Source organism: Peromyscus eremicus, chromosome 14, assembly GCF_949786415.1.
Source record: "Peromyscus eremicus chromosome 14, PerEre_H2_v1, whole genome shotgun sequence".
NCBI classification, from domain to species: Eukaryota; Metazoa; Chordata; class Mammalia; order Rodentia; family Cricetidae; genus Peromyscus; species Peromyscus eremicus.
The window spans coordinates 9775296-9919474 of record NC_081430.1 but is presented as its reverse complement, the minus strand read 5'-3'; positions in this window follow the sequence as shown (position 1 = coordinate 9919474).

Genomic DNA, 144179 nt, shown 5'->3' with positions numbered 1-144179 from the left:
GTAATTTGACCAGTTTATTTTTCTTTGGCATTAGCAGAGGCTCTGCTAAGGCAGAGTAAATGTCATAAAATGCTTTGTTTTCCAGCAGCAGCCATTGGCAAATAATTGGCATCTGTTTTCTGTTGTCCCTCTGCAGTTATGTTTTCTGAAACAGAAGTTTCCATTCCTCATCTAATAACTTGTTGATTTAAGACTCTGAAAGGATCAGAAAAGGGGGGCTGGGTAAAAGGAAGAAAAGAAAGCCTTCAAAACATTCGGACTTCAGCAACCTGGATAGATTGTCTGTGCATTTCATCATAGGCTATTTGCACTCATTGGCATTTCCAAAAGTAAACTGGACAAGGAGTAAGGAAATCTTTTCTTTGTTTTCTCCTTCTTCTTTTTTTTCTTTTTGTTAATGAAACCTAAAACAACAGCTTCTCTGATGCCAAGATGAAGGGACAAAAGTTCTTTTTGCAAATGGTTTTGTTCACCTACTTTTTGACAAGAGTCTCATGTGTTACAGACAAAGGAGGTACAAACCTCCAGTGTTGAAATTGGGTTTTCCTTGAATTCAAACACTTTCAAAAGCTCAGATAAGTAGAGGATGTGATTATTTGTAGAGCAGGAAAGGCACTTACCACTGCAACTGTAGGAGCCTCTCTGTTTTTAATGTTTAAGAGCAGATAAAATGCCACTTTCCCTGACTTCAGGCATTCTTCTGGCTGAGGACTAGGCCATTAATAGTCATTAACACTCTTTCAAATGTATTGCCAGAGTGGTAATGAAATCAACACCTTCTAATTTTTCTACTGAAGCTCTGCCAAGGCGCATTTGGTCTTGTCACTACATAGGGATGTGCTGTGCTATGTGCCTGCTACTTAAGATATCAACATAAACACTGAATAAAAACATAAATCTTTTATGATGTTGAGACATGTTGCCATTTTATTGTAAATCAACATAGATCAGTTATTCAAACCTATCTCATCGTTTGCTAGATGAAGGGCAGGCCGGCAGGCCAGTGTAGTGTCAACTTCTAGTCTGAGGTGACTGTTTGTTTCCTTCTTTCAAACAAATCATTAGCTGAAAAGTTATTAGAATTTGAGTCGGTGCCATGCTCCTACTATTTGTCATTTAGGGAAATGTCTGCAGTACTCAGCATGGCAAATACTGTTGGTTTCTCTAAAAACAATACCTGTTCTAATTATAGGTGTTTATCATCTATAAGATTAACTTGGAAATGCATCAATAGTATTTGCCTATGCTGCCCCTACATGCAGACTTTTATAATGGAACAATATGTTGAAATCAGTAATATCTACCAGGAGGAGAAATACTGAGAGGAGGAAGTTAGGAAAAAAAAGGGAAGGGAAGGAAGGAGAGAAGGAGAGGAAGAAGTAGGGAGAAAGTTTTCCTTGTTAGTCTGATTCATTTGGAATTTTCTTTCTTTTCTTCTTTTTTTTTTCATCACTTCCCATGATTATTTAAACATATTTATAGATTAGAAAAGAAACACATCAGAAACACACTAATTTCTATGGTGCTCAATGTAGTTGTGCTGTCTTTAGAAGGGCAGAAGGTGTGCTTATTTCTAATCATTATGTTTTCCAGTATTGGTCATCATAGCTTCTAAGGGCATTAATGCTTTCTCACAGAGAGTATAAATATAAAAGACAGAGGGGCATAACAACATTTACCCTTATTGATTACTTGTTACAGCCATCACCTGTGAGGTTTCTCAGAGCTCCTAGGTTGATTCATAGGCCAGCAAGATAGAACATCCTTGCGTACCTATGTTGCCTTCGTTTGGCCAGAGAAGCTTTTATTTAGAACATTTTTGTTTGTTTGTTTTTAAGCAGTATGATAGATACGTGCATGTTAGGTGTACTGGGATTGACAGAGGGCAGTTACTTTCCTGTGGAATCTAGCATTCATAAAACAGGAAGAAAATAACTTCATATTCAATAAACCTTAGTACTTTGAACTAAGTGATAATACAGAATTATAGGAGCAGTTAAGACAGAGATAAGAGGCTTCATTTAGCCGCAGAGCACCTGATTCTTCTACTCCTATAGACAGATAAATCATTATTTGGACAGAAGGAATGCTGATAGAAAGCAATTAGCTTTGGGATGGGAAGAAAGCTGGTGAATTGAAAGCTAGAACATGCGTTTTTGAGGAAGCCCTCCAGCAGCCTTCTATGCAGAGAATCTGATAAAGATCTCAAATCCCCTGCTTGCTGTACTTTGAAAATGTAAACTAAGATTCTGCTTCCTGAAGTCTGCACCAGAAACAGGAAAATGCAAGCTAACAATTTTTCTGGATGCTTCTCCACAGTAGAGATGGGATTCAATACCCACTCCATGTCCTTAATGAAACGCTTGCAGTCACTTTTATATGTTGGATATTGCTAGAATTTATTAATGCTGAAACCAAGAGTGATTGAATTTTAAAAATTATATTTAGAGTCTATACTAAAATGAGCAAATACTTTTTCAGGGCCACATAAATAACCATAAAATGAATAGCTAATACCATGACATTGCAATGATGTTTCAATATCTCAAAAAATTTTCATACTTAGAAATATTCAAAGTCTATGTCTTCTCAAAGTAATACTGCTCTATGTCTTCTCATTTTTGTAAAGGTCTCAGATTTTTAATAACACAGCTTCTTATGCTAAAATACCTTCCATCTATATGCTAACCCCAGACAAAAACTGTTTCTCTCGGTCTCAATTCCCACTTTCTCTACATGAAGATGATACAGGGTGCTTGGTTTTGATAGCTAGATAAGTGGGTAACATTGAGTAAATACTTTGGTAAAATACCTTTGAGACTTGGCAGTATACAAAATCAAACAGGAAATGCAGACAAAAGAAACAAATTCACTGTATTTTGAATTTTTTAAAAATTATTTCTTTGTTAGGTAAAATGCATCTAATCTTGTGGGACCTACAGACAATCCCCTAACTCTACTCGCTCTTGGTGTCTAGCATGCTCCCTCTTCCTTGCACTTCTGTTGTTCTAACTGCCTAAGTCAAGACAGTTGAAAGAGTATCGGTGTTCTCTACCACACACTTACAGGATATCTATGCAAACACAGGAAGGAGAAGTCTGTGATCTGACACACCCAGTCACTGCTGTATAAATGAGGAGCTAAGGATTGGCATAAAGATAGTCTTTCCTCAGGATTATTTTTGGATGAAAATTGAGCATAATGTAAAGGGAAATTTAATGCTGGTCAGCTCTGTGCAGAGGATCACATATCCAATCACTATGACATCAGTACATGCAACTTTTTAAAAAACATTGCTTTACGGGCTTATTTAAAAATTCTTTATTATCAAAAACTGTACTTTAACTCCATAATCATGTTTCCCTTAGAAATTTGGTTGGTCAAATTAGAGGGAAAACATTAATTTTAAGGACATATTTAGAAAACATACTTGAATTTTTTTCCTTTTTTAGTGTTTTTTTCCTCTGAAAGCATTAAATGTTAATACATGTGTAAACACATCCCTTACACATCTGAAACTAATAATATATTTACATATAGTAAATACACAGTAGCTAGTTTTTAATATAATGCAACTACCAAGATTACCCTGGTACATGTTTGTTTGAGGGTTTTATAATTGAGACTATGGACATCTTAGAAATTCTGAAGGCTTCCAGGATTATACAGCTAGTTAACAGAGATTCAAAGTAAAATACTGCATTACTGAGGTCCTTCTATAGCTGTTTCTGGATATAGTTCAGCTCCGTCTTGAAATTCCCATTTCAAGATACCTTAACACTTGCCTCTTTAAATATTTTGAGTGAAATTCTCTTACACAGTCATTCATATCACAATAAAAACACAAGTAGGTTTAGGAAGTTACCCAGAGAAATATGTAGTGCAAACAAATCAACTGTATTTGATGCCTCCCACTTTAATATTTGCTGAATTTTAGAATCATCTAATTTTGAAGACCCCAAATCTTTTAGATGAATATCGTAATTTAGTTTTGAATTTTGGTATTTAGTTATCATTTTTCATAAAATCTAAGCAGACACATCATTCTGTGAATTCTAAATAAAACTCAAAGTATAATGGAAGTGAAGCATGGTATACAAAACCCTGGGGAGATTTGTTAATTTTCGTTCCAAAAACAAAATGAAAAATTTCACACTATGAATAACTATAATTTTGTAAGACTTAATTAGTAAAGTGCTTGTTGCATAAGCATGAGGATCTCAGTTAGGATTCCCAGCAATCCTGAAAAATGTCTGACATGGTACTGGTTGCCAATACACCCAGAGCCAGGGAGGCAGAAACAGGGGGATCCTGGAGCTCACTGGACGGCCAACCTAGGTGTATCAGCTAGCTTTAGTCTCAAAGAGAGGCTCTGTTGCCAAAATAAGGGAAAAGGTGATTAAGAAAGACAAAGTTGACCAATTTGACCAATAGTTTCCACATGAACCCCAGCATGAACACACACACACACATACACACACACACACACACACACACACACACACACACACACCACACATGCAAACACACGTACATGAACACAAACACAAATTAAAAAAATATATAGGGTCAGATATTCTATTAATTTCTAAATGCCCTTTAATAATCTCATTTAAGCAAGTACAATGGTAAGTCAGAAACTAGAAGAAAGTGTGTATCACACGTAAATCTGAGAAAAGACTTATCTAGAACACATTAAAGAACAGCCTCAGTGATAGTAATAAATACTCAAAGAAAGTAGACTTGAAGAAAAGACATTAGAATGTCCATCAAGCATGCTGAAAGTGCTCAATAATGTCAGTGAAAATGCTAAGGAGAAGAAAACTAAAACACATTTTGTAAAATACTCATGACCCTTAATTTTCTTGAAAGTTTTGTAAATATGCAGAGAAACTGCAGCTCTTACGTCTACTGAGAACACATCATAACACAAGCCCCTACTGTGAAAAAATGATGTGATTGTGTATTATATAAGGAATAAATTCTAAAACCTTTGGTAAAGTGTTGTTGTGTTCTTATCAGAGTTTAAGCAGATTCAGTGCATTTTAGGAAGATCTCTGCTGTCAACATGTAGAGAAGGAGAGTGGAGTGGTTATAATGCAGAGCACGTCTCCAAACACAGATGACAACCCTGCTGGGAAGTAGCAGGTAGAGTTGGAGAAAAGAAGGAAGATTTGATCACTGTTTCTCATGTAGCTTGCATGAACCTCAAATGCTTCAAATGAAAAATAAGGATGCACATGTAACAAAGATGCCTTGAGACTGGAATGACAGTGTGCAAGTCTCAAACTTTCCAAAAAAACCCAAAATTCTTCTTGCTCTTTCCATTTCAAAAACACATTTAATTGTTAAGAGAAATTTACACATCATATTTTAAAGAGTATAATTTTTATTTGGGAATAAATCATAACATAAAGGTAAAAATTTTGGATTATGATATTAATATTGTGCTACAACTTCAAGCCTTATTTATTACAAAACACAAATTTTAGGAAAAATGTAATGAATCATTGTATATTGTTTTTCAGAAAAAGTAGAATAATAATACATTAAATAACACTTTTTAGTAGAATCTTCTCAGTATTGAAGAAATATATATTTTTTATTAAAAATTAAGTTTACTCAACTTCAAAATTTTTTATTAGAGAGGTTACATAATAGTAAATAGTTTTTAATATTTTCTTTAAGTGTGATGGTTTAGTGTTTCTTTCAGCTTAATGTGGTTCTTTAATACTTCACAAAATTTCAAGATTTATGAATCTGAAGATTCACACTTTACTCTTTAATAACTAAAACAGACTCCATACTCTTGAGACTGAAAGTTTTCATCTACCACACTTTACCAGAATTTGTTAATTACTTTGAGACCTGTTTATTTAATGCTTCTTATATACTACACTGTTGCAGGCACTTTGGATATATTACATAAAAATAGTGTGTGATTATTTTCCATCATGGTGCTTTTATTCTAGAGGATGACATAGTCAATAAACAACAAGCATAATAACCATATAAGTTACAATGCACTGTATGGAAAAGGAAGATTTGTATGTACTTGACTTTACAGGAAGACACCATTAGGTTTGTATAGTATTAAGCAGGAGACCACAGTTAGAACATTACTGGTACAAATATCAGAAAGATATCTGAAATTTGGAACGGCCATCCAAGAGAAAAGGGTTACAGATAGATTGAGTAACTACTGTTTGGTAATTTGAATGTAATTGGCCCCCATAAACTCATAGGGAATGGCTCTATTAGGAGGTGTGGCCTTGTTGGTGTAGGTGTGGCTTTGTTGGAGGAAGTGTGTCACAGTTCACTTCCTGTTGCTTGTGGATCAAGATGTAGAACTCTCAGCTTCTTCTCCAGTACCCTGTCTTCCTGAAAGTCCTCATGCTCTCTGCCAAGGTGATAATGGACTAAACATCTGAAACTGTAAGCCAGCTTCAATACATGTTTTACTTTATTCAAGTGGCCATGGTCATGGTGTCTCTTCAGAGGCATAGAAACCCTAAGACACAGTGTGAAAACCTTGGGGTAGTAATGTTAGGTGTGCCAGAGCTCTAACAAAGAAGTCAGGACTCCTCCAGAGTCAATCAGATGACAGTATAAGAATGCCTGCCCACAGGGCAATATAACTGGTTCTTCTTATAGAATAGTCTAGAAAGTTTTACAATAGGAAATATAAAGATAACCTTTGTTTTTGGTTATCCTTCATTTACTTTTATTATAGCATGTTTGCTTAATTTACAGCAAGCACAAATAAGCTGGGTCTTGTTTTGATACAAACATTGACGTTTTAAAGGTTGTATACAATGTTTGTTAAAAAGAACATATACAAATATTGTTTTAGAAGTTTCTACAAGAAAGAAAAACAAAATTTAAACCCAAATTTTCTCTTTGCTCTAACTGCAAATTATTGCTACTATTCTAGTAGACTTTTTGTTATTTCATTTATACATCTGTGAAATTCTAAAAAAAACAATTAAGGAAATGTGCATATAAGTGATTGCACAGAACAAGAACTATAACTACAAACAGTAAAGAAACAAAGGCTAACAATACTATTAAATATACAAAGTTTCTAGAATTAATCCTCCAAACACATTCCCAAAACAGTTTTAAAACCATGTTTGTTCTCTATAAGCAAAGCTTATATTTCTAAAATGAACATTGGAAAGAAAAATAAAGGTATTTCTCTAGAAGGATCATCCTCCACAGTATCCTCACTCATAAATGTAATCAAGCTGTCTGAGATTTTAAAAATGCTGGCTTTTTATTTTGAGATGACATTAGGCATTTCAAGTCACTTTATTGCCTGCAAAATGATTTTGAAGAGAAATGCTGGAAATAATAATTATTTAAGGATATCACTTCCTTATTTTTAGTCATGTCCTACATTATCAAAACTAAGTAATGGGGATTTTGCTTAAAACTAAACTTTTCCCGGAAATTCAGGACCCCACAGTCATCTTTCAGCTTTTCTCAAGTTAGTAACCTGAGGTGTAAGAGCAAGCCTCCCTCAGAGAGGGGGCAGGTATATTTTGATACAAATGCACATGTTCAGTGCTATTAGCATCAAAGTTCAGTTTGGTTTACACTATGCATATACACAAACAGAACATGTTTTCCAACAGTTTACTTGCTTCTAACAACTAAAAAACCCAAGAAACAGACAAAGACAACAAACAAAACACCTAAATAACATTGATTAATAATAGTTAAATTTTAGAGGAATCATGTTAAGAACAGTCTTTTTCCCTTAAAGTGATTACTGCCATTATTGACATGCTCAAAATTTAAGGGGTGTTTTTTTCCTCTGGTGTTTTAATGTTCTGAATCTTATAAGTCAGAGAGAGGATGGGGAAGCAGTGAAGGGACAGGGAGGAGGGGGAAGTAGTGAAGGCTTCATGTTTCAGTTGAAGACTCAATCTCTTAGAAAATGCTATTTCTCAAAGTTGGCATCATTCCCCAGACAGTGGAGTTAACAAAAGAATTACTTCACCTTGCATCATAAATAATCATCATGGGCTCGGATATCTTGACAAGATGTAATGGTTCACACTGAACTTAAATATGTCTGAGTAGTCAGTATGGAAATGTGCCTACAAATTCACTTTTTAATCATTCTACCTTATTGGCAAGTTGTATTACTAGGCTAACTGGTCTACCAAATATGGATATGAGTATTTATTTTTAATAAGACAAAGCTGCAAATTATGGTTAACCAACATCATTTCACTAAATACTTCAAGTATAAAAAAATGAGAATCTTTACAAAAATATACAGAGACAACACAACTTGGTAGTGGCCCGTAACATTAAATAAACTAAACTCTAATATAAAATTTATTTTTTTAATTGTTTATTTAATCTTCTCTCATAGAATACATCCTGAACACAGCTTCCCCTCCCTCCAATCTTCCCAGTCTCAATGAACCTCTACTCATCTCTAGATCTGCCAGCCCCATCTCTCCAAAGAAAAGAGTAGGCCTCCCAGAGATATCAATGGAATATAACACAAGATACAGTAATACCAGACATAAACCCTCACATCAAGGTTGGGTGAGGCAATCCAGTAGGAGGAAAAGGGTCCCTAAAGCAGGCAAAGGAGTTAGAGACACTCCTATTCCCATTGTCAAGAGTCCACAAAAACACCAAGCCAACAACCATATCATATATGCCGAGGACCTAGTGCTGACCCATGCAGGCTCTGTGATTGCTGCTTCAGTCTCTATGAGTCCCCATGATCCCTGCTTAGTTGATTCTGTGAGCCTTGCTCTCCTAGTTTCTGCAACTCTCTTGGCTTCTACAATTCATTCTCCCCCTCTTCTGTGGGGTTCCCTGACCTCAAAGGGGAAGGAACCAATGGAGACCTCCAACCTGGGCTCTTTCTCCACCTAATGTTTGGCTGTGGGTCTGTGCATCTATTCTTATAAACTTTCAAAGGCAGCTTCTCTGATGACTCCTGGTCTAGGCATCGATCTGTGAGTATATCTGAACATTATTAGAAATCATTTATATATATCCTTTGTCTCTGGATTACCCAACCTTGGGTTCCTGGTCATCCAGGCAGACTCTCTCTTGTGGCATGGATGTCATATTAGATCAATCATTGGTTATCCACTCCTACAAGTTCTGTACCACCATTGCCCTAGCATATCTTGCAGGCAGGACACATTGTAGGTCAAAGGTTTTATGGCTGAGTTCCTGTCCCAGTCCCACCACTGGAAGTCTTGCCTGGTTATACAAGATGGACAGTTTAGGATCCTTATCTTCTATTATTAGGAGTATTCTCTAGGATCACCCTCATAGATTCCAGGGAGTTTCCACTAAACTAGTTCTCCATATTTCCCTCCCCTTTTCCCCTATAGTGTCCTCCAATTCCAGTCATCTATCCCCTTACTCTATCCTTACATCCTTCACACTATCTGATCCCTCTCTAGGGTGGTATAGTTGGGCCTTGAGGGAGATCAAGTGTCAATTTTCTGATGAACTGTCATATTGATTTCAATAGTAGCTGTACAAGTTTACACTCCTCCTAGCAATGGAGGAGTGTTCCCCTTGCTCCACATCCTGGCCAGCATGAGCTGTCACTTGTATTTTTGATCTTAGCCATTCAAATGGGTGTAAGATGGAATCTGAAATTAGTTTTGATTTGCTGCTGGCTAAGGATGTTGACCATTTCTTTAAGTGTTTCTCAGTCATTTGAGGTTCCTCTATTGTGAATTCACTATTTAAATTTGTAGTTCATTTTAACTGGATAATTTGGTTTGTTGATGTCTAGTTTCATGAGTTCTTTATATATTTTGGATATAGATTGGATGTGGATTTCATGTAGATCTTTTCTCATTATGTAGGCTGCCATTTTGTTCTGTTGATAGTGTCCTTTGCCTTACAGAAGCTTTTCAGTTTTATGAGGCCCTGTTTATTAATTATTATTCTTAGTGCCTGCTATATTGATGTTCTGTACAGAAAGTTGTCTCTGTGCTGATGTATTCAAGGCTGTTTCCAATTTTTCTTCTATCACGTTCAGTGTATCTGGTTTTATGTTGAGGCCTTTGATCCACTTGGACTTGAGTTTTGTGCAAGCCGATAGATATGGGTTTATTTGCATTTTTCTTCATGCAGGTATCTAGTAAGAATAGCACCCATAGTTGAAGGTTTTTTTTTCCCATTGTGTATTTCTTGCTTTTTTATGAAAAATCAGTTATCCATAGGTTAGTGGACTTATGCCTGGGTCTTCAATTTGATCATATATGTTGGGGCTTTTTTTTAACTATAGCTCTATAGTACAGCTTGAAGTCAGGCTTGGTGATACTTCCAGGTGTCTATTATTGTTCAGAATTGTTTTAACTATGATGAATTTTGTTTTTCCATGTGAAGTTGAGAATTATCCTTTCAAAGACTGTAAAGAATTGTGTTGGGATTTTGATAGAAATTACATTGAGTCTGCTGATTGCTTTTGGTAGGATGGCCATTTTTTTTATGTCAACACTACAGATCCATGAGCATGGGAAATCTTTCCATCTTCTGATATATTCTTGAATTACTTTCTTCATATATTTCAAGTTTTTGTCATAAAGTCTTTCACTTGCTTGGTTAGAGTTACTCAAAGATATTTTATATTATTGTGGCTCTTCTGAAGGGTGTTGTTTCTTTCTCAGTCCATTTGTCATTTGTATATTGGAGAGCTACTAATTTCCTTTTTTTTTTTTTTGAGTTAATCTTGAATCCAGTCACTTCACTGAAGGTGCTTATCAGCAGTAGGAGTTCCCTGGTAGGAGTTTTAGGGATCACTTGTATATACTATCATTTCATCCACAAATAATGATGCTTTCCAATTTGTATCCTCTTGATTCTCCTTCACTTGTCTTAAAGCTCCGGCTAGAATTTCAAGTACTATATTTAATAGATATGGGGTGAATAGATAGCCTTGTCTTATTCTTAGTTTTTGGGGAGTTGCTTTGAGTTTCTCTCTATTTAATATGACTCTGGACATAGGATTGCTGTAAATATCCTTTATTATATTTATGTATGTTACATGTAACCTTAAGATCTCCAAGACTTTATCATGAAGGGGTGATGGATTTTGTCATAGGTTTTTTCAGCATCTGAGATGATCATATGGTTTTGTTCTTTCATTTTGTTTATATGGTAGGTGACATTTATTCATTTTCATATGTTAAACAATCCATGCACCTCTGCAATGATGTCTACTTGGTCATGGTGGATGGTCTTTTTCATGTGTTCTTGAATTTGGTTGTATTTTTTTTCATTTATATTCATAAGACTCTCAATTCTCTTTCTTTATTTCAATCTTTGTGTGGTTTCTGTATCAGAGTGACTTCATTAAATGAATTTGGCAATGTTCCTTCTGTTTCTAATTTGTGGAGTAATTTGAGGAGTATTGGCACTACCTCTTCTTTGAAAGTCTGACAGAGTTCAGCACTAAAACCTTCTGGCCCTGGAATTTTTATGGTTGGAAGAGTTTTTAATGACAACTTCTCTTTTTAGGAGTTACAGGTCTATTTAAAATGCTTATCTGATCTTGATTTAAGTTTGGTAAATGGTATTTATTGAGAAAATTATGCATTTCTTTTAGATTTTCAATTTTTTTAGACTTTATGTTTTAAAAGTACGACCTAATGATTCTTTGAATTTCCTTGGTGTCTGTTGCTTTGCCCCCATTTTGTTTCTGATTTTGTTATTTTGGATATCCTCTCTCTGTCTTTAAGTTTGTTTGGATAAGGGTTTGTCTATCTTCTTGATTTTTCTCAAAGAACCAACTCTGTTTCATGGATTTTTTGTATTGTTCTCTTCATTTCAATTTTGTTGGTGTCATCTCTTAGTTTGATTATTTCTTGCTATCTACTCCTCAAGGGTGTGCTTGCTTCTTTTTGTGCTAGAGCTTCCAGGTATGCTCTTAAGTTGCTAGTATGAGTTCTCTCTAATTTATTTTTATGTAGGCACTTAGTGCTATAAACTCTTCTCTTAGCACTGTGTTCCATAAGTTTGATATATTATATATTTATTTTCAATAAGTTGTAGAAAATCTTTAACATTTTTCTATATTTCTTCTTCTTCCAGGTTTCATTCTGTAGAGAGATTGGGTCTATAAATAAAATGCTGATTGGGCAGTAGCCAGGCAGGAAGTATAGTATAGGCGGGATGAGCAGAGAGGAGAATTCTGGGAACAGGAAGGCTGAGTCAGGAGTTGCCAGCCAGACACAGAGGAAGCAAGATGTGAAGGCAGAACTGTGAAAAGGTACCAGGCCACATAGCTAAACATAAATAAGAAGTATGGGTTAATTTAAGTGTAAGAGCTAGTCAATAATTAGTCTGAGCTAATGGCCAAACAGTTTTTATTAATATAATCCTCTGTGTGTTTATTTGGATCCAAGTGGCCACAGGGCTGCAGGAGCCGAACAAGACCAGAAAAAACTTCAGCTACAGTTGGAATCCAGTTTTAATCCCTGGTGGTCTGATAGGATGTAGTGTTATTTCAATTTTCTTGTATCTATTGAGACATGCTTTGTGACTGAGTATGTGTTCAATTTTGGAGAAAGTTTCATGAGGTTTAGAAAAGAAGGCATGTTGTTTTATGTTTGGATGAATGTTCTGTATATATTTGTTAAGTTCATTTGGCTTATAACACATGTTAACTCTAATATTTCTTTCCTCAATTTTTGTCTGGATGACATATCCTTTGGTGAGAGTGGGTTATTGAAGTCTCCCATTATCAATGTGTAAGTGTCAATGTGTAATTTAAGTTTTAGTAATATATCTTTTACAAATGTGGCTGCCCTTGCATTTGGGACATAGATGTTAAGAACTGAAACATTGTCTTGGTTGAGTTTTCATTTGATGAGTATGAAGTGTCCTTCCCTGTCTCTTTTGAATAATTTTGGTTTGAAGTCTATTTTGTTAGATATCAGATGACTACATCAGTTTGCTTCTTAGATCCATTTGATTGGAAATCTTTTTTTCTTTTTATAGAAAATCTTTTTTTAAAATTTATTTTTCTATTATCAGCTTGACACAGTATAAATTCTTATCCTAATAGTGAAATCTTTCATTGAGGCTTGCCCAGTAATTGAGTAAAACCAAAACTTATTATAAGCCACAGTCATCCTAGGGTCCCCCCTGTTATATAGCCTCCCTGGTTCTGTGGGTTGCAGTCTGATTGTTCTTTACTTTATATCTAGAATCCACTTATGAGTGAGTACATACCATGTTTGTTCTTCTGGGTTTGGGTTACCTCACTCAGGATAATATATTCTAGTTCCATTCATTTGCCTGCAAATTTCATGCTGTCATTGTTTTTCTCTGCTGAGTAGTACTCCATTGTGCATATGTACCACATTTTCTTAATCCATTCTTCAGTTGACATCTAGGTTGTTTCCAGGTTCTGGCTATTACAAACAGTGCTGCTATGAACATAGTTGAGCATGTATCTTTGTGGTATGATTGAACATTGCATGGGTATATGCCCAAGAGTAGTATGGCTGGGTCTTGAGGTAGATCAGTTCCCAGTTTTCTAAGAAACCACCATACTGATTTCCAAAGTGGCTGTACAAGTTTGCATTCCCACCAAAAGTGGAGGAGTGTTCCCTTTGCTCCACATCCTCTCCAACATAGACTGTCATTAGTATTGTTGATCATAGCCATTCTGACAGGTGTAAGGTGGTATCTCAGAATCATTTTGATTTGCACTTCTCTGATGATTAAGGATGTTGAGCATTTCTTTAAATGTCTTTCAGCCATTTGTGGTTCTTCTTTTGAGAATTCTGTTTAGCTCTTTAGCCCATTTTTTAATTGGATTGTTCAGTATTTTGATGTCTAGTTTCTTGAGTTCTTTATATACTTTGGAGATCAGTCTTCTGTCAGATGTGGGGTTGGTGAAGGTCTTTTCCCATTCTGTAGGCTATCTTTTTGTCTTATTGACCATGTCTTTTGCCCTACAAAAGCTTCTCAGTTTCAAGAGGTCCCATTTATTAATTGTTGTACTCAGCATCTGTGTTGCTGGTGTTATACTTAAGAAGTGATCTCCTGTGCCAATGCGTTCAAGAGTACTTCCTACTTTCTCTTCTATTAAGTTTAGTGTAACTGGATTTATGTTGAGGTCTTTGATCCACTTAGACTTGAGTTTTGTGCATGGTGACAGATATGGATCTATTTGTAATCTTTTACATATTGACATCCAGTTATACCAGCACCATTTGTTGAAGATACTTTTTTTTTCCATTTTATAGTTTTAGTTTTTGTCAAAAATCAGGTGTTCATATGTGCATGGATTAATGTCAGGGTCTTCAATTCGATTCCATTGGTCTGTATGTCAGTTTTTACACCAGTACCAAGCTGTTTTTATTACTATAGCTCTATAGTAGATCTTGATGTTAGGGATGGGATTGCCTCCAGAGGTTGCTTTATTATACAGGATTCTTTTAGCTATCCTGGGTCTTTTGTTTTTCCATATGAAGTTGAGTATTTTTCTTTCCAAGTCTGTGAAGAATTGTGTTGGGATTTTGATGGGGATTGCATTGAATCTGTAGATTGCTTTTGGTAACATTGCCATTTTTACTATGTTAATCCTACCTATCCATGAGCATGGGAGATCCTTCCATTTTCTGATATCTTCTTTAATTTCTTTCTTTAGAGATTTAAAGTTATCAAAAAGGTCCTTCACTTGTTTAGTTGGTGTTACCCCAAGGTATTTTATATTATTTGTGGCTATTGTAAAGAGTGATGTTTCTCTGACTTCTTAACCCTTTTATCATTTGTGTATAGGAGGGCTACTGATTTTTTTGAGTTGATCTTGTATCCTGCCACTTTACTGAAGGAGTTTATCAGCTGTAGGAGTTCCCTGGTAGAATTTTTGGGGTCACTTATGTATACTATCATATCATCTGCAAATCATTTCATGGTACAAGGAAAACTAATAACCGTTTTGTTGTTGTTTTATTTGTTTGTTGATTTGTATACATCATTGCAATGTTGTAATCTTGATAATTTAAGTATACCAAACTATGAGTAATTGAATGCCTAGAAAGTATCAGAGGCCACTGGACTTGGGACTATTCCAAGACCTTGGTACAGAGCTTGACCTAGACCTAGATTCTGAAGTTGTCTGAGATTTGGATCTAGGTGGTTCTTTTTCCCTTGGTTTCTTTTTATATCTTGAGCTAGACTTACAATGTGTTTTAGAAATTGTTTAAGAGGAATGTACTACTTAGGGGTATTTTTGCTGTGATGAAACACCATGACCAAAGCAACTTCAGGAGGACAGGATTTATTCAGCTTATGTTTTCACATAAGAGGACCACAGGACAGGAATAAGCAGGAATGGAAGCTGGAGGCAGGAGCTGATGCAGAGGCCACAGAGGGGGGCTGCTTACTGGCTTGTTCCTCATGGCTTGCTCAGCCTGCTTTCTTATAGAACCCAGGACAACCAGCACAGGAATGGCACCACACACAATGGGCTTACCCTCCCCCAGCAGTCACTAATTAAGAAAATACCATGCAGGCTTGCCTACAGCTGGATATCAAGGAGGCTTTTTCTCTATTGAAGTTCCCCCCTCTCTGATGATTCTAGCTTGTGTCAAGTTGACATAAAACTAGTCAGTACAGCAGCCCACTTGTCAACTTGGCACACAAGCACATCACTTTTAAATTAGAACCTTTCCCTTATCATTTATCCCCAAGATGACACACTAATATTAATATAACAATATAAAATATAAATAACTTTAAAAGTCTCTTTACAAATTCAAATACATTAAAACTAAAATCTCCTTAAAATATCTAATTTAAAAAAATCCAAAAATATCTTTTCAAAGTTCACAGTCTTTCAGCTGTGGGCTTTTGTGAAAATTAAAATTAAATTAAATACCTTCTCACTTCATGAGGGAAGAACCAGGGCACAGCCACAAACTGAAGAAAGCAAAAACTCCAAGAGCATAAATAACTTAACATCCAAAGTCTGGGACTCACTCATGATCTTCTGGGTTCCTCCAAAGGGCTTAGGCCACTTCTATGGCTTTGCCCTCTGTAACACACATGGCTTATCTTCTGAGTTCAAGCAGCCTCCACTCCAAGTCTGTTGCTGTTCCTGCTGGTCATCCCATGGTACTGGTTTCTCCAAAGTACTGGGGACTTCTGCAAGTGAACTGCATTTTCACCAATGGCCTGCTCCTTCCCTTTCTTCCTTCAAGCTTTTCCACATATCCCTCCCTATTCTCCTTCAAATTTATGTCCTCCTTGTCCCCTAATTGTTATTACATACATATATGTATTTGTATATGCATTATATCCCTAAACATAACCTTTTGAATCCATATAATGTTATTTGTACATATTTGAATGTGTTTTCAGGATGTTTGGCACAGATTAACCAACTGGTGTGCTCTTCCTGAGTAGGAACACCTCTCACATTCCTAGCTTTACTCTGTCCTGTTGTCCTGTAGGTTTGAGGCTTTCCCCTGCTGATTTTGGCATGTTTGTTGGTGTTCTCCTATCAAGGCAACTTGTCCTTCTAGTTGATGGAGGATACTACAGAAAACCACAATCAATCAAAATGCAGAGTTGTGGATCCTAGTGCCAATGAATATACCTACAAAACACTCCAGCACCTAAGGCTCAGGTGTAGATGATATTCTGAACGGTTTTATTAAATAAGAAACACAGAGCCAAATGCAAAGTTAAGAGCCCAAGAGGTCAGAGCAGCAGCTAAGAGCTAAGACCAAGATCACCTTCTTACCCCTCGCTGCCACTGTCGTCCTTCCCCTCAGAAAGAGACCTACTTCCTGTGTGTCTGTCTTTTTATTGACTTTCTGTTCTGCCTTCTCATTGGTTGTAAACTCAACCACATGACCTCCTCATCACTGCCTGTCTATACAGACTTCCAGGTCTCTATGGTTGGTATTGAGATTAAAGTTGTGTGTCTCCATGCTGGCTGTATCCTTCAACACATAGAGATTTCCCTGTCATGTTATTGGGATTAAGGGCATGTGCTACCACTGCCAGACTTCTGCTAAATGGCTTGCTATTAGCTGTGACCCCCTGGCAACTTTATTTATTAACATACAAATAAAATCACATTTCAGCACAAATAAAATATCACCATACTCAGGGAACATTGTGAAAGAGGATGTGGAAAGATTGTAAGAACCAGAAAATCAGTGAGTTTGCTATGAGATTATGCTTCCTAGTAACATCAGAAGAAGCTATGCCTATAAAGTTCCACCAATACACATTGTTCTTATGCTACATGATATAGTTGGCAAAATTCATTGTCCTTCTTTGTGTCCTACTTCCTCCTTTATTTTCAATGTGACATGTATGATTATTCTATTTAATAATTCTGTACTTGAATGAATCTTCAATATTTTCTCTGGCACATTTTATCAGCCTTCTGAGAACTCACAGAAAATTATTGAGAACTTAAATAAGTCCACCAGACTTAGATTTGCTATTGCTTTAAGGACAAAGTAGCTATTGGCCTGATATTTCTATTTTAAGTCAGGTTTTGTTGTTGTTGTTTTGTTTCCTTGCTTTCTCAAGTACCATGGGTCTGGCCAGAGTTTTATAAGGACTAGTGGCTTTCAGTTAGTTACCAAATAAGTTGCACATCTGGGTTTTAAAGTCAATGGTGTTTTAGTTTGAGGAAACAGGAAGAAAAACCAGAGAAAAGATATGATATGGAACTTTTTTCTCTCTCGACTTGTTTATTGTGAGAATTAAATTAAAATTTCAAAGTTTATATTTAATAAAAAAAAACCCTGTCAGTTTGCCTGTTGCTACTAGGGAGATGAAATGACAGCAGCACACATGGGCTTGATACCTCAGTGTATAATAAATTTTCTCTTATAGTCAATATATAAAATAAAATAATGGATAAAGTAAATATACCTTTCACCCAAGGTCCTAATCTGTCTCTGAGTCCTGTTAATTTATGCCTCAGGGTTGACCATGCCTGATTTTGCTCCTGAGTTTCCCAGGAGTCCTTAATTTGAACTCTTTCCTTTGTGGAAAACTGCTGTTTCTTCCCAAGTCCCTGCCATTTCCAGTGAGGGTCACTGTATTTATTCAGTGCCAATAAGTGGGTAATAAATTCTTACATGTTGGATAGGATCTTCACTATTGTTTTACAAATTAACTAACTGAAACTAAATGGTGATAATGTGTTATTATAGTTAAGGTTAATAACATACTCATTACCTCCAGAGGATACAATAGCAGACACATTATTTTAAAGGACTATTTTGTTGAACTAACATAAAATGAGAAGAATGTCTTTGTGAATTGTGAATGAGTATTGGCATGAGACTTCGAGCCATGGAGAGCTGCTGCAGTCCTTTAATAATCTCTATTTATCCACAATGTGAGGTCCATCATTGTGCTGGATCCTTGAATTGTTATAGGCAATTTTAGCTACAATCTACTGGCTTACAGCTTAGTACTATGCATCTGACATTGTTCGTAAGAGATACTGTCATCTAAAAATTGTTTATAATAAAAAAGAAACTCATTTTCATAAGAAAGTAATAATGAAAGGTGACCAATATAAAGGTTACTGTTGGCAACTTGTAGAATCTAAAATAACTGAAGAGACATGACTCTGGACATGTAATATTTAGATGAGGAGCTTGGCTCCATTCTGTACATGCCTTGAGAACTTGAGTGAGACTTAATACAAGAGTAATGAGCTAATTTGTTTGTCAGTAGGAATTTCAAGAAGGAAGAACAGTCAGGATATGACATTTTGCTCAGCATATACATGTGCATGCACACCCACACATACATACACACACACATACAGAGAGAGAGAGAGAGAGAGAGAGAGAGAGAGAGAGAGACAGAGAGAGAGAGACAGAGAGAGAGAGACAGAGAGAGACAGAGAGAGACAGAGAGAGAGACAGAGAGAGACAGAGAGACACACAGAGAGAGAGACAGAGAGAGACAGAGACAGAGAGACAGAGCAGGATAAAACAGAAAGACAGGAAACTTGCTAGTTTGATGAGGAAAAGTATGAATTTAACATTACATTCAAGGCAGGTCTGAACACAGCTCTAATTGTTAAAGAGAACAATGTCATTAAAAAAGAAACTTGGTGTTTGTAATTGGGACAACAAGAAAGATATTCAGAGGGCAAGACTGTACTCATCAAAATCTCCATCTTTCAAAAATTAAAATTCATCTGTAAGGAGAAATCCTAAACTGAGAATAACACTGAAAACATTTCCTGTTCCTCCAAAGCAAATTCCAAGGGAAATGCTTTTCCAGAGTCAACATATTGATGCACCTATTTATTGCCCAAGGGATAAGCACCATTCTCAGCATCAGGACTGGCAGCATTACCTACGTGGTATAGGTTTTGCAGACAAGAAAGGCATAGAATTGATGACTGTGAAATCTTTCACCATAGCTCCAGAGTGCTGCTACTATCAAAGTGTGGCAAGACAGGAATTCCTGCAAGAACCTCGAGAGGCCAGAGTGAAACTTTGAAGGGGAAACCTAACTTGCAATGGAGACCATAAGATATTGATGATGCTAGACCTAAGGGTCACTCCCTGAGAAAAGCTACATGTGGAGTTGTGCTAGACCAAATGAGAGGCCTAAGTGTCAGAGTTGGAGGGAGAGGGCTACCAAATGCTTTACAGATTCACCAGATGATGACACCAAAAGCCCTAGATGCTGGACGTGGAGCTACAGGATTAGATGTTTCCCTTACTGAGTGTTAGTCTTCTTTTGGCTCAGTCATTCCTTGCCATTTCTTCATTGTTCTCTTTTATAATGGAAATGTTTACTTTGTTCCATTTTATATTAGAATCATGAACTTGACTTTATTTTATAAGAGCTCACAGTTAAGTGAATATTGAATCACACAAATGATTTGGACTTCAGAGATTTTAAACAGTCTTGGAATTGTTTAAAGGCTGTGGAGACATTTGAGATAGGGTTAAATACACTTTAAAAATGAGAGATCAGTGAGTCTATACATAGAGGGAGGGGAAATATTATGACTTAAGAGTTTGGGTATCAAGTTGACAAGTCCTGATAATTAAACTTGACTGTAAACTTGATGGGACTTAGAATCATCCTGAAGACAAATTTCTGGATATGTCTGTGAGATATTATCTAGATTAGATAACACTGCCATGAAAGAGACACTATTTCTGAAAGCAGAAGATACAGTCTTCTGAAGGGAAGAACACACCAATTGGTTATCCAATAACAAATGATCATCCCTGAAAACATACATACAAGTAACATTATACAGACTGAACAGGTTGCATTAATATTTCAGAATACACACACATATGTATATCTAAATGTTTTATATATATATATCACATACACACACACACATATATATATATATTATACACACACACATATATATAAAATTAAAGCAAACAAGGCCATAAATTTGGAGACAGCAGAGTTCTGTAACCCAGAACAGCAAATGACAATCTTCAAAAACAGAGACTACAGGGAATAAAAAATTCCTCAAATTCTATGAATATATGTGTGCGGATGTGTTTTTTTTTTGCACGCATGTATGTGTGCCTACATTATATGAGCATTTCATCTGTCTTAGCAAGTCCCTAACTCCAGAAAACAACCACAGTAGATAATGGGTTAAAAAAGGTTTTCTGTAATAATTCTAAAGGAAGATAACAACACCCTTTCAATTCCCACCCAAAGAGAGAGAGAGAGTGAGAATGACTAGATTTACCTATAATTAAAAAACCATTTAAGTTCTATTTGAATAAATGTTTCTCCTCTTTTTCTTTAGACATAAAACTATGCATTGCTCTTGGCCATTACTGCTTGCATACATGTGCAACACACAAATGCCTTTTAATGTACCAAATGCTTGACAGTATTGTGTGATTTGCTTTGGTAGTTGCTGTTCTCAGAAACTTCTAAGTGTACAGTTCTCTTTTCTAGAAGCTCACAGGCATTTCTCAGAAAAGGTTGTACCTAATTCTTCACCTCATTCATATTCTCTTGCTATTACTATCATTCACTCCTACATTGCCTACATAAGCCAAAGGTGAAATATCTTTCTGGGTCCAACTTTCATCTGCCTAGTACCTGCCATTTCTATTGTGTGAAAACTATTACTAAAAATCTTTTATTTTTATTTTTTGTATGTTATGTTTTTCATTTGATTTAAATGATTAGCCTATTAACTTTCAGGTAAATCAATAAGATTCACCAGAGAATAGAAATGCATAAAGGTGTACTGGGATGCCAAAGATGGTCATTCAGTATTCAAGCTGACTCTCATATTTCAGAACTGTGTTACTTTTCACTTAAGGGTATGACATCTGTTTAATTAGATGAAGAGGAATTTTCACCCTTACCTGTGATACACCATTAATGATCTCTTTATATACCAGCTTCCCCGTTTCCTCTTCACTGCTGGCTCCCTGCAGGCCTACACCACTGCACTCCTGAAGCAGGTGTTCTGGTGGAGTCAGATCATTATCATCCTCAAGATTCAATGTGAGACCTCATTGTGTGCAGATGCCTGATGTGTGAATTGACTCCTTTGTGCCACATCACTGTCCCTAGTTGAAAGTGCTAGAGAAGCTCAGGGCTACATGCTTCCTTTATAAAGTTCGATCTCTCATACAGAATTGTGGGTGGGTGTGTTTCTCCTGGTAGGAACTTTTGTGTGATTGACATGTTTTATATGTCAGTTTTTGACTTCTGAGGGTCCTATATACAATTTCCACACAACGTGATACAATTAACAAATGAAAAAAAAAAAACAAGGATACTTACTCAGGTCTGTTTAAGTCATGTATATTTAATGGCTATAACACAAAATATTAAAAAAAAAATGGAAGTTTCTTTCTCCAACATGAATCAAATTTTTATGATGTGACTTTTGTATTGTCACTGCTTCATTTTACTTTTCCCTTTATTGTAAACCATTCTTATTAATCATAGCCAAAGTAAAGTGAAAATTCTGTGCTGAGAATATTGTATTTCATTGCTAGAAACATGATAACAAAAGAAAAATTTAAAACTCAAACCTACAACAATTATCAACTTGATATTGTCCTGTTCCATCTAAGTAGTGGTTCCTAGGCCAGAGTTGAATGTGTAGTAGCTATTTCCCTCAAAATACATGAAATATTCATATATAGATATTTCAGCATATATATCTTGTTTCTAATCCTCATGTGTCTTTAAGTTTATATGAAATCATACTCTATTTCTCTATTAGTAGCTTGTATTATTCAGGATCAATAGATTTTTGTTTATGTAAATGAAGAAAGTTATCAGACTTTTATCTCCTACCTCTTTAGTCAAGTTTCAAGTTTTGTTGCTATTATGGTATTTATTAGGGTTTTGTTGCTGTGAAGAGACACCATGACCATGGCAACTCTTATAAAGAAAAACATTTAATTGGGTCTGGCTTACACTTTCAGAGTTTTAGTACATTATTGCCAGCAAGAAACATAGCAGGCATGGTGCTGGAGAAGGTGCTGAGAGTTCTACATCTTGATCCTCAGGCAACAGGAAGTGAACTGACTTGAGCTTCTGAGATTCAAAGCCCACTTTCACAGTGACACACTTCCTCCAACAGTGCCACACCTACTCCAACAAGGTCACACCTCCTAGTACTTTTATTATGGTTATTGTCCTATTTATTTTTTAGAAGGAAGAGGAATTCTGACATGTGGCAGCTGCTTCTGATGAATATTCTTTACTCTGAAATCTGATCTTCTGGACAACAGAAACAGGTGGATCTGGACACCCAGGATGTGAGATTGTCACAGGAAATGCAGAACTAGGTTATTTTGAAAAGTCAAGATGTGAGATTGTCATGGGAAATGCTAGTGTGTATGTGGAGTTTGTGATCTTTCATTTTGGGAAAGAAATCCCTGAGTTACAGCGATCAGTGGAAATGCCTAAAATATATATAACTTAAGATAGTACTAAAGTGACTACACCAACAATGATTTGAAGGCTCCAAAACCCATCAATCCTCTTTCTTCTAAACTTAGATAAATGATATTAATCATGTATGAAAATGTACGGTTTCATAGAAACCCAATGCTCTAAGTAGGAGACAAATTTTTGCAATGAGGCTCCTTAATCTTGGGATTACAAGAACAGAAAGAACATGAGATCCATCGGATTTCTTCTAGCCAGAGCAAAGGCAGGTGGCAAAGGGCAGAGGTAGGCAACTTTTAAATGGACATGAAGCTCAGTTCCTTCAATTGCTTGAAGGTCATTCCATCTTAGATAGTCCCAAATAGCAGAACTCAGTCTCAGAAATCATCAATGAAGATACAAAATAACCTCAACAAATATCCACAGTTAAGGTTTTTAATAGTGTGGGAGTAAGATCAGCCACAAAGAGAAGGCTGGAAGGGAGAGAAAAAGCTTGAAAGGACAGTAAATTAACTCTTGAAACAAACAAAAAATAAAACCATTATCCTGGACCTAAACATTATGAATTTTTAAGTTACAAACCTACAGTAAAGCTGAGCAGTTGTGGATCAAGCCTTCAATTGCAGTACTCCTGAGGCAGAGGCAGGTAGATCTCTAAGTTCAAGGCCAGTATGGACTACAGAGTGAGTTCTAGGACAGCCAGGGCTACACAGAGAAACCTTGTCTTGAAAAAAGAACCAACCAACCAACCAACCAACAACCCCCCTCAAAAGAAACACACACACACACACACACACACACACACACACACACGAGAGAGAGAGAGAGAGAGAGAGAGAGAGAGAGGAGAGAGAGAGAGAGAGAGAGAGGAGAGAGAAACAAGTTAAAGATGGCCATGGAGGAGAATGGAGTGAACTCAGTACTGTGAAGTGAAAGTAGAAGAAATGTCTCAAATCCACGTGTCTCGCAACTGATCCAGATAGAAGCCGCTGAAGGACTTGTTGTTGCTAGATGATAAATGTGCTCTACCTGCTGCTTCTTTCCCTGTCCAATGAGGACAATACTGACTCACTGGGCTGCTGCAAATAATTCAAAGTGCCAATATGTATAAAGTGCTCTAAATGGTACTTACCACAGAGTAAATATTCTATAAATATTTGATAAATGAACAAATTTTCGAGAAATGATTGGATTCAAACACTGGATATTTGAAAAACATCAATAAAGTAAGTGAAGAGTTCTTGATGCTGGTCACTATAAAGGAGAAAGATGAGAAGACACACCATGAAATACCATGGTGAATCTCTCTAAAGAGCCTAAAGGAGCCACAAGAGCATCACCTACACACCTATGGTGACCTGAACACCCACTGAGGAAAATAAATAACTTCCTCTGTGGGTGTAAGTGATCAGTGCTGACACAGTGAGAAGTCCGACATCAGAATGGACCCGTTGCCACAGCGTGCCTCGCAGGGAATCGAGCAAGAGGACCACTTACAGCTTGTTTCAGACTTACACTGGAAAGGTTTCCAGCTTACTTGGTTAAAATAGAATGAACCAGAAAATAAAATCTTTTTTATTTGATGCAAATGTTTAAAATAAGATATGGGACTCAACTATAGCATTAGGGAAAATGTATTTTTCTGCTAAGAATGGTTCAAAATCAGTACACTAGAATTCCATTAATTTTAAATAACTTGCTGCAGGTTGATTTATTTACCCATATGTGGATATTTGAGGAATATCCACAAGTATTTTGTATTATAATATACAATATTAATATAAACTCAGAATTTGAAATGCTATCGCAAAGCCCAGGCTCCACTGAAACTATTCTGTTTTGTTGCTGAAAACAAGAGTCATCTTACAATTATCCCATTGTGTATTGAAATGTGAGGCATAATAGGAATGAAGCGATTTTTTTTTCTTTTGAGGTTAAATGTAAAAACACATTTGCTGTTGATTTTGAAGGGTGACAAAACAAAACCAACCAACTAAACAAAGACCCCAAAGAGCAGAAGACATCTCCAGATGCTTTTGTCTTGACTGAGAGTGGGTAAGCTACTTGAGATAGAGGGGGAAATGCAGAGGAAAAGGTTTCCCCAAAAGTCAAGAGCAGTGCTGAGGAGGAGCAGCAGCAGCAGTGTGCTCGCTGTCGAAGATGGGTGCAGTGGTTCTTCTATTCATTCAGCATTCAAGATTTCAGCCTTAATTAGTATTCCTTTGTCACATTATTCATCAAATCTACTTGAAGAACGGGAAATTGAGCTCAGAGTTTTCAGTCGCCTCAGGCATGCTTCTCATACTTTTCCTCATTTCGGTGTATTGTGAAGTACCGTGAGTTCACTTGGAAGTGTTTTTGGTGGAATAAGTAACATCCAAATGAAGAAAGCATACATTAGAAGCAACTCTGAAAAGGATAGCATAAAGTAAACCTTTAAACAGTTTTTAACTGCATCATTGTTGCTTTCTTTCAGCCTGGGATGAACATGAAGCATTTCTTTTTACCCCATTTATTCTGCTACTTCGACCTCAAAGGTTTGCTTTGCAAAGGTCCTTTTTAAAAATAACTATGTAAAGTATTTTTGCTCGTGATATTCTACAACATTTGTTTTGTTAACATTGGAACTATGCTCTTGACAGAATGTACGGCATTTATTATTATAATGTAACATGTGAGATGTAGTTAATGTAGAATTGCTAATTAAGTAAGTATGGCTAACATGTGCATAACTCCTCCAGGCAACCAAACTTCTCATTTTCAATTCCTTCCTATCTAGCAGAATTCTAGCTGCCTCTCAAAACTTTTCCTCTGTGGTTGCCTTCTTTGATACCATGGACCCCGGTAGAACGGACTTGACTTTCCTTTGTCTACGTTGCCTTTGGTGCACACATCTTATATGAATGATTTAATTTGAATTATCCATAATTTTTAATGTATACCTTTCAAGTACATGTATATATGCAATAATGACATCAAAAAGTACAGGTAATGTTCTTTATATGTCCATCTCCCAAAATGCAACATGCTTTTAATAAATTATTAAATTTCTTACAGTTGTCTTTCTGAAGTAATACAGAGTATGGTATTTTATTGTTTGTCTCTCTCTGGATGCTTCACAATTTATCTTTGAAATGTATATGTAAGCACGACAGCTGTATTTTTACTTAGTATCTGTTAGGCTTGAAAAGTAGTTTGAACCCCCAATTTAGCACTTAGGAGCTATGGTATATGACTTAGCTTTTTTTTCCCACACTGGTTTCTCCACATGAAAATTGGGAATGACGATGCAATATATTTCATGAACTACATGCTCAGGTTAAATGTGTGAAATTAGTGACATGCGTAAAGGAATATTTGCCATATAACATGTTCTTAGTACCTTCAGTTGCTATTATTTTAACAATGACTGAATTTTTAAAAAGATTAATTCCACAAAGTAGATATCCCCCCCTCCACCAATATTTCAAAATGAGGGACTTAACTCCTAAAGTCTGAGGTGTATGGGTTTTGTAGTCTCCCAGCACATATTATGGAACACCTTTGCTTAATGAATTCCAGCATTTTGCCCCAAATATGAATGTAATTATGAGGATGATGATTCCATTAGTTTTCTTGCAGGGGCTCTATGAGAAAATACAGTGCTTTGTAAAATGGAATGAAACACCCTGCATATAAATATGTAGTGGGAAAGTCTTCATGTGGGTTTTTTGAACCAAGTTTAAGTGTTGGCTTAAGAAATACCGAGAATTCCTCATTCCTCTGTGAATATTCCCATGTCTTATACTTCAGAGCTGTCAGTCAATATTTTTGATCATTAGCCATCTGTGATTATTTTAATTTTTGCCAGCAGGAGAAGGAACTCTTTTCTACCCAGGAGCTCTGTTATTACAATATAATTTATATGTAAAGAGCTCATTTCATCAGTGAGAGAAACTTTTACACTTTTTTTTAAGGTTTGAAAGAAATTCAGAACATCTTGTTTTTAATTTTTTTAAAACTTTCTTTCAGTCTACACCACTGTTTCTCTGTCACTCCACTTTTCCTACACAGAGATTCCACAGTATTCAGTTTACACTTCTGAGAACATGATTGAAAAGATGTCTATATTTTTTAAACATATAGCCTTCAATGATTTGTGTTTGGTTTTGAAAATGTGAAATTCATCAGAGAACAATACAAGTTTACTTTGCCCCAAATTGGAGCACAGAGGAAAGGTTTCTATTTGAAAGTTTCTTATTATAGTGTATTAAAATAGCATAATGACATTCAGTCCATAACTTTGTGCTAAGGGCAAGGCTTGAGAGAGAACAGGAAATAATTTGAAAGTTTAAAAGTTGGCCTTCATAAGTCACTCCATGAGTTAGCCTCCAAGCCACAATATCACTCCCATAGCTCACGATGTCTGCTACCGAGTTTAGCCTTACCCTCCGTGAGTCAATAGCCCCGTCAGTCACTTTACCTACAATGTGGGATAATAATCTTGATGGAATATGGTTACTGTGAAGATTAATAAGTTATTGCTCATGAAATGTAGTCCATGAATTAAAAGGCTCTGTACAAAGGAAGACCAGATGCCTAGGTCATACCACAGGCTGCTTTAGAGAAGTGAATTACTAATCATCTACACAACATTTTATGTCTTGAACTCCACAGAGCAAATTTTGTGTGTCAGGTCAGATATTATTAGAAATTAGTGCTTTTCAAGATCTTGTGGCATGTCTTGGGGCAATCTGAAAATACATTTTAGTCTTTCCTGGTGAAAGGGCATGTTATACTCTCTGCAGGGTAGACTCCTGGGAAAATTAGTGATTATCTGAAGACATATTGTATATATATTCTCTACATTCTCTTCTCATATTTCTAATTCTATTCATTTCCTTCCACATCAGTGCATTGAAAAAAAAGAAAAGAAACCAGAGTTCTTCCTCAGACAGCTTTAATAGAGCCGTCCAGCAGTTCCCGGAGGAAAAGGGAAACTGTAGTAACAGCAAACCACATAAAACTTCTCTCCAGGCACCTGGACTTTCATTTTGTTTTTATCTAGGGGTGGTAATTAGAGAGAAAAGTATATGAACACACACACACACATACACACACACACACACACACACACACACACACACACACTGTAAATGGGGAAGGTGACTCCTGTAATACTGATCAGGTTGTTGGGGCAATTTCTTTTTAGCAACAGAGAAAATAGTTAAATGTTCAAAATAACCTTCAGCCACCAGGCCCTGGTCCCACTGAAAACTAACCTGATCTGTTTCCAATTTAACATCTGAACTTCATTTTCTCAGATCAAATCAGATCAGTTCCTCTTCCTCACAGAAGAAGCTTTGAGATCTGTCAGGATATCCTGAAATGTCAAGAATGATGACAAGTAATTACTAACATCTACTTCCATATAACATGCCTTCTAAAAGTGGTTTCTTAATTAGAAATGAATTTCAAAGCATGGAGCTTCATGATCCACACCAAATCTTTATCTGTATACTAATCATCATTTTCTGTTAAAGAATGGTAAGATGGGCTAAATATCCCTGTAGACATAATCTTGTCCCTGTACCAAACTCAACAGCCATTATTTAGGTGTTTTAAGACCTAACTATAGTTTCCACACTGTAGCTGCTAAGTAAATAAGTCGGCTTTACTCACTCCTAGCTGTCTGAATTGTCTAGGGTGACTATAAATCACGACTTGTAAGCATTGTCTGTATATGCCAAGGAAATAATGGGATATACTATTGTCTTCTGGTGACTTGCATTCATGGTTGAGGAAGCAATCTCACTCTCAAATAATTAGCATACATAGCTCAGTTACGTCTGCCCTTCAAGTAGGAAGTGAGAAACAATCAGGTCAAATAACACTATATTTTTTAAAAGCATAATTAAGCTTTGGAAGATTAAAAAACAACAAATGAGTTAATCATTTTATTTCTATGCGAATAACAAGTCTTTGGGACAGATCAAATGCCTTTTTCACTCTTCCATATTGCCAAACTTTGATTTGATTGATCTATATTTATCCCCATGTGGCAGCTGGAGCATCTCTTTAGAGGGAAACTTTCCTAATTCTAGTCTATCAAGGGAAATCTGCAAGTTAAAACCTCACTTTTATCAGCAGGCATCTTAGAATGGCAGGCGGCAGCTAGGGCTCTTAGTGGGTTACTCTAATTGCGTTTTCTTTTACCTTCACAGCTAAGAAAGTTCTGAGAACAGGGAGAGGGCAACTTTACACGGTTTCGACAGTGTGCTTACATCTCTCTTTAGCAAAAACTGTGACATTTTCACTGGCTCTCAGTAGGAGCTACTTTGAGGATGTCTATGACTTGAATAAAGGTTGTACCCAAAAATAAATGAGAAAATTTGGATGTATTAGAAATATTCAATTACTAAATAATGCTATTACATGCTATTTTAATGCCTTCCTATGCTTTATTTTCACAGTTTTATTTACTAATTTTGAAATTTAACATCCAGACATAGAAAAACAAAATAATAAGCCATAACCCAGAGAATGAAAACTTATGATGACACAGTATCTGGATGTCAGAAAGGAAAGATTAACAATATTAACCTGAATCTTTTATAATAAAATTTATTTTCATTATAAATCACCTCCTACTAATATCAAGTTATATTTTTACACTGGATTCCATATAATTAAAAGGAATAGTTACCACAAACATTAATTTATTAGTTTATAATCTCATTTTAATATGGCATGGTCATATTTTTCTAACAATTTTTAAATAATTGAAGTAAAGAATCTTGAAGGTTATTCTCAGTGATAAACTTTTTATTGTTCTACCCACCCAGTAAACAGTTTCCAATTTAGTTATATTTTTAAGCCTTAACCCCTCCCCCACCGCCACCCCCACTTTATTGAAAATAGCTTTAGTTTCTCACGTACTATTTGCTCCCAGTTCCTCCGCACCTCCTTCCTTTAGATCTGCTTCCTTTTTGTCTGTCAGTAGAAAACAAGCAGCATTTTAAGCAATAATACAAAAATAAAATAAGACAAAAACTAATATGTGAGAAGGGAGCAAAACAAACAAACAGAAGGAGAAAAACCCAAGAAAAGACACAAGAAACACATACAGATGGTGAGAACCACTCATTCACAGATTTGGGAATCCCCTAAAAACATTAAAGTGGAAGCCATGATACATACGCAAAGGACCTGTAAGATCAAAACAGAGAAATAACACACACACACACACACACACACACACACACACACACACACACACACACAAATTAAAATAGAAAATAAGATTAAAAAAGGCCCTAACATGACATTATGAGGCAAAGAGCCTCCAACAATGCTGTTGGAGTCATTTTCTGTTGGCATCTACCTCTGGACATGTGGCTTACCCTTAGGAGTAGTTTGTATGCCCAGCAAAACTCTTTTGGAGAAAACTAAATTTCCTTTCACTTGTGGCCATCAATTGGAGATAGCGTCTGGATTAAGTATGGGGACATATGTCCACTTCTCCTTTCAGCTCTAGGACACGATTCAGTGCAGAGCCCTGCAGGCTCTGTGCATGTCGCCTCAGTCTCTGTGAGTACATGTATGTTTTGATGCTGTTGATTTAGAGGGCCTTGTTTGCTTTGTGTCCTCCATCCCCTCTGACTTTTGTAATCTTTCCCCTCCTCTTCTGTAGGATTGCAGGCTAACTTCGCTTTTTAAGTTAATGGACAAGTTCTATATTCAGGATTACTCAGATACTTAACATTTCCTGTTACCCGGGAGAGTCTGATAGGAAAGGGTGTTACTTAGGCCGTAATGAAACTGGAAGATGGGAAGACAGGAGCATGTGCTTCTGCTTTCTCTCTCCACCTTCTCCACATTAGAACATGCCTTCTATATCTACCTGTCCTCCAAACAGAACGCCTGCAGTGTGACTAGAGTTTGTCTGTGCTGCACCAATAACCACATAGCTATTTTTTCATGGTTTCAAATTTTTAGCCATTCCTCAAAACCCTTGCAAAACAATCTCCAAAGTAGTATTACTTTTCTTAAATAGTTAAAAATGATGCTTCCATTTTGATAAATACAATATGTAGTAAAACTGGAAAAAAAAAGACAGTTTCCATATTTAATTGAATGGATTACAAAATAGCATCCATGGACGGTGTGTTTAGCTAACCCTTTGTAGTAAATTTAAACATTGACAGAAAACTCCATGCAAAAAATGTGTAGAAAGAGGAGTATTATGGGTTGTGAGAGCTTGAGTGCTTCACTTTCACTGAATTCATCTCAAAGTGTTCTACTTGTTTTCCTCAAGTGTCTTGAGTCTTTGCAAAAACTACATGGGAGAGTTTGTAGTCAGAGAGAAATTTCAACATACCGCTAAGAGCTGTGTCAAGAGGATCCGCTCGAGAGTCACAGTGGAAGTGTTTTAGAAAGTCTGTTATTATTCCAGTCCTATCACTTCCTCCTGTTTAAAATCTAACAGATTCCCTGTCAATTAGACCTTACTCAATGGACTCAAGTCTCTTTCTTTCAACAATTATTATTTATTAATTAATTAATGCTTTTTGTCAGTTATTTTGCTAGTAGATGAACATATCTGCATATCAAAACAGTGTTTATGGCTAGAAAGGTGGCTTTGTGCTTAAGACCTTGAATTTCTCTTGCAGATGACCCAAGTTTGGTTCTCAGCACCAATACTGGAAGCTCACAACTCCATTTAACTAAAGCTCCAGGGGATCTACAGACCCATCCTACACAGTTGTACAAACAGACACATACATATAATTAAGAATTTTTAAAAACTGAAAAGATCAGTTTTAGAAAAAATAAATTGAGTACTTTATAGTACTAGAATATGTAGATTTTCAGCTAGCCTAAGTTGCCACATTACCTCTGATCAGGTTTGGCCACCTGTATTAATTATAACATTATTGCAGATACCTTATAATGATCTTCAGTGCAGACATATTCATACATACCTTTTAATTTCCATATAGTCTTGGAAATCAAATATAAGTGTATATTTTAGAAGTCTAGTTTTTTAAAACAACATCATGAAATCTGCAGGCAAATGGATGGAACTAAAAAAAAATCATCCAAGTGAGGTAACCCAAACCCAGAAAGACAAACATGATTTGTATTCATTTATAAGTGGATATTAGCAGTGAAGTAAAGGATAATCATGCTACAATCCACAGACCCAGAGAGGGTAAGTAACAAGGAGGGCTCAAGGAAGGACACATGGATCTCCCTAGGAAGGGGAAATAGAATAGATTTTGTGGGTGGACTGGGTGTAGATTGGGATGGGAGCAGGAAAGATTAGATGGAGACAGGATTCACAGGAAAAAGTACTGAGAGATGAGTGGAATTGGGAGTATTTCGGGGGCAAGATAGAAACCTAGTGCAACAAAAAAAGAAAGGAAGGAAGGAAGGAAGGGAAGAAAGAAAGGAAGGAAGGAAGGAAGGAAAGAAGGAAGAAAGAAAGAAAGAAAGAAAGAAAGAAAGGAAGGAAGGAAGGAAGGAAGGAAGGGAGGAAGAAATAGGGCCAGGTGGAGGTGGCACATGCCTATAATCCCAGCACTTGGGAGGCAGAGGCAGGTGGATCTCAGTGAGTTCAAGGCCGGTCTGGTCTACAAGAAGAGTTTCAGGACAGCCAAGACTGTTATACAGAGAAATCTTATCTGGAAAAAACAAACCAACCAAACCAACCAACCAACCAACCAACCAACCAAACAAACAAACAAACAAAATAACCTAATGGGATAGAAACTCCCAGGAATCCTCAGGGATGACCCTAGCAAAGACTCCTACATGGCAGATACAGAACCTGAATGAACCTTCTTATGTAACCAGATCTATGTCTAGTGTAGTCACCATCAGAGTGACTTCATCCAGCAACTGATGGGAGCAGATGTAGGGACCCACAGCAAATCATTAGGTGGAGCTTGAGGAATCCTGCAGAAGAGAGGGAGGAAGAATTTGTAAGAGCCAGAAGGGTCAAGACACCACAATAAAACGACCCACAAAATCAACAAACCAGGGCCTATAGGGGCTCACAGAGACTGAACCAACAGTCTGGGAGCCTGCATGGGTCTGACCTACAACCTCTGCATATATGTTATAGTTGTGTAACTTGGAGTTCCTGTGGGAGGGGAACTCCCATACTAACAGTGGGAGTGGGGGCTTTCTCTGACTCTTTTTCATGCTTTTGGGACCCTTTTCCTCCTATTGGGTTGCATCATCCAGTCTTAATATGATGAGACATACCTAGTATTGTATTATAACTGGATAGTCCATTTTTGTTTGATATTTATGGGAGACCTGCTCTTTTTGAAGGGAAAGGAGATGGAATGGATCTGGGGGAAAGATGATGTGTGTGGGGGGACTGGGAAGAGAGGGGGAGGGAAAATGCAGTTGGGATACAATATATGAGAGAAAAGTAATACAAAAGAATGAAGTTTAATAATCCTATAAATAGAAAAAAAGTACAACTTTTTTTGTCTTTTTTTTTTTTTAAATAGGAGTGATATATAAAGACACTACTTTGTCATCAAGGGCACCACAGCCTATTTGTATGCTATAAGAAGATAGCTGAAAGAACTGAAATCAGCTTATCACCTTAGAGCTTGTCATATAATATGTCAATACCTTGTGCTGTTTATGTCTGCCTTATATGAAAACATTCTTGCCAAGATATGTAAGCAGTCTCAAGGGAAGCAAGTACCAGTTGGTGTCAGAGAAACATTCGCAGCATATTGCAATGCCCAGAGGTGGGTGTGTTTGTGTTGAAAGAGAAAAACCCAGAGATAAAGCATTTTTTTCTAAAGGAGGAACAGAATGTAGCAGAGCAACAAATACTGGGACGTGGACAACAGACTTAGCAACCGATGTGTGATAATTGCCAGGCTCTAAACGGGTCAGAGGAAGTTCTGCATATTTTATGTTGGAATTTTCCTCATTTCCACAAAGCAGATAGACAATGTGATAGGCTGACATCTCTCTCTCTTATTGGAAGAGCAGATATCAAAAACCTTGTTTGCTTATTCCAAATTCAGAGCTGATGGAAAGGGCAAGGGAGCCTAACAAGTCACCTTCATGAACGTCCTTAGGTTTAGGACCGTGAAATGACTTGGTCTTTACAGTAGATATCCCCTGTTCTTATACACAACACATCTAGGGTGTCCAGCAGTTATAGCCAATCAGTGAGCTCCAGATTCAGAAAGGCCTTGCCTCAAAAATAAGGAAATAACAAGTAGAAAGAAGTAGAGGAAGACATGAACCATAGAACTCTGAACTTCTATGCATTTGTAAGGATGTGTGCATCTCTCACACACATATAATGCACACCCAAAACCAAGAAACAAAAACTAATATACTCAGACAAACAAAATAATATTGGGTGCCTATTTCAATATATATGCAATAAATAGTGGTCAGTGAATTATGAACTCAGTTTAAAATTAACAATTTTAATACCTTTAGCAAATGTAATATTTAATATCCTCAAGGCATCAAATTAAGGGAAAACATAAAATTATGTGAAACACTGGTATACTGTATTAAATTATGTAGTTTAGTACTATAAATTATGACTACAATGTTAAAAAGACAACATATAGACTTTTGGGATGTTTAGGCAGTATATCTGCTATGGAGAAGGGGATTTCTCATCTCTAGTTTCAGAGGCAGACTCACCTGTGGGATGATGTCTCAGGCAGCTATAGATAGTTTTGTCTGCAGAATGCTCAGTGAGACTGTCTATTGACTACTGTGTCTTCAGACCTCAAGAATTATGCTCCTTTTTTTAGTCAAAAGAATCTTTTAGAGGTTTTCCTAACTTCTCATGAGCTATTGAATAACAAGCAGGTGAAAACTGAAACTTCCCGTAACATATAATTATAATATATATACCTGTGTTTTTCTCAGTCTTTAACATCTACATCTGAGTTTTCACGAATCTCTATTTCACAAGGGAAATCTCTATACACCTACAGCATCATATAATGAAATACTTAGTATAATAGATCATTTAAGGTAAAATGACAATCTCCTATGTAAAGAGTCACAAAATTCTAAAAATGCTAATTAACAATAAAATTACAAAAGATGAACTGTAAATGGCTGGTGACACACTGATGCCTGCTTGACAACTTTGTGTTCCTGAAGCATATTTTCACATGTATTTTGATGTTATTGACTGTGTAAAATAGTTAAAACTTTCATACTTGTCTGAGGAAATGATAAATTACTACATTGGTTTTTTTGCAAGTTATTTTGACAGAATGAAATAAAGTTTAATACAGTCAACCCTCCAACAAGAATTTTCTCTGTTAGCTACAAAACCTTTATAAAAACTTACATAAAAGAAAAATGAGTCATGAACTTTTCTACCTCCCCAATAACAACTTAACTACATTATTTCTTATCAAACATTGCAAGTGACATAAATATTACAAATAAAGAATTGGTTAAGTAAATAGGAAGAAAGAACATGTTAGTCATCTTTTTATTACTATATCAAAAATACCTGAGGGGGAAAAACTTGCAAAAATAGTGAATTATGGGCCACAGAGACTTCAATCTGTGGGTAGTAGACTCCAGCCCTTTAAATACAAGATGAAGGAGGATACTGTGGATAAGGGGATGTGTATGTAGCAAAGAGGCTGTTGTACTCATGGTAACAAGAAGCAAATAGAGCAGGAGAGAGGGACTGGAGAGAAAACATGGTCTCTAAGGACGTGAGCTCAAGTTTCTATCACCTCCTCTGGTTGTTCTCAATGGGAAATGCCCCCTTTACTAAGGACTCTTCTATGTGAATACTTAGCCATAAGTTGGTGGGATTGTTTAAGGAAGTTGTGGAACCATGAGGAGGCAGAGACTTGCTGGGGGAAGCATATCCCAAGGGTAGGATTTGAGAGTTTATAGCTTAGTTGCATTTCTCTTTCTAGTTCTTGTGTGAGGATGATGAGCTGTCTTTATCCTGCTCCTGTTATCAAGTCAATAGTATGGAGTCTATCTCTCTGGAAACATAAGACAAAAGCATCTTTCTTAAGTTGTCTTTGGTTACGCTTATTAGTCACAGTAACATATCTCCCAAACAACCATGAAGTTATGAAACTATCAATAGATTAATCTATAGATAAGATCAGCTCTCTCATGGCCCAATAAGTTCCCCAAAGCTCCACCTTCCAACACTGTTACATTGGGACTAAGCTTTGAACATGTAAGCCTTTGGTGAGCATACAAGAACTAAGCTATCACAAGTATCAATAACACACTTTGACAAAGTCTATCTAGATAAATATCAGTATTAATTCCTCTCATAGGTACAATGACCTCCTGAGGAATGAGTTTTCTACCAGGCTTACAATACTAGGCTAGGATTCCTTACTGTGGGACAGAAAATGGTTGACTACCCTCATAACTGTCATGCCACTATTTGACATGGTATACATCTTGCCTGGCAGATTGGCAGGTTGATATATTTCTCAGAGTTCGTAGGTGGGTAAAACTGTTGATTACTTTTCTCCCACAACAGCTTACTTAGCCACTTCTAGAACTACGAAATCTAGGCAGCAATGGGGTTTTCATCTCAATTCAAAGCTTTATTTTTCCATATGTTACAAATATGACACATGGTGTCTTCAGCAATGGTCTTATCATCTAGTTGTGGTGGACAAGCAAGTGGAAGGTCAGGAGGTCATCTTATTTGGGGCTTTTGGGACTCCTTGACCAACAACTCATACAGAAGATGCTCACTGGAAGTTTTCTTTAGTATCTCACTGATTCCTGGAGCACAAAATATCTATCCATGCAGAGTGTCTTCTTTCAAACTCCTTTTTAAAAATATATTTCTTAGCTAGACTAGAAGATAATAGTTTTCACGTGGCAATTTTATAACCCCTTGGATATGGTTAACCATCCTTTCCCCATCCTTTGTATCTCACCATCCCTAAAAATACTTCCCTGTTTAACTCCTTGCTACCAGAATATTTTCCCTTCCTTCTTTCATTTTACTCACGCTCTGTTCCTTCCTCATCATCACTGATCCCTTTATAGTTAAACAGTTTCTAAAGGTACTCAAGTTTAAAAACAAAAATTAGAGCTAAACCTAAGATCTGCATAGGAGAACATGAGGCATCTGACTCTGGGTGGAGGTTCCCTTATTCAATATAATTGGTTTTCCATTTTCATCCCTTTACATGCACATTTTGTAATTTTAGTTTTTTGTTACACTTGAATAAAGTTCAATTGTTTAGATGTATTTGCACCATTCAGTCATCAGTTGATGAACTTCTAGGTTAGTTCCATTTCCTGGTTACTGTTCATGGAACTGTAATGAACACAGATGTGCAAATATTTCTGTAGTGAGATATAAGATTATTTGTGTGTATCCCAGGAGTGGAAAAGCCCAGGTTGTATGGTAGTGCTAGTTTTTGTTTTTGCAGTAACTCCAGACTGATTTCCAAAGTTGTTATGCTAGTTTACACTCCTACCAGCAGCAGTGTTGAAAGGTGCCCCTTTCCTCACATCAGAACCAGCATTGCTTTTGTTATTTTTTTTAAACTAATTTTATTACTTCTAATTGTTTGCATGTTTGTGTTGTGTCATAAGGTGGTATACGCATGTGAGTACAGGTACCTGTGGTATTTTTGATCTTAGCCATTTTGCCAGGTGTATGATGGAAGCTCAGAATCCTTTTGATTTGCGTTTCTCTGATGGCTAAGGATGTTGACCACTTTAAGTATTTCTCAGCCATTTAAGATTCCTCTATTGAGGATTCTCTGTTTAGATCTATACCTCATTTTTAAATTGGATTATTTGGTTTGTTGATGTCTAGTTTTTGAGTTCTTTATATATTTTGAAAATTAGCCCTCTGTGAGATGTGGAGTTGGTGAAATAATTTCCCATTCTGTAGGCTTCTGTTTTGTCATATTGACAGTGTCCTTTACAGTTTCATGAGGTCCCATTCATTAATTGCTGATCTTAGTGCCTGCTCTATTAATGCTTTATTCAGGAAATTGTTTCCTGTCCAATGCGCTCAAGGCTATTCCCTGCCTTCTTTTCTGTGCTGTTCAGTGTATCTGGTTTTATGCTGCAGTCTTTAAACCACTTGGACTTGCATTTTTTGCAGAATGACAAATTCTTATTTATCTACTTGCATTCTTCTACATGTAGACATCAGTTTGATCAGCACCATTTGTTGATGATGCTCAGTGTTTTCTTTTTTATCAAAAAACCAACCAAACAACTACAACAAAGGTGACAACCATTTGAATTTATGTCTGGGTCTTTAAATTGATTCCACTGATCAATCTGTCCATATTTATGTCAATATAATGCAGCTTTTATTACTAGAGCTCTGTTGTATAACTTAAAAGTAAGGCTGGTAATACCTCCAGCAGTTCTTTTGTTGTTCAGGATTTTTTTTTTTAATTTTTTTTTTCATATGGAGTTGAGAATTGTCCTTTAAAGGTCTGTAAAGAATTGTGTTGGGTCAGGGAGTGGTGGTGCATGACTTTAATCCCAGCACTTGAGAGGCAGAGCCAGGTGGGTCTCTGTGAGTTCGAGGCCAGCCTGGTCTACAGAAGATCCAGGACAGTCACCAAACCTACACTAAGAAACCCTATCTTGAAAAAATAAAAAAAATGTGTTGGGATTTTGATAGGGTTTGCATTGAATCTTTAGATTGCTTTTGGTATGATAGCCACTTTACCATGTCATTACTACAGATCCATGATCATGGGAGATCTTTCCAGGTTATGATATTCTCTTCAATTTCTTTCTTCAAATCCTTGTGGTTTTTGTCATGCAAGTCCTTCACTTGCTTGGTTAGATTTATCCCAAGATATTTTATATTATTTGTGGCTCTTTTAAAGGGTGTTTTTTTCTTTCTTAGTCCATTTGTCATTTGTATATTGGAGGGATACTGATTTTTTTTTATTAATCTTGTATCCATCCTTTTTGTTGAAAATGTTTATCAGCTGTAGAACTTTATTGGTAAAATTTTGGGTCTCTTATATATATTACTAGATCATCTGAAAATAATGATATTTTATTTATTCCTTTCCAATTTATAGCACCTTGATTTTCTTCAGTTGTATTATTGCTCTAGCTAAAATTTCAAGTTCTATATTGGCTAGTTACATAGAGTGGATAGCCTTGTCTTGTACCTGATTTTAGTGGAATTGTTTTGAGTTTCTCTCCATTTAATTTGATGTTGGCTATAGGCTTGCTGTTGAGGTATGTCCCTTTTTTTCCTAAAATCTTCAGGACTTTTATAGTGAAGAATCATTGGATGTTTTTCAAATGATTTTTTTGCATCCAATGAGATGATCATATGTGTTTTTTTGTGTTTCAGTATATATATATATGTGTGTGTGTGTGTGTGTGTGTGTGTGTGTGTGTGTGTTTATGTATCTATATATATGTTGAATTACACTTACTGACTTTCCTATATTGAACCATCCCTGCATCTTTGGGATGAAGCCTACTTGATCATGGTAGACGATCTTTTAATTTGCTCTTGGATTCTGTTTGTGAGTATTTTATTGAGTATTTCCCCATCCATGTTCAAAATGAAAATTGGCCTGTAATTCTCTTTCTTTGTTAAATCTTCATGTGGTTTGGGTATCAGGGTAACTGTGGTCTCATAAAATGAATTTGGAAATTTTCTTTGTCTTTCTATTTTGTGGAATAATTTGAGGAGTATGGCAGAATTCTGCACTAAAACAATATGCTCTGGGCTTTTTTGTTTGGAGACTTTTAATGACTACTTCTATTTCCTTAGGGGTTATAGGTCTATTTAATTTGTTTATTCAATTTTGCTTTAACTTTGGTAAGTGCTACCTGTTCGGGAAATTATTCATTTCTTTTAGATGTTTTCAATTTGTGGAGTACTAGTTTTATCGTATGTCCTTATGAGTCTCAAGATTTCTAGTGTCTGTTATGTCCTCATTTTAGTTTCTGATTTTGTTAACTTGGATATCTTCTCTCCATCTTTTAGTTAGTTTGGATAAGGGTTTGTCTATTGTGCTGATTTTCTAAAGAACCTACTCTTGGTTTCATTGATTCTTTGTATTGTTTATTTTGTTTCTATGTTTATTGATTTTAGTCCTCATTTGGATTTTTTTTATTACAATCTACTCCTTTTGGGTGTGTTCACTTCTTTTTGTTCTAGAGCTTTCAGGTGTGCTGTTAAGTTGTTAGTATTAGATTTCTCTAATTTCTTAATGTAAGAACTTAGTGCTATGAACTTTCTTCTCAGCACAGATTTCATTGTGTCCTGTAAGTTTGGGAATGCTATGCTTTCATTTTCATCAAATTCTAAAAAGTGTGTTGTTTCTTTCTCTATTTCTGTCTTGACTCATTTTTCATTTAGTAGAGAGTATGAGTTTCCATAAGTTTAGAAGCTTTCTATTGTTGTCTATATGCAGCTTCAATCCATAGTGGTCTGAGAGGATTCAGGGAATTATTTCAATTTTTTTATTATCTATTGAGGTTGGCTTTGTGACCTAGTATGTGGCCAATTTTGGAGAAATTTCTGTGATGTGCTCAGAAGAAGGTATATTCTTTTTCAATTGGGCAAAATGTTCTGTGAATATCTTAGGTCCATCTGGTTTATAACGCCTCTTGGCTTCAATATTTCTCTGTTTAGTTTTTGTCTGGATGACATGTGTGTTGGTTAGAGTGGCACATTGAAGTCTCCCACTATCTGTGTATGAGAGCCAATATGTGGTTTAAGCTGTAGTAGTATTTCCTTTGCAAAAGTGGGTTCTCCTGTGTTTGGGGCATAGATGTTAAGAATTGAAATTTTATCTTGGTGGATATTTGCTTTGATGGGTACAGAATGTCCTCTGTCTCTTTTGATTAGTTTTGGCTTGAAATATCTTTTGTTAGATATTAATACGGCTGCATCAGCCTCCTTCTTAGGTCCATTTGCTTAGAATATTTTTTCCAACCTTTTACTCTGAGGTTCCTATTAGGTCTATCATTGATGTTGAGGTGTGTTTCTTGTACATAGCAGAAGGATAGATCCTGTTTTCTCATTCATTCTGTTTTTTGTGTCTTTTTATTGGGGAATTGAGACCATTGATATTCAGAGATATCAATGACTAATGATTGCTGATTCCTGTTATTTTTTTTATGTTGATAGTGATTTTGCTGGTGTGAGTTTATTACCTGTGTTTTCATGGCTGTAGTTAACATCCTTTTATTGGAGTTTTTCTTCCAGCACCTTCTATAGGGCAGGATTTATAGATAGATGCTGTTTAAATTTGACATTGTCATGGAATATCTTATTTTTTTCATCTATGGTGATTGAAAGTCGTGCTTGGTGTAATAGTCTGGGCTGGCATCTGAGTCTCAAAGCCTGAATCACATCTGTCCAGGCTCTTCTGGCTTTTAGAGTCTCTATTGGGAAGTCAGGTGTAAATCTAATAGGTCTGCTTTTATATATTACTTGACCCTTTTCCCTTGTAGCTTTTAATATTTTTTCTTTGTTCTATATGTTTAGTGTTTTGATGTTATGTGTTGAGGGAGCTTTCTTTTCTGGTCCAGTTTATTTGGTGTTCTGTTTGCTTCTTTTACCTTCACAAGTATCTCCTTCATTAGGTTGGGAAAGTTTCTTCTAAGATTTTGTTGAAAATATTTCATGGGCATTTTAGCTGGCATTCTCCTCTTTCTATTCCTATTATTTTTAGGTTTCATCTTTTCATAAGTATCCCAGATTTCCAGGATGTATTGTGTTAGAATTTTTTTTTTCCGATTTGACTTTTCTTCTATTGTATCTTCAATGCCTCAGAGTCTCTCTTCTATCTCTCGTATTCTGTTGGTGAAGGTTGCCTATGTAGTTCCTGCTCAAATTCCTATTTTTTTTCTTCTTGAATCCCCCAGTTTGTGTTTTCTTTATTGCCTCTATTTCCATTTTCAAGTCTTTGTTTTCTTCAATTGTTTGTGTTTTCTTAGCTTGCTTTAAGCAATTTGTTCATTTTCTTCAATTGGTTGTGTTTTCCTGGATGTCTTTTTAAAATTTTTATTATCATTATTATTGAGATTTTCTATTCATTTTACATATCAACCACAGATTCCCCTGTTCTCCCTCCTCCCATTCCCCCTCCCCCTCCTTTTCCCCCCAACATTCTCCCATTTTTACTTCCTCCAAGGTGAGTTCTCCCATGGGGAGTCAGCAGAGCCTGGTACATTCAGTCAGGACAGGTCCAAGCCCCCCCTCCCTGCACCAAGGCTGCACAAAGTGTCTCACCATAGGCACTAGGCTCCAAAAAGCCAGCTCATACACTAGGGATGTGTTCCTATCCTACTGCCTGGGGGCTCCCTAAACAGTTTAAGCTAAACAGCTGATTTGAAGGTAGTGAAGTTATCGCAATTGATTGTTCACAGTCAGTTACAGATTGAATTTCTGGATGTCTTTAAGCATTTATTTTTGATTTCCTCTTTATGGACCTTTATAGTCTTTATATGGTTGGCTTTAAGATTTTTTTTTTTTTTTTTTTTTTTTTTTGGTGCTTCTGCTATTTTGGAAAATTCAGGGCCTGCTGTGTTAGGATACCTGGGCTTTAGTGGAGACATATTGTCCTTAATGTTATGGATTGTTTTCTTACTCTGGTGTCTAGGCATCTGGGTTTGGTATGATTATAGGTCTAGGTGCTGATATCTGGGTTTGTCTTTGTTGGATGGGTATTTTGTTCCTTGGTTTCTATTTCCTCTCCAGGTTTTCAGAGTATTATTGTTGTGTGTTGCCTGTTTTGCTAGTCTGCTCAGCTGGTTCACAAGGTATGCTTGATGATGTGGGATTTGGAAATACAGGCATGAGTTGGGGAATGGAGGTTAGGAGGTGACAGCCTGTGTGATTCACAGGAGATGTGGGTAATAGGGAAGGACGATTGAAGCTGGTGATCTGTTGCAGCGCTAGATATGACACTAAGGGATTTGGTCTTGGGAGGGAGGGAAGGAGGGAGAGAGAGAGAGAGAGAGAGAGAGGGCACAAAAGGTCTGTGGGTAGCCTACCTGTTTTTCTGGCAGTTGTAGCATCATACTTGTTAATTTCTAAGTGGTGGCATCTAGAATTTGAAATAAATCTGTGATGTATAAAAGTCTAGTTTTCCCACTTTCACTACATTCATTTTATATTTAAAGGGCTTTTTTAGTGTGTAGCTTACATGACTTATAAATTTATTAGTTTAAATATATCAATCATCTTATTCACATCTGTACACTTGGTGCTACAATACAGACTCCTGCAAAGATATACATACATACAATAGTGGCATAATGTTTATGGGAGAAACCAAACACTTTATGGTTGAGTATGATGGTTTTCATGACAGATATTACAACCTTGGTCAAAAGCTTATGACTGGGAAAATCATAGGCACTGTTGGGGAACCTGCTGTTATTGTTCTAAAGAACAACATGTTGTCAAACCACATTTTAAATATTTATTTTTATACTTAGATTTTTCCTGTTCTCAATTTTTGTCAAAGAAGTTTCATGTTTTCAGTAGGTAGTGGTTTATGCACAGACCCATAACTGTGCAAATTACCTAGTATAAATAACTCTGAGCACTCAGTTCTGGATGGATCATCTATATTAACCTTCCACCATTCCAAGGCTCAGTGAACTTTGCTGAAGAGGTGGTAGAGAGAATGTGGTGGCAAACAGAGAGGAAAGCTATGAAATGCTGGCTTCTGAATATGATATGGCTTTTGTGTTCATCATCTTATAGCAACTGCAGTCTCCTGTACAAGACCTGCACAAGAGCACGTCGGTCAGGATTCTAGCATCCCATCTTATGTTAGAGGGGCTAGTCACAATCGATGACTGCCGAGGGAGGGAAAGGTCACTCTCCTTTGCTGATATGGCTGTTTGTAAGTCTCTCATGGTTTAATGGATGGCCACATGTCTACGTGATATGGGAATTACTGATAGGTCTCAGGAAGATATTAATACAAAAAAGTAAAAATGAAAAGCTTGAAAGAAGATGTGGTGGTTGGCATCGAAGGGAGTTGTATACAATCAATATACATTGTGTAAATGTATGGAGCTTTCAAAGTATAAAAAGGTTTTTAAACCTTTAATCACTTTAAGTTATATAATTTGTAAATTTTAGTATACAGCATTCCATACAGCATTCCATAATCATCCCCACTATCACACTTGAAAGTTTTGTTTCTACTACCCAAATCCAGCTAGACCTAGTTCCTTTTCCCTTCTTCATTTGAAAGTTGCTGATCTACTTTCTATGTCAGTAAATTTTCCCACTGTGGACATTTTATATTAGGAATATTACACAGCAAATGATTTATACTTAGCTTATTAAAGTACTATATTTTCTGGGCAGACTTGTACTGTGGTAATATCGATGGTTTTTTGTATAGAGACTTTTATGTATCTATATAATGTCAAAGATCTTGAATAATTAAAATTGGATTGCCAGGTCACATGACGACTTTATGTTTAGAATTTTGAGGAATCCTCACTTTCTCTTTTCAGAATGGCTGAGTCATTTTAGAAGTGCACAGTGTGTGGCAGCCCCGACACTTCCCTGAAACTCTCAGGACTACAATCTTGCCCAGTGCCATCTCACTTTGGCTAGTATTTGTAATTTCGTGACCATTGATGTCATCATTATTGATAATTAGTTAAACTACTTGAAAGCAATATGTTTTAAATTTTTTGGTCATTTCAAATAAATATTTGCATTCCAGTAACTTAGGGCATTTAGAGCACAAAGAGGAATATTTCTTTAAAAACATCAGACTATTTATGTATTCTGGATATAGTGTGTGTGTTGTTATATACTTTGAAGCACATGGGTATAGTCTGAAAAATATTGTTTTATTCTTGTTTATTTTGGTTGTGTTTCTCTTCTAGAGGTTTTGTGGGTTTAATTGTTATTTAAAATTTCCAGCCTATTTGTGCTAATTTGCATATATGGTATGAGGTAGGGTCTATTTAATTTTTGCATAGGGGCCATTCAATTATCTGAGTACCATTTGCTCTGGATAGTGTCCCTTAGCATCTTGAATTACTTTGGCACCTTGTCAAAATTACTTACCTTAAAAGAGCTTATTTCTTGATTTTCAGTTCTATTCTTTTGATCTCTGTATTTATATTGAAGCCAATATGTCACCACTCTGTTTTGATTAGGATATGTGAATTTCTCAACTCCACAATGAAATGAGTTAACTCCCCTTTCATTTTGTTTTACTTCTCTTGATTATCACCTAAGATGCTTGTTTTCCCAACTCACTCAATTGTATTTGGCATTCATAATTTATAATGAAAGTTTTATAGACTCAATGTAGAACGTATAAAACTCCTTTTGTACAAAGTGTCATGTATTATAATATATAATATCTGCATTAGTTGCAATGGGGATGGAATATAGCAAAAGGCTATGCATAAATCAGAGCAAAGAACTACACCATTAAAATTCATGACAAGGAACTGATGTTTTTAAAGAAATATACCTTTTTCTGTACTCTAAAAGCCCTAAGTTACTGGAATGCAAATATTTACAAATACCTAATTGATAATAAAAACATTTTCAGAGATCTACCATTCTTATGCACTATATTTTGTTCTTTTAAAATATTTCTCATATTATCAATGTTAGCTCATAGTTAAAGGAGAAAATTAAATTTAAAAGGCTTAATAACATATATAATGATATATATTTATCAAATATAGATTTGATATTTTAATGTCATTTGATTCAAATTGCTACTATTATATCAAACACTACTGGAGAGGCTACTTAGTGTGATGTGTAATGAATAAAAAGGTAAAATAATTGAAAACATAAAAAAGGATTTTCATCATTTGAATATATTACTTTGTTGACATAAGAACAGCTATCACAATTAATACTATATTTTAATTGCAGTTTGCAAAATGAATACAACAATATTAATTGCTTTTCAACTAACCTGCAATAGAAACTAACATTGGAACAGTATACTATATACTTATATATTAAATCATACATAATGCTAAGAATAAAAATCTAAAATATTGAAAGCAATCAAGAGTCATATGAGTGACATAATAGAACATAAGCCTCATTTTTAACAAGATCGCAGTAACAGATCTTGATACACAGGAGTCAACTTTTTATAAACACAAGATTAGAAAAACAGATAATAAGAATAAATGGTGAAAAATGTTAAAATCTGAAAGCAGATTCTATACACATACTGATGAATTACATTTTGTCATATGAAATTGTTTTATTAATTCAAATGTAATCTCCACAGACAACAATATCAAAATAATCAAAACTACAAACAACAGATATGTCATGAGAATATAATTTCACTAAAGGATTCTTGTTGACAATATGTAAAGTTTATTAGGAAGGTTCATCTTTTTACACTTCTGTTTATTAACGTTTATTTGTCTGAGTGTATGCATGCATATGTGTTGGGATACACTTGTTACAGTGCATGTGTAGAGGTCAAAGAAGAACTTCCAAGTATCAGTTCTCTTTTGCCATGTGGGTCCCTGGGGTCAAATTCACATTCCCTTCTCAAAGACAAGTGCTTTATTTGCTGAGCCATTTTGTCAGTCAACAGGAAGATTGACAAGAAAAGAGCATAGGATTCGACTAGGCAACTCAAAAAAAGGGATACCAACAAAGCAACAAATGTATGGAAAGGTCTTCAACAATAGGTATTCGTGAGGCAATAGAAGACTACAATGATATAATTCAACAGGAATACCAGATTGGCTAAATTAATACACAAGCAAAGTAAAGTACTGTCAAACATTAGTACAAAAATACTTCTTGCATATAACCTACAGGAGTTCACATTGTCACAATCCCTGCCAAACTATTTTGGTCCTATGTTGAATGTGTACATTCCATATAACAACCAAATTGAGTTAGATATATAAAGAGTGAAATGTTTAACGTGTCATTATCTTTGGTAACAAATATTGGAATTAGTTTCAAAGCTCACCAATAATATAATGGATAAAGGATTTTTGGTATAGTATGTTTATACTAGAAATGCAGCAGAAAATTTTTTATCTTGTTATAGCTACATTAAATAACATAATTATAAAAATTAAATAAAGATTATCAGATACAAAGTGGTGCACATTGATAGAAGCCATATATGTAAAATGTAAAAATATGATGAAATTAAACCATGGTGTTTTGGCATGCTGGATGCTATAGGAAGGTATAAAGTGTATTATTTCTTAATCTGGATGGTGATTGAAATGTGTTTGTTCTCTTCATGAAAATTTATTGGGCTTTATATTAAGTTTTGTGTTCCTGCATTTATGAATGATGTATTTCATAATAAAAATGTCTTATGAAAGGAAAAATTATGGAGATCTTACTGTAATAATAAAATTCTGATACTAAAAAGAAAATAATAAAGTTAAAAATATTTTTAGAGTAAAATGAAACAAAATTTGAAATCATGTGTAATGGTCTGCAACATACATTAAATGAATTCCTCAAAGAATATCCTTTCCTTTTATTGGAAGGCAGAGATTAAAACATCCAAGACAAGCATGAGAAAATAACTTCACATCAGAAAAATAAAAGCAGCTTTCATAAGAAAGTATGTGAAATGTGTTCTGCTCACCCTAATGCAAAAGATACTCAAAGATAATTTAAGTAGACATTTTGAAAATTTAATAAAAAATCAGGAGGATATGCTATAATAAATTTGAGACAATTTTTTAATTATTAAAAATATGTAGTTTTATTGTAAGGTATCAAGCCAGGCTACATGATTAGAGTTATTTTCCTTAAAGTAAAATATTTGGATCCACTTCTAACTGCTATCATTATCATAATTTATATAAAATTTGACTGCATTACCGATTTTATTTTTTCCAAGTTTTATCTTCTTAATGTTCTTTAATGACTAGAATATTACTGTGAGTATTAGTTATTCTAATTGTTATTGAATTGTTATTTTAGCTTCATATACTGTACCCATTGCTGGACAGTATCCAAGGAAGTTAATCACATGTTAATAACTTAGTACTCATTTATTAAATTCTTAGAAAGCTTATCTATTCAATTGTATAGCGTGATACTGCTAGTTTCTGCAGTCCCTGCCTCATAAAATCATGACACTGGGATACCACAAATTCACAATACTGCTTTAAGAAAAATGCATTTCTTTTTGTTAGCAAAGATTCCTAAAATGAAATCCATGTTTATGATTTATTCTCAATTTATCTGTAGGTATGTCTTTCTAAATAATATAGAAACATTTTATAAACTGAATCACTTAGTCTGTAAATGTCCAAAGATCCCAAGTCAAATCTTCTGATGAAGTTCTTATGCTAAAAGATTTTGTATTTTTATCATAATGGTATAGAATATATTTCTAACATACAAATTATTTTTTAACATGATAATGTTATTCAGAAAGGATCAAGAGGGGGTCATCACCTCAGTTGGAATCAGTTTCATAATGAGATTTTCAGAATTGATCTTGAATCAAAGACACAAAATTGTACTATTTTCTAAAAAGTTTTCTCTTCTATATGTCATTAGCATATTCATTATTTATTGACATAAATTTAGTGAGCCTCAAAAAAAAGAGACAAGAAAAAAAAAGAGAAGTTGAAAGTATTGATGGAACAGAAAATCTGCCACAAATGACAGAACCTGGTTCCTTTGTCTTTATGTGAATTAGAAAATACTCACATTACAACGTGAGCTACCCAAGCCTTCCTTTTTGTTATATCTGTTTTGTAAGAACAATTAAACAGTAAGTACCTTTTCTACCTTCTTTTTAATTGTATTTTTTTATAACAGACCCCTCCCCACAATTGTCAGGTGGTAAAACTATGTCTAACATGTCACGACGAGAGTCCTAATTTCAGGTAACCTTGCACATTGCTTTTAACTGCTGCTCAACACCATTTGCTGAGGATGAATGATGACATTGGTAGGAGCTGAAGGAGAAAGTGCGAAGACAAGAAGCTTGTGTGAAAAACAGTCCATCAAGCCCTAGTATCACAAGTGTATATGAGATCTTTAGAGCTTAGCAGTAATTATTACAACAGCCACCAAAATAATTACCACGATCTGGCAAATCAACCATTTCTGGCAAATTTAAATTCCCTTCATTTGCCTAATTTAGTGACAATTCTTTCTCCACTTCATTCTTTCATGTTTTGTAAGAACCTAGGGTTGTTCATTGATGTAAAGGCAATGTTGAGCTTTAACATATTTGTGTGCAAGAAAGAGATGCTAAAACTGACAATAATAATAAAAAGGATAGTCATAGCATTGATGAATTCTTAAAACTACTTAAGAAGGAAAGAACCTGATTGGTTTTGTATTTCTAAAGAAATCAAGAGCACAATGTTAAGTAAACTCTGTGAGATGATGGGCTTTTTGATGATGACCTTGTCAGTAACTAGGTGTATCTCTGTCCCTGTCACCTTCATCTCACTTGACTCCTAGGGAGAAAATAATATGATTGTTGATGTGACAAGATCAGATATAAAAGTTTGACTCCACTCCAGGAAATGTCCTAAGTTTCTAAATAATAAGTCCTTCCTACAACATTTTTTCAAGCAAATTATTATTTTTTTATAGAATTCTTTTCTTTTTTTAGAAATCAATACAAATTACTGTATATAAAAAATTTAAACCAACATAATATTGAGAAGCTACTTTCAAATATCAATGTAGTCAGAAATCCAGAAAATATGTAAAAGTTGGCTTAGGTTTAGGAAGAACTCTCAGGTTCTCTACAGAAAGTCTAAAGCACACTTAACCTAAATCCTCACACTCATAGTCTACTCAAAGATGTTTCTACACACAAACAAAATTTTCTATTCAATCTTACCTTTTTCTTATGTGGAAGAGAGTATGTAAATACTTTTCAACAGTAAAGCTAAAGGCTGCGTTGATTCTACTTAAAAAATGTGTTATTTTCCTGATAAAACCAAGACTTTATCTATGTAATGCATTAGCAAGCTCACAGCTGTCCACGCTACTGGTCACTATTTTCATATTTTTTGAAACACTCACCGAATAGTTCCCTTTTTTTTCAGGGTTCTGGTCTAGTGTTTTTCCTGTATGAATTAAAAATCATAACTTAAGATAAAGATAATTACATGACAAGGAAATTAATCACATTGTCTTCTGGTACGATTTTGACTAGTATAGATCTAATATTTCTTAGGGATACCATTCACCTAGTTTCTAAAGGGTTTATCTTTGCACATATACTTGTCTAGAATTCTCTCTTCTTTTGTAAATGTCTTCACAGATATGAGGCTATGATTTTGTATTATCCTACAATCATAGATATTGATTACTTTTTCATATCCCCTTTGGCTATTTCTATGTCTTCTTTGGAAAAAGTCTATTAAGTTTATCTGCCCATTTTAAAAATTATTTTTCATTCTGATCCAGAACTTTATGAGCTTTCTATATATTTTAGATGTTTTTGCTGTGCTAGACATATACTTGCATTTTTTTCTATCTGCAAACCTCAGATCTCTTTGTTCTTAGGTTGTTTTCTTTGCTGTGTGGGTACTTTACAGCTTTCTATGGTTTCACTTGTCTATTTACTTTGCATGGTTGGGGCTTTGGATGCAAGAAATCACTGTAGAGAGGACTAAGGTGCTCAGCTCTTGCTTCTCCTGTTTCCCTCCAGAAGGAGGTCATCTGGGATAGATTTGCATGTGAGGACCGTAGCCACTGCATTTTTCTTCCTTGGGAGGTTTCCAATGATTGTTTTCTCCTTTGTTATTTACTGTTCAGGTTTTTGTTTTCTTCTTGACTCTGTCTTGCTAAATCATTTCCTCAGCAACTGATTCATTTCATTAAATTTTATTTCATTAAATTTGCTAGCAAATATTTATTTCTGGTAGCTCCTTAAATTATTTTTGTTCTTGAGGAATCTATTGTAACCTCTTATTTTTTTTCTAATTTATTTGAATTTCTCCCTACCCCCTTTTCTCCTTAATTTAGCTAGGGGCTCACCAATTTTGTATGCCTTTGAAAAAAACAACTTTCATCTATTATATTAACATGCCTTTTTTTTTCTTCTAGTGGCTTGATATGTAAACTTAAGCTTTTAAACTGGGATTTTTTTTTCTTTTATAATATACGCATTGTCTTTGTAATTTACCTCTTACAAGGAAAACATTTAGTTGAGGGGGCTCACTTACACTTTCAGAGGTTCAATCCATTATCATGGTGGGAGCATGTCGGTGTGCAGGCAGACAAGGTTCTGGAGAGGTAGCTGAGAGTCCTACATCTTGCAGGCAACAGGAAGTGAACTGAGACACTGGGAGGCATTCTGAGCATAAGAAACATCAAAGCCCATCCTCACAGTGACATACTTCTTCCAATAAGGCCATAGCCACTCCAACAAAGCCACATCTCCTAATAGTGCCACTCCTTATGAGATTATGGGGGCTAATTACATTCTAACTACCATATTACACTCCTTGACCACCATAAGTTTATAACAATATCATAATGCAAAATTCATTCAGTTCAACTTCAAAAGTTCCCCTCATCTATCACATTCTTAATAATGTTTTAAAGTCCACAGTTCAAAGTCTCTTCTGAGATTCATGCAGTCTTTTAACTCTAATCACCTGTAAAAATAAAAATCAAAAAGCAGGTCACACACTCCCAAAATAAAATGTCACAAGATATATATTACTATTCCAAAATTTAGGGAAGGGAGCATAATAAGGAAATACTGGAACAAAGCAAGACCAAAAATCAACTGGGCAAGCTCCAAACTCCACATGTCCGTGTCTGATATCAAAACACTCTTCAGATCTCCAACTCCATTCAACTCTTCTGACTGCAACACACTTCTTTCTTTTGGGCTGGTTCCACTCCCTGTTAGCAGCTCTCCTCAGCAGATATCCCACCACTCTGGCATCTCTAAATTCTTGGGTTCCTCAAAGCAATCCAGGCTTCAATTTCACAACTTTGGACTCCTACATCTTGCAGGCAATAGGAAGTCAACTGATACATTAGGTGGTGTCCTGAACATAGGAAACCTCAAAGCCCCCCCCCCATAGTGACATACTTTCTCTAACAAGGCTATATCCACTCCAATAAAGCCATATCTTTTAATAGAGCCACTCCTTATAAGATTATGAGGTCCAATTACAGGACAGGTAGTATATTGAAGGCTTTGTGGCTGGGTAGGCATTCCAATCCTACCACTGGGAGCCTTGCCTGCTTATAGAATATTGGTGGTCCAGGCTCCATATTCTCCACTTCTAGGAGTCCTCTTTAGGGTAACCCTCATAGGTTCCAAGCAGTTGCCACTGCACTAGGTTCCCACATCATCCCCTAAATGCCCCCCCATTCCAGTTCTTTCTCCCTATACCTCTCTCTCTCTCTCTCTCTCTCTCTCTCTCTCTCTCTCTCTCTCTCTCTCTTCTCTCTCTCTCGTATATGTATATCCCTCCCTTTTCCTATCCCCATCCACTTCCAGTGCTTCTGCAAAATCTATTCTATCTCCCCTTCCCAGGGAGATCCATGATTTTCCTCATTGTTACTTAGCCTTTCTCTGTCTGTGAATCATAGAATAATTATCCTCTACATACAATAAAAATAGCCACTTATAAGTGAATACATAACATGTCTGTCTTTCTGGGTCTGGGTTGTCTCACTCGGGATGATTTTTTTCTAATTCCATCCATTTGCCTTCAAATTTCATGATGTCATTTTTAACAGTTGAGTAATATTCCATTGCTGTGGGATGTTCTGTATGCTATGAATGTGTTGCTCTGATTGGTTGATAAATAAAGCAATGATTGGCCAGTAGCCAGGCAGGAAGTTTAGGCAGTATAAACAGACAAGGAGAATTCTGGGAAGTGGAAGGTTGAGTCAGGAGATGCTGCCAGCCACCGCTGCCATGAGAAGCAAGATGTAAAGATACTGGTAAGCCATGAGCCACATGGCAAGGTATAGATTTATAGAAATGGGTTAATTTAAAATGTAAGATCTAGATAGCAAGAAGCCTGAGCCATTAGGCCATACAGTTTTAATTAATATAAACCTCTTTGTGTTCATTAGGGTATGAGTGTCTGCGGGCCTGGGAGGGACTGGAGAAAACTTCATCTACACTCCGTTATATAAATATAGCACTTTTCTTTATTCATTCTTCAATGGAGGGACATCTAGGTTGTTTCCAGTTTCTAGCTATTATGAATAAGGCCACTAGGAACAGAGTTGAGCAAGTGTCCTTGTGGTGGATGGATTGTCCTTTGGGTATATGCCCAAGAGTGAAATAGCTGGGTCTTGAGATAAATCAATTCCCAATTTTCTGAGGCAGTGCCATATTGATTTTCATAATAGCTGTACAAGTTTGCATGCCTACCAGCAAAGCAGGAATGTTCTGCTTGCTTCATCTCCTTGCCACCCTATGATATCATTTGTGTTTATATCTTAGTCATTCTGACAGGTGTAAGATAGAATCTCAAAGTAGTTTTGAATTGCATTTCCCTGATGGATAAAGATGTGGACCATTTCTCTGTTTCTAAGCTATTTGAGATTCCTCTATGGAGAATTCTCTGTTTAGACTTGTATTATATTTTCACTTGGATTATTTGGTTTGTTGATGTCCAGTCTCTTGAGTTCTTTATATATTTTGGATATTAATTGCATGATTTCTTTCTCAGTCTCTTTGTCATTTGTCTGTAGGAGAGCTACTTATTATTATTATTATTATTATTATTATTTAGTTAATTTTATATCCAGTCATTTCACTGAAGGTCCAGATGAACCAACAAGCTCCACTCTTGGTGATAGACCCCATCTCACAAAATAAAAATAAAACGTGGTGAACAGTTGAGGAAGATATATGACACTGAAATTTATCAGCTGTAGAAGTTCCCTGGTAGAATTTTTGTGGTTGTTTATGTATACTATCATGTCGTCTGCAAATAGCAATACCTTGACTTCTTTCTATACAATTTGTATCCCTTTGCTCTCCTTCAGTTGTTTTATTGCTCTAGCTAGAACTTCAAGTGATACATTGAATAGATATGGAGAGAGTGATAGCTTTTCTTGTTCCTGATTTTAGTGGATTTGCTTTGATTTTCTCTCCACTTAATATAAATTTGGCTGTAGGCTTGCTGTAAGTTGCCTTTATTGTGTTTAGGTATGTCCCCTGTATCCCTGATCTCTCCAAAACTTTTACTGTGAAGGGAAGTTTGATTTCATCAAAGGATATTTTCGCACAATGAGATGATCATGTGTTTTTTTCTTTCAATTTGTTTATATGGTGTATTATATTGACTAATTTTCATTTGTTGAATCAACCCTGCATCATCGGGATGAAGCCCACTTGATCAATGTGTTCTTGGATTCAGTCTGTGAGTATTTTATTGGATGTTTTGCATCAAAAACTTGTTTTTAATAGTAGAGATTTCAGATTTGCTGTTAATTTACTAGTATCAGATCTCTCCAAATTTTTATGAAAACACTTATATATGTATGAACTTTCCTCTCAGCACCACTTTCACCGTGTCCTATAAATTTTGGTATGTGGTGCATTCATTTTCATTCTAGAAAGTCTTTAATGTCTTACTTTGTGTCTGTCTTGACTCTGTTTTCATTCAGCATAGAGTTCTTCAGTTTCCATGAGTTTGTTGGCTTTCTGTTGAAATCCAGCTTTAATCCATGGTGATTTGAGAGGATATAGGAAGTTATTTCAATTTTATTGTATCTATTGAGACTTGCCTTGTGACCAAGCATGTGTACAACTTTTGGGAATGTTCTGTGAGGTACTGAGTAGAAAGTATGTTCTTTTGAGTTTGGGCAAAATGTTCTGTAGATGTCTTTTAGGTCCACTGGTTTCTAATATCTATTAGCTCAAGTATTTCTCTGTTTAGCTTTTGTCTGGATGACCTGTCTTTTGGTGAATGTGGAGTGTTGAACTCTCCCACTATCAATGTACAAGGGTCAGTGTCTGGTTTAAGCTTCAGTAATACTTGTTTTATAAACATGGGTGCCCTTGCATTTGAGGCATAGATGTTAGATTGAAATATCATCTTGGGTGGGTATTTCCTTTGATGAACATGAAGTTTTGTCCCTGTCTCTTGATTACTTGTGGTTTCAAGTCTATTTTGTTAGATATTACAATTGCTATACCAGCTTGCTTCTTAGGTCCATTTGCTTAGAAAGTCTTTTTCCAACCCTTTACTCCAAGGTAATGTCTATCTTTGAAGTGTCCTTCTTGTATATAACAGAAGGATGAATCTTGTTTTTGCATCTATTCTGTTTATGTCTTCTGGGGAAATAGGTTAAGCCATTGATATTGAGAAATATCAGTGACCAATGATTTTTAATTCCTGTTATTTTATTGTTTTTGGTGGTGGTATATGTGTGTATATGTGTGTGTGTGTGTGTGTGTGTGTGTGTGTGCGCGCACGCGCACACACGCGCACGAGCGTGTGTTTCCCTTCCTTTGGTTTTGTTGCTGTGAGATTATTTATTTTCTGTATTGTCATGAGTTGTAGTTTTCCTTCTAGAAACTTCTGTAGGGCTGAATTTGTAGATCTATATTTTTTAAATTTGACTTTATCATTGAATATCTTCTTTTCTCCATCTATGATGACTGAAAGTTTTGTTGGTTATAATAGTCTGGGCAGTGTTGTCTTTTAGAGGCTGCAGCACATTTGTCTAGACACTGCTGACTTTTACCTTCTCTGTTGAGATGTTGGGTCTAATTCTAATAGGTATGCCTTTATATGTTACTTGGCCCTTTTCCCTTGAAGCTTTTAATATTCTTCCTTTGTATATTGAGTGTTTTGGTTATTATGTGGCAAAGGGACTTTCTTTTCTGGTCTAATTAATTTGGTGTTTTCTATGCCTCTAGTATCTTTATAGGCATGTCCTTCTTTAGATTAGGAAATTTTTCTTCTACGATTTATTAAAAAAAATTTTCTGGGCCTTTGAGCTGGAATTCTTCTCTTTCTATTCCTATTATGGATCCTGTTTTTAATATCTATTCTATTAGTCTGTGTCCTTTTTGGTGGGGGAATTGAGTCATTGATATTAAGAGATATTAGTGACCTATTACCTTTAATTACTTTTATTTTGGAGAAGATGGAATCTGGGTTCTATAGCTATGTTAAACTAGCTAGAGAGGGAAAAACAAGAGTTAATCTATCCATTGTAACTTCTAGTGGATGCTGTCAAACTCTCAAGATAGAACAAACACTTGAACAAAAGATGAAAAAGTAGGGACATTATATGTACAACATAACCATTATAGGTAGAAGCTGGACGTTTGTTTTATTTTGTGCTGATATTGAACATAGATTTGATCTTTTCATAGTGTTCCAGATTTCTTGGATGTTTTGTGTCAGGAATTTTTTTTATATTTAACATTTCTTTGACTGATGTATCCATTTTTCCTGTTGTATCTTCAGTGCCCAAGATTCTCTCTTCCATCTCTTGCATTATGTTGGTGAAGTTTGCCTTTGTAGTCCTCTTCACTTACCTAGATTTTTTATTTCCAGAAATACCTCAATTTGTATTTTCTTTATTGTTTCTCTTTCTATTTTCAGGTCCTGAACAGTTTCATTTGTGTTCTTCTAATGTTTGTTTTTTGTTTCTTTTGTTGTTTGTTTTTCTTTGTTTTCTTGTCTTTCTTTAAGGGATTTAGTAATTTCCTCTAGTTTCTTGTTTATGATTTCTTTGATTCCTTTAGGGAATCTGTTCGTTTCCACTTTAAAGATGTCTATTATCTTCATAAATTCGATTTGAATGTCTTTTTCTCTTTAAATTTATTTTTATTAATTAATTATTTTTTTCCAACCCAATCACAGTTTCCCCTTCCCTCCTTTCCTTTAAGTTCCTCCCCCTAACTTCTCCTCTCCCCATTCCACTCCTCCTTCTTTCTTTTCAGAAAAGGGCAGGCCTCCCATGTATACCATCCCACCATGGTATTATCAAGTTGCAGTATGACTAGGCACCTCCTCTCCCATTGAGGCTTTTTCTTATCTTTATCTTCATTGGAATATACAGGGCTTGCTGTACTAGGATATCTGGGCTATGATGGTGACACATTGCCTTGCTGTTGTTGATTATGTTCTTATGCTGGTGTGATTATAAATCTAGTTGCTGATTTCTGGGTTTGTTCTGTTGGATGAATGTTTTGTTCCTTGCTTTCTGTTTCCTCTCTGGTCTTCTGGCCTGTATGGCCTGTGCTTGAGCAGGGGGTCTCTACCTGAGTTTGGAGCTGGAGTTCTTGTGGCCAGCATGGGCTCTTGGTGAGCAAAGGGTTTCTGCCCTTGTTAAGTTGAAGGCTGGCACACTGTAATGAGGAGTAGACTGGGGTTGATGATAGTGTTTGGGGCCAGAGGGAGTGGAAGAAGCCTGTAGGACAGTGGTCTACCTGGATTTCTGGAGGCTAGTATGGCCTCTGGTCCAAGAGGGAGTCTCTGCTCATGTTTGGGCTGTTATACAGTCATAAGGAAGGAGGTTTAGACTGTGTGTGTGTGTGTGTGTGTGTGTGTGTGTGTGTGTGTGTGTGTGTGAGCATCCAGAGAGTGGAACAGCCTACCTGGTCTTCTGGCAGGCATGTCCTGTGTTTGGGTAGAGGGTGTCTGCCTGAGGAAATGAGAGAGTGGGGGATGTCCAAGGGTGGCTGGCCTATCTGGTTTCTGGCAGGCATGCCCTGTGGTTAGTAGGGGAGGGGGTGTTTGCCTGAGGGAACTGAGAGAATGGGGGTGCTGCTTTTATTCCTATTGGTTTTCAGAAGTCCAGAAAGTTAGATTCTATCAATGCCCCAGGATTAATGGACCAGAAACCAGAACTGACGTCAGGAAATTCAAAAGTGGACAGCCTGTGTGCTGTGAGGGATACTTCTTGCTAGCTTGAGACTTTGAGAACCAGTTGTCACCTTCTTGTTTGGTGCTGATCCAGGGAGGGAAGCTATAACAGATGACCTCATGCCCTATCAGACTGCGCATCTTTCCCATTGGTGCTTTAGTCTCCCATGCTGCAGGTGCCTGGAGAATGGAGGATCTTCAGGCTCACGGAGAAAGATGGGTCAGCAGTAACTCTCCTGGGAAGCAACCAGGAAGTCAAGGTACCGGGTCTAGTTCTCTTCTTTCTGTGGAGAAGATGGAATCTGCATTCTATTGCTACATTAAACTAACTAGAGAGGGCAAGATAAGAGTTCATCTGCACATTGCAGCTTTCAGTGGATGCTGTCAAATCCTCAAGACAGGCAGAATAAACACTTGAGCAAACAGGGGCATTATATGTGCAACATAACCATTCTAGATAGAAACTAGACACTTGGTTTTATTTTCTGCCAATATTGGGCTAAGCCAGGAGTGAGAGCTGTGGGAAGTACATGTTTGCCTATTTGAGACTGTCTTGCATTCCTTATAGTTCCAGGGAAGTAGCAAATGCTGGACTTCATGAGAGCTCCTGGAGATGGGCAATTTAGGAGCCCATTGTCCAGATCACAGCTATAAAAGTGTATATTGTCCACTTCCTTCCAAGGGAACTGGAAGCATAGATTTACTGCTAGAACAAATTAGTAGAGAGAATCCAGGGTTCAAGCTTCCAGTGGACTAGTAATGTCACCCCATTAGATTCTAGATGCAGTTAGTTAAGGTTGAGACGATTGAAAAGCAGCTGGGGATGATACAGCATTAGATGTTCAGTTTAATCCAGCCGGACCTCGCTCTTATGACCTGTACACTTGTACTGAATCTTGGGAAAAACTTGGGAAGGACTCAGGTACCAGTCTAAAATTGCTTTTTGTTTCCCTCTGTGGTCCTAGACACTATCAAATGTCAGATGCCATTTACACACAGTAGTAAACGAGTTCAGAGATATCTTCCACCAGAAGCTGTGACATTTGGGGTAATAGACATGCGTCATCTACCTTCTTTGTTCCTCAGGGAGAAGTTCTGAGTTAGAGGTTCCCTCTAAAATGTATGGTGCATTGAGTTTTAGAGCTAAAATGTGTCTTGGCTTTTTTTTAACCTGTTTTGATAAGAATATTTTTCTTCAGTTGCCTTAGTGTATAAGAATCTGCCAACTTATTTCTGGACTTCCTCAGAGGGAATTGATCCATGTGTAGCTATTTATTTGGTATATCTGTGGGTGGAGAAAATGTCTGGAGTCTCCTAGTCTGCTGTCTTCCTGATGACATTTTTGTATGCATGCGTATGCTGTTTTAGTTTTGAATGTCTGGAGATAGGACACATTTCCATGTAACTGTTTTACTATACATAAGTCTATTAATCTACACATTGTTCTAAACCAGCTTTTTCATTTTTAAATAACTAAATTGAACACACAAAGACCAAATGAGTTATCTGAGGCTACCCAAGTAGTGAAATGACAGAAACCAGGAAGGACTTGCTTCATCATCAGTGTGTGTGGCATGTCCACAGATGAAGAAAAAGAGCAGAGCCAGGCAGGGGGATGACACCCAGTGGAGGGGCGGGGAGAAGCAACAGGAGGAGCCTCTCCCAGAACTGCGCTATCATCACACTTTGCTTATCGCCCTTGGCTGATCTCCTCAGTTAGACTCTGTATCCATCTGTTCTAACTCTCCCTCCGAAGAAGAATCTAATTAAATCTCAATTTGCATTAGGACAATATGTGGTAAACTATTTCTAATTTGGAGAAAGGAGAGAACTCGATTTTGAAACAGTAAGAAGAGTAAGTGACAGCAACATTTTGAAGATTCTGCCACTTTGAGTAACTTTCTTGAGAAGCAAAACAATGAAAAAGGTAAGAAGAGTCCTCAGAATAAAAAGAGATGTGAAAAGACAGAATTGGTTTTTTCCCAATTAGAGTCCATTGAGGAATCTTTCTATTCAACTCAATTGTTGGCTGCTATTCACATAGAACATTAACATTTTCAAGTAATTAAAATTTCACATGACTAAAATTTTCACTTTTCAAACACTGTCCACATTTTCAGTGCTCAATAACCACATGTGGTCATGGGCCACCACATTAGACAGGGATGAAGTGATCAATAATGGCACATCCAACCACTATGTACAATCATGAGCAAGACAAAGCAAGTTCATTTTACTTACCATTGTTAGGGCTTCCAGGGGCTTTCTGTTTCTTTCTCTTGCTTTGACAGATCACATGCAACCAACGGTTTAAATTTTTTTACTTCCTATTAGACATAACTTTTAGGATTTTGCAAAATATATGGTTTTCTTACATATTTTAACAGCCTATATTTATTTTTATAATAAATATAAAATATAAACCTAGGTTCTTTTACATTTTTATTTTTTAAGATAAGCTGTGGGGAATCTGTATTTTCTAAAATCAACACTGGTATTCATTTTTGTTGAGGTATACCTTTGCTTATGTTATATTTATTTCTTCTTAATCTTTTCTGCATAGTCTTGTCCAGTATTAATATAATGACAAATTTTATATTCTCTCCTTTTACTATCTTCAAAATATTTCAGATATGCAATTTTGAACTCAGAAAATTCAACAGAGGGACTATCTCTTGAAATTCTCCTCATTCAATTGATACCATGGCATTCTGACTTTTTGAAAATGAGAAAATAATGTATTCTAAAACAAAATGTATAGTTTTATTTTTCTCACAATTATATACAATAATTGGGATATCTGGTATAAGTGGTTCATAATCTTCTTATCTGAATTTATAATTTTATTTATGCCTCTGGAATTAGATGTAATAAAGTGAGCAGTCTCAAGATTCCTATACAACTAAATAAACAGATATACCTTCATTAATAAATATACATAAATGATATAACAATGTAAGTAAATGATAGATGAGAAATTGTGTATTAAGATCATAAACCCCAAATTCTTTTTTTTCTTTTTTTTTTAAATTTTTATTTTGCAATACAATTCAGTTCTACATATCAGCCACGGATTCCCTTGTTCTCCCCCCACCCGTCCCCCTCACCTTCCCCCCAGCCTGCCCCTCATTTCCATCTTCTCCAGGGCAAAGCCTTCCCCGCAGACTGAGATCAACCTGGTAGACTCAGTCCAGGTAGGTCCAGTCCCCTCCTCCCAGGCCGAGCCAAGCGACCCTGCATAGGCCCCAGGTATAAACCCCAAATTCTAAATCTCTAATACTTGAAAGTTTGCACCATTCTATTCTTGTTAAATTCTATCATTCATCTTTCCCACTTCAGTGTATTTTCTAATATCTTCCTTTTGATTTTTAATGAACACTCTGGTCAAATTAGCTATAATGGAGGCAGCAAAAGCATATTTATTAGTTAGCAGTGGGAGTATTTCAGAGGAAAGTGGTTCTATAAAAAAGAATTGAAGTCAATATATCCCCTTATCACACAGCCTTAAATCATTGGCAGACTGGAAGTAGTATATGTCTTGACTATTTTACAAGGCTTTTATGAGAATCGAATGGGATGATTTAGGTGAAATCCTTTTGAGAACTATTCTGATGAAAGATGCTGCAAGCACTGTGGGAATATGTTTGTGAAATCAGCAGCTCTTTTGCTGTTGGGTCAGACACAAGCAGAAGAAACTTCCAGATATAGATTACATGATGTCTTCAGTTAAGATCAGCACTTGGGCAAGGTGTGGCAGTGCATGCCTTTTATCCTAGCACTTGGGTTGGGAATTCATATCCACTTCTCTTTTTTTCTTTTTTTTTTCTTTTTTTTTTTTTTTTTTTTGGTTTTTCGAGACAGGGTTTCTCTGTGTAGCTTTGTGCCTTTCCTGGGACTCACTTGGTAGTCCAGGTTGGCCTCGAACTCACTCACAGAGATCCGCCTGGCTCTGCCTCCCGAGTGCTGGGATTAAAGGCATGCGCCACCACCGCCCAGCTCACTTCTCTTTCTTTATGATGGCATTTTGTTTCGTTTGAATTTGAACAGGTCTTGTGCATGCTGTCACAGTGTATGACTTCACATGTGCATCAGTCCTGTTGTGTATGGATGATACTGCTTCCTCACCCAACACTTGTAGCTCTTATACTCTCTCTGCCAGTGCTTCTGCGTAGTTACCAGAGCCCCAAGGGGAAAAGTTTGATAGCAACATCCCACTTCTGGCTGAGTATTCCAAAGTCTCTCACTTTCTGCACACTGTTCATGTGTGGGCCTCCTTGTTGTTTACCATTTACTATGAGAAGAAGCATTTACTATGTGTAATGCTCTGATATATGAATATAGTAATAGGTCATTAGGTGTCAATTTATTGTTATGTTCTTTTTTCAGAATAATAGCAGTAGGATTTCCCCTTGGGTCCATGACCTATCTTGTCTCAAATTCTTAACCATCTTGTCTGTGTTCCAGCTTGGACCTAAATCCAATAAAAAATTGATTGGTTGTTCCCCAAACATTTGTACCACTGTTGCACCCATCTATCTTTCAGGAAGGTAGTTGTATGTTGCAGTATTAGTTCTCAAAAGAAGAAATACACATGGTTGAGAAACACTTAAATAAAAGTTCAATATCCTTAGCCATCTGTGACGAAAATTAAAATTACTTTGAGATTTCATTCAGCTACACCACTTTTTGGCATATATGCAAAGGAATCTATATCCTACTACAGAGGATGTTCATTGCTGTTCTATTCATAATAGCTAGAAATTGGAAGCAACCTAGATCTTCATCAACAGATGAATGGATGATAAAAATGTGGTACATTTATATACAAAGGAATATTATTTGGTTATTTTTTTTTTACTTAAAAGTTATCAAATTTGCAGTAAATGGTTGGAGCTATGAAAAAAAGCATGCTGAGTTAGCTAACCGAACTGATAACACAAACATTGTGTTTTCTGTTGTGTGTGCATATTACCTTTTAAGCTTTGAATGTGTGCCACAATCTGAATAATCACAGAGGTTAGGTACCTAGTAAGGGACTGGGGAGAGGAGAAAAATCTCCCAAAAAAGAAGTAGAATATAGTGTTATAGAGAGGTAAAGGGGAGAGCAGAATAGGAAGATGAGATAGGAGTGGAATGGGAGAAAAGCATGAAGGAAAGAATATGGGGAAGGAAAACAAATAGTAAAGGCCATGTGGAGAATCATATGGAAACTCTGATACTATAGAAAGTTCCTAAAAATGCATACATAAATGAAAGGAATCTAAATGGAGTCACCAAATAATAGTGGACACAATGCCCCACAATACCCTACATGGCCAGCAAAACCTCCAGCACCAGGAACAAGTTACATCTTGTAGGATCATTGATCAAAGGGTCCAATAAAATCTTCCAAAACCTCACCATCTACTGCTAAGGTTACTGGTTACTCTGTACAACATGATCTTAAGGCCTAATCGAGGAGAACAACAATCATGTCATCAAATATGGAGATACTGAACTACTGGTGCCTAACTGAAGCTTCACTTCTACTGAGCAGTGCTCACGGAGTCGGAAGGTACTCTGGACACTAGCAAAGGAGAGGGTACTCTTGCAGGAGCCATAGTCAGTGTTAAGTGCCCACATCTGGTGCTTTACAACTGCCTGTAATTCCAGCTCCAGGGGCCAACTTTCTCTTCCGGCCTCTGATGCATTTGCGTTCAGGTTTATGTGCTCACATACACACATAATATAAAGCAAAACAAATCTTTTAAAAATTTAGTAACATTTTGTAATAGTTTCTACAGTTTTTATACTAAAAATTCATTCATGTATATGTCCCCTAGATCTATTTTTCTATTTTCACTATAGCATCTTATATATAATTAAATTGTATATATGCATGTATACCAAGCAAGATTAAAATCTGTTCACAAACTTACCATACAAGGAGAACAATTTGTATATCAATCATTGTTCCATTGGGGCATGCAAATTTTTTAGAATAATTTGTACAGTGTCACTGACTATTGACAAAACTTCTCTTTCTTAGGGAACAGAAAATCTCATAAGCAGGGTCATAAAGACAAACATCAGAACTGCATTCTGCTCTCAGTTCACAGGGACTCAATGAGATCTGAACCAAGTATGGATTTTGTTTCAGTGGGTGGACTTTTTGTCCTATACTTTTTGTCCTATACTTTTGCAACACAAGTGATAGTGCAACCTTGTTAGTAAATGGATCCTCACTTTGCTGCCAGGCTTATGTTGCCATCTATTTATGAGTCTCCTAAGCTCTGGATGGCAGCTCATGCCTGTAATCCTAGCACTTGGGAAGCAGAGGCAGGACATTTTCAAGTTCAAGGTCGGCATGGGCAACATACACTGTTAGACTCTATCTAGATAAATAAGTAAATAGTCACAGGAAAACACTAAATGCCCTCTAACTTGAAGAATTTGGTGTCATTTGATGTTATAGAACAAGCTAATCTCCCTTTCAATAAGTTGAAGTCACTTCTTTCAGGTGAACTAGTTCTCCATGTGGGAAAAAGGGACACACAGTGACCAAGCCTATGTCTCATTACTGAGAAGAAATTATGGACTACATATGTAATGCTATTGCCAGAAAATGTTCACATGGCCCATATTTTCCTTAGAGCTGTTGAAAATAGAGTAAGTACTATCAATTCTTAAGAAGTATTTTTGGTTTTGCTGTAACTTCATTTAAGATTGGGCTTGCCTCATAGGATCATATGAAGTGCCCCAAATCATACTTGCCTCTGGCCTGGTAATTATCACCAGTAGATGCTTTATAAACATCTGTCACCACAGATGTGTGACACAGTAGCTGTGTGCCCTGCCAGACAGGTAGAAACAGGGCTTTTCTACATTTCAACCACTTTATCTTCATCTTTCTTCTAATCTTGGGGCTTTCCGCTGCCCAAGATGCTCAGCTTCAGTATTTGTCTGCTAAATCTACCACCAGAGTCCACACAGATGTTTGTATATTTGCTTTGTTTCCCTATGGTAAAGGGTATACTTCACTTGTGGTAAGTCTCAAGTATTATTTTGTTTTGTTTTGTTTTGTTTTGAGAAACTGGATATATAAGGTTGTATGTGTATATATGTGTATAATTTGAGAGCACCCGGGATTCTGATTACTCATGGAGTGTTTTTGCTGTGTTTTAATTATATTTATGAGCTTTATGATAATTTCCTGATTTACTTCTGAAGAGTATTTCTCATAATTTCTCAGCATCCAAAGACTCTATAAATAAGTGTTTTATTTTTCAGTTTTCCTTCCAAAATTAGATTCCTAGGACTTATTCCTCTACCAGCATCTCCTAATGTTAAATTCCTATACTATCACTGAACATATGTAAAGGTATACTCTCTTTTCTGATGGACTGTTTGTAAACTGTACAATGCAACACAGGTCAATCAGTTTTCATGCCTTCTCTAGTTTTTGCTTTCATGAACGGCCCAAGTCTCACATGCCCATGCAGAATACCTTACATCATCTAGCAATGAGCATATGGACAGCCAAGGCTATATCAGCTGTCAAGGTGATGTACATAAAAGCATGAGCATAAAGTCTTCTGAAATGGCATTCACTTGGAAATACACAAGGACATTTAACAAATAAGTACAGAATCCCTATTATTCACTGAATTAAAAAACAATACCCACACTAGCTGGCTGGGTATTATAACTCCCAGGTTCTTTTGTAGATTGTTGTTTATATTTGCTATCAGGATACTTCATCTAGAGTAGGTGCAAAATGGTGATGAAATGTTTGTGCTCAACTTGTTTTCTCCCTTTTCAGTTTTCAGTCCAGGATCCCAGGCCATTGAACGGTGCCTACTGGTGGTTAAGATGAGTCTTCCCCCTTCAGCCTCACCTAGATTGTCCCTCACAGGCATGCTCATAGGATTATCTCCTTTTGTAGTTTGTCTATTTGATAATCAGTATCGACTGCTACACTAGGCAAACCCACAATGCACTATGTGAATTAAATTTTTCTTTTCTTCTTTTTTTTTCCTTGGAGACAAGGTCTCATGTATAAATATTACTGACTTCAACCACAATATATGCCCAAGACTGACCTTGAATTTCTGATCCTTTTGTTACTGTTCCCAAGTTCTGGAATTACAGACATGTACTTCCACACCAGGCTTTCTTGTTCATTTCTACTTTTTAAGATAGTAAGAGTTAAATATACCAACTGCTCAACAGTATACATCACCATTTTGACTTTGAAATATATGTCAGGCTAAAAAAAAATCTAACTATTTACTTAACATAATCTAACGTAATTTAAAATTGATTGAAGTCTTCAAAAATGTATAGAGATCAATTGTTTGTTGGTGAAAATGGCTGAGTAACAGGAATGGACAGATGAAGTAAATGTTTGTTATACAGAAATTAGATTGTGAGATTGTGCCTCTACCTGCTAAACCTTAGCGTTTTCATGCTAGTGCAGTTTGTGGTGCAGGTGATGCATCATTATAAACATCATCTCAGAAGGTAATCAATAATGTTCCATTGTAGATAAGTTTTAATGGCACAAAAATACTTTTGTTGCTATTTTAATGTCAACTAATTCCACAGTGTTGGCTCCTGAAAAGGCTTTTACACATAAGCCACTAACCTATGACTCTTTGATTTTTTCTGCTATTTATTTCTTTTTCATTGTCTGTAAATAGGCATCATGTCCTTCTAGAACAAATACATCATACATAATTTATAGGCCTAGGGTTGTTTTTTTTCAGAATGTTGAGCCATTTAATTTATATGTTTTGCAACATTTTTTACAAATATGACTTTTCTTGAAGTCTAACATGGCCATCTGCTTCCTACTAAAACCAGGAGGCCAAGTGAGACTTTGGCTGGTCACTCATCACCCCCACTGACTTCAGAAGGAACATTGAAAACAGATCCAAAAACAGAATTTAGCTCATGAAAACAGAACATTTCTGAAGACTTAGAATTTATATGTGTGTCTTTTTTATTATTTTAGTTACTATATAGCATAAAATGGAAAAGGAAGAAACTATGATTATCTGTATATAAGTGACTATGTTTTATGTTATGACTCTTGTAAAAGCAACAGTTTAAATCAAATATCTTTAAATCATATTCTGTATGCATTCATTACATTATCTAGCCTGTTTTAAATTCAGTGGAAGGAAATGAGGAGATGGTTCAGAAATTTAGATCACCTGCTGCTCTCTAGAAGTCTCCAGTCAGTTTTACTCCCTGCACTCATGTGGGCAGGCCCACAATCTACTTCATTCCAGCTTCCAAGGGATCCAATGAGTCTAGCCTTGTGGGCACCTGCATTAAAATGTACATATACCCTATGTGTACACACACACACACACACACACACACACACACACACACAAAATAAATAAATAATAAAATTCATTAGAAAGAAGAATATACATTTTGAATTTTGTTTTATTAATTTTTCAGACTTTTAGAAACACAAAACAATAGTGTAACCTCGCTGCCTGACTTTAAAACAATGTACATCATATAGAATTGTATAGGCATGTCTAAAGATATGGTTTCCTAAGATTTGGAGGTAGAACCGAAGGTTCTTTTGTTCTCCCTCACCCCTGGTTCTCTTTCCATCCCCATCTCCTTGCTCTGTTTTCTCAGCACTTTCCCACACTTACACACTTAATTTTATCACCACAAATTATGGAACAATGTCTGTCTTAGCGGAATCAGCTTCATGAACAGAAAGAGTAAATGAAAAATTTGCTGTGCTTTTTTTTATCCATCTACCTAGCAGCAGTTCGGACGGCACAACCAGGTCACATTCCAGCCCCTTGCTCACAATGTAGCTTTGTGAAACTCAAAACCGAATTTATCTCTAGACCTTCATTCCCAAGACAAACTCTAAAACTAATTTAAGCTAAACACCAGGGGAACAAAACTGATTTTAGTTGTCCATATAGCCATTTTTATTACATTGTTCAGTACCTTTGTTCCTTTACTGCATAAGATGTTTAATACAGAGCTATGTGTTCTCTAGTGGAAAGGTCAGGTGCTTCTATGCAGGTGGAAGTTTTACCTCAGACCTTCCAAGGACTTGCTGCCAATGGTGATACATGGATTGTTTTCTCTGGATAGTTTTGTTTGTGGGTGTGCATGCGTGTGTGTGTGTGTGTGTGTGTGTGTGTCCTGTGGCTTTTGATTTAGATGTTTATTTCACAGAATGATACATTTAAATTTTTTAAAAGCTCAAATTCAGTTAAAACATCTCAGTTGGGCTGTGTAGTAACACAAACGGAGAACGAGAATACTGAAGCAAGCATGAAATAATCAAAATGAGGGCTGAAATCAAGAAAACAGAAACAAAGAGAGCAATATCAAAAATCAATGAAACAGAGTTGTTTCTTTGGGAAAAATCAAGAAGATAGACAAAACTATCCAAACTAACTAAAAGCTAGAAAGATAATATCCAACTTAACAAAATCAGAAATGAAAAGGAAGATATAATAATAGACACCAAGGAAATCCGAAGATTCATTAGGTCATTGGAATCATTGGAAAATCTAAAATATATGGACAATTTTCTTGATAGATATCAAGATGTTTGGTACTTACCGAAGTAGCAAAATTAAACTGAGATCAGATAAACAATTTAAATGAAACTATAACCTCCAAGGAAATAGTAGCAGTTATTAAAAGTCTCCCACTCACCTACTCCCCCAAAAGCCCAGGGGCCAGATAGTTTTAACACAGAGTTCTACCAGACCTTCAAAGGAGAGGTAATTCCAATAATCATCAAATTATTCCACAAAATAGAAACAGAAGGACCATTGCCAAATTCTTTTTATGAGGCTACAGTCACCCTGATACCCAAACCACACAAAGACTCAACAAAGAAAGAGAATTACAGATCAATTTCTCTCATACATATTAATGCAAAAATATTCAATAAAATGCTCACAAACTGAATCCAAGAACACATCAAAAAGATCATTCACTATGAGCAAGTGGACTTTTTCCCAGAGATGCAGGGATGGTTCAACATATGAAAAGGTCACATGATCACCTCATTAAATGCTGAAAAAGCCTTTGACAAAAATCAAAAGCATCTCTTCACAATAAAAGTCTTGGAGAGATCAGGGAAACAAGGGACATACTTAAGCATAATAAAGGCAAAATAAAGAAAACCAATAGCCAACACCAAATTAAATGGAGAGAAGTTTAAAACAATTCCACTAAAATCAGGGACAAGACGAGATTGTCCTATTTCTCCATATCTGTTCAATATAGCCCTTGAAGTTTTAGCTAGAACAATAAGAAAACTAAAGGAGTTCAAGTGGATATATATTGGAAAGAAAGAAATCAAAGTATTGCTATTTGCAGATGTTATGACAGTATAAATAAGCAACATCAAAAATTCTACCAGGGAACTTATATAGCTGACAAACACCTTCAGCAAAGTGGTTGGATTAAAAAATTAACTCAAAAATTTAGTAGCCCTCCTATATACAAACAATTAAAGAGGCTGAGAAGGAAATCACAGAAACAATCTCCTTCACAATAGCCACAGAACATACAAAATATCCTGATGTAACTCTAACGAAGCAGGTGAAAGACCTGTGTGACAAGAACTTCAAGTCTTTGAAGAAGTAAATTGGAGAAGATACCAAAAGATGAAAAGATCTCCTATGCTCATGGATTGGTAGGATTAATGAAATAAAAATGGCCATCTTACCAAAAGCAATCTATAGGTTCAATGTAATCCCCTGCAACTAGCCTTGGTAGCAGGAAAGCTGGAGAGCTGGCCTTGCACCTCACCAATTGCAGCACTCAGGAGAGTAGTTCCTGAACCTTGCCTAGACAAAAGAGTAGAGCTGGCCATTGTGGTATGGGTGCAGATGAGCTAATCTTGATGATTTGGGAGTAGGAGCGCTGACCCTGCCCTTTACTGCCTGCTGCAGTGTGTGAGCTAGCTGGGACAATGCTAGAGAGTGCACCTTGTTGGTACTGATGAGGTAAAGCTGACAGGCTAACCAAACTGGCCACCACCCAGGCCCAGATCCAGGGCTATGAGTTGGTCCAGTCCAACATCCGCCCTATCTATGAACTGCTGGAGCTTGTGAAGGGGTCAGGCCTACAGATTCAAAGCTGCAGGTCCATGACAAAAGGCAGCAATAGAATATCCAAGCAGAGTCTCAGTGAGAGCCCAGAATTAAGGGTTTAGCAGACCATTGCAATGAACACTTGCAAGTAAAGATGTATGGAATAAAGGGTATACTGTATGATACTACAGCTTCCGTACTGAGACGTTTTTAAAAAATATGTTAGTTTGGTTGTTTTGTTTTGCTTTTGAATTTTGTTTTGTTTTAGGGGAGAGGTTGCAAAGGTGGTGGGCAGATATGAAGGGATGGGGAGATGGATGAGATCAGGATACATGATATGAAACCCACAAAGAATCAATAAAAAAAACAAAACAAAACAAAACAACAACAACAACAAAATCACATATCATTGGCATGAAAGCTGATAGGTTAATCAATGGAATTGAATCAAAGACCCAGAAGTAAACACACACACGTATAGACACTTGATTTTTGACAAAGAAACCAAAATTATACAGTGGAAAAAAGAAAGCATGTTCAACATATGGTGTTGTTCTAGCTAGATGTCTGCATGTAGAAGAATGCAAATAGATGCATGTATATCACCCCGCACAAAACTCACCTACAAGTGGATCAAAGACCTCCACATAAAACCAGATACATTGAGTTCAATAGAAGAGAAAGTGGGGAAGGCCTTAAATGCATTGGCACAGGACACGGTTTCCTGATCAGAACACCAAGAGTGCAGACACTACATTTATCAATTAACAAATGGGACCTCATGAAACTGAAAAGCTTCCCTAAGGTAAAAGACACCATCAAGAGGACAAAACAGCAGCCTACAGAATGGGAAAATATCTTCACTAAACTCACATCCAACAGAGAGCTAATCTCCAAAATATATAAAGAAACCAAATAATCTAACTTAAAAATGCGGTAGATATCTAAACAGAATTCTCAACAGAGGAATCTCAAATGACTGAGAGTCACTTAAAGAAATGTTCAACACCCTTAGCCCTCATGAAAATGCAAATGAAAACGACACTGAGATTCCATCTTTCACCTGTCAGAATGGCTAAGATAAAAAACCCCAAGTGACAGCTCATGCCAGAAAGGATATGGAGCAAGGGAAGCATTCTTCCACTGCTGGTGGGAGTGCAAACTTACAGAGCTATTTTGGAAATCAATATGGCAGTTTCTCAGAAAATTGGAAACCCATCTATGTCAAGACCCAGCTATACCACTCCTGGTATATACCTAAAGGATGTTGCACCATGCCACAAGGACACTTGCTCAACTGTGTTTATAGCAGCTTTATTCATAATAGCCAGAACCTGGAAACAAACTAGATTCCCCTCAATTGAAGAATGGATAAAGAAAATGTGGTAAATTTACACAATGGAGTACTACTCAACTGTTAAAAACAATGACATCAGGAAATCTTCTGGAAAATGGATGGAACTAGAAAAGACCATACTTGGCATGGTAAGCAGATCCAGAAATAAAAAAAATGGTATGTACTCACTTATAAGTGGATATTAACTGTAAAGTAAAAGAAAACCATGCTACCATGCTACAATCCACAGACCCAAAGAAGCTAAGTAACAAAGAGGGCTCAAGGGGAGAATGCATGAATCCTAATGTGAAGGGGAAATAGAATGGAAATTGACAATGGACAGTTAGGGGACTGGAAAAGGGGAAGTGGATAGGAAAAGGAGGGATGAGGTAAGGGGGAGGATGGAGGGAGAGAGCACCAGAAGAGACAACTGAAATCTGGGGACATCTCTGGGACGAGCTTGAAATTTAGAGCAGTGGAAACTCCAGGAATCTATGAGAGTGACCCTAGCTAAGACTCCTAGCATTAGAGGATAAGGAGCCTGAATTGGCCATCTCCTCTAACCAGACAAGAATTCAGTGGCAAATGGGATATCAACCCAGCCACAAACGCTTTGATGTACAGCTTGTCCTACCTACCGGATGTGCTGGGGTAAAGATGGCACAGAAATTGTGAAGTGACCAACTAATGACTGGCCTAGCTTGAGACCCACACCTTGAGTGGGAACTCACCCCAGACATTGCCTGGAGGGCCAGGACCCAGAATGAGATACTCCACAAACCTAAGCAAGAACCAAACAAGACTGGAAAAAAGAAAAAAGTCAGTGAAATTATTTCTAATGATATTCTGCTATACTCATAGACTGATGCCTAGCCCAGCTGCCATCACAGAGGCATCACCCAGCAACTGATTGAAACAGATGCAGAGTCACACAGACAAATATTAGGAAGAGCTCAGAGCATCCTGAGGAAGTTGGGGAGGAAGGATTGTAGGAGCCAGTGGGTTCAAGGATGTCACAAGAAAATCCAAAGTATCAACTAACTTAGGCTCATACGGGCTCACAGAGACTGAACCAACAACCAGGGAGCATGCATGGTGCTGACCTAGGCACTCAGCATATAAGTTATAGTTGCGTAGTTTGGTCTTCTTATGCGACTCCTAACAGTGAGAGCATGGGCTATTTCTTACTCTGTTGCCTGCTTTTGAAACCTCTTCCTCCTACCAGATTGTCTCATCCAGCCTCAATAGAAGAGGAATGTCTAGTCTCACTGCAACTTGATGTACCATGGCTAGCTGATATCCATGGGAGGCCTGCCAGTATCTGAAGAGTAACAGAGAAAGAGGAGAAGTGGGAGGGGTGGAGGGGGTAGAAGGATAGGAACTGGGAGGAAAGGAGTGAGGGGAAACTTCAGTTGAGATGTAAAAAAAATACAGTAATTGATATATATATAAATTTATATATATCATAAAATTTACTATATAAGATAAGGACACTTTGTAAAAGTAACTAAGTCTTGCCTATTTAAATTCCAATTATTTAACCCAAAGAAGATAAAGAAAAATAATAAGAAAATTAAATGCAATCAGGAGACCTTCAAACGTATCTGTATATAAAAAATGGAATATTTTGTCTTGACAAATTTTATGAAAAAAAAATCATGAATCCTAAGCAGCATCATTGGGAAAAGTTTGCATGTAAGAAGCTTCACAATCAATCTGTTAAAAGAAAGCCAGAGCAAACAGAAAGCAGCAAGACAGTGTGTTGAACTTCTCACATAAAGACAAGTCCAAATATAATTATCATGAAAATTCACATTACTTTCCTATGTGTTTGCTAACTTTATTTCAAAGTGCAATTGTAGTACCAAGACAGCAGTTTCCTTTTAATTTCTTCCTTCCTTTTATCTATCTTGGTACCCCAAGGATGTTTGGAAGTCCATCCACAGTGGATACTCACAAGTGCAGTAATACATGTCTGGTTACTGCTGACTCTAGCTGGCTATTATCAACTAAATAAACTACTAGTGTTACTTTATTCAAATTCAGTGACCCCATATTTCTTTATCCAAAGTCTGTGCTGGTGGGAACAGTTCTGTTTATCCTAAAATTGAGGAGGCTAGTGATAAAACTATATCATCTCTAGAGAAAAGTAATGTGAGAGAATAATTTCACAGCTCTGCCAGAGACCGTTCAGAGACTTGTGCATGAGCCACTTTCTGGAAGGAGATGCACTCATTACTTGAATAACTGAGACCAAAATACCTGGGAAAACAAAGGAGGGATATTTTATTTTGGCTAATGGCTTCAGAGGGCTCAGCTCACAGTTGCTCATATCCATCTGCATGGGGAAACATCAGAGAATTGAAGGCATGTGGAAATCATGGTGGTGGGAGCATGCAAAGAAGGCTATGCACTTTATGACAGGCATGAAGCAGAGAGCTAAGAAGTAATTGGACATACATGTATCACATCTAAAAGCAGGATCCCAGCACCTATTTCATTTAGCTAGTCCTTGCTTTCTAAAGTTTATATTGTCTTTCAAAATAACACCACGCATTCGGGGAAAAGGATGCATTACAGTAGCCTGAAGAAGGATTTTCTTTTTATGTACAAATAATAATAGAGTGCAGAGTAGATTTTCCTCTGTTAAAAGGAAAAAACATGAAGTATTTTACTCCTGTGTTTAGATTTATTCCAAGATAATTTTAACTATATTTTAATTTTTGTGAGTTCTTTGAGAATTTCTTGCACATGTGTTTTAATCATATTTACCCCTCCCCCAGGTCCTCCCAGATCCACTGCCCCTTAAACTTTGTGACTTCTTCTATTTTTTTGAATCAATGGAGTCCAGTTTGTACTACTCACATATTCTTGTATGCACTTTAATGGAGAGTATTTAGAAAAAAATAGGGTGATGCATTAGCTCAAAAGCAACTAAATGCAGTTACATGTGTAACAAGATTCTTCTGTGTATCATCTACTTGTCTACAGTGTTTACTTTCAGGTGATGAGCATGCTTTTGAGGTTTCCTTTTTATTCTGCTTTACTTATATTTTCTAATTTCTATTCCCTGATCTTATCTGACGTTTCTATGGACTGCTAAAAAAATCCAATAGCATAAAATTCTTAATGGAAGTGATTTAAGAAAAATATCTAGATCTCTTTGTCTCAGTTACTAACACCAGTAGGCATTCCCTTAAAACCCATTGGCCATGCCAGTCAGGGAATTGGGTAGGCAATCTTTATTCCCCCTCCTGGGGGAATCCTGCAGATTCTCATGGCATACCCAGATTTTCTCCTTTCTGTGGAATCTATCAGACCCCCACACCCAATTCTAGCCTATTCCCTTGTGTTAGCTCCTCACACCTAGAAACACTTTTTACTTTAGAACCTGCATGGCCACAAATAGCTACATAAACACTCCCTTCCAGGAAACTGATAGCCAACACACTCTTCTACAATACAGAGAGGGCAAACAGAAACCAGGGAACAGAACACCCACCCAACAAGGACAAGACCAGATATCAATACCTAGAATTACAGTCATTTCAAACCCAGATGCCTTGGCACCACTGTAAAACACAATCAAAAACAGCCAGGACAACATGTCTCCAACAGAGCCAAGCAACCCTGCTAGTGTCTGCCCTGAGAAATGCATTACAATGCATAAATAGCTGAATATTAAGACAAGGTCTTCAAAATAGTTAATATGAATACATTCAAGAACCTTAAAGAGGATATGAATAATCCATTAATGAAAACAGAAACAAACAGTAGCAGGAAATGAAGCAAATAGTTCAAGACCTGAAAATGAAAATATAAACCTAAAGACAACTCAAACTTAGATAAAACTGGAAATGATAAAACTGGAAATGAAAAATTTAGAAACTAGAACAGGAACCTCAGAAGCAAGCCTCACCAACAGAATAAAAGAGATGGAAGAGAGAATCCCAGGCAATGAAGACAAGATAAAAGAAATGGATAACTCAATCAAAGAAAATGTTAAATCTAAAAATGTATTTAGCCATAAAACATCCAGAACATCTGGGACACCATGCAAAGACCAAATCTGTGGATAGTAGGTATTAACGTTCTGGCTTGGGGACTTGCCTAGTGTCCTGACATCATCTTATATAAAGTCCCATTTAAGAGAAAACCCATCTTCTTTCTCTGTCTCTTCTTTCCTCTCTTCCTCTCTCTACTTCCATGAGGGTGCATGGGCCTCCCCTTTTCTCTTTCCCTCTCTTTCTCTCTCTTTCTTCCCCCTTCTCTCCTTCTCTCTCTTCCCTCTCCCTTCCCCCTTTAATAATAAAAGTTTCCACACAAATGCCATGTTTGCATGGCATGCTGATGCTACCTTGTCTGCATGGCATGGCTGTCTTTTCACCTTGGCTCAAATCTGCCAATGCTGCTACATGCCATTTTACAACAGTAGGAATAGAGGATGGGGAAGAAAGGGAGTGATCAAAGGTACAGAAAATATTTTCAACAAACTCAAAGAGAAAAATTTCCCTAAAGAAGAAGATGCAAAAGATAGTCTAACAGACTGTATTAGTAAACAGAATTCATTTTACTGTTGATCAAGAAACATACCTTAAGAGCAAGGATGTACATCACCACAGGGTAAAGGATGGAAAAAGATATTCCAAGCAAATGAACCTAAGAAGCAAGACATTCTAAATCCAACAAAATAGACTTCAAACCAAAACTAATCAGAAGAGATGGGGAAGGAGTATACACTATATACTCATCAAAGAAAAAACCCACCAAGTGACTATTACAATTATAAATATCTATGCACCAAACACAATGGCACCCAACTTCATAAAAGAAACTCTAATACATCTTAGATGACATATTGACACTCAGACAATGACAGTGGGTGATTTCAGTATCCTAGTCTCACCAATAGACAAGTTATCCAGACAAAAACTAAACAGAGAAATGCTGAGCTTTAATGATATCATAAAACAAATGGACATAACAGATATTTACAGAACATTTCCCCTAAACACAAAGTAATATACACTACTTCTCAGCACCTCACGGAACTTTCTCCAAAGTTTATCACATACTTAGACAGAAAACAAGTCTCAATAGATAAAAAAAAAAAATCCAAATAACATCCTTATCTTATCTAAAATTCTTATCTGAAGCCAGTCTTACTCCAATAGCCAATCAAGGTAAAGTCTTTACTCATAAATAAAACTAAAGACTTATGCTGCCAATGAACATAGATGCAAAAATCCTCAATAAAATACTAGCAAACAGAATAGAAGCACATACCAAGAAGGTCATCTACAAGCCTGGTGGTGGTGGCCCACGCCTTTAATCCCAGCCCTCAGGGGGCAGAGCCAGGTGGATCTCAGTGAGTTTGAGGCCAGCCTGGTCTACAGAGCGAGATCCAGGACAGGCACCAAAACTGCACAGAGAAACCCTATCTCGAAAAACCAAAAAAAAAAAAAAAAAAAAAAAAAAAGAAGAAGAAGAAGAAAGTCATCTACCACAATTAAATTGGATTTTCCCCCAAAACACAGGGTTAGCTTGACAGACATAAATCAAAAAAGTATAATAAATCATACAAATGGACTTAAAAACAAAAATAACACGATCATCTCAGTAGTTGCTTGAAAATCCTTTGATAATGTTCAACATGCTTTCATGAGAAAAGCCCCAGAGGAAGCAGGACTAAAGGGAATATACCCCAACACAACAAAGGCTGAACATCACAAACCCACAGTCAATAGTATCCTAATGCATAAAACTTGAAGTATTGTTACCAAAGCCAGGTTGTCCCCTAGCTCCACTCCTTTTCACTATAGTGCTGGAAGCAGTAGGCAGAGCAACAAACCAAGAGAAAAGGAAATTACAGGGATACAAATCCAAAAGGAAAAAGTTGATTTAAACCTATTTGTGGGTCGATATAGTATTATACATAAGAAATCCCCTAAATTCCTCCAGAAAACTCCTATAAACAATATATAATTTCAGCAATACGAAAGGCTACAAAATCAAATCACAAAAGTCAGAAGCCTTTCTGTACCTCAAATGCAAACACACTGAGAAAGCAATGATGGACATACTCCCATTTACAATAGCATCAAAGACAACAAAATATCATAGAATAAACCTGGAAGTGAAAGACAATGAAAATTTCAAGTCCATGAAGAAAGACATTGAGAAAGACATGAAATAAAATGGAAAGTAATACTATGTTAAGGGATTGGTACAGCTAATATTGTCAAAACAACCATCCTACAAAAATAAACTTAGAGATTCAATCAAAATTCCCACAACATTCTTCACATAAATAGAAAAAAAATATCCTGAAGTTAATAGAGAACCAGAAAGACTTTGAGTAGCCAAGGGCATATTTTATTTGTGCTGAAATGTGATACTTTATTTGTATATTAATAAATAAAGTTTGCCTGGAGATCAGAGGTCATAGCAAGCCATAAAAAGAAGTCAGGCAGTGGTGGCACTCGCCCTTAATCCTATCACATGGCAGGCAAAGTCTCCTGTGTTCAAGGACACAGTCAAACATGGTGACATACACCTTTAATCCCAGTACCAACCATAGAGACCTGGAGGTCTGTATAGACAGGCAGTGATGAGGAAGTGATGTGGCTGGACTTAGAGCCAATGAGAAAGCAGAACAGGAAGACAATAAATGCATAGGTTAGATAGGAAGAAGCTCTCTTGGGAAGCTATAGTGAGGTGGTGAGCTAAGTTTAGTTGGCGGCTATTGCTTTGATTTCTACAGCTTGCACATCTGTATTTGGTTCTGTGTTTCCTATTTAATAAGACTGTTTAGAAATTCGTCTATAGGCATCTCCAGTTAAAAGAATACTGGAGGGATTGCTATTCCAGACTTCACGGTATTTTGAAGCACTACTGTGTGTGTGTGTGTGTGTGTGTGTGTGTGTGTGTGCCAAAACAATATGGTTTTGAACAAAAACCAACCAGTGGAGTATGTTAGAAGACCTAAACATGAGCACATGTCACCACAGCCGTGTGATAGTTGTCAAAGGGGCAAAAATGACAACACTAGATAAAAGAATCTTCAATAAATGGAAGAATAAAACTAGACCTGCATTATCATCCTCCACAAAAATTAGATCCAAGTGGATCAAAGACCTCAATTTGAAATCTGAAACACTAAAACTGCCAGAAGAAAACATAGGCAGTACCCTACAAAATAAAGGTGTAGGGAAGGACTTTCTGAACAGGCCTCCATTTGTCTAGTTATTAAGGCCAACAAATGACAAATGGAACCTTGTAAAACTAAAAATCTTCTGTACAGGTAAGGAGACAACCAATCAAATGAAGAAGAAACCCACAGAATGGGAATCTTAGCTGGCCATATATCAGAGGGAGGAATAGTGGATGTCTAAGCATGGTGAGATGAGGGCTGCTGTAGGCAGCCATCTAGGCTGGGCTCCTGGAACAAAATTCCTGGGAACTGTAGGCTTGCCTTTTGTGGGAGGTTGGTAACTAGTTAGCCTGGTCTAAGCATGCTGTGGGATGTTCTGTATGTCAAATGTGTTGCTCTGATTGGTTAATAAATAAAACACTGATTGGTCAGTAGCCAGGCAGGAAGTATAGGCGGGACAAGCAGAGAAGAGAATTCTGGGAGGTGGAAGGCTGAGGCGGAGACACTGCCAGCCGCTGCCATGACAAGGAAGATGTAAGGTACCGGTGAGCCACGAGCCATGTGGCAAAGTATAGATTAATAGAAATGAGTTAATTTAAAATATAAGAACAGTTTACAAGAAGTCTGAGCCATTAGGCCAAACAGTTTAAATAATATAAGCGTCTGTGTGTTTATTTCATAAGTGGGCTGTCGGACTGCTGGGGCTTGGCGGAACCCTGAGAGAAAACTCTCTAGCTACATAAGCAGGCATTGAAAGTCGGGTGAAGAGGGCCATGCACGTCAGGCTTCTGTCACAGTAGCGTGTCCAGTGGCATAGCTGGGACAAAGCAAGTGATGTCAGCATCCCCTTCCTGCTGCAGAATGTCATGCAGCTGGGGCCCTGGGATAGACTATACAAAAATGATTGCATTTAAGACAGCTGTGTTAAAACTGATGTACATGTTAACTTCGTGTGTGTGTATAGAAACTATATATATTAGTACATTTAGAATTAAGAGTGAATCAATATGTAAAGCATCAAATGAAAATTTTAGATATTTATGAAAAAATAAAAGGATAAAATTGTGATTTTTTTTATTGGCTTATTCTGTTTCAAGAAAAAAATTAACTTTTATTTCTTTAAATTGTTATTTACACGTATTGAACACCAATATGTGAAAATTGATTTTTGTAAGAACTTTATTTTATGGTAACTGGAAGAAACTACCATTATTTAATTATTTATCTTAACTAAATAGCAAGGAAGTTAATTTATACAAACAATAATTACTCTTTTACAACTATTTGAAAATGGGTTGTTTTCCATAGGACATAGAGTAGCACATGGAGTCATTCTTTGTCACTAAGAAGTTTTTAAACATAAGCAAAATTTTTCATTGAGAAACTCCTAGTGGAGAAGTGAAGTAAAACAGAAACACTGGAGTCAAATATATATTATATATTATATTTAAATTATGTCTATGTTTGTGTGCCTGTGCAAGTTTGTGCATGTAAGTGGAGGTGTTCATTGAGGCCAGACAAGGATGTCAGATCCCCTGAAGCTGGAAGTAAGAATTATGTGTTGCCTAATGTGGGTGCTGGGAACTGGGCTCGGATAATCTGCAATAGCAGTATGTACGCTGAAGCACTGGACCATCACTCCAGCCTCACAACTCTAAAGCCTTAAAGAAGCAAACCAAAGTACATCCTAGGAAATAAATATCTTCTGAGGTCTTGTATCTTTGTTTAACACATTGTGCTTTGGGATATTTTATGCTACATGCCTTGGAAATGGACTGTGAGATGGCCCAGGCTCCTCTTTTTTAAATACATTGCTCTATGAACCACTTTTAAAGTCAATGTGGCAAATTAAATCACACTTAATTGCTTGTCTTCAAACTTCCTTTCTATCTTTGGGAAAATGCAGTCAAGCTGTCTCAGGACATTCCTGCTACCCCTATATGTTTTCCACTTTATAGCCTATCTCATGCATACAGCCTCTCTGGTTAAAAGTCCTCAAGGGATAACGAACATTCCAGAGGTTCCTACTTCATCACCACCACAATCATTTATTCAGCGGGGTCTTCTCTTCATCCCCAAATATATACTAGAATAACACTTTCTAATAAAACAAACTTCAAGATGCCTATCTCTAAATTCTTTTCTTGGAAATTGATATAGTCTGAATACTGCTACATTTTTAAAGAGTAAAATAGAAGGTAGGACAAAGTTGCACAAAACCCAAATAATTCTTTACCTATGAAATACCATAGGGCTTCCTTGGTCTTAGGGAGAAATTTGTTTTTACTAATTATATTGTTACATAAATGAAAAAGAAGACATGGCTTTGCTTGATGCCTTATCACAAGGATAAGAATCTGATGCTTCATGATAGTCTTTCACTGATTTACTTATAGGAATTGTGTCTATGCTAGTTTTTATGAGGAGCAGTCTTTTAAAGTGATTACTAATAACCCTATATTTCCCCTGTTGTGGAGTCCCAAATTACTCAAGGTCAGAGAATCTGAGCTTGCTTTACACAGCAGGGCTGCATAAGGAGATGATTTGGCCATGGGCATGTTTACCAGGTATTTGGAAGGGTCTACACTTGGGTGTATGGTGTGCTTTGATCTTGTAATGGGGATGTCTTTTGCCTCTCCCCTTGGCATATTACAAAAAAACCCTTTTGAATAAAGCTCTGGGCCGTGGCTGGGTATTGACTCAGGGCCCTCCCAAAGCTATGTCTCTGTCTTTCTTATCATTTCTTTCTATCTTTCTACATAATATCTCCTCATTCCTCTCTCCTCCACGTGGCCAAGAGCCCTTCAATAGGTGGGAGCAGATCAGAGCTGGACTCTGACAGACTCGCACACCCAGTAATTTTTTTTTCTCATAAATATCCATAGATCCTGCCCACATTTACACTGTTGATCTGCTTAAGTTGAGTAGTGTTTGGAAAGTAATTTGTCCCCATAGCTCATAGGAAGTAGCATTATTAGGAGGTGTGGCTTTGTTGGAGTAGGTATGGTCTTGTTGGAGGAAGTCTATCACTGTGGAGGTAGGCTTTGAGGTCTCATATTGCTTAAGCCACACCCAGTGTCTCAGATGTCTTCTTGTTGCCAGCAGCTCAAGATGTAAGAATCCTCAGCTCTTTCTCCAGCACCATATCTGCCTTCATACCACCATGTCCTTCCATGATGATAATGGACTAAATCTCTGAAACTGTAAGCCACCCAATTAAATGTTATCCTTTATAAGAGTTGCTGTGGACATGCTGTCTCTTCACAGCAATAGAAACTCTAACTAAGACAAGCCTCGTCCTTTATTCCTTGGAGAAACATGTAAACCAAACTCCTATGTATGGGTCTAGCTAACTGCAATTTGAGATGATTTTTTACAATAGTTAAACATTAATGGCTGTGATCTCAATGATATTGTGAGTGTAATGCTCTCATATTAGCTCAGGTTTTCTTTCTCAATTCACATGTTCATCAGTGTTGTTTTCTTTTCTGGAAAGGAAAAGAGATGTTTCTTCAGAAGCCATATTGCTTTTCTCATACAGGTAGCACTGTGACATGAACACCTTATCCCCATTGTCCCATTGACACTGGACAGCTGAAGGATGAAAGCAAACAAAATCACATCTGGTTAGCTCTGGTTCTCCCAACTGTCTTGTTAGTTAAAGTTCTGTTCCCTTTGCATGGTCAAATTGAAGACCATTTCCTGTATGCTGTGCCTGTGTCTACTCAAGTGGACAATATTTTGTCTTTTGTTTAGGAAGATTGGTATAACCAACAGATCTCTTCACAAAGAACAATTTTGGGGCTGGGGAAAAGCTCAGTGGGTAAAGGCACTAGCCATCAAGGCTGATGTGTGGTTTTTGGAAACCACATGACAGAAGAAGAGATTTTCCAAACTTTCCTCTGATGAACAAATGAGCACTATGGCATATGTACACACACACACATGCATGTACACAAGTCATGAGACAAATAAAGAAATGCAAACTTTAAAAAAAACAGTTTTTGTGTTTATTCTTGTTATAACACAGCTAGGGTAGATGTTGTGGGATGTCTTTATGTATGCTGTGAATATGTGTTGCTCTGATTGGTTGACAATAATGCTGCATTGGCCTATGGCAAGGCATCTTTGAGGCAGGTGGGAAATCCAAGCAGAGATACAGAGAGAAGAAGGGCAGAGTCAGAGAGACACCAGCCCACCACTAAAGGAGCACAATGCCAGCAGACTGTAATGTTGTGGCCACATGGCAACATATAGATTAATAGAAATGGGTTAAATTACAAGAGATAGCTAGCAAGAAGCCTGCCATAGGCCAGACATTTGGTAATTAATATAAGCCTCTGAACGATTATTTTATAAGTGGCTGTGGGACTGTGGGTGAGAGAGATTTGTCCTGACTGTGGGATGGGTGGGACACAGGAAATCTTTTGACTACATTTGGCTGCCCAACATGTTTGTTTGAGTTTCCACCTAAAACCTGAGAGAATTTAATAAAAGATTCTAAAATGGAGACAAAAATAGCTTCCTATTTCATGTCTCATGTGGGCAGGTACAGAGAAGCCACAGCATTTGTGCTTGAGCACAGCATGGCAGACTACTGCCTCAGTACACAGAGCTGTCTCCAAGCTGTACAGCATGCTGCATAGTGGATTTAGCCTTTACTCATACAGACAAAAAGGGTTTGGGGGCCAGCTGCACACTACCTGGTGGCAGCATGGACCCCAGAGTTGGCAGGGTAAGTGTAACTCTCCTGGGTACCTCTGCCATGTTAGGAAGCTGAAGTGGGTGGAGTCAGCAGCCAGGGCTGCTGCTTCAATCTTAGCCATGCTGCAGTTTGCAATGATCAGAAAAGGACTATAGATATGCAAAAGACAGATTCAGATAGAATAAACCTCTAAATGGTTTACATTATGTGTAAAAATGTACGTAGGCTTGGAAGAGAGAGGAAAAAGAGAATAGACAGTTATGTAAAGAAATAGATAATTTTGAAAAATAAAGTCTTTAAAGAGACAGCAAAAATAGTATAATAAATAAGCCACATAAAGATGGAAACCACAGAGTCTATATTATATTTTCTTTGGGATTTTTCACTGCAGAAAGACATATGTGTGTGTGTGTGTGTGTGTGTGTGTGTATGTATATATATATATATATATATATATATATATATATATAAGTTAAAACAGTGTGTATATATATATATACTTGACTTCAAAATTAAGGGTATGGTGCTTTGGAAAAGAGGTTCTGCTTTTGTTTCTGCAGAAGATGAGAATCTGAGAATCTGTGGATTGCTTCCAGGCTAATATGGTTTGATCAAGCAAGACCTCCTGAACCTTAACAAATGGTATCTATCAACAAAGGTTATAGCTGGTCTTTCCAGGACTTGACCATATCTCAAATTTTCTCAGGATCCCCATGAGATTGCCAGAGCCCCCAATCAGCAGGAAGTAGTAAGAGAAACTATGCTCAAATTCCCAAAACATTGTTTGTTTATAAATGTTTATTTTTATTTAAAGGAGATTGATTATAAAGGCAACCTCTTTCTGAAGAAGAAAAGGGGGTATTATAGATATGATAGGACAAAAGGGTAGATTATTAAATCTACTTTTAAAGAGCAAAAACTTGTTTAAAATGTTTTACATTGCTATAGATTTCAGTTTATTACAATTTTAAAGTTAATTTTGTTGTACTGTAGTTATATTTCTACTCTTGTTTAAGGTACTATGTTTGTGCAATTCATTTAAAATTGTAATGCATAATTAAGAAATACAGATTAATAATTTATCATATGATAATCACACTTACAGTCATGTTAGTTAAGTTTTCTAGGTATACATAGTTATATTTCTATTAGGTAGGTAATCTTCAAACACTTCAAAGACCTACATAATATGGCATTTAAATTGTTTAAGGTGCAGAGCGGTGGTGGCACATGCCTTTAATCCCAGCACTTGGGAAGCAGAGGCAGGAGGATCTCTGTGAGTTCAAGGCCAGCCTGGTCTACAAAGGAAGTTCCAGGAAAGGCACAAAGCTACACAGAGAAACCCTGTCTCAAAAAACCAAAAAAAAAAAAAAAAGTTTGAAGAACTTAGACTTTTCTGGACAGTGAGACATGTCTGCTCCTGGCAGTACCAATTTGCTTCAAAGAGTAAGATGGACATTGAAGATGCTCCATATGGAGTTTGGGTAAGAAACTACTCTTGCCTGGACTGTTTGACAATGTGTTGTATAGACTTGGACATGCAGAACCCATGAGAAAGTGACCACTAAACTTTGCCTAAACAGGGCGAGATGGTCCTTCAGTTTCCAGCTTCACAGAGGAGACTGCCAGACATTCTACAGGACACAGGGAGAAGCGACTGATTAACTTTGCCAATAGGCAAGATTATCCTTCAAATTTCCTGCTTCACTAAAAAGTTTGCCAGAGACTCTAAGCCTATAGGCTGAAGATGGATGCCCCAACATTGCAGAGGAACTTTAGATGACTGTTCCAGGCAGCTAGATATATCTGTCATTTCTAAAACTTTGGAAGTTGCTTACAAAGCACTTCCTGTTTACTTAGGTAAAATTTTATCCTTCTGGGGTCTTTGAGGCAGCTGAAGACTAAGTAGATATAACTGTAATTTTCCTTGGTTATGATAAAAGATAAATTAGATATGAAACTTTAAACTCACAAATACAGGATAGATGCTAGGATATTTTCTTTAACTTTACCAAATACAAATAGACTAGATATTATAACTGTAATTTTGGCCTTATAACTTTTATTATATATAATTTTACTATTCTAAAGTTAAAACCTTTCTTTTTGATTAGACAGAAAAGGGGAAGTGTTGTGGGATATCTTTCTGCATGCTGTGAATATGTATTGCTCTGATTGGTTGATAAATAAAGCTTCATTGGCTTATGGCAAAGCAGCTTAGAGGCAGGCAGGATATCCAAGCAGATATAAGGGGAGAAGAAAGGAGAGGAGAGAGAGACACCAACTGCCACCAAAGGAGCAGCAAGATGCTAGCAGACTGGTAAGGCCATGACCACATGGCAACTTATAGATTAATAGAAATGTGTTAAGTTATAAGAGCTAGCTAGAGAGAAGCCTGCTGTAGGCCATACAATTGGTAATTAATTTAAATCTCTGAATGATTATTTTATGAGTGGCTGAGGGACTAAAGGGCCTATCTAGCTATAGGTTAGATGAGAAATAGAAAGAGTAAGAGGAAATGTTTCAGTGAACGTGTCTAGAATTAGTACAATAACAAGGAATCAGGGGAAGCCTTGCATTAATGTGGGTTACTCTTCCTAAGTTGTTCCTAGAACTGAAACAGAACACAGAAAGGATTGAGAGTCCCCATGGGGGAAGAAGCAGTTGTGGGCACAACTCTTTGCATGTTTTCCATTTTGCTTTGTGTTTTTGTTTTGTTGTTTCTTTTTATTAATGTCGATTCTGAGAAGAATCCATGCTTGTTTTTAAGGGCACAGTCCCCAATCCAGCTGTGCTAAAAGCAAGTCACACATTTGCTCTTTCATAAATATTAACAAGAAGAATGGTATTGGTGCAAAATTCCTCATTTTAAAAAGGTGAGAATAATGAGAAATTTTTAAATAAGAAGTGTATCAAAGTTTTAAAATCTGTGCAACAGATATATTTTGGAGACACACTGAAATATTATCAGAGAATCTTGGAAATATTAACTGAATCAATTTACTTGAGATGAAACTATGTTCTGTAATTCTTAATGTAATCATCTTGAATAATTCTAAGGAAGTACAAAAATGAAGACACAAATATGCATTTTTTCTTAATGTCACAATTTGAAAATTTTCTTGGTGTACTTATTTGAGTCATAAATAAATATCATACTTGTAAGTAATACATTTTCTATATTTTTGTTTTACTTCCTGATTCTAGTGTATATGTAATATTACTGATTGATATAATAATATACATGGAAAAATGTGTTATTAAAGTGGAGGAAGACATTTACCTTCACATGGTGAACAGTGTATTAATAGATTTGCTGAAGACTAAAAAATATGTTATTAATATATATTAAAATCATAAGAAACTATTTTCATTGTGCATTTCAAACAAAAGAAAATATATTTTAACCAACACATTTAATGCTCTCTGGATTACGGAATCTTGAATAACACATTTGACAAGTAAGCAATGACAACATTTATTCCTCTGTACAATTAAGAATCATTGCTTTCTCCTGCAGCAGATGGGAGCAGGTCCAGAGGCCCACAGCCAGACATACCAAGTCTAGGGCGGAGGCCTCTATCAGATCCCTCCACTCTGCTGTGAAGCCCTCAGAAGAGAGGAAGGAAAGATTGTAAGGGTCAGAGGGGATGGAAGACACCAAGAGAACATGGCCCTCCAAATCAACGAAGCCTTGCTCACATGGGCTTATGGCAGTTAACCTGGTGTTTTTGTGGAACTCTTAACAGCAAGCAGGTATATTGCTAACTCTTTTGCTTGCTCTTAGAACTCATTTCCTCCTGTTGGGTTGCCTTGTCCAGCCTTGATATGAGGGCTTGTCTCATGTCCTGCTTGTCTGTTGTCTCTTGGAGGCCTGCTCTTTTCTGAAAAGAAAATGCAGGATGAGTGGATCTAGGGATGAGGGTATGTGGTGGAGGTAGTTGGGAGGAGTCAAGGGAGGGGAAACTGTGATTGGGATGTATTGTATGAGAGAAGAATCTATTTTCAATTTGAAAAAAAAAAAAGAATCTAAAGCAATCTCAAAGTTAACTTAAATCCCTCCCAATCATCCTGATTCGTTCAAAGCACATTTATCATTTTAACATGAGTATTCTGAGGCAATTGCTCCATGTATGCCTGGACAGTTAATGGTTTAGATTAGGGGGTTAATAAAAAGAGGCACTTTCCTTCTAAAGAGACACAAGATATAAAGATATTCTGAAAAAAAAGACAAAACTGATCTGAAATATACGATATAAGAATATAGACGTAATAAAACAATGGAACTCCAAAATAATTATTTTTGGAGATAAGCTTTATGTGAAAATAGGGTAGCAACCACACCAAGTTTAGATAGACTTAGGAATATAATGACCATGGATTCTATTCATAGCTGAACTTAGCTGTTTATTAGTACCAGAAGCAGAATAAATTCAATAGTTGGTAAAGATAAGACATCAAAACACAAAAATCATGAATAAGTGGTGCCTAAAACCCTTCGTGAATGACAATATCTTTTAAAGAAAATTTGAAAATTAAAGTAATTAATTAGTTTTGACATAATGATACCTGGTTACTAATTTGCAAATCAAATGTGCTAATACTGCATACTTTTTACTTTAACCTGACAGTTTGGAGCAGTTTTAATGTATTTCTTATTGATAGTGGTAGTGACATTGATTTAATATGTTTATTAGGGTACAACTTTCCCCATTCACAACTTTCCCTGTTCACATGGCAAGAAATTTTTGAAGATATGTTTTTGAAATGATTTTTATCTTAACATATATATATATATATATATATATATAAACTTTCATTACTATATTTGCTATATATTTGAATCAATTATTTCTCTTTTATTTCAGAAATATTATTAAACTAAAATGTTATTTCTTTAGAAATGTGATGAATTGCTGGACCGTGAGGAAACACGACTCACTTCTATTATATGTGAAACAAAACCTGTCACGTGTTGTGAATTTATCTCTGCATAATGCACCGTTTTTTCTCCCATGTTGCAGAAGCAACACATCAGGAGTCATGCCTGGCACTCATTTACATGCAACCTCAGAGTCACACTGCATGTTACAAATATCTGGGAGCTGTGTGATTAGTTAACATCTTGTGCATAACCCTTAAAATTATAGCAAGTTCTCAGGAGATAATTAGTCTATCCTGTTTCTATAATAAAATGAACGATGTTTTAGCAATGACTCTCAGGAATAGCAGCAAGAAAATGACTTTAAACCAGATAAATTTAAGAGCCTCAGAGAAAAGATAGAAAAAGAACCTTGCTATAATAAAACACATATACATATATATTGATTTTACTGCTACAAACGAACTCTATGGCTTACAGAACTGAGACTGTGGAATATTGAGCCTGCCTCTCAGATGGATGTCACCTGTCTCCACCTAACTGTTCTGTGATCTCTTACTGTTGGGATAAGAGAGACAAGGATACAAGGGCACTTCAAGTCTTTGAGTCTCCATGGGACTCCACAAATATTAGACTTCTGTCTGGAGCGGAATCCTTGGAGCTGAATGATGCTTTCAGTTTACAAAAGTTCATTCAAATCAGAGAGAAGTGGAACTTCCAGTAGAAGATATTCCTGAGCCTCCATTTCACTGCTCCACCTTGAGAGCAGCACGGAGGACAGACAGTCTTGCTGGAAGAATGGAAATGTGATGATGACCAGTTGGCGGGCCACCTGCCATTTTTCTTAGCAACATTTCATGTTGATAGTAAGGAGAGTCAGCATCCCAAGGCCTAGGAAACAGACAAAAGCAACACCGACAATGCAAAGAAGTCAAAAACCAGGCTGGAGATGCTATGCCATCACTGTGCTGGTGAACATGGGAAGTACGCGAGGGTGCAGTGAGATGTTGGTGCATCTAGTTGACCCACATGAGCTTAGTAACCTTCCTATTTTCACAATTTAAATTCCTTAAGGGAAGGATGAGATTGGCACAAAGTTGGTGGAAAAGCAGCTCTGTGTGATGATTCTTAGTTTGGTTCCTCATTTATAAGTAAGTGGCAAGAGCACATCATAGTGCCTTTTCACATTGAAGTGTGAATAAAATTTACACTTAATTGTATAACACACTTAACAGCGTGATATTTATCCACAACAAACAAGGAAGAGGCAATTCTAACCTACAGGCTCAAGTTATACCAGCGAATGAAGCTGTCACTCAGTCTAACAGCAAAAGTCACCCAGTAAACAAAAGTATTGGAACACATGTCATGTGATTTATAATTAAATGCCTACTATTATTTTCCTCCTTCATCTCCCCCCCCCAAATGATTAGGGAATTTCTGTTATTAAACTTATATGTATTATTTTAAAACAAATTAAAAGCTATTAGTGAGATAAAAGAAAATACTGTTTTTAAAGTTAGACTAAGGAACATAAGCCAGCAATAAAAATTAAATTTAATCTTGTTAAAAATTAGAATAGAGGTAGAAGTATTAGCACACATCTTTAGTCCTTGCACTTATCAGACAGACAGCTCTCTGAGTTTGAGGCCAGCCTGGCCTACGTAGCCCCCCAGACAGCCAGAGCTACATATTGAGATTCAACCTTGAAACAACAATAAACAAAAAGCAAAATTAAAGTTAATTATTTAAGAAGATATATATCCTATTTCATTATTTCCTAAACTTGAGTAGACTGTGTATTTGACAACAATTTTATAGTTTCTCACAGCATTATCTACTATAAAAGGAACATCCACATGACTCAAACCAGCTAACAATGGTTTTCAACTGACCAGAGTAGGGCATGTACATACATAGTTTCCTAGGGATAACATGGAAGAAACATGGTGGAATGTGTCCAAAATTTGAGCTGTAACTATTGTATATTCTAGTCTAAACTTTTCCTCAAACTGGTAAAAGAATATGTCATTATCATAGTATTTTCAGTCATTTGTATTACATACATAAAACTACAAATCACTATTTTCTCAGAAATTAAATCCATAAAACATAAGGTAGATTTTTTTATTTTATTAGCCCCACAATTTCGAACTAAAGTGTAATTTTGGTTGAATTATCAAGGTAATAGCAGAATTTGGGGGGTTGTTCATTTTGCTTCTTAAAATGTTTTCTGCTTTAATTTTAATGATCAATAATCTCATGTTGATATTTCCTAGCCTTCTAATAATCTTTCATTTGAATTTATCAATCAGGCATGAGATCAAAAGGAAATATTCATAGGACATATATCTTGTCCTTTATTGATAATGATTTATGTACTTGAGAATTTTAAATACTTATAATTATTTTTAAATAATGAATCTTGATTTATAATATTTATTAGCAGGTTCTCTACTTCTATAGAAAAATGATTATATGGGATAAAAATTTTTTACTTTTTGAAAAAGTTTACTTAGTTTTCTATTAAAATCTAGAATTAAGTTTTATGTGTTAGAAAAGCAATACTTTGATTTCTTAAAGATTATTTATTTATACTTACTTATGTGTATGAATGTTTTGCCTGACTATATGTATGTGTATCATGTACTTGGTGCCTGTAGAAGTTAGAAGAGGGCATCGGATCCTCTGGAACTAGAATTGTGGGTGGTTGTTAGTGCTGGAAATCAAAACTAGGTCCTCTGCAAGAGCACCAAATACCATTGAGCCATTTCTACAACCCCAATATCTTAATGATTAAAAATAGTTATCTGAAATATTATTTTAAAAGACTTTAAATGAATGACTGAATGTTGTATTAACATTATCAAAAATGAAAAAGTAATATCAAATTATGTACATCTCAGTGATAAACTTGAATCTTACATAACTAAATATGAAATCCTTTTGGATACATTTGTTTAGTATAGTTCATCTGAAAAGAATGATTTAGTGTTTTAGTATAAATAATGTTTTTTACTTTAATAAAACTAGTGTTTGACTCTCTTTTATAATAGATGTTGAATGTTTTTAATTCTCTCCTAAGGCTAACTATAAATATGATTAGAGAAATGAGAAACTATGCTCTGTCTTAGCTGCTGTGAACAGACACAAAGCTGTGCAGCTGGACATTTATTGCTTACAGTATAAAGAAAAAACTAGTTTCTTGCTCTGCTTGAAGATAATTTCCAGCCACAGTAATATCATAATGTTTTCACTTATTTGAGAGTCATTTAGCTCTCTTTTTTGATGGAAACCCACCAATAGGCAAGGCTCACCTCCCTCAGGGCCATCTTCTAAGAGCCTAGGATGTTGGGACCTGATCTCCTGATATTGTCTCCAGGCTTAAGGTGCCAATTGCATAGCATCCACCAACCCACAGCTCAGTGCATAGGGTGTTGGGGCCCTTGGTTCATAGTGTTACATGTTCTTCTGCTGCTGGGCCTTGGAAGCCTCTGAGGCTTTCTGAAACGTTTGCAGTGGTCAGAACCTGCGGCTCTTCCAAGGTCTCCATCTATGTGTAGTAGTTCTTGCTCCCTTCTGCCACAGCCTTCTGCCATTTCTTACCTGATCCCCCCTACTTCCGTAGCCTGTTGATCATGGTCTTTGCTGTCCTCGAAGCTCTCTGGATCTTTCCCCATCACCTTTTATTTGTGCTAGGTGTGTCTGAGACTGGAAGCCCAGGAAGTTGTCTGTTCTTCTAGCTGAGCCTAATTTATTCGTTTTATAAACTACAAATTGACTGTGTGTAGCATAAGCTGGCAAGGTTCACAGAATGGAGATCTGGAGTGTTCCAAGAGTAAGAAGACCACTGTTTACATAGTCAGCCACATGTGTACTATCAAGGGTTGAGATGAACTCCTTCATGACAAGATTGAGTACTCCTGGGAAGAGGATTGAAGCATCTGTGAGCATTTATGGCCATCTGGAGGGGCTGTGGTGGAGCACACAAAAACTGTCATTATGGTTGAAGGGAAATCTACAGAAGCAAAGACTTGTTTGGTGTGGTGGCCATGGCAATGATGATGGTTCTCATAGGTGGAATGACATCTCTTCTAGAATCTCTGGCTAGTTTAAAGTCTCCTTTGGATGTTCAGGACTGGATTTGATACTCTCTAGCAGGTACACGATATTTAAGGATGTTTAGGCTTTTGTGATGGGAGCTCCAAAAATCACTAGAGATGGCTGTTTGGCAGCCCTGCTGGAGTTGAAGAAGCTGAGGTTCTTACCGCCCTGATGGGATCTTCTGAAGCTCAGAATGACTGCTATTAGTCTCACTGAACTTGGAGCCGTGGATGTAACTGAATAGTGCTGATTGAAGCTCCTTATCTATCTGTCCAGTTGCCCATTTTGCTCCTAGACAGCTGCTTCCACAGCTGCACTCACTAGACAGCCATCCAGAAGGCAACTACACTGCCCTTGTCTGATACTTCAGCACCTCAAATGGAAACCAAAACAAAAAAACAGCTGTGGGTAAACTCAGCCGTCTATAATTGTGGGAGAGTTGGGTTTTCCTCATCTGTTTCGTTAGATGACTGTTCAGAGATTCAAATCGATATAATATCCCACATTTTAGCTTCCATACAATGGGATGATCACTTGAATAAGTAAAGCAGAATATCAAATTCTTGAATTGTCTTTTTATAATATAATGTAGAAAGCCAAAAAGAGAAAGAATGATTGAACGTAAAATCTAATCCTCAAAAAAATGCTTAATTGAAATTTTGTACAAACTGATGTGAAGCTGATGCAGAGCTGGGGGAATCAGATGGGAGGCTGCTGTTTCTACAGCTTACACTCATCAGGGCTTCTCAGTTGTCAGTGGTCAGGGACTTGAATTTTACATCATGGACCTGTGAGAAATTCAAGTAACAATAACTTTCTGAAATATTGTATTTAAGGTGAGTGAGTACAAAGTCTACTGTCACCCATGGTTCCTTATGTCAGAATTCTCTTTTCATTGAAATGCCTTCATCTCCTTAGCATTTGACCCTCTATGGGAATAGGAAAAGAGCCGTTTCCTAGGATTATGAAGAAGAAGGAGTGTAATTACCTTAGGATCACCACCAGCAGATAGTATATTCTGTCTCGAGAAACTTTCAAATTAGATATTTGACCCCCCAATCTATACTGGCACAAGTAAGAGATCATCTCTCTTACAACTAAAGAATTATTTTAAATGTAGCCTTACAAAAGCTTTTTAACAATTTTTTGTTGTTGTTGTTTTTCTGAAAAGACTCTGATACATAACTATCTAAGAGTAAAGCTAACAGGACTTTCCCAAGCAGATCAGAAAGGTGGATCACTTTATTTGGACATTTTTTTTTATTAGTAGAACATTTAAAAACTATCTATACTAATTTTAAAATAATTCAATGTCAATAGATTATCAATACTTAGATAAAATATATAGTTTTAGGTAATATACTACTTAGTACAGCAATTATTCTATGTTGTTTCTTAATAAAACTTTACCCAAATAAGATCGTAAATAAAATCTATGACATCTGAATTGCACTAGTCAGGCCTGAGGACAGCAGCCTCCAAGACAAAACACCCAATACAACAACTCCTTTTGGACATGTAGCTCCTAAGGGCCAATGAAACAAGGATGTACACTTTACCTAACTTTTCTTCCTTGTTGTGAAATAGATAAACACAAATGTGTTACAATGGTATTTCAAAACAATATTATCTTTAAATATTACTCAAAACTTGCTACGGTTTTGGATATTTCGCCCAAATGTTCATGTAGAAACTTAGTCAACAAATTCATATAGTAATGGTAGTAGAGGTGGAATCTTTGAAAGCTAATTGGTTAAGACCATATCATGATTGTACAGCCTCCATGATGACAGTATGAAGCTTTGTAAAAAGAAAATAGACAGAGATGACACGTTCCATCTCTCAATATGTGAGGCATCTCATCATGCTATGATGCAGCTGGAAGGGCCCTCATTATTCTCAGCAGATGACGGGTCAGTGCTCTTAATTTCACAGCATTCAGAAGCCTGGAGCACGTGGAATTCTAGTCTTTTTGTGTCATACATCTGCATGTATTTTTAGCAACAGAAATGAGAGTAAAACAATTCATTTGGTATTTAGAAAGCAAGAACTTAAAACATGCAACCTGACAGTGGCAGCACAGACTTACTATACAAAATGTGGCCCTGCAATACATATTGAATGCATATAGGACAGAAAATCCAAATTAGAATAGATACTGTGCCTAGATAACTTCCATTCTAGTTTTCTGATAAAAAGGTATTCCAGAAAACTACCAACACACCAGAGCGGCAGACATTGCCTGACATGTACATGAGGCCAGAAACAGCCTCAAGTGCTTTTTCCATGGCCAAAACATGTAAGAGAACAGTGAAATCATTTTTATGTGATAAAAGTAGTACACAGTGTGCCAATCAATGACTAATTTGACTTAAAGTCCTGTCCACACGATGGAACCCATACCCAACACTGCTTGGGTGACTAGGAACCTGAGACTAGATATCCCAGAGACCTAGGATAAAACCAAATAATGCTGGTTGAAAAAAAGAAAAAAATGTGATGAAATGACTCATAATGGTGTTCTTCCCTACTCATAGATCAGTTCCTTGTTCATCCGTCATCGGAGAAGCTTCCTCCTACAGCAGATGGGAACAAATATAAAGATCCACAGCAAGTCATTATGCAGAGAATGAGAGACCTTGGAGAACACTCAGCCCTAGATGGACTGTCTCCATCAAATCCCTCCCCTCAGAGCTCAGGAAATCCTGTAGAAGAGGAGACAGACAGAGTGTAAGAGCCAGAGAGGATGGAGGACATCAAGAAAACAAAGTCCTTTAAATCAACATGACCAAAGCTCATATGAGCTCACAGAAACTGAAGCAGCATGCACAGGGACTGCACAGTTCCGCACCAGGTCCTCTGCAATTATATTATGGCTTCCAGTTTGGTGTTTTTATGGGATTTCTGAGTGCACAATTAAAAGAATGGCTCTCTGAGTTTTGTGCTTTTTCTTGGGCTCTTCTCCTTGTGTTGGTTTGTCTTGTCCAACTTTGATGTAATAGTTTTGTTCTATCATATTACATTTTATTTTGTTATATTTTATTTTGTTATATTTTAAATGAATGAATGAATGAATGATGAATGGATGAATGAAAACCTAGCCACTAAGGTAAAGGTTAATGGCTGAACTGTCATTTATACCTGCTGGGAGATGGAAAAATCAGTTTTATCCAGTGCCGTGACTCTGGTGACACTGGACATATTCCAGGACAGGCCCCGTGTTCAGAAGCAGTTGACTGACATATAATGGACTCCACAGTTTTTTGTGTGTGTGCTTTTATTTGGTTACAGTTTTTTTTTCTTTTTGGAAGGTAGTGGTGTTTTATTTTATTTTCTTGAACTTGTGGAGTTTTGTTGTTGTATTAGATTTTTGTTTGTTTTTTGAGAAAGAACTTAAAATTGTCGGGAGGGGAAGAAGATAGGGAAGGACTTGGAGGGTAGAGTAGAAGAATATGATAAAATATATTTAAAGTTAAAAATGGTTTAAATAGTAAAATACATGAAATATAAAAATACATTTGATGTTGCAAGTAAATTATCAAAATATGTATTGACAATATATTAAAAGATTTTGATCAATTAAATGATCTTTAAAAAAGGTAATATGTGGATACTCATGATGCAAGATCAGGACTGGGTGACTGGGAGAAAAGAAAATATATAGAAACTAAGAGAAACAAATAGCTAAAGGACCTTCATGTGCTATACCTAGGACAGACCAGATTGGGACTCAGGCCAGGACCAGCAGTCACAGAGAGATTCACTTTATTTGAGCCCCACCCAGGTAGCAAACATGGCATTCACTTCTGATGTAGCCTTGATTCCTTCTTTGAGGAAACTTAAGTTTACTGATCTCAAATTTCAGCCATGTGGCAAAACAAAATCTATAATGAAAAACTTTACCTGTTCCTAAACAATGTAAATAACAAGATGTGATCATCATAGTAGCATGATGTCTAACGAGCTAAAAGCCACATACTATGTTCTACTCAGAGAGAAGAAAATAGTTGAGTGATGGAGATAACCCATAACCTCCCTCATGCTGAGTGTGGGAAACAGCTATACCCACTGTCAAGTATTCAGAAAGACAATAAAAATTACATAGTCAGTATTGTTACATGATATGCTTGTTATTGTTTGTTTGCTTGAGACAAGGTCTCATTGTACAGCCCAGATGAGTCTGAAATTTACTTTGTAGCCCTGGTAGAGCTCTAGCTTGAGGTAACTCCTCAAACTTCTGCCTTGACCTCTCAAGTTCTAGGATTATAGTCATGAACTTCAGAACTGGTTCTCATTTTGTAGTTTCTAACTGAAATGTTCAAGTTGAAAGGTCTTGAAATCAACTACTCAGATTCCAAAATCCACAAGCGTAGAAAGTGCAGGTCGTAACTAAGGAAAATGACCTCCCTTCCAAGAACTTTAGTAATATCATTACTTTCTGTGCCTGCTTTTCTGTGTTCCTCCTTATCATTAGTCACTTTCTGAGCTAAATCCAGCAGTAGCTCTACCTATTGTTTGAGATACGAAGATAGTCTCTAGTGAATCTTTTAAGAGCAAGAAACAGTACTAATTATACTCACATCCATCGTCAGAAGACTAGGATTTAATCCTGTCTCTGAAGTAACTATTTGAGTATGACTCTAACTCAGCTCTCTTGTTAAGTGAGTGGGGGCTAAGAATAGTTTGCTAATATCTCATTACTTTCATCCTAAGAATACATACCAGAATACATTCCAGTACATGTCAACAATCTATATCTGATAAAGGACTTTATTTTTTCTGAACGATGTTAACATACAATAATGTGTGTTGTCATATAAACCAGGCTTGTCCAACCTACATCCTCTGGGATGCATTTGACCCAGGATAGCTATGAATGTAGTTAAACACATTTGTAGATAACAATATCATATTGCAAGGTCAGAAGGCAATATGCCCTGACTGAGCATTCTTGAAACAAAGACAACTGCTTGTAAATTCTAGCTCATGGATTGTCATTCTATGTTAATAAACATATATAATTATAGTATGTATGGAATGTTCTTAAAAGAAAAGGAGTTACCCATGGAAGGAAAACTAAATCAATCATGTTTTATCTCTTCCCTAGCAATTCTAGATTTTAAGTTCAAATCAGGTGTATAGCCCTGTTAAAATTCTTGATTCATGTGGTTTACAGTACACTGTTATATTGTCACCTTATAAATGATTTTATATTAAAATATTCTATGCATCACTGCACATACTTTTACAAAATTAATTTTTTGGCAACATTATTCATATATATGAACTATGTATGTCTTTATTAAAATGCAAGCTTGCGAAATTCTTTCTTGTGATTTTTTTTTGAAAACCAGACCTAAAAGTTTGACACATGAAGGCATATGACACATGAATTCTTCACAGTATTCATACTCCAGTGAGTATATTGTTAATTTCTTGTCTTTAAACATAATTAAAAATATTCATGATCAGCATTAACCTATTTTTAATTAATTTGCTTCTTGACTGCTACTCAGTGAACAATCGTGTATAAAATACTAATCAACTTTAGAAATAGTGAAAAATGCATAGATTTAGAGTAGCACATAAAACAAACCAAGCATCTATAAAGAAGTAAGTCTAGTGTTTTATTTTCATCCTTATTTCTTTGAAGAAACTTAAATTCTGAACCAACTGAGATGAAAGAATCATTAATTACTTATTTGAAGAGGACTAATTATTTACAAAATTGAGTAAAATTGAGGAGCATCCTTTCCCACACCCAAGAAAAAAAAGTGAATGGGGATTTTAATCATTCAGCCTACTGTCCCCCAATAGTCAACAATGGCTATCTTAGCAACTGGAGTGGGTTGGCATTTTCTTTTTATCTATTTACTTTTATTTTTTATTAATTTATTTTACATACCACCCATAGTTTCCCCTCCCTCCTCTCCTCTTGTCCCCCCCCCCACCTTCTTTCTCCTCCTACCCCTTAAATTCAGAAAAGGTAAGGCCTGCCATGGGAGTCAACAAAGCATGGCATATCAAGTTGAGGCAGAACCAAGCTCCTCCCCTCTGCATCAAGACTGAGTGAGGCATCCCACCAAAGGAAGTAGGTTCCAAACAGCCAGTTCATTCACGAGGGACAGATCTTGGTCCCACTGCTAGGAGCTCCACACACAGACCAAGCTACACAACTTTCATCCACATGCAAAGGGTCTAGGTTGGTCCCATGCAGGCTCCCTAGGTTGGTCTAGAGTCTGTGAGCTCCCATGAGCTCGGGTTAGCATTTTCCAAGTAGACTCAAGAAAGATTAGAGCAGAAAATTGGCCTGCAACAAAAGATTTCTGCTTTGTCTTTCTTTGTAGTATTTTTATTAATATTCTATTGAGTGAAGCATAATTTTAAAATGTTCACATATAAATGAGATTTTTTTTTTTGATTATTCTATCCTTGAGTTTCAAATTTCTCCTGTACCCAAGCAGAAAGACCTTCAGTCAATAATGAGTCCCTGGGTCCCTAGGAAAAGAGGCTGGAGTATTTCCAAGTTGTACTTCAGGTCTTTTTTTGTGAATGCCAGGCTAAGCGCTAGAAGGACAAAGCCACTGGAGAAAGGAGGAAGAGGAGTTGGACATGGCAGCTTTCCTCCCTGCTGGACATTTGACCACAGAAACCCTTTTCCTTGTGTGATCATCTTCAATGACTATCAAGAATTGTTCTTTAGCTGACACCTCACCTTCCTGGTATTCACTCTTAACAATTCGGATGTCATAGATGAGACACTCAGGTAGTGCTTTCTTAGGAGTCTCTTACAAAATGTATTTAGAAGCTCACCCCTACACCATTGCTTTGTTCAAAATTTGTGCTAAAGTATTTTTATGTTTCATTTCATGGTAAGGAGATCTTCCACGTATGTGGTTCTCCAGGTGGGAAATGTACCATTAGATGATGACTCCTCACAGAAAAAAAAATCACAGATCCTTCCCCAGGTACAAAGAATTTTCTGCTTTAAAACATCATTCCCAATCATCATATTCCCCTAAGTTATTGAACTTCAAGATAGACTCACTTGTGTAACTTACCATTATGCATTGTTTGGAAACATTTCCATATGTTTTGCATCATTAAATTGTTTTCAGGAACCCTAGGACAAATGCATATTTTTCATCTTTAATTTGTTATAAGAACAAAAGTAGATTGACAGAGTATAATATGATCAGAAATAGTACTAGACAGAGGTAGAAAGTAAGACATCATACATTGTTACAGTAAACAAATTAAATTCATTAAGAAAAAAAGGAATAGAAGTATATACTCATAAGTAATATATTCATATGCAAACATTATGTAAATGAGTTGCCCGTAAACAATGTCTAATTCTATCATCATTGATTTTGTATTTCTTTCCTGTGATTTGTGTGTGATAGATGAATTTTAAGATGTTAGGGTCTTTGAATGTATTATACCCTGTAGTCGTCTTCAATAAAGAGAGAAGTGGTGTCATTTTGTCTTGATCAGATGCCTTTTATTTTTAACTAAGAGGCTTTTGTTGGACAAATCCCTGGGTACTTGCTTCAGTCACAACCCCTTAGTATATTTCTAAAGCTAAGTAGAGCAGAGATGTTCCCTGTAAAGGATCAACTGCAGCAGCCTGTTGTAAAGCATATCCTGATACATTCGTGGACCGGCTCATTTGGAGAAACATCACTGAACTTTTTCTAGTTCGACCAAATCAACATCAGTATTTCATAGCCTGTTTTGAGGAAGTTTCTCGATCCTGTCTTTTCTTTCTTAACGTGCTAGGCAGTCATCCCTCCCTCCAATTTTACTCTTAGAATTTTTGAATAATGTTCTTTTATTCTAAAAGAGGTAAAATATAGTAATAAAGAGAATATATCCCATTGTATAAGCTAACATTTAATTTCTTCTGCTTATGAAACAGACATGATATTGATGAAGAGCAGGTGTAGATCAGTTTGCAAATATTCCAGGATTTATATGGAAGAGATGTCAAGACACTCTGGAGAAAAAGAAGAGGAGGAATCAAGAATCGGTGATTTGTCCTGTTGTGTCTTACAGACGCTGCAAAGCTTATGAAATGTAGAGATGAAATTTTGAGCAGTGAAGCAACAGTAGAGAAAAGAAGCAAGACAGAGACAAGAACCTGACAACTGCATACACAAGAATTTAGAACAGGGCAGGGTTTGCTTATAAACCTGGTGGTCTGTGACCTATGCGTGGGAGAAATATTTTGGAAAATTTAGACTATGGACTTAAAAGAATAAAAAATTAGACCCTCACATATATCTGAGAAGTTCCAAAGGGAGTAAACGGTATATGTGTTAAAGTTCATTACTAGAGAATAAAAGGGAGTAGGTTTTTTTTCACAGCGTCCATAGAAGACAGGGAAGGACTAAGCTGGTTAGGAATTCAGCAGCCAGTAATGGAGATAATTAATCACATTAATGTTCACTTCTGTCCACAGAAGGGTGGTACTGTATGAAGTGGCGCTTGAGCAAACATTCTTACTGTAAAAGCTGAAAGAACTGGCAGAAATAGTTATTTACTTCTATTAATATACATGTTTATTGATTCTATTGATTCAAATGAATTTTATCCGACAATGAACAATTTTGGGGAAGATTTTTGAGCATGAGAACTTGTGATTTCTCCTGATAAAGATGTACTTTAGATGAAGCTAGATTAAGTTTCACAGGTCTATTTCACTGAGTTCTAATGTAGTTTTAATAAATGCCTAATATTGGAACAACCCACAGCTCTTACACGAACCATTGTTCTTCAGCTCCATATACCCTGAGGGATGAATGGGTCAGCCATGAAAGAGACCAGACTTTACCAAATAACCATGGCATATTGAGCCAAAGTGTAAGAAGATGAGAAGGACTACATCACGGCAAAATTGAAACAATGGAGTTTTCCACTAAATATCGCCCTGGGTTTTGAGGAGTGGCACGAGACTTCGCTGGACATATGAACAATACACAGTTGGTTCAAGATGTACTCCTACAGGAGTTACCCAGACCACTAACACCTTTCTTTTCTTATGTCAGCTGGGTAAGGTTAGGATTGAAGTCTTTACTCACAATGATTTTGCTGCTGTAAATTAATGATCATTGTGCTTTATTATTCAGTTGTGCAACTGCTATTTTATTTCTGTTGATCTTTGTTTTTCTGCTTAATTTCTATAAATTACTGTACAGTTTCCCATAAGGTATAATTAAGCAGAATTGCTTAAGTTTTAATTATTGTGTATTATAGATGTTGAAAGCAACATTAGCACTTGGCTTTTAAAAATGTGATCGTATATTTATAAGAGAGCATTTATAAACACATTTACATATAGTTAAGATGAAAAAGGTATTTGAATTGTAGTCATTAGCATTTCTTCAAACATATGGCAGAGCAGCAGAGGCCATGGGCCATGCCTTCATTAACTGAACACTGTTTCATCAGTGTTTCAGCTTCCTGCTGTGCCACCCCGTGGCTTCCCCTTCTGTCCCCGAGGTTTCAGTAACAAGGGACAATATGTCCCCAAGGTGAAAATCTGGAAAATATCGCAGATTAGCCCTTAGAGAAGTTCTTATGATTATTTAATCATACTTAGATAAAGAACACACAGCACCATTAAACTGGCTTCAATGTTTCTCTGCTAGCCTCCATTTCCCAGCCGCAGTGACTGGCACCATCTGCAGCACAAAGCGAGTATGAGCAAATTTAAGGAGGACACTTAAGATACCATTAAAATGCCCACCACTTCTGTATTTGAGGGCATAGTTGTCAAAGCTGAAACATATGCACAGATTTTCAAAAGACATGGCTTCATAGTCATAAACAGGTACAACTACACAGCTGTAAGCAGACACGGGTGCATAGGCATATGTAACGTCATTTAATTGTAATCTGTTTCTTTTAGGTTTTCAGAAGATAGATGGAGATGAAACTCAAATAATGGTAGATACACAATGTCAGTCTATTATTTGTAAAAAGGCAGATAAACAATTTAAACACTGTCTTATAAGTGCTATAGGCATATTTTATTGGCACATGTCTGTAGTACATAAAGCGTAGTAATCTAAGAGATAAAGGCATGTGTGTCAATGTATCTGTCACACTTATGCTCTATCAGCTAAATGCCTGTCATTAACACAGAATTAGTTCCTGAGGCATCTTTGACCATTGAATATATATGCATATTAGATTTTAATCTAAGATAAATATTTCAAGACAAAACTTTATGAACCTGAAAAAAATATATGTGGTAAATATGAATATTTGAACTCATAATTTTATATGATTAAATAGTTGTTTTCAGTAACTGGGAATATGAAATTAGAAAACTATCATTTAGGTAAACCAATTGCTGAAATGTTACCAATACATGAGACAATCCAGAGAATTCCTGGAACAATGAAAAAGAAGAAGGGGAAATTTAAAATGATGATTCACTATTCTGGTTCCATAGGTTTTAGGATAAAAATATGCCAGACCTCTAATTTCAAATCCTATGTTGACCAATGTCTTTGCTACAATTCCACTTACTTTTTAAGCTGCTGTGCTGCACTGTGGGACAACTGGGACACAAAAAGAAATAGAACTCAGATCTCTTTCTTCAGGGAGCTGTACTGTACCACATTAAGCCAGTTATACACGTGTTTGTTTATGGAAAGCAGACCGTCATGTTGTTATTATTGCTGTTCCTTCAGGAATGTGTTCCTCACTTCTCTCAGAAGTATCTCTGAAACCTTCAGTACATTGTACAAGTGTTTTGTGCCACATTTTCCTCACAGAAACAAATTTTAATTCCTATTTCAGAAATGTGTTCACACATTAGCTGCATGCTACTGTGCCGAGTGACCAAAAGTATGTCTAGATATATCACATACTATTATAAATGCTTCATCTCCCACCAATATATTGTATGTCCGTTTGATGTGTGTGTGTGATGTATGTGGAATGTGTGTGTCTGTAACTATTGCATTCCACTGAGTGTGTGTGGAGGGCCAGAAGACAACCTTGGGTTGTCTTCACCTAGGACTTGTTTAAGATAGGGTCTCTTTGTTGTTTTAGCCTGCCTAGACCAGGCTAGCTGTCCCATGAGCTTCATGGGATTCTCCTGTCTTGGCTTCACATTTCATGGTAAGAACACTGAGATTACAGATATGTGTTACGATCTCATCTTTTATGCAGATTCTGGGCATTCAAATTCAGGTCTTCAGACTTGCAAGGCAAACACTTTGGCCAACGAAGCTTTTTCCTCATCCTCCCTCAATTAAAAATAGTCATGTACTCCCACTCTCTGATCTCCTCATTGCATAACTCAGTTTTGATTCTATTTTCTGCCTTTTTAAAACTTACCATTTTCACAGAAGTCACTCAGAAGAAAAAAAGGAAAAATGTACAGCGGAAGACGTACTGATGGACAGTTTGCCAGCAACAAATTCCACAACATACGATCCACCTCAAAAGTCACTTGGACTCATCTGATAAGAACTTCATGGAAGTCCAGTTCTGAAACAGTACATCTCTTTCTATCCTTCTAATGCAATAATTGCTGATATAGCTGAAGGAACAATTACTAGCGCTAAGATTGCTTTATATTTACTGTGCAGATATAGAAATAGATAACTTAAACATACCATGCATTTGTGATATTGTAAACTACCAAGGAACTCAATATTTACTGAAATATAAGCAAAGTATTAATTAAATGGAACATGTATCTCTTTATAATGAATCAGTAAGACATGCTACTAAGTTATATAAATATATTTGCTTTGGGGAATACCCTTTTGGACTCTTTTATTTTCCTTCATCTCCTAGCATATCACAAATCCCCAGAAATATGCCATGCTAATATTGCCAACTGAGCTCTTCCAAGCAGAGATGACATCAGCCATCTGTCACACAGTATTAATGCTGAGAAGCAAAGCCAACTATAGAGAAAATAAATACCTTTCATATCGATTAGCCAAATATTTATGTTGAGAATGAAATGATTAAAATCTCACTATTTGAGCTAATTACCCTAAGTGAATATTTGCCTCCAAGTGAACGACACACCAGCAGTATGCTTGCCTTATTGCCTTCCTAAAACCAAATTTCATTGTGAACATGTGTGCTGCTGAGGGGCTTGTGCTAGACTTTGCAAGGTGTTGCGATACACCGCCGTAGCTCTCTTTCAGCCTGCAGGTGTATCTCCTGCTGCCTTGATAGATTCGATCTATACACTGTGTGGCACCAGCTTCCAGATGGCTGCTTTCTTGTTCTATTTTAAGTTACTCAATCTCTTTAAGGCAGATCCCTGGAGCTTGTCATCACAGGGTCAAACAATCAGTGCTTCCTACCTCTGACGATGCTGAAGCATTTATTTTGCTCTAGGTGGACAGAGGTAGGCTAAACAGGCACCTGACTTAATCACAATAGATGGTTCCATTATTTTCTAAATTGGGCAGCTCTTCCAGATTCAGTTGTTGCTGTGGTGATTGCACGGAGTCTCTCAGTGTTGATAGGGAGTATTGTCAACTGGCTGTGTCAGCTTTTATAAAACACGTGCATATGTTGGGGGATAGAACTTGTTCTCTATTACATTTGAGTACACGGGGGAAATGAGGTATTTTATAATTGCATGTCTACTTTCCTTCTGTGAAAGAAGGGATGTACAGTGGTTTACAATTTGATTAAGTCATAAAAAGTGTTCTGAGTCCTCCTCCTGGTGAATTAAAGGTCACAGTATAGAATATTTCTGCCAACACAAGTATTTCCATTTAGCTTGGCTTGAAACAGCCACTCTTGCTAAAATAAATGAAACATGAAGACACGAAAATATTTTGGGGAATTCTAGAGCTTTATATAGTAACCAAAGTCACAGGGTTATGTGACCTATCTGGGAGATCAGTTACATTTCAGTCACTCTGGACTGATGTTCTGTGTGGTTTCCAAGGGAGTCCAAAATACAACTGAAGTGAATAAACATCCTTTGTAGCCATTACTTATCTCTAAATAATGATTTTTTTTTTGGTATGTGAAAATGGGGGCCCTGAATCACTTTCCACATTTGACTTTGCTATTGAACATTTAGGAGAGGAGCTAAGAATTTTATACACCAAAAAATAACTCTAACTATATTCTATCCTTAACACCATTTTTCTCCTTGGGAGACACTCCTAATTTTTATAACAAGGGCCTTACCCTACCTGAGAACATATTTATACTTATATAATTTTCATCATATTACATTATCATAACAAAATAATACATAACTCTCAACCAGTTGAGAAACAAAGTGACAGCAGAATAAGAACAAATATTTATCAATCTTAGCCAATGTGGACTTTCCATACTTAGCCCTGCATGAGGCAAAGCCACCTACACAATCATGTTTCCCCCACTGATGCTCCATTGTTACCAGGAGGCAGAATGCAAATAGACTGAAAACAGGTCTTCTGTTAGACAGACTTACTGATCCTCTCAAAACTTCAAGGCTGAAAACAGGTCTTCTGTTAGACAGACTTACTGATCCTCTCAAAACTTCAAATTCCCTCTAAGAGGAAATGCATGAAGAGGTGATAATAAGAGGTCCCCACTACTGAACTCTTCTCTATAGAAAACAACAACAACAACAAAAAAACCAGCCGGTATGAACAGTTAGTATTTTCTGACCTGTTTCAGAAAACTTTTATAGCCTCCTCTTTCATGTGTGGATACACTGTAAAATTTGAAGTGTCTCTTTGCCCCCTCTTGATCCATACAAAGATAAATTTATGTTGTATCAGCTGTCTTTTGCTATAAGACAAACTACACAAAAATACATTGACAAATCACTCATTTATTCATAGTTCTGTGGATTATCACCTTGGCTGGGGTTTATCTAGGGAAATTCTCATGTGTATCACATGAGACTGAATGGTAAGGTTGCCTTGAGCTGAATTATCCTGGTGCTTTGTTGGTAGACATCTTTGCTCCCCTTTATGTGATGTCTCATTTGTCCAAAGTTATCGTAAGCATTTTTACATGGTGACGGGAAAAATTGAGAGTAAAAATGGGTGCTGAAAGGTCTAATGAAGGCCCAGTTTAAGAAGTCACATTTTATTACACATAAATTTTACTGGTTATAAAAATTCATAAGACCATTGCACAAATCAGCATGTGTGTGTTTTGGGTTCATTTATTATAATAGCATGTTATGTAAACATAACGTACAATGTATATGTGCATACATTTGTACATGGTGACAGTATTTAAGACTGTAGACATCAAGCATCCCTTTGTCACATATTGAACAAGTTATACCCCTTCTGTTAATTGTCTCATTCATAAAATGACAATAATTATGCTATGTATTTATTCTGAAATTGAGACACATTTAGAATAGTTTCTGGCATAGCTCAGCCACCATTAGGACATCTGTGACTACATCACACCCCTTCCCCAAGGCTCAGGGACTGTTGTTGCAGAAGAGGAGATAGGAAGATTGACAGAGCCAGACTCAGGGGAGATTGGAGTACAATGTTGTTGGTGGACATGATTAGATCACTGCATGCTCTTGGGGACTCAAAGCTCCCTGTGGTTGCCTGCACAAATCCAGTACAAGACCAATACAGTCAACAGTTTAGCATCAAGGGATAAGAGGCTCATGAGTCACCAGTTCTAACTGAGGACCTATGGACAGTTGATGCTTCTAGGCAAGGGGGAGCCAATGGATTATTAAAGAAAAAAATAAAAGAGAACACAACACAAATGGTTGGGTGTAGAGATGGGAGTGATCCAGGAGAGTTAATGGGAGGAGTTGGGAATGAATATGATCAAAATTCATTATATGAAATTCTCACAAAATTAATAAAATATTAAATTTATAACAACTTCCTGAGTAATTTTTATTTTTATATGACAGGAAATGTGAAACCTACCTATTTTTTTTCTATTAGCACTGGATAATAATGAACTCTCATTATGAAAATGATGAAGATAATTGATTCAATGGCCATAAGTGATTGAGACAAGGTAGCAACCTGAACCTGGAAGATGTATCCCACACACATTTCCTGTAGCTCTTTATTTTTAATTCATGTTTGAGTTTCCTCCTTGTGTAGATTGCACAATATTCACACTAAGTCACATATGTAATCTCTATTCTATAACATAGGTTATATTCTTTTTAAGGCAGTGCTTTTGCCTTTAAAGTGAATAAGAAAGACCAGCTCTCTCTCCTGTAATAAAACAAAAACAAAAACAAAACAAACATAGGCAATAGGCCAGGTTTGCTGGTACCTGCCAGTAACCAAAGTGCTTGGGAAGCAGAGGCAGGGGGATTAAGTGTTCGAGACCAATCTGGGACACATGCAGAGACCTGATTCAAAACAAAACATGAACAACAAAAATAAAAAAATACATAATTATTAGTGAGAGAAGAAAACTAGTTATATGATGATCTATGAGTTCTAAAGAAGAACCCAGAGTCAACTGTAGTAATATGATAGTGTGATAAAAATAGTAATATGAACATAAAAACCTGATTAACATTCTTTTCCAACAACCAGGACTTTCTATCAATAGGTAACTCTGAGAAACGTAACTATAAAATATGAACGCAACTTTAAAGTAGAAAGCAATAAAATCTATGTAGAGATATGATAAAAGGGGTAAGATAGTAAACTAAATTAGCAGTTATCCTTTGAAACAGGAAAAAATACAACTCTTCAATATGAGCTAAAAGGTTGAAAATTGAAAAATTACCAAATGAAATAGGCATGGAAGCATAGAACAGAGAGACAATTACATAACAAGAAGAAGTAAATTTTAAAACTTTTTAAGGGAATTAAAGCTAAATAATAAATTAAAAAATGCATGATACTATGGTAAAGCGAGGCACATAGAGAATCAAAATGAAAAGAACTGAGCAAATTAAACCAAACTAAAAAGGGGAGTCAATATGAGCCAAATGCATCAACAAATGTAAATTTGGTTATTTTGTGAAGAAAATCTTTTTCTTTAACATAGAAAAGGGAAAATAGTAAAACAGAAGTATAAACATGAAAAAAAAGAAGCTAAGAACAAACCAAATAGATATTGTCCACCTTTGACCTATCTGATTCAATTATAATTTATATGGAGAAAACTAGGCCAGGCTGTAGATATAAATTTATCCTGGAATTAATCTCAAGAAGCAACTGTTAAGTACCCTAATCAGAAACGACCATGTAAATACATTCCATCCAGGAGGGCATAAAAGCAGGGAGATGCTATCTTGGGTTGACCTGTAAAGACAGGTAAATCACAGCTGAGCTGAAGCTTGGAGATGGACTGATTGTCCATCTTCGTGATTTTAAGATAGTAGGGTCTCAAGTGTTTGCTGTTGACTCCCTAAGGCAGAGGGCACCTGCTTTTTGGAATATCTGGGTTTAATAGTGGATTGCAGACCAGCCATGCTACACAGAAAGACTGTAACAAAGCAACAACAACAACAACAACCACAAAAAAAAACCCTAGGTGAAATCAGTAAATTAGGTTTTAGCAAAAAAAAAGTGTCAACACTGTTTTTAGTCAGTTACTGAATTATGGGGTTTTTGTCACTAAATTATCTTATTTGTACTATAAAATTTATCTACATGTTTCAAATATTATATGTGATCTCAGTTTACTTCTGTACCTTCACTCTGACTCTGCATGCACATCTATGAAATAGGGATTACTTGTCTAACTCAGCACCGATTGATTATTAAACCTATCAAGCTAGGTTGGCTTTGACTATGATAACATAACCTGCTCAGACCTCTGTGGCGGTGGGCTACACGTTTGCTCTCCTGTTGAGCTGATTGGCTCTTGGCCTAAACAGCTCTCCAGAACAGCTGTCAAGAATAGCTGTCCTTCAAGTGTTCACTCAGCAATACAAGCTGCTTCGTTCTTTTGGCCTCTGTGAAAACCAGGGCTTCCAACATTTCCACACAAGTGCTAAGAGACAGCTGAAAAACTGAGTCAGCAGTTCAACTCGATGGTTTACAGTATTACACAGCACTTTCACGCACGTTTCTCAGAAGAACCTCATACATCTACCTCTGTCTACACAGGGTGAGGACCGAGCAGTTCCCTTATGGGATCGACTTTCTCTGGTCAGAAAAACTGGTCACCCTGATCATCCGACAAGTGTCAAGTGCTGTTTTCAATTCAGCAGAAGAAGGACGTGGGAAATTCCAAATTTCTTGACTCTGGAGACTCAGACTGTAGCCACGATGGAGGGAGCTGGGCTTTCCCACAGGCCAGGCACCAGTGGTACATGCAGATTTAGTTCTTGATGTACTCAGCTGAAACATGACCGGCTTCACGGCCTCCACATTCATTCGTGTTGTCTCCTCAAACACGGTTTCTGGCTTCACTTTCTTCAGTTTGTGCCACTGTTGCAGTATCTTCTCAGTAAAATAGCTTGACTTTCAATTCAAGAAGAAAATGAGAGCAATTGTTGCCAGACTCATGTGGAAGTGCGCAGGCCATTAGCCTTCCCTGTCCTCTGTGTTCTATGGTAATATGAACTGTTTTCTTCTGTTCTCGTCACTGTCACTCAAGTAAAAGTTGTGTAGATAAAAAGAACAGCATTTTTTCCAAATAAACACACGTGTGTGTGCGTCTACATAGACACCTTTGTGTGTGCGTGCATCTGTCTGTGTGTGTGTGTTCAACAGATTTTTGTTAAGGTACTGGGCATACAGAATGGAGAAATAACACTCTCTGTCTACGTGTAAAAAAAGCCATGAAATTTGATATTTCATTTGCAACACACATAAAAAATATACTCAAAATGAATTAAATAAACATAAATTCCAATGATTTAAAACTCAGAGAAGAAACTGAAGTAGAAGAGCTTCCTGATATTTTGTTGGCAGTTATATCTTCAAGCAAACAAACAAACAAACAAGCAGGATTCCCTCCATCAAAACGAAAAGCTTCTGTACAGCCAACATAACAACCAATGCAGCAGAGGCTCATCTACAGATGGGGAGAAGATGCCCGAAAACATCTACTAGGAGTCAGTTTCCTAAACATGCAAGGAACTCCTACGGTGCAGGAGCGAAAAATGATAAATATCTGGTTTATTTTTATTGGCTAAAGGCACAGACATTTATTTAAAGAAGACATAGAAATGATCATCAATTATTTGAAAACATTCAACAAAGTCATGTCATGGAGATATAAATGAAAACCACAATTGACTATCTGTCTCATACTTTTTAGAATAACTTCCATTAAAAGCACAAAAGAGAAAAAATGATGAGAAGAGTGTGGTGTAGTAGAATTTGTAAGTTAAGTAAAACCACAGTGGAAAAGGGAGTTCTCAGAAGGGGCTGTGGTTGGTTGTGCTACTTGCAGGTCGCCCGTGGGTTTGCTTTGTGATTAGATCTGCTTTCACACCAATAGCTATTTATTGTATATCTTCCCTTGTACACACAGGTACGCATACTTCCTAACTTGAGGGTTGTTCTCAAGTAACATTCAAATAAAGGTAAAGAGAAGCCATCATTAATATCAGTGGCGAATTTACAATTATTCTGGGGTCACAGAGACAGCTCAGTCGGTGGCACATGCTGCCAAGCTTTACAACCTGAGTTGATCCCCAAAATATGTGGTGGAAGGAAATGACCTGCTCCATTAACACATGCCCCATAGCATGCATGCATGACCATACACACACATACACACACACACACACACACACACACACACACACACACACACACTACACATACACACACACACCACACATACATACACACACACACCACATACACACACACACTACACATACACACACACACACACACTACACATACACACACACACCACACATACATACACACACACACCACATACACACACACACTACACATACACACACACACACACGTGCACATACACATACAATAAATTCATTATTATTAACTGTATTATAATTATCGTTTTGGATAAGTGGCTTGATGTACACAAATCATTCTTGTATCTTATTGGTAAAATTCAACTAGTCTTCTATGGGGCTGGTGTTATGTGGTGAACATTTATTCTCATACTTTGATTAACCTTAATAACATTTAAGTGAATAACATTCAGGAAACTTAGCCAATCGTGGAAGAAACAATCCTGGAGGAGTATCTATATAGGTCAGCCAGTCATTTGAAGAGGGTACAGATACTTTAAAGGAATGAGAAATATTCTATATAATTTATATAGAAAGGTGACAGATGCGTAAAGGCATCTATGGTAGCTCAAGAAGGCACACTGAAAAGACATAAATAATTCAATCTCTACAATTAGAAGAAAGAAGGGTCCACAGTTATAATGGAGAAAGTGAAGCACCACAACACTTCCCAAATTTTTCCTTAATAAAAGGGTAAGCCATTGATGGTCAGAATCAAGAGGAAGGGACAGGTTTTCTGTGTTTTTAATTGACTTAGCAAAAAAGTAAATATGGATAGGAAATAACATAAAATCTAAAAGCTAACAAGGGTTTTAGTATAATAATCAAGGTTAAAGATTTAATGTTTTTATTAAGATATTGACAAAACAATTCAAAACAAATAGAACTCAATAAATATTGAAGCAGTGATGATCAATTTTATTTGATAAATTGGAATAAGACACATGAACACGAAGATTTTGGACTTGCTCTATGTACAGTGTGACTTTTTACATGCACAGTAAAAGAACACTAGGAAAACTGTAGATTAAAATGAGATGAATTCTCTCTTTTGACACTTTATTTTAGAGAAGCTAGAGACCCGACAGGGGACTGCTGGGAATCTTAGAGTTAAGTCCAGGAGAGAATGAGAATGTATGTACAAAATTTAAGGATTGAGACTTTTTTCCTTGAAAGAATTTTTCCGTTTAGCACTGAATGAGGAGAGAAAAGCAAGGGGTTGGAATCCCTTTTATACATCTTCAAAACAGACCAACGTCCATCATTTCAGATCAGTCATTCATCAACCCAACTTTAATAATTTCCAGTCTTCTAAGGCTTCTATTCCTTCATGATCAATAATTGAATAAGCTAATGAACTATAAGGAGAGTCAGCAGAATGATGCTAACACAAATGCTCCGTGTAAAAATATTTATGTATTATCAAGGTTACATGAAAAATGAATCGGTCCAGTGAATGACAGAGCCTTCTGGAAGAAAGTATGCCTGAAGTTTTTAAGAATGTCTTTAAATGTGGCAATATTTATTTATAAACTATTAATAGAAATTTTATCTCCACAAGAACTAGGAAGTGCATGCATAAGTTTCCCCAGGACTTCCTGTTGGCAGTGAGAAGCGTATTCCACATATGTAAAATTGGATCTACATTTTCTTCTTGGCTAAGGAAGGAGGAAGCATCTACAATTTCCCTTCCATTAGTTCTGGGTACATGGGATATTGCCATCACAGGACTAGGCAGAAGGACTTGGAGAAAGATTTATCAAGTGATGAGGCAAGTCTGTTCAGAACTGCTGTCAGGATAGTTTTGCATTACGCCGAATCCAGGATCAGAGTCCCTTTGATAATGTAGGCATGTAGGAGGGCTCAAAAATATGTGGAGCAGTCAGGACATGGGGTGTATTGAACAGTTGCGTCTTGTTCACTCCAGAGCATTCAGGAGGTTAGCGCACCAGAGAGACCAGCACATGCCAGAGCTTAAGCCAAGGGACACACTTTTCAAAAATCAGGAGAGTGAAAAGAGAAAATTGCGAGAGAGCTCTTGCAAAAGACAGAGGAACTGAACACAGATTCCATTCCCATCATTGGTGTAGTGTTTAAATCCCTAACTCTAGCTTCCAGGAGATCCAGTGCTCTCTTTTGATCCATGCATATGGTGCACATGCGTTAATGCGGAGGAGATATGCACACATAAAATAAAAAGAATAAATGCTTTTAAGAGAGGGGAGCTGGCTGTTTTCACCCTTTCAGTGAACAGCCAGATAATAAATGGATCAGCCTGTACACCTCAATTGTGAAGAAGTGATGCTTTCAGTAATCGGCCCTGATGATGTTGCTTGCCAGTTCGTTGTCTTCTGTGAAGTGTCGCAGAAGCATTTACATAGCTGAGGGTCTGATTGCTTTGGAGCATCGGAGGTTCCTTTGCTATTTACAAGTCTCAGAATGTTTGCCATGGAGAGCGCAAAAGATTCAGTGGCACAGAATGGGTCCAATGCCAAATGGTTTTCTGTAAGCTTCTCTGGGCTTTCTCCTTGTAAAAGATCTTCTCTCACCTGTTTGTAAAAGCCAAAACTAACTGCAGAGGAATTAATTAGTATTTCTTCAGCTGCCATTCAAAGCAATCAACTTTAAACACTGAATGTTTTTAAGTTGGTTGGTTTCATAAAATATTTCAAATATAGCAGCCCAAGACATACAGCCTGCTTCTATTATAATTTGAAACTTACGTTTCTCCAAGCATTTAAAGACTAATTTTTATTTCGGCCAATTATTAATAAAGTACATGACTACTAAGTCACACATGTATCAAAAATCTTTTAACTTCTGGAACAAATTATACCCTGAGGAAATTGATCTTATGCTTACATGATAGTGAACTACAGCTGTCATTGATACTATCATTCAAATTTTAATATTACAATGACTTTTTTATTATTATCTCATAGCAACCATGGAAAATACACACAGGAAAACAAAATGTAGAAACAAAACAATCCCTCATTGTTATTTATATACACTGCCACTTAATGTTTCTACAGTAATAGGAACTATTTCAAAGTGAAGGACAGAATGTCTGCTGCAGATGAGAGTATAAACCAGAACACTGAGTATCAATTTTTCTTATACAAACTTCCCAAGCCCAGGTTTTAGGAAAATATCCATATTAAACAGACCTTTTCTGTGCAAAGCCTCAATGAAACTGCAGCCAATTTCAGTTTTCAAAAAAAATTACAAGTTGAATATTTTTTCCAGTCTTATGGGAAATTTTTGTTTAATTTTCTAACATTTTCTTGAAGTAATAGTCACATGAGTTTCAACCAATGTAAACATTAGCTGTTGCTATTCGCCTCGTTTTATTTTTAGAGGAATTATATTTACTATACCTGCAGATACTTCACACGAAGCAAGAAACCTAATATTTATATTTTATAATAAATATTATGAATATCTTTCTCAGGGAAAAAAAGATAATCTGCTTTTCACTTAGAAAGTCTTGTTCCATAGTAGAAAATATAGGGACTTTTTTTCATTTTAACTTTTTTTGTGCTAGAGACAGTTTTTAACTATAAAAGTAAAAACGGTGCCTTTTAGCTATAGTTAATGAAACTTATTTTCTTTGCAAAGGGGGGAAATTATGGAAGCTGTAAATAAGTAATGATTGCCAAAGATCAGAAGAATTTTACATAAGACCAAAGCAATTTAGTGTGATGCTTTGATACACGCACCTAAATAATTCAGCAGTGGTAATAACGGCATCTTGAGACCCCCAACAACTGATTTACCCTCTGAGTGTTAGAAGATGATTAGACATGGGAGGGTTTTAGGTCATGAATTAATTTTTGAACCTCTTCTAAATGTAGGTTTAAGTGTTTTCTTTTAAATACTTGCTACCCAATCTCTTTAGTGTAAATATATTAAAAAAGTATTGAGACACAGGTCATCTGTGTAGTAGAATCCAATCAGCCAGTGGAAATGTAGCATGGTTATTTCCCCAAGTTAAGAATTTCACAATTAGTTCGGTTTAGTTTTTATGGACTTTGAATTCTCTTAAGGTCTATTTTTCACATCTTATTCATATGAAGATATGTTACAAAAAATTCAATAAAAATGTCTGATTCCTAGCCTAGTGTGAACTAGCTCCTGTTGGCTGGGTCTTTGAGTTTCCTTCTAAGAAGTTTTATCTTGGAGCAGTTAAGTTTCTCCCCAGGAACTCAGATCTCTTCACAAGTAAAATTAGTTAAAAAGCTTCACTCTGCGATGCCAATAATTTCCAGTTCAGAAATATCATGGGTACCCTGCTCTCCATGAGTTTCTGAAGAAAGGGCTTTTCATTCTTCAGCCGTCCACTCACAGTTCTGTGTTCAGACTATCCTGTGAGCCTGGATGATGCTGTCTTCCATCACAAGGGCCACACATGCCATCTTTTGTCTTTCCTTTAAAACGTCTCTTCACTCCAGCCTCACTGACTTCCTCACTAATTAAACCATCACTTGTCCTATCACATTTCTCTATTTCCACACCAATCACTGTAGATTTTAATTTTTAAAAATACTCATGGCCCCAAATAGACTGATTTTTTTTCTTTTCCTTTCTTGGTTTAGTTGTTTTATTTTATGTATATGAATGTTTTGCCTCAGTGTGCACCACATGCATGCCTGATGCCCATGGAAATCAGAAGAGGGTGTTAGATACTCTGGAACTAGTGTTACAGGTATTTGTGAGCCACAATGTGGGTACTGGGAACTGAACCCAGGTCCTCTGGAATAGTAACAAGCACTCTTAACCACTGAACGATCTCTCCACCTTCTGCACTATGAATTTCATAAAAGAGAAGAATCATGTTTTGTTTTTGTATCTCTATAAGCAGAACTTTTTACACTGTGAATATTTTTTAGATGCTTGATACAGTAAGTAGTTAACTAGACCAGGTTATGTTTTCAAAGACTAAGAAATAATGTATGTATTCCAGTAGCTATTAATTTTAAATCTTTGTGTAAACTGCTTCAGCCTGATCAATTATCAGAAAAACCAAACATTCTCTAAGTTATTGAACTGGTTTCATGATTACATAGCATAACAATCAAAATCAAATTACATAAGTACAGTATAAAAGTTACCAATTAAAATCATACATAAAATACATTACATACTCTACAAATAATTCTGTCAATAAAAATTATATTTTAAAATAATATATGTACATGTAACTTTTTTTGGGTTTTAAGACTATTTTTATTTATGTATATGTGTATATATCTGTGTGTGAGTGCCAGGAGAGCCGTGTATCGCTTGGAGCTGGTGTTACAGGTGGTTATGAGCCTAATGTGGCTGCTGGAAACTAAACTCAGGTCCTCTGGAAGAACAGCAAGTGCTTCCAACAGCTGAACCATCTCTCCAGCCCTGTATATAACTATTTTAAAACCTGTAAAAATATCCAGGGTTACAAGGGATTTTTGCATGTCATCGCCTACCTCAACCCAATAAAATAGAGAAATGATCCTGCCCTTGTTCTACCAGTGTTTACAGTTATGCTTTAATCAAAAACGCCTTCTAAACGTTGACTTGCCAAAGTCAGACTCAGAGCTCTGGCTAACAAGTGAGTCAATGCAGTCATTGAAACGTCTTAAGTGTCTCTAACACATTGTCACACACTAGAGAGTTCTCTCCAGCCGGGTCAGCAGCATTGTTCTGTTCTGTATTAGGGAAACGTCTTCTGCACAACACGAAATGGAACTTCAGAAACACTTGGGCTTCTGTTATTAATGAGCCATATGCCACTGACTTTTTAGTTTGTTCTTTTCTTAAACTTCATTTTATTACTCTGCAAGGAAGCATATCCTTTGCGAGACAATGGTTCTCTTTGTTTTAAGAAGGTGCTAAAGAATGGGAAAGTTGGAAGTTGTTTGTTCAGTTTTCCCTCTCTGGGCACTGGAGCGCTCGGAGCTCCCGATAGTCCTTCTCATTAACAGCAAGCAGTACTATCGGTCAGGTTGCCAAGTGCCCAGGAGGTCCAGCCAGAAGACATCTGTGCCTTCGAGTGCAAGACTTGCTGGGCTGACTAATCATGCAATGTGTTTGCAATTAAAATAGCACTGTTTCAACTCTGCCAGTGAGCGCGTCCCAGTTTTCATATGTGTCCTGGTGACTCTAAGTGGCACATTAGTAGTGCTTTGTGTTGAGATTTGCTGCAAAGATGAATATCAGATTAAAAATTAAACCAGTATGATTGATATGAATAAGTGACCCAGGTGATTTCAAATGCCTTCAGATAATATTCATAACCTGAATAATGGGAATAAGAATGGAATTACATGAAATTTACGTTTTCTGACAGAAAATGAAAATGTTGGATGCAGAATGTTATGCAAATTTTAGAAACGCTTTGTGGTCACTTTAGTTTGATTAGGGAAAAACATTTTCATAATGGTATCTAAAATAAAAGTGTTTGTCTGGTGAGATGGCTCAGCAGGTAAAGGTGCTTACCACCAAGATTATCAACTTGAGTTCATTCTCCAGAACACATAGGTAGAGAAGGACTGACCCCTGCAAGCTATACTCTGACTTCTATATTCGTGTCATGATACACTGATGCACACATGTACATTTATACATAAAAATGCTTTGAAATATTAAAGTATAAAAACACCTCAAGAGAACTTTCATATTAGAAATTTTCCTATGTAAGTGCGTAGCATGGATATGTAGGTAACTCTCAATGTAACAGACACAGTTACATCAATAAACAGAGGTGTGACCATGCACTCAGATGGCCATTAATCAATCAAGATATAACTTTAGAAATAGAATCAACCCAAAGTTCCATTGCTTCTAACCCCTACAGACTCACAAAAAACACGTTATTTGATAACAGTCCCTTGGACCCTGTTGTCTCTTCAGTTACTTTGCTATAGTTATCTGTAGACACATTTTTTTTTAAATTTTTTTATTTTTTGGTTTTTCGAGACAGGGTTTCTCTGTGTAGCTAGCTTTTCGCCTTTCCTGGAACTCACTTGGTAGCCCAGGCTGGCCTCGAACTCGCAGAGATCCGCCGGCCTCTGCCTCCCGAGTGCTGGGATTAAAGCCGTGCGCTACCACCGCCCGGCTGTAGACACATTTTGTGATGCATTATGGGTATTCTTTTTTCCTGGTATCATTAAAGTAAAGATGGATTATAGACCAAGTATGGCACCATGGCTCTTGACCCTGTCTGAAAGCCTGCTCAACCTTCCCTCCTCCTCTTCGAAAACTTTCACAGATGCTGTAGATTTTCTCACTACACAGGCCTTGCTCCTACAAGTTATCTAGTTACAGCCGGCTCAGTGCATGAGAAATCTATCGAGTTAAAAGCCTTTTTCAAAAATTTTGTGTTTCACTGAAGTACTATCAGCCTCTCCAGAGTACATTTTTATCATGTCCCAGCATTTCTATAGATAATCTGGGGTTGTATATTTTTAATTCACCTGGAAACAAAACATTCATGCATATTCTCATTTTAAAATAAAAGTTTTTTCTAAAATACCAACAGAAAAAGAGCAAAGCAGTTATGAAACCAAAAATTTAAAAAGACAATCAGAGGATATAAGTGTATTTTTACTGAACACTGTGTATTATTTTGGCAAACTTTTTTTTTTCGTTGAGGAATTTCTTAGGATAATATGAAGCCAAATGATTTAATAGGAAAATACATATAAGAGATAGTAATATACTTTCAAAGGCCTTTATTCCCAAGAGCATATATGCATGTGTATGGTTGGAAATGTATGACAATCACAAGTTAGCAAGCATTTGGATCACATATCTATTCCTATCACATAAGTCCACAATCAATGATTGAGAGAAGAGCAATTAGTCTAATGACAATGTTTCTGTATTTAGGATTAAAAACAGAGAGGGAAGCAGGACTAGGGGATGATCAAAGGCTCATTGTCACAGTGCTCGAATTGTACAGCATGGAGCCAGGCATGAACCTGCCCTGCTCCAGATCCCTGTGACTTCTATCTTCATTTTATGATTAAGTCCTAGAGAATTTCCCATGGAGAATGTAAAATATTTGCTCCTCTTTCAAACACATGGAACAATGTGTATGTGTTTGTATACACACATATATATGTATTATACATATGCTCAAATATATATGTGCATATGTATCTATTGTATTCACTCCTATTTCCAGCTAGCTGTATTATGATAATATTATGCATGCATGTAGATGTGTACATACACATATATGTATATATGCATACACATCTTTAGGCTATAAAATTGTATTTATTTATTTCAAAATAGAAATTTAGTAGTTCATTCTAATAAAAATTGAATATATTAGTAGAGAGAAATCAGAGAATAAAAAATATCCATGGTATCTACAAATCACCCACAGCCTGTTAAAATCTTGGTTCATTTCATCCTTTGTTTTTCTTTCATTTCCTTACACCTTGTCTTTCTCCTTTCAATATTTTAATTAGTTTATAATGATATAATATGTAATTAATACTTAAGATATTCCTCCGAAGATCATTAGAAGATTAGCAGAGTCATTTTTTAAAAAGCTACTTTAAATAACTTATTTAAATTGAGTTCACTCATGGATTGCCATTTGAATTGTCTTTTTTTTGTTTAAAAATGTCTTATTTAAATTTGTAGGGCCAAAGGGGAATTTTAAACCAACCTGACAGAAGTAAAACCAGAAACTATAACACCTAAGTCATATTCTTGTTTCTAACACACATGAGGCTCTGAACTTTTGTGCATGTGAACCTCCTCTTCATCTGCTTCCTCTTTTGTGAGAATGGACTAGAAATCATGCAAATATAATATTCATGTATGGAATTTTCAACAAAACAAAAACCAATATTTCTGTTGTTGCTGTTTAAGGAAAAGGAATAGCTCGTGTCTCTCATGCTCTTCCTGAAAGCAACTGGGGAATGTACGTTAATGTGCTCTGTTAGACAACGGCAGAGAATTGGAATTTTTTTCTTTCAGTTTTTTTGGAGAAAGAGGAATCAACTGATAATATGTTTATTTAAAAGCAATTTTATATATTAGAAAAGTACAAATTGACACATGCAATATTGAATATTATCAGATAATACATGTAAAATGAATAATGTGCTGATATTTGATAAAAAATTATTTTACATTCATTGAAAAAATGACTTTGTTAAAAGAGGGTTCTTCTCATCTGGTGTTGGGGAATATTATTTTAAAATGTGTTGCATTTTCCTACTGTGCTTGTTAACAATTCAAAGACATGTTTGATTAAATAAAATTAACCTGTGAGCAGGAGGCTGAGTCAGCAAGTAGCTGCAGGAAGTAGTAGGGAGAAAACAAGTGTAGCAAGTTTTTCAAGTGGGGGTTGAGAGAAGGAAGTGGAGGTTTTTTGGAAGATGCCAGCAAAGGGAGAAGATTAGCTAGTAGCTGTTCAGACTCTCTGAACAAGCAGAATTTCACCTAAACTGTTCTTTAGATTTAGATAAATTCCCTTAGTAGCTCTGAGAGAGTCAGTGCCTGAGGGAACAAAATCCCCTCAGGCTGCGGCCCTTGCAGCCACAGCCATTGTTAAGGGGCAGCTGCTGTAGATAATAAAAAACATATAGCAACAATATGGTGTTCTAAATATGGTAACCATTGTGGGATATTTGACTCAGCCTCTCCTTCTTTGAAATTACACCAAATTCAAGGCAAACCAAAGAGACTCCAAGCCAAAATGAATCTGAGTACTGTACAAATAAGATGGCTATGCACAATGATGGCTTCCCCCAATTTTCATCAGAATTCTCTAGATTTCACTATAAACTCACAACCTTATTTTCTAACCAGAGTAACTGGTTATACATATTTGCAAGGTATTTAATTGTAAATGAATCCCTGATCACAGAAATGCACTGACATGATCACTTTCCAATTTACAGAAGACCAATGAATTCAAGTCAAGCAAAGACTTTTTGCTGAGACACTGCAGACAAATCAGGTCTAGTCTCTAACTGTGCACTTATGTTTAGAATCAGAACTTTTAATATTAAATTTTATTAAGTGCCATGTGGTATTTTTCCTTGCAAATTTACAAAGAGCATGTGGCTGTGTAAATATTTTCTAAGGAAATGCCTTTCAACATAATACTACAAGAATTATAAGAGATTTAGATTGTCATGTAAACCCATGATGCAGGCACAGTTTTCAGAGATAAACATGATTTCTTAGGTGGATATTTTTTAAGTGACATATTTTATATACATAAGTAGACAAATTCAAGTTGTTTCCAGGAATCTCTAAGAATTATCTTGTGATGTGTTTTAAAGTTTTAAACTAAGTTCCTGGTGTGTTTAACATTTGGAATAGAGAATGCAGGTGATTAATTACAGTACCAAACTCCAAACTTTTGAATGAGTATCCTTGAAAACTTAGTATTTATAATCCTTGTGATTTGTTTATACTTTAAAATTGATAGTTGATTCTTATAATTTAAAGAAAAGAAAATCACCTTCCAATTAATTAAATTCTATTTTATCTTTACTGAGAAGTTAGCAGATACTTTGATTTTGGTTGCAACTTCTTATACTCACTTCCTCTGGGGCAAAGAAAGATCCAGGCCTGCAAAATCAACCACATTTAATAAAAGCATTATTCATGTAAATATTTGTTGCCCAACAACACCATCATTTTGTTTAATTGGAATATTGCCCTTAATATTTGGGTATCTTAGAACTGATTAAAGCAGTATATTCTGAAAGTGAGCCATTGACACAAGATTCACTTCAAGATGTCCTCCTTGACCAGTTCATTTTAAAGACATCTTTTCCTACAGCTCACATATCACAATCACTTTACTACTGTATGCAAGCGTTTGTTGTCATTCCCAAAACTGAGAATAAGAGAAACCTCTTCTCTCTTGGGAGTGCAGTAAAATCAGAGTAGGCAAGATACAGAAGCTGACAGTTGAGAGGAGAAAGGGGTAGGAAAGGATTTTAGTATTTGGGGATTTCTTCCCCTCTTTCACTACCTCCTACTGTGCCACCTGTCCAGACCACAAACTTGGAGATAGGTCTATGTAGACAATTGGGGCATGTTTAGAGCCATCTAGAAAATTCAGAACCAGAAAGGTCTCACATTTGAGATATCATAAGCCCTTTGCCTAAGGCATAGCCTCCTCTGAGGACACTTGGCAAATGCCAGGGGTGGCATAGGGGATAAATGAGCATTGGGGTGGTTTGATCGGGACAGCCTTGATTCCAGTGGGCATGAACTTTATCTAGAATGGGTTGAATGGTCAAGGTAGTCCTTAGAAGCTTTGAGGGTGATTTTGGTGACTGAATATTCAGATAGATGAAAAAGTCTTTGTTACTGATGACTTCAAAAGAGAGAAAGAGTCAAAGACGGAATTACATAGGACAATACGCAACTGAGAACTAGAATAACTCATATTCTGTAGAACAGAGGGGACATTTGAGCCATTAGGATAGATGGAGGCACAGAAGCCTGAAGTGTGAGTCTTATACATAAACTGTTTTGGGAAGTGTATCTAATAAATTGCTTAATATAGTTAACTGGCAAGCTTCTAGGAAGGTCCTAACACAGTATTTCAAAAGTATTTATCATAATTACCATTTAATGCTTGACATCAATTTAGCCTGGATATTTGTGCTATTTAAGATGTTTAAGTAGTAGAGAAAATTAAAGAGTAGAGTGTGAGTTATCCTGTACATCACAGAAAAGATTTTAAGTGAAAAAGAAAGAAAACTGTGGGAGGAAGGATTATTTTGGGCTGGCCCCATAATCCAGTTTCTCATTTGAACATCATTAGCCAAGCAAACAGATTTAAAATGTCTGGGTTCTCCATGAAAATGTTGGTATAATTGGAAAATGTGATAAAGCATGCAATATTGTTATGACAATAATATCTTAGTGTATTTCTTGGGTTAAAATTACAGTATTGAAAAATAAGATGTGATAGCTGTGTAGGTTTATGAAGTTTAATAGTATTTGTTTACACCCAAAGAGAGGAATCATTGTGAGATGATATCATAAGCCCTTTGCCTAAGGCATAGCCTCCTCTGAGGATACTTGGCAAATGCCAGGGGTGGCATAGGGGATAAATGAGCATTGGGGTGGTTTGATCGGGACAGCCTTGATTCCAGTGGGCATGAACTTTATCTAGAATGGGTTGAATGGTCAAGGTAGTCCTTAGAAGCTTTGAGGGTGATTTTGGTGACTGAATATTCAGATAGATGAAGGGGAGGGATGGGCTTTGGTGAGTGGGAGGTGTAATGGAATAGAAGAACAGTATAATAAAGCAACATTCTCCATTAAATTTTAATATCAAGAGTAGTAACTGCCACAATCTATCTCTTTTGGGAATCCTCATGCACTATAGGGAGGGATGCAAATTAATGTATGCTTTGTGGGAAATGATATGCAGGCTGTCTCAAAATCTGGAAATAGAAAGGCTATATGATCCAATTTATTAAAACTATTTGAAGTGGATATCTCAAAATATTGTCTACCCTTTCATATTCATTAGAACACCAATTACAAGTTAAAAAGCTATAGAATCAAACCCTGTGCTGACTAAGGGATGAATGGACAAAGAAAATTCTCTCTAGCTCTCTCTCCTTTGTTTCTCTGTCTCTCCCTCCCCCCTCACTGTGGTGTGTGTGTGTGTGTGTGTGTGTGTGTGTGTGTGTGTGTGTGTGTGTGTTTTGGTGTGTGTATTCTGTCATTGAAGATAACATGGACAACATGGATTAAGCTGGAGGTCGTCTTGTAAAGTGAAAGGAATCAGTCACAGAAAGACTCCTACTCCATGATCTCACAAGAAGAATCTAAAATGAATGTGGCTAGCCTGCACAAGTCTTTGGATTTGATCAAAATTAAAACTAATAAAAAGGTGTGTTGGTGATTACCAAAGCCTGGGACCTGCATATGGATTGAGTAGATGGAATGAAGAAGTGCTCTTCAAACAGTACAGTTTTGATTAGATAAGATTAGCAAATCACTGAGATCCATTACATAGTTGATGATTACAATCAATAATAATACATGATATTCTGGATATGGTGATTCATGTTATTATCATAGCATTTGGAGGAAGAGACAGGAAGTGTTTAAGGCCTGCTTGGGATTGGAGTGAATCAAGAGCTGATATAGCTAAATGATTGAGTACTTTGTAAGAACAAAAAGATTCCATCATAGGTATGAGAGGTAAGTGATACACATTTGGCATAGAATAGGGAGTCTGCAATCATCATGAACTAAGCAAGCAGCATGCCTCGAAATGAAACTGAATCTCTAAAATTAAAGGAACAAGATTAACAAACGTCCAAAGTCTGGTTGCAGGTGTGTGAGGGGACACAGCTCATAGATAGACATGTCTGGGTTGGTTATATCAGCATTTAGCGTGTAGTTATATCCAACTCAGAAGATAGAATCCTAATAGCAGCTAGCAAGGAAGTGGATACCCTTGGATTGATGTGGCTGGGGAACTCTGCATGCATATTCCAGTTGAACCATTTGTGGTGGACCTAGATGCTTAAATTGAAAATACCTTTGAAATTAATGAAGTTGGCATTTGTATTGCTAGCAAAGGTGATGTTGGCACAGTGATACCACTACAGTTGGTACACTGAAGACACTTGAATCTGGAATGTCCATCAAAGGCTTATGTGTTGTGTTAAGGATTTGGTCCCACTGAGTCACTTTTGGGAGGTGAGAAAACCTTTAGGAGAACAGGGCTATTGAGAGTATTTAAGGGCGGCATGCCTTTGAAGGAATATTGTGATGCTGACATTTTCCCTTTCAACATCCCTTTTTTCTAGCCGTGACTGAGCAGCTCTGCTCAGCCCTGCCTTCCACTATGCCCTTCCACTGTGAACTCCTTTCCCCTTTATTTATGAGCGTCCTTTTCTTTCCATTACCTTACCCACTGCCTCCTCTCTATACACATTGTGCTTTCAGGAAGGCTCTTCTCACCAATATCATGTTTAGAAATTTCTGCTTCTAGTTAATTTCATGTCAGCATCATCAGAATAATGAGCCATCTCTGCCATAAGTGCTGTGATCTAAAGATTCTGAGGGCTTTCATTCAGTTGGAAAGAACTTCTTTTCTTTGTCACAGGTGTTGGATATCATCTGCTTCTGTGTACCATTGTCTCTGTGTTTCCTCCATTCTTCTAACACTGGTCCTTCCTCCCCCACTTGGGATTCTCAGCCACTTAAAACTTCACATTTTAGTGTATAAGCATCTAATGATTCCCACTGTGAATGCTGTAGGATGATAGGGAGGAAAGGGAAGATGATTTCTACTGTGAATATTGTAGGATGTTAGGGAGGAAAGGGGAAGTGATTCCTACTGTGAATACTGTAGGATGTTGGGGAGGAAAGGGGAAGTGATTCCTACTGTGAATACTGTAGGATGTTAGGGGGGAAAGGGGAAGTGATTCCTACTGTGAATACTGTAGGATGTTAGGGAGAAAAGGGGCAGTGATTCCTACTGTGAATACTGTAAGATGTTAAGGGGGAAAGGGGAAGTGATTCCTACTGTGAATACTGTAGGGTGTTATGGAGGAAAGGGGAAGTTATTCCTACTGTGAGTACTGTAGGATGTTGGGGAGGAAAGCGGCAGTGATTCCTACTGTGAATACTGTAGGGTGTTATGGAGGAAAGGGGAAGTTATTCCTACTGTGAGTACTGTAGGATGTTAGGGAGGAAAGGGGCAGTGATTCCTACTGTGAATACTGTAGGATGTTAGGGAGGAAAGGGGCAGTGATTCCTACTGTGAATACTGTAAGATGTTAAGGGGGAAAGGGGAAGTGATTCCTACTGTGAATACTGTAGGGTGTTATGGAGGAAAGGGGAAGTTATTCCTACTGTGAGTACTGTAGGATGTTGGGGAGGAAAGCGGCAGTGATTCCTACTGTGAATACTGTAGGGTGTTATGGAGGAAAGGGGAAGTTATTCCTACTGTGAGTACTGTAGGATGTTAGGGAGGAAAGGGGCAGTGATTCCTACTGTGAATACTGTAGGATGTTAGGGAGGAAAGGTGTTTGTCCTGGTTGGTTTCTGTCAGCTTGACACTAATTTAGACATAGCTGGAAGAAAGACTCTTAACTGTAAAAACCCTTCCGTAAGCCTGGCCAGTGCGAATGTCTGTGGTGCATTTTGTCGTTTAGTGGCTGATGTGGGTGGGCTCCTCCCATGGGCGTGTGCCACTCCTGGTCTTGTGGTCCTGAATTGTAGAAGAAAGCAGTCTGTACAAGGAATGAGATGCAAACCATATTATAAACAATAATCTGAAATAAACCCTTTCCTCCCTAAATTTCTTCTTTCCCCTTCTCCAAGTTAGTGTTTCATCTGAGAAATAGTAAGTGAAAAGAGCCTAAGGGCCACCCTCACCTAAGTTCTACACTAATGAGATGATCTTGGAATGACTAGAAATGCATTCAGAAAATGTCTCTTGAGTTTATCCAGGTAAACCCCTTGCCTAAAACATCATTCTCTATCTGTGGTGATAGGCTACAGTAACTAAGGAGGAAAAGTTCCCTGCCCAGGAGTTTCCTATTGTTTAAGCAAATAACTAATTCTGGCTGATATGAGGGACCCAAAGGGAATATATTTATGTGACAGATTCATACCCTTCTCCTAGAGGTATGCTTGGATTTGACACTGAGCTACAAGTTGTTAAGGTTGGAATGAGGCAGCAGCAATATTATAAATGACTAACCCACCATCTTTTACTGATCTGAAGCCACGAGAACATGGTATCATTTCTGTACTGTGGATGGGGATCATCAGCACATTCCTACCCTAGGGTCTGCTAAAAAAAACCAAAATTTGAGATTCTTCCTAACATTAATAAGTCTATTATTGTATAGAAATGGTAGGTCCCCAGACTTGGCTTCTCTGGGTACAGGCTGTGGCCTGAAAAACAGAGTCTATTCCTACTATTGCTGCTTACTAAGTCCGTGTCTATGCTAATATTGGCCCTTGGAGTTTAGGAAGACGGTACTGTTAATTTTAAATGTTCTGGCATCGAAAGTTTAAGGATTAAGAGAGAAGAGATAACCAGAAGTTTTAGTAGAGGACAGGGTAGAAAACCTGCAAACTGAAGAGGGTGTGTGGGGGCATTCCCGGAGAGAAAACGTGGTGGTGTTGGCAGAGCTTGCAGGGCCCTCGTATACTGGCTAATTTGGGAAATTTTGTGGTTTCTGGGAACTAAGCTAATCTCATTTGTCTATTATTCTTTCTGGTGCTTAGCAACCTACAGTGTCACAGCCCATAAGGAATGGTGGGCATATGTACTTAGCCCATAAGTAATGGTGGGCATATGTACTTAGCCCATAAGTAATGGTGGGCATATGTACTTAGTTAGGTAACCATTCAAGAAAGAGACCAGCCTGGGTCTGTGTCCAGCGTGGCTCCAGGTACCTGGCCTGAGTGGAGACAGGCAGGAGGGCACAAAGAAAACAAAAATATATACACAGAGAGAAAACTGGGATCAGAGGGACTGAGCACTCAGATGGAGAAAACACAGTACCCCAAAAGCTCACAATGTTTATTTACATGGAGTTGAACAGAGTGGCAGGTTACTGTATATAGCTGAAGACAAATGTGAGGTTGTGGTAGACAGGTAGGTCAAGGAAACATTAGATTTAGCTAATCTCAGTAGATGAAGTCTTTATAGGGGAATAGTCCTCAGACCATAAATATCAGCAAGGAGATAGCCATGTTGGACATTTTCTGCACACACTTTTAACACCGAACTTGGCCACCCAGGAAGGCTTTGCCATCCCTGAGTCTGAGGCTCTGGGGTCCTTGACATGGTCATGCCTGTATCAACAAAACACATTCACTCATGACTTCACTCATGAAGTTTCCTATAAGGTTTCCTATCCCCCTTATAGCCTGACTTGGCTCAAATTGGGTTAAAAAAGCACTTAAGAATAATACATGCACAAGATCAAGCCAATGAGATCAGTCAACATTAAAACAGGGAGCATCAACTATTAATGGGTTACAGGAAGAAAAGGAGGGGACGGATAAGGAAAAGGCATGAAGTGGGAAGGGAGACATGTTAGAGGTGCCTAGGAAGGATAGGAAGGAGGAATTGGAGGTGGAGATGGACAAGATGCGTTATTTACATGTGTGAAATTGTCAAAGAATAACTAAATGACATTTTGTTGAAATGGATGAATAAATAAACAAAATAGTTGCTGATTTAAAAAAGAAAGAATAAATAAAGCATGACTTCAAGAGGCTGCAAGTATAGATTTAAAATAGTAGTGGGAACTGGGGTCCGTGTCTTGGTCAGGCAAGGCCCCAGGCAGAGCTCCAGCATTGCCAGCACTGGAGAGGTTGGGTCACTGCTGACATGTGTTGGCTGACTTCAACCTCAAGTGCCAACAGAACAGATGGCATCTGGCTGGAATTGTCCCCAGTCATAGAGGTGACATGAGCCAGACAACACTGTGGGAAGCTGAAAGCTTCAGCCCTCCATATTAGAAAGCGACAGAACATTGATCCCAATTGCATTCAGCCTGCTCTCAGTTTGAGTATAGCAAAGGTGTTATAAAACATACATATGTATGTGTCTGGAGTAAGTGTGTCTTTAATAGACTAAAATAAATATCAACACATCCATGACCAAACAAAAAAATAGAATTTTACTACTACAAGTTCCCCTCACTGGGCCTTAGGAGATGACACAGTGGTAAGACCATGTACTGCTCTTGCAGAAGACCCAAGTTCAGTTCCCAGAACCAGCACTGGGTGGTTCACAACTGCCTATAGCTAAAACTCCAGATAATAGAATGAATATGGCCTCCTTATACCTACATTGGTACCTACACTAGCATGCACAAGCCTATACCCAGAAACATATATATATATATATATATATATATATATATATATATATATATATATATATATGCAATTAAAATTAATAACACTCAGCCCTAAATGAGATGTCTTCATTGAGCCCCCCCTGCCCCCATGGCTCAGGGAACCCTGTGGAAAAGGAGGGGGAAAAGTTTAAGAGCTAGCAGGGATGGAGGACAACAAAGAAACAAGGCTCTCCAAATCAACAGGGAAAACAAACATATGAACTCACAGAGACTGAAGTAGCATGCACACGGTCTACATAGGTCTATACCAGATAGGGTGCTGCTGTGAGATAACGCTGTTGTACACTGGTTTAATAAAACACTGATTGGCCAGTAGCCAGGTAGGAAGTATAGGTGGCGTGAGCAGACTAAAGGAATGCTGGGAAAAGGAAGAGCTGAGTCAGGAGTTGCCAGCCAGACACAGAGGAAGCAAGATGTGAAGGCAGAACTGAAAAAAGGTACCAAGCCACGTGGCTAAACATAGATAAGAATTTTGGGTTAATTTAAGTGTAATAACTAGTCAGTAATAAGTCTGAGCAAATGGCCAAGCAGTTATAATTAATATTAAGCCTCCTGTGATTATTTTATAAAAGGCTATTGGGCTATGGGTGAGAGATTTGTCCTGACTTGTGGGCAAGCCGGGACACGGAAAAACTTCCAACTATAGGGTTCTAAAGCTGAAAGAAGTGTGCCCCCATCTTTAATCCAGAAACTATCTCCAATTGATACCCACTTTCAAATGAAAATTTAGTTTACCCTAAGGGAGTCTCACTGGGGAAACAAACTAATTCTTGTTGTTGTTATTATTGTTAGTTTTTTGAGACAGGATTTCTCTGGGTAAGTCTGGCTTTCCTGGAACTCACTTTGTATCGCAGGCTGGCCTCCAGCTCAGATATGTGCCTGCCTCTGCCTCCCTAGTGCTGGGATTAAGGGCATGCACCACCATGCCCAGCTACAAATTACTCTAAAGTGTAGACTGCGTGGACAACAGTAGATGCCAACAGAAAACAAACTCAGTGGCATCTTCGGAGATTCTTTGTCTCATTATGTTGTCAGCTTTTTTAAATCTCATTTTTATATTTATTTTGTTTAGTTTATATATTTTTTCTCAGTATTTCCACTGCAGGTTCTTTGGGTATATATTATGGCTTTCAGTGTAGTGTTTTTATGTGATTCCTGAATGCATGAGCAAGTGAATCTTTGTGTCTGTATCTATTTCTTGTGCCTTTGCTTGGACTCTTTTCCTTTTATTTATTTTTGTCTTAGTCTGATGTGTTAGCTTTTGTTTTATCTTGTTTTACTTTATTAATATTCCTTAGAAGCCTGTTTGTTTCCTAATGAAAGACCCAAAAGGGATGAACCTGGATGGGAGGTGAGGTGAGGAGGAACTAGAAAGAGTTGAGAGAGGGGAAACTGTAATTAGGGTTCATTATGTGTTCACTAATTTGACAATTTAAGATGAAATTCCAAGTTTTGTTTTGTTTTTTTGTTCAGATAGTCATTTCTTACATCATTGAATGTAGTTTTTTATTATTCCCAAATCTTACAACAACATTCATATCATTTCCTTCTGTATTTGACTGGCTAGAACTGACTATAATGAGAAGTAAGAAAAGTCTATTTATATGAATATAAAATTACCATATAATTTATCATCTTAAAGGGCATGTTTAAAATGTCTTACCATTGACTGATTTTTAATTATCCTCTTTAAATTAGTTAATACTTATTCATATTTAATGAAAGATTGTTAATTTTTATTGAATAATTTTCTGTATCTAAGGACATATCTTTACTTATTAGAGTAACAAAGTTATTAGAGTTTTTCCGATGACACATAAATTTTGACTCCCTCACTAAATTCAATTTAATCACAACTACATTTTGAATTTATTGAAAGATTCATATTACAGATTGTTAATATCTTCCTTAGGATATTATACATTTAACTCTATAAATAATATCTTATTTTCCTCATATTGTTATCAAATGAAAAGCATTAAGGTCATATCAGACTTACAAATTATAGAGTACTCTTTTTTTTGCCATTTTCTGGTCTATTTGATAAGAGTCTTAACCATTGGCATCAAATATTTTTAGAATTTGTATGCAATATCACTGATTTAGGATTTACCTTGTATATAAACATTAATCTAATTCATGATATTTCAGAAATAAAATCTTATCAGTCAATTTCAGATGTTTGAATTTTCCCTTTTCATAAGTGTTTGCATCTTTCAAGCAATGATATGAAATTTATACTTAATTTCAGTTGTCACTGTATTATAGAACTATTTTTTTCTCAAATAATTCTTCCACCCTCTACCCTGTCTTCACTGTCTCAGTTTCTCTCATTTTGGGGGAAAAGTTTCTCCAGTGTAGTGTCCACATTGTTATAAAGAGTGAAAGCAATCTTTCCCCTTGCTCCTCACAAGATTCATAGATAAGACTTCAAAGCAAAAGAGAGATTCAAAAGAAAATAAAAACAAGCTTAAAGTATATATGTGTGTATATACATTATATATGTATATATTTAAATATATGTGCAAATATATGTATATCTATTTAAGTAATGCAGAAACTTTAAGAAGACCCAAGAAACACAGAATTCTCCTACTGTATCTCATTTAGTGATATACATGTTCCTTTTAACTCAATGCATAAACAATATCTTGGCTGAATTCAAAGTTAATCATTTTCGAATGTCTATTATACATTAATCAATTTAGAAATACACTGTGAAATTTTAAGTGAATGGGAGATTTATTATAGTATTATTAACAAAATGTTTGACAGACACATGGTTTAATCTTCTTTTTCAAGGCTAAGTTAATCAATTTTTCCAAATTCAAAATGAAGAGTGCTAAGAAACCTTTTCATATTTTCTTGATTCTTCTATTCTATTTTTTATATTTTCAAGCTTTTTATTTATATTTTCTTTTCATACAAGTCATTCTATTCTTTCTATACAAATCTCTTTCTGTTGATACTTGCCCAAAGCGAACAGCAGCTACCCACAGATATCAACAGTATTTTTCCCCATCTCTCCTAAGTCCCTAAAGTCCAAAGATACATTACCTATCTTCATCATTACAGGAGAAATCTGTGCCATAAACTCCCTAACCTTCTAGTCCCATAAATTGTTTCTTCACACCTTGCCACCTAGCCCTGAAACAAGTGCATAATCATGTAATGTGTTTTAATGAGACCCAATCCAAAATGCTAGTTTTCTTTAAGAGATATCTGTAGCACACATCCTACTCATGAACCCCAATTTGCTACCTACTCTAAGAACAATTTATTCTCATTCATAATATTTAATGAATATAGAAAATGTGGTCTGTCTTGTTACATGGCTTTGTTATATGTGTCCTTTTTAAATTGAAAATCAGAAAAAATAGTCGTGGGAGTGTAAGGTCATTATACATAAAGCTTTATTCAGGATGCCATAGATTTTTACCTTTAGTCATGTTTGAATCAAGCAAGGTAAATTTATTATTCTGACATTACTTGGCTGGGAATTTTATACACAAACTGTTTGTATTCTTATGTAGGTGCCTATTCATACTTTATTTTAACAGAGGTTTAATCATTTATATTGACTGTAAGGCTTATGCATTTGGATTATTTTTTCCACTATAATGTCTACTTGTTAGGACAATAGATGTGAGGAAATCAAACAACTTACCACACTTATTCAAATAACATTTCCTATGCTGTGGAAAGACAGCTAATAATAATAATAGTAATAATAATAATAATAATAATAATAAAAACAGTAGCAATGGTGCTGGAAATAAGTAAATACTTTGTAATTGAAAGCATAATTAGTTAACTTAAATTTGAATGAAACATTTCATGGATACGTTTCCTGACTTTCATGCCTGTATGTGTGTGGCCATGTGTATGGCATGTACACATACAAAGGTGCACGTGGAGGTCAGAGGTTGACATTAAACATCTTTCTTAATCACTCTTCACTTTCTGTTTTGAATCAGGGATTCTTACTGATTACACTAGATTGGCTGAGCAGTGAGCTTTAGGGATCCTCCTGCCTCAGCTTCCCTCACACTGGGATTTCAGGCACTAATCACTCCACCTGATATTTTTACATTGTTTTCGGGGATTGAATTTAAGTACTCATGCTCACAAGGCAAACAATGCTGGCTCAGTCATCTTCCTAGGTCATGTTTCATATTTTTTAATCATATTTAGTTCTTGGACCTCTTCAAACAATCAGCCATTCCCTATATCTTAGAAAAGTCCATTTTCATCAATTTTATCTCTTCGTGCTACAGAGAGAAACAGAGGACTCTTCTAATGTCCTCTTTTTAAACTGTCTCCTTTGAGACATTCTCCTTTGAGGTCATTCTTAGGTAATGACCATGTAATAACTGTAAAGATTTATAATAAGTCTACAAATACAAACACTTTCCAAATCTTAGCCTCTTTTCAAAGTCATGGCACATTATTTCTCCCACCACTGCTACTCCTACAAGAGTCTCATTGGTTGTGTGGCTTAATTTCTTAATTGGGCATTCCATGGATTCTTTTCAGTGTTGATTATGGAGTTAGGATTAAAATGAAATTTGAAATAAAAATTGAAAAATTTTTTCCATGAATCAGGAAGTCTCATATATTTTAAAACATAATCTTAAGGAGGAAGAAAGTTGGGAGTGTGGGAAATTAACATCTTTTGTGTACAGATTGTGTGTTCTTAGGTGCTGTTGTGTCTTTAATATTTTCAGCTGGACTTAATGTCAGTAGTCATTTAACCATTGAAAGCATGCCATGCTAGTGTATTCATTCCACAAATTAGCATATTGATCCAATGATGGAACTTAAGAGATTGATAAAATATTCGAGCAGAGCTTCCAAGTACTTTGAAAATTAAAAATAAAAAAATACTGGTTGGCACTAGTTGTTTAGTTGAGTCATGACTATGTAGTCATGAATGCATTGAAGCATATGGTATCCTCTAGAGACAAAGTAGACATTTGTTTTGGACCAGTATGTGCCATTCCCTCCTTCCCTGTTCCTAGTGTTTAGGCCTCTGCCTACTTACTCAGTTGTGGTGATGTATTATTTTCCTCAAAACAAATCATGCACCCTGATAAATTTATCTGGGGTCAGAAAACAGAACAGCCACTAGATAGACACAGAGGCCAGAAAATGGTGGCACTCACACCTTTAATCCTAGCCTTCTGGAGGCAGAGATCCATCCAGACCTCTTGAGTTTAAAACCACACTGGAAATAGCCAGGCATGGTGACTCACGCCTTTAATCCCAGGAAGTGAGCCTTTAATCCCAAGAAGTTATGGCAGAAAGCAGAAGGGTATATAAGCCGTGAAAACCAGGAACTAAGCTGGTTAAGCATTCAGGCTTTTGAGAAGCAGTTCAGCTGAGATTCATTTGGATAAGGACTCAGAGGCTTCCAGTCTGAGGAAACAGGATCACCTGAGGAACTGGCAAGGTGAGGTGGCTGTGGCTTATTCTGCTTCTCTGATCTTCCAGCATTCACCCCAAATAACTGGCCTCAGGTTTGATTTTATTAATAAGACCTTTTAAGATTCGTGCTACACTCAGTAAACAACTTTTGGTTGTCACTTGGGTTCCAGCTCTACAAAGGTGTGAGATCTGGATTGCACAAGTTATGTAAGGGAGAACAGAGCATCTTAATATAAAAGTGCTGGCCTTCAACGATCTTATAGAACACATTTTTACCAACGGCAGCTCAAAGGCAGGGTAACTTGTCAATGTAACTTTTCCTCTTTGCTGAGGCACTGCCCCAAGAAAGAATCCCACGAAATGTGCAGCTATCTCCAATACAGCTGTGGTGTAGCTGAAAGTTTTCCTCTATCCTGCCTGCTCTGTAGCTGCTCAGACCCAAGTAAACACACAGAGGCTTATATTAATTAAAACCTTATATTAATTAAAACCACTGACTAGCTCTTACACTTAAACTCAGCCCATTTTTGTTAATCTATATGTCGCCACATGTTCTGTGACTTTACCTATGTGCCATTATGTGCTGCTCCCTGGACTGTGGTCTGGCATCTCCTCACTCAGCCTTCCTTTTCCCAGAATTATCCTTGTCTACTTAGCCCCCTAAGCTTCCTGCCTGGCTACTGGCCAATCAGTGTTTTATTAAACCAGTGTACAAAAGCATTATCCCACAGCACTGTGGCTCATGTGATGAAACACTCCCTGGTTTTCTTCACTTCAATAACTCTCATTTATTTTCCCTCCTACCTCTGTTGTACAGTGTATTTAGGAATAAGAATATGGGAGCTTTATTTGGATTTGGTTGGACATAGGAAATATTGAACATAGCAAAAGCTATGTAGGAACATAATCTATAGTCAGTTAATGTTATTAGCAATACTTGAGTGATATTTGAAAGATCTTTTATTGCACTAGATAACAAATTAAATGGTTTAATTTTGAAGAAAAAAATTAAAAAATGTTGCTTTTCTTTCAAAGTCACTGCCATTTGTAATTATGGAAATTCATATTTACTCTTTATCTTTAATAGAAATGTGCACACACAAATTCCTGAAAAATGAAACTAGCCAAATTTAAAAATAATTTATTTTCTGTGTATATAGGCATTACATCCAAAATACTTTCATTTGTTTAAACACAGGTCACACAAAGAACATTTGTTGATTGACTCAACCAACATATGTTTGTTATATACATGAACATACACATGAATAATCAGCTTATCTCCAAAAGTAATGTCTATTTTCTCATCAATAGAGAAACAAGTTTGGCTTATATTCACTTAAATAAGAAAAGCATCTCTTTCTGGTTCTCAAAATACATTCACAGAAGTATAATTATTATTCAAGTCAAACTTTATCTAAAATGTTCAGTACTAATTAAATCTGTAAAATGGTTTCCAGGAATGGCCCTGTTGCGTGAGGTCAGACAGGTCTGTGTTCTGTTGATGCCTGTTAAGGCTGGAATCAGCAGTGGCATCAGGCAGAGCACGTGTGTTGGAGAGACTGACATGTGGCTTATAGTTTTTTTTCCACATAGTGTACTTGGCTTTGCAGCTGCGGCTATTATTTGCAGATCCTGGCACTATTTATGCCCCAGACTCGTGCTGTCTTCAGAGTCCTTGTTCTCAGTCACCCAGCACTGATTACCAAATACCAGGTTGAGCTGTCTGCCTCTGCAGTTTTCTTCGCCACTCCCAACCGCCCTGGCATTAAAGCTATGCCTCCATGTGACTTCAAACAAATGCTATCCTTTGATCCCGAGTTGCACCACTTCAACTTGCCACTCAGTATCTGCCAGGTTATCTTGTTTTTCTGTGTCCCCACATTTGACTTGCCCGTGCTCTAACTGCACTTGACTTCATATTACTTACAGAGTAATTATGTCTTCCCTTTGTAAAACAACACAGCACAATATTTTCAAATAGGCTATTAATATACCCTGTGTTTGATGGCCACACAAGTTGGGAAGGACAGGTTTCTAAGCATTTTTTAGTATGTTTTGAAATTGCTGTGACAGACAATTTCTGTTTACTATGCCATCATATTGCATTTGATTTTGACAAAATTTTACTAGGACTAAAACAATAATGATACTTGTAAATTCATACAGCATGGGACTCAGATTTTCTTCAGCAACTACAGGGCTTCTCTACTGCTCCAGATGACTTTGTAATACCCTGAGGTTGATTTTAAAACAGATTTTACTTATCTATTTTTCAGTATTTATTCTTTCACTCTATGTGTATGAGTATTTTCCCCACATGTATGTATGGATACCACATGTGTTCCTGGTACCCATGGATGCCAGAAATGGGCAACAGATGTGTTAGAACTTGGGTTACAAATAGTTTTGAGCCACAATCTGGGGGAGGGGAACAGAACTCCAGTCCTCAGCAAGATCAGTAAAGTCTCTTAACCTCTGATCTTTAGCCCCCTTTAATATCTTTCAACAAAAGATTTATTTTTCTGTAAGTGATTTGCTAAAACAAGCTTGCAACAAAAATTGACTCATCAGGATGCATAATAATTTACATGATTTTTTATTATAACTGAATGTATCACACAATTGTGCCTTAGGATAAATATAGGGTTTTATTTTAATTTAAAGAATGTTTTAGTTAGCTGTTATCTATAGTATTTGGAATTTGTCTAACAGACATTTGATGAGTAATTAATACAAGGAATATAACACTTAGCAAGCATGAGAATGATAGTGATGAACATACTTATTAAGGAAGCCACGTTATCAATTTTTGGAAAGACAGAACATGTCAGTCTCACTATTGGTGTGAGTTAGTTCAGAGGAGAGCAATTCAGGATTTCAGCTATATATTTTTATACTATATGGAGTATTATTAGTTACAACAGGCAAGTGTAATGATAAGCCTGTTTAGCAGTGTTTCACAGAAAGTTCGGTGAAAATAGATACACAATGAAAATTCCCCTAAGAAGAAGAAAGCTCCACTATGAAGGCTGAAGTGGATACTTGCTAGTGAGGTACAGCTTTGTCTTGCTGAAGACAGAGAATGGACTGGGGTTCCTGTCCATAAGACTTGCTGGAAGCCAGCTCTCTGGAATACTATGAAGATTTCACAGGGAGATATCTCACCAATGACGCTTGGCTACAAAACCTTCTGAAAGTACTCAGGGAGACTTCTTGCTACTCTGTGATGGTGGCTGTTGTGTCCTCTAGGTGTGGCTGCTGGAGAAACTGCTGGGGTTAGAGAAGCCAGCATGAAGTTTTCCCAACTGAACACCCCAGAAAAATAAAGAAAACCCTCTTTTATTTCAAAATCTCTCTCCTGCCCTCTATAGAACAAAATGAATGCTTTTCTCACCTGAACTTTTTTGTACTTAACATTGTCTTAGTTTCTCTCTTCTTTACATGTAATCTGCATATAATATGTATAATCATGTGTATACAATACACATTTAAAAATCCTCAGAAAAGTGTACTTGGGCCTGTCTCTTTCAGTTCATTTCACCAGCACTGTTGAGTGATTCCCTCTAGTCAACACGATGCCTGCTTGTTGGCAGACAAAGTTTCTTCTCTCATCCAGACTTGTGCTGTTGTCTGGATGCTATGCTCACCCCATGATTACCTCCTTTCTCATCTTCAGGCTGACAGTCAAATGCTGACTCTTCAAAAGTATCTCCCCTGACCACATTACCAACCCAGCCCCTCTTTCTCACCTGCAGAACCCCCTATTTTGTCTTTTAAGTTTCTTTACAAGTCATTTTTTCTGAAATCATCTTGTTCACATATTTGCCCATTTTTTAAAAAAATGTCTGCCTCTCAAAGTGCAAAGCCCCATGCACCATCTTACTCCTACTGCCTAAAAGAATGTGTATTGCAAAATAATTGAGAAAATCATTTCAAAGAAAAGGATTGAGACAGCCTTGTATCATTGTAGAATTTTTTTCATAGCTCCTTATAAATACAAAATTCTTTTGGATAGCTGTTGAGGCATTTACTAAGTACTACACATTGCTGGGGAAAGATGAGATATACATGCTCCATGAAAATTCTTGTGTGGATACCTATAAATAACAGCACAGGAAAGGTAGCCATTTCAACACCAATTGTCTCTTTCTGGCTAAGAAGCCTTTCTCAAGCTCAGTGGCTTAAAATAAAACAACCAAACTTCCAATGCTCTGAGTTGTTTGGGCTCTTACAATGGATGTTAGAGATGAACATTGATGAAGTTTCAAACTTTGACAAAAACAGATTTTTTTTCCATAGAGCAGATGCAGTATCCAGCAGCACAAATTCAAACATGTAAGCCTCTAATTCATCTCATTGGCCAAACCATTCCCAAGATGGATCAAGCCCAAATCTCTACAAAGACATGGTTACAAGGAAACATGAGTATCAGGACAGGAGAACGTGGATCCCATCTTGCTAAGTTTCTCCCTTTGCCTCTGATCATTTAACACTGGGGATAGCTGCTACTGCAATGTTGGATCTCACGATGCATGGGAAGTGAAATTCTTTTATGACACTGACTTTTGATGTTCAGGGATATCACACAATCCTAGACAAAGATATCTATGCTATATTACCTCTGGGCTTCCTTACTCTAGCTCATCACTGAAACATTTTACAGCAGTGGTAAAATTGTATCCTTAAGGATTCTATAAGATCCTTAGAAGGTTTGGAAGTCAGCAAAATATTGAAACAAGACAAATACAGTGGCCTCATGACCTTCCTTGGACACAGACTTCTCTTCCAACATTTGCAGAACATATTACTCACATATATTTCCTATATAATGACAGTGGGTCTATGGACTGTGCATTAAAGGTATAATCTATATTGCTGCAGGTTGGCATGTTGCCAATATTAAAGCAAAGAGTCATCTTCACAGTAAATGGAATAGAAAAGATCATGAAACTCTGATTTACATGGTAATATGTCCTTTGATCCATTAATACATCAGAACAAGTATACAGCATATGCACCAGGTGTAACAAATAATACAGCCCCTGATGTCAGGATCCCGCAGCATGGCTTCTTTGCCAAAAGAGGACAATCAGTAAAGACATTAGGACACAGATAAGAATAGAGGATACTGGTTTATTGTCATAAATTGTACCAGTAAAAATAAATTATTGAACAGAATAGCTTTCAAATACAATGTTGCATATCACTGCTATTAATTACTGGATGTTAGCAGCTTTAAAGGCTTCATGCTCACTGGAACATCTCTGAAAATGTAGCAATGGCCACATTATTCCCAATGACAGTGACCTTTCAATTTTTAACATCTTTTTATTTATTGCATTTTATTTTAATCTTCCAACCATCTTCAAAATGTTTTATTCCTTTTTATGAACTTGTATGCTCTTGATTTTTCTTTGTCTTGACTAATTTTTTAGTGCTCTTGCATATCTTAACTAACTGTTCCAGGGTAAACCTCATTCTCTGCTCCTTTATCTTGACCCTTACTTTGGCTGTAGTGGCCTTCTTGTCATCAAAATGCATACTACTGGACTTTTTGGTCATTCTGTAATACCCAAACACAGTTACTGTAATTTCACTTGTAGCAAGTGTAGTAGTACTTTCTCATCGGGACCAATAGCCAGCAAATAATGACACAGAGACTTGCTGTGGGATGGTCTGTATGTCAAGTGTGTTGCTGATTGGTCAGTAAATAAATCACTGATTGGCCATTGGCTAGGCAGGAAGTATAGGCGGGACAAGGAGAAGAATTCTGGGAAGTGGAAGGCTGAGAGAGAGAGACACTGCCAGCCGCCACCATGACAAACAGCATGTGAAGATCCCGGTAAGCCACGAGCCATGTGGCAAGATATAGATTTATGAAAATGGATTAATTTAAGCTGTAAGAACAGTTAGCAAGAAGCCTGCCACGGCCATACAGTTTGTAACCAATATAAGTCTCTGTGTTTACTGGGTCGGGTCTGAGCAGCTGTGGGACTGGCAGGTGAGAGAGATTTGTCCTGACTATGGGCAAGGCAGGAAAACTCTAGCTACAGAGACTTATTAATTATGAAAACTCAGCCTTAGCTTAGACTTGTTCTTAACTTGTTCTTATAACTTGAATTAACCCATATTTTTTTAATCTATGTTCTTCCATTAGGTTCCTTACTCATCTTCATACTGCTCATCCTGCTTCCTCTGGGTCTGGCTGTCAACTCTGCCTCTCTTCTTCCCAGTGTTTTCTCTCTGCCTGGAAATCTTATCCATACCCTCCTGCTTCTCTCTTGATTGTTCAGCTTTTTATTACATCAACTACAGAAATACAACTTCACATGGTGTACTATTAACCCCAAACATCAAGTATCATTAGAATCTGGATATGGCCATAAAAGGACAAGTTCTTGGCTATCTGGTTCTTTGAAAGCAGGAATGTTTTATGAAATTAATAGTTGAAGATAAATGTTCACTTAGCCAATCATTTCTGTAAGTAAAACTCCTCAGACTTCTTGTTCTCTCTTGTTCGGCCAGTGTGGTAGTTGATTGTAACTGGCTCCAAAAGCTCTTAGGGAGTGGCACTATTAGGGAGCGTGGCCTGGTTGAAGCAGGTGTGACCTTGTTGAAGGAAGCATGGGGGTAGGCTTTGAGGTCTCTTTTGTGTAAGCTTTGTTCAGTGTTACAGTCCACTTCCTGTTGCCTTCCGATCAAGATGTAGCCAGCACCATGTTTGCCTGCATGCTGCCATGTTCCCTGCCAGGATGACAATGGACTGAACCTCTGAACTGTAAGCTACCTCCTCAGTTAAATGTTTTCCTTTATAAGTGTTGCCATGGTCATGGTGATTTTTCACAGCAATAGAAACCTTAACCAAGTTAGCCAGTTTCTACAAATCTCTATGTGCTTAGGACGTAGTGAGACTCAATATCTTTCCAAATGAATAGCCATCTACCTCTCTATGTGGCTCGGTGTTACTCTAGCGCTGACAGTGACTCCTTTGGTCTGATTAATACTTTCATGGCTTTAAAATCACTTACAATATAACCTCAGTATACTTTCTAGCCTCAATATCAACCTTCTACTAGTCTCTATTTTCTCCTTTCTGTTGTCTGTAGATCATCACACATGCATGTTTCACCCAGTTTATGCCATCTGACCATTAATTCTTTATGAGGACAAAACCAATCACCAACCCTAATGAAGGGTGCTAAGAGCCTAATGCCTCAGTCCTAGAGACAGTGTTCAGAGATGTTTCCCTTTCTTACTGTTTATGGACCAGGATATTAAGACAAAAGTTATATTTGACAAATAGTCAAAAAAAAAGTTTCCCAGAACACATGTAGTTTCCCAGCACACATGTAAGCAGAGCTAGAGAGGGCAGAGCAGAATGAACTCAAAGCCTTTATTCTCTGTGTTACCAAACTTCAGAGATCAACCCAAAGCCGCTTTCCATTTGAGCTTTAATCTACCTGGCATGGCTGCACCTTTTCATCTTCTTTCCTAGTATCAAAGGGCTCTGTATGCCATACAGCCTAAAAATAGCCACCTACTTTCTGAACTATTAATGCTGTTATACCAGAGCTGAGTCTTAATTTATTGTGGGCCAAAACCTGCAGCTTTTGAAGGTAATAATCTCAAATTTGAAAGTGAGGAAGAGACAAATCTCTCTACATATCTATTACACATAAATTGACACACAGAGAGAGGGAGGGAGGGAAGGAGAGAAGGAGCAAAGGAGAGAGATACACAGAGAGATAGTGTAAGAATGAGAGGGGGGAGTAGAGGGGGCTTTGTAGTACTGGAACACAATGCACTACTGATCCTCAATTCTTCTACCTCAAGATGCCAAGAAGGCAGTATAAGGGTTAGGAGAGGATTCTTGTCACTGGATCCTAATTTAGATGATTTTCTCATAGAGTCTCCATTGTTAGTATCTGCTCTCTTGTCAACGCTCTGCAGTGAACTATAACATTAAAATGTTGTGTAAATTCTAGCTTTCCATTTCCTCTCTCATTCTATCACTTGGTTGACTGACAATGAGATTTGTGAAGTCTGTTTGCATGTACTTTTCCCACAGAAGCCTCCTTAGGTTGGTCTGTAACTTACTGTTGTACTCTTATCTGGGCTAGTCCCCAGCATTCACCTCTTTCAACCTGTGTCCTTCTTCACTACAAGTTTCATTGGCTAGAGCTCCAATGCTTCCTCATTGTGAGTTAAGAAGTTTTTCTAGAGCAGCAAAACCTGAGAGCTCGTATAGGAATCAGATAATTCAATGAATTTGAAGCAAGTTTAGGCAGAAGACACTGGATATTATTGTATTATTATTATTATTATTCTGATATTTCTCTCTTGAGACATCTCATAATTCCCTTTAAAAAAATTAAACTACTTGATTTATAGGATTCCTTGTCTTCTACTCTGTTAGTTAAAAAATTATTCTGTTATACAATATATTCTCATCCTTTCAGAAGAAAAGAAAGGAAGGAAAGAAGGAGGGAGGGAAGGGAGGGATGGAGGGAAGAAGGGAAGGAATAGAGAGAAAAAAGGGCATAAAGAGATGGCTCAAGAGGTAAAGACTGAGCCCTGCTCTTGCAGAGGACCCAAGTTTGATTCATAGCTTGTGGCTACTGTATCTCCAGCTCTAGCGAATCTGATGCCTCCAGGCTCTGTGGGCATCTGCACTCAAATGCACATACTCTCGCAAAGATACATATATAATAATGATAATAATAATAATAATAATAATAATAATAATAATAATAAAACAGGAATGAAACTATTTTTAAAGAGCTGCTGCATTTATTCCCTTGTACTCTCTTTACCTACTACATAATAGGTATTTAATAAAAGTGTCAGTGTGAAAAATATAAATAAATGATTTGGCTTTGTCAATGTATTAAACAAAGGTAAACTGTTTAAGGAAAGAAAAATCAAAGAAAAGAACCAGTATCTTTTCTTAAGCTCCTGATGGGGTTGAATTCCCTTCTCAGTCTTCATGTGTCCTTATTTTAGAAGTTCTAAAGCATTAGAAAAACCATTTTTCCTATTAAATAAATATGTAACAATTAGCCTATAAGTACTGTTAAAGTTACATTACAATAAAAGAGAATGTGCCTTTAAAATATTACCTATGCAAATATGAATTGAACAAAACTGACCTTTAGATCAAAATGATTCTGTTATCCAAAAACTTCTCCCCGTCTCTATGTAGGAAGGCAGATGCTGAGAAGTGAAGGGTTTTGAAAGTAGAGATTGATTGAAATCTAGGCTACCTCTCTCACTGACTCCACAAATCTGGTTAATAACACTACTTTCTTGTGTGCGTATTTTTGAGGAAATATAGAAATAAAATCATCCACGTGGCAAGATTATAAAGACCAAATCAGGTAAGACATTTAATGCAGTTTCATCCCTGGCAAATAAGACCCTGTTGATATCTGGTTATTATTATAACATTCTCTCAAACACTAATATAATTTTCCCTGACATAAAAACTTGAAAGGACTCTAAGCATCCACCATCCCAACCATTACAGGTTGACTTTTGACATGATGTACCTTATTTCAGTTCATTTTCTCTAGATTCCCACAATGCAAGATGTGTTCTAGGCCTACTGACAGACCCTTTCTCTAGTAGTTAGAGGCTGCTCAGCTTGTCTTTCCTAGAAGGAAGCTGTACTCAGCTTTCGTCAGTCTCTGCTAATAACGCAACATACCTCAATGCTTCTTTCATCCACATGGCTCTGTGGTTCTCACCCTCCCTGTGTGTGTGTGTGTGTGTGTGTGTGTGTGTGTGTGTGTGTGTGTGTGTGTGTGCATGCACACTATCTGCGTATGTGTTTGTGTGTTGTTTCCCTAATTTCAGCTGAATACCCATTCTTCTAAAATGTCTTACAATGTGGATAGATCCCTCTTTTTTAACTTAACTCTGCAACTGTTGTATGATTTTATTTACTGCTCTTTTCCCTTTTGACTTATCATGGCCACATTATGTTTGCTTCTTTTGAATCAAACAACCTTCACATACAGCTGATCTTCCCCCACAGCTAATGTTTCTGTGATAATGGGACAGGGAGTTATCACATGACTTGAGTTTTAATATTCTGGAAGTCATTTTAGAAATTGTCATTGTACAAGTGCTTTTAACGAGGTCGCAATCTATTTCGGGTAAAAATTTGATAGCGACAA